General features: G+C 45.4%; 2 protein-coding genes across 6 annotated transcripts; both read right to left on the reverse strand.

Annotated features, from left to right (window-relative positions):
* Positions 1 to 7,552: 7,552 nt before the first annotated feature.
* Positions 7,553 to 44,668, reverse strand: MX2 (MX dynamin like GTPase 2). Of its 5 annotated transcripts, none has more exons than XM_061167544.1 (16): positions 44,556 to 44,622; positions 40,878 to 41,006; positions 37,938 to 38,133; positions 37,467 to 37,832; positions 36,464 to 36,656; positions 34,543 to 34,674; positions 31,057 to 31,211; positions 29,559 to 29,697; positions 27,123 to 27,321; positions 20,017 to 20,095; positions 15,622 to 15,744; positions 15,265 to 15,406; positions 13,963 to 14,121; positions 12,244 to 12,320; positions 10,923 to 11,177; positions 7,553 to 9,590 (listed from the first exon to the last, which is right to left on the reverse strand). In XM_061167544.1, the coding sequence occupies exons 4-16, from the start codon at positions 37,761 to 37,763 to the stop codon at positions 9,351 to 9,353; spliced, it is 2,190 nt and encodes a 729-aa protein (XP_061023527.1). In that variant the 5' UTR covers positions 37,764 to 37,832; positions 37,938 to 38,133; positions 40,878 to 41,006; positions 44,556 to 44,622; the 3' UTR covers positions 7,553 to 9,350. The 5 variants fall into 5 exon arrangements, with proteins under 5 accessions (XP_061023527.1, XP_061023525.1, XP_061023526.1 ...); XM_061167542.1 differs by having other exon boundaries at positions 40,873 to 41,006; XM_061167543.1 differs by lacking the exon at positions 40,878 to 41,006 and having other exon boundaries at positions 44,556 to 44,668.
* Positions 44,669 to 48,581: 3,913 nt separating this feature from the next.
* On the reverse strand, positions 48,582 to 106,408 carry FAM3B (FAM3 metabolism regulating signaling molecule B). Its single transcript, XM_061167551.1, has 8 exons — positions 106,303 to 106,408; positions 96,827 to 96,970; positions 79,331 to 79,454; positions 54,890 to 54,948; positions 53,299 to 53,349; positions 52,137 to 52,224; positions 50,217 to 50,349; positions 48,582 to 48,823 (listed from the first exon to the last, which is right to left on the reverse strand). The coding sequence occupies exons 1-8, from the start codon at positions 106,319 to 106,321 to the stop codon at positions 48,734 to 48,736; spliced, it is 708 nt and encodes a 235-aa protein (XP_061023534.1). The 5' UTR covers positions 106,322 to 106,408; the 3' UTR covers positions 48,582 to 48,733.
* Positions 106,409 to 124,966: the final 18,558 nt, after the last annotated feature.

A 124,966-nucleotide genomic window follows, 5' to 3' on the forward strand; every position in this document is an offset into this window, starting at 1 on the left:
TGAGGCTGTCATCTTGATAAAGGTCTATCAAGCTTGGATGCTCCAGTGCCTAACCACCTACCAACAGTGGGTGCTTAGTAATCATGTGTGTGCTTAGTCACTCAGTCAGGTCCCACTCTTTGCGGCCTCATGGACGGTAGCCTACCAGGCTCCTCTGTCCATGGGGATTTTCCAGGCAAGAATACTAGAGTGGGTTGCCATGTCCTCCTCCAGGGGCTCTTCCCCACCCAGGGATTGAACCCATGTCTCTTATGGGGATTGAACCCATGTTTCCTGCATTGGCAGGTGGGTTCTTTACCACTCGTGCCATCTGGGAAGCCCCCTACCCTCTTCTTACTGTTTCCTAACTTCATTAAAGTGTCTGGCGTAAACACAGCATCTGCAGGAAAGCATTTGTTGCTGTTCAGTCGCTCAGTCATGCCCTATTCTTTGCAACCCATGGACTGCAGCATGCCAGGCTTCCCTTTCCTTCACCATCTCCCAGAGTTTGCTCAAACTCATGTCCATTGAGTTGATGATGCCATCCAACCATCTCATCCTCTGTCTCCCCCTGCTCCTCCTGCCCTCAATCTTTCCCAACATCAGGGTCCTTTCCAGGAAAGCATATCAATATGAGGCTAAAAAAATCACACTGACCCCAGAACCCCTCCTGCCTATGCAGTCTTGGGTGCTCAGGGCTCTGTAGGCCTCTTTGGCTCTTGTCCAGCTGTCTCATCACCTGCTGGCCTGGCTTTGCAGAGGAGAGGTGCACTGGTGTTGATGGGAAACCAGGCTGGGCAGTCTTCTATGCGTCACTCCCTACCTGTAGCTCAGATACCTGTGGGAAGCGAACGGAACCCCGCACCCCACTGCAGGGATGGGAGCCGGTAGAGGAATTCCAACCTGTTCAGCTTGGCATGCCCAGCATCACCTCGCTCCACCTCCACTGCCTGAATGTAATACCTCCTCACTGCACAAGAACTTCCAATTCAGGGCTCTCATCTTCCACCTGGGCTTCTCCCCAGAAGTCAGCCAGCCTCCGTCCTTCTCCTGGCCTAATGGACTTGACTTGCTTTCTGGGAGCTGCACGCCCCAGCTCGCGGCTTCCCGGGACCATGGCTTCATCACACCATCTTGGTCTTTTTCTGAACGCCCTGTCTGCTACCAGGCCATCAACCTGGTGGACAAGTCGGTGATGTTTGTTGCTATCCTTGTGATCCAGCACAGTTCCTGACACATAGCATTTCAATAAATGTTTCTAGAATTAAAGAATGAGTGAGTTAAGAGTCGGAGGATTGGCTGTTCCTGCAGAGTGGTCCTTATATGACCCCCGGAGAGTTCCCCCTAAGTCTCTCAGTTTCTGGTCTCCGGTTTCCCAGTCTATTCAAGTTGGGTTTCCGTTTCTTCTCCTCGGATCAGAGAAAGGAAGTCCTACTGCCGCCTCCCTACAGTCCAGGGATCCGGAGAGGAGGGGGTGGTGCGCGGGGGGCGGGGGCAGGGGGCCGGAGCCTCAGGAGACTGAAGGACGCTCCGGAGGGGGAGGGGGTGGGGTTAGGGGTCCGCCCCCGGCCCCGCCGGATGATTTCGCAGCCTGGCTGTCCTGTGTGCTGCGCGTTGTGGCCGCGCTGCTGCTGGGACCTTGCATCCAGCCCGGACGCAGTTCTTCCGGAGCGCGGGGTTGCGCGGGGCTCCGGGGGGCCTGGGAACCGACCCACCAGGGTCATGCTCCCCTCTCTGACGCTGGTCAGGGCCCTGTCAGTCCCCCCTGAAAACTGAGTGTCTGGGTCACTGCTGCATTTTCTCTTCTGGGCGGGTGACATATATCCGTGCTTCTCAAAGGAGGGTCCCCCCGCCAGCAGTATTGGCTTCACCTTGGAGCTTATTAGAAACGCAGGGTCTGTCACTCTGGTGGAGCTGAGCTGGTGGCCCTGGGACGAGGCTTGGTGGTGTTGGTAGTCGCCCAGTTGGACTCTTTGCAACCGCGGAGACTGTAGCCCACCAGACATCTTTGTCCATGGGATTTCCCAGGCAAAAATACTGGAGAGGGTTGTCATTTCTTCCTCCAGGTGATCTTCCTGACCCAGGAATGGAACTCCCAGGGATCAAACTCTGAACTCCCAGGGATCAAACTCGCATCTCCTGTCAGATCTCCTGTATTGCAGACAGATTCTTTACCCTTGAGCTACTGGGGAAGCTCTCATGTGGCCCAATGTGGAGTCACTGGGGACGGTTGGTGGCCATTCCAAAATCATTTTTTCCTGGATAAGGGCCAGCTGTCCAGCTGGCATTCGTCCTGTTCACTTGGTGAAGGTTTGATATTCCAATGGAGGAGGCAACAGTGCATGTTACCTGCCTTCCGGGGAACTCTCCCCAGGGGAATGGGAATTGGTCCGTCCAGGCTGTTCTTTGCACCAATTTCCTGCAAATTCCAACTCAGTTCCTCCTCTGCCTGCAACTGAGTTCCATGCTTTATGGAATAAAGTTGAATTTCTGTGTTAAAATTGCCATCTCTTGGTTATGGAGCATCTGTGGAGTGACCACGTCAGGCACTGGGCTAATTTGTCTACAGACATGATCTGGAAGATTGCAAAAATAAATGAAATAGGAAATGGAATTCAGAGAAATGGACTTGATCTGGGGTGACCTTGGCCTGCAGCAGCTTGCAGCAAGGTTTGGTTTCCCTAGCCAGAGACTGGTTTCCCTAGCCAGTCAGGCCCCAGCAGTGAGAGCACTGAATCCTAGTCATTAAGACTACCAGGGCCAGTGGCTGGTGATAAGGCACCTGGCCCACTGGATTTGTAGAAATAATTTTCCACAAGTAAAGTGTTTATTAGGAGAAAAAAGAGTAGGTGTGAATAGACACACACGGGTGGGCTCAGAGTCATGCCCTTATGGCAGTTTGAATTACTTACATGGGGCATTTCTTCCAGGTTTCCTCTGGCCAATCATCTTGCTTTCCCTGGTTCTGAGGCTGCATTTGGTATATCTCGGGATCCTCCCACGTATGCACACATCTCTTAGCCAAGTTGGATTCCAGCTAAGAGGCCCCCAGGAAGGTTAACATCACTACCCGTAGGGAGGGTGCCAACTCCCTCTGTTTTTTGACCCCCAAGGAGCCTTCCTATGCATGTGCAATTGAGAAGGTCTCCTTGATCCCGAGGATGAGAAATCTGTGGTCTTTATCTCTTATCTGGACAGGGCTCTTGCCAGTGCCATTATTGTTCCTTTTAATTGTCTATCTAGAGGCAAAGCCAGCTATTTACCCTGTTCCTGTTATTATTTCTATCTGGAAGTTATTTCTGTCTGTAAACGTCTAACCTCTTGTTGTTTAGTTGCTAAGTCATGTCTGACTCTTTGCGACCCTGTGGACTGAAACACACTAGGTTTCCCTGTCCTTCACCATCTCCCAGAGTTTGCCCAAACTCATGTCCATTGAGTTGGTGATGCCATCCAACCATCTCATCCTCATCATCCCCTTCTCCTCCTACCTTCAAGCTTTCCTAGCATCAGGGTCTTTTCCAATGAGTTGGCTCTTCGCATCGGATGGTCAGAGTATTGGAACTTCATCTTCAAATGTCTGACCTGAAACCCATCTATCTCCTGCCTCAAGTGCAGCTGACTGGTCCATGGTTGGACTGAAACTTCAGGAAAGACCCTGGGTCAGAGGCACCAGTCTGAGGCTCATGTGAATTCCTGAGCCAAGAAATGGTGAGGAAATTTCAGGGCTAAAATTTGGAGTAATTTGTTATGTAAAAATAGATAACCATTATACCATGTCACTATGCATGACAAAGGGGGCATTTTAGGACCTCAAGGATTAGAAACAAGATGGTCAATCCAAATTTGTTTATCCCACCTGTAGATACTTTCTTGTGGATAGTCCTTTGTCTTATAGCTACTAAGTCCAAGCTTGCTGTGCTCACTACATGACAGACCAATAATTTGGAAGAAGAGGTGTTGAGGCAAGTAAGAAAGTTAAAGCTTAGGCAGGTTGATAGATAGTCCAAGGCCCCTTAAGGAGGAGGAGGCAAACATTCTTTTTTTTTTTTTTCACATTGTTTTGCCTTAGTCACATGGGCCCTTTAAGCAACAATACATCTTACTCAAGGACATACTTTTCTTAAAGCTCTGCATTGCAACAACATATCTTGTCTGAAAATTGGTTTTTTACTTTAAGGCCAGAGTTAATGATATATCACAATATATCTTACTCCTGGAAAATGCTTTTCTTAGGCTCCACATTAGTGATTATAATTGTAACAAATCTTGCCTTGGAGTCTGTTTTCGCATATCACTGCTTTCTTGCTTGAAGACACGGTGCCCAGGAGCCCATTCTCCTTGGCTAATCTTATGCTGATATTATCTAAGATATATGTTGTGGGAAAGAGGACTAGCAAAAGTTTTGCAACCTTGAAGTATTTTTTTATCTAGTCTTAGTAGCCAACTGAAAAATGTATAAAGCTCCGCTTAACCTCAAAAAGAGGGGTACTCTTTCTACCTCTTTCTGATGTCTATGTCAAAAGCTTTCTCTGTCTTTTCACTTTAATAAAATATATGCTGCACGAAGCTCTGAGTGACTGAGACTGTGTCTTTGGTCCCAGAATGAAATTTTCTCCTTTAGAGACCACGAGCTTGGCACCGTTCACCGTAAGCTATCACAAAGAACAGTGACTTTATCAAAGAGTTAGCCATCCAAGATGGTGAACTAAAGTTCTAGAGTACCATCTTATGGGGGTCTGGATGCTAATTTCTTTTATAGAACAGAGAAGGGGAGAAGGTGAAGAAGTGTCTTGCAAAACATCTCCTGGTTTCACAGTCTTGGGGAGGAGTTGTGTTAATTTCTTCTTCCCTGCAGCCATTCAGAGTTGGGCAAGTCTGGATATCTCCTTGTGAGCTGAACAAAGGCAGTTTGGTTTAACATTCAGGTAGAGGGGCACGGTCCCCAAGGCAGGCCATTATGTATGCTTATAGCTATAGATGAACTTGCCAGGTGGCTCTGTAGTAAAGAATCTGCGTGCAATGCAGGAGACTCAGGTTCAATCCCTGGGTCAGCAAGATCCCCTGGAGAAGGAAATGGCAACCCACCCCAGTATTCTTGCCTGGAAAGTGCCATGAACAGAGGAGCCTGGTGGGATACAGTCCATGGGGTCACAAAGAGTTGGACACAACTTAGAGACTAAACAACGACAACATAGCTATAGACAGAACAAAAGCAATGAACAGCAAAGGTCAAAGGAAAAGAAACAGATTCAACATGGAGTCAGCTTTTGTCTGTTATATTATCACTGCACCATTGATTGGGGAGAATATTCCTTCCCCACCCCACCTCCACCCCAATATGGAATCTCAAGGGGAGGGTGGGAGGGAGTGATACTGAGCAGGACCTTGAGAAGTTCCTGAGCACAAAAGCCTTTCTGTGTCCCCCGTTTCTTGATTACAGAAAATAGGCTTCAGTCAGCCTCCATGACCTTCCCCGAGTTCCAGCAGTTGCTGATTAGGGAAGGGAGGTGATGCTGAGACAAGGGAGAAACAGTTGAGAGGCAATAGTACAGCCTTGGAGCAGAGTCCTGGTTCCCCATCAAGGGACATATAAAACAATATCTTTGAGCTGTTCTGCAGATACTGAAACTCTTGTCAGGTGGGAGAAATTAGTGGTATGTTGCCCATAAGCACATAGACCCCAGTATAGTTGGAACCAGAGGTTGATTCACCACCAACCAATGAGAAGAACATCCACAAGCTGGCCATGTCCTTTTTGAACCATTACTCTAAAACTTCTCACTACCCTCTCCAAGTTGGGACACACAGTTTTGAAGGCATTAGCCTGTTGTGGCCCCCTTTGCCTGGCAAATCAATAAAGTTATTCTTTTCTACTTCATCCAAAATCTGTCTCCAAAAATTAATTCAGTGTGGGGGTAGAGAGGCTGGAATCAGCTTCAGGAGGGATCATATTCAAGCATAGGCAGATCACCAGATTTTGATCAAAGCACATTTCACCTGTAGGAGCAGGTTTGAAGTGTCCGAGGGCAGAGGAGAAAGGAGGGTCCCACAGGACCTCAGGGAACCCTGCCCCTCTGCCTGAATGTTAAACCTAACTGCCTTTGTTCATTTCACAGGGAGACACCCTGACCTACCCACCTCTGAATGGCTGCAGGAAAGAAGAAATTAACCTACCCCCTCCCCAAGACTGGTGAAAGAAACCAGGAGATAGCTTACAGGACTTAGGGCTCTTTTACTTTACTTCCTCACCTCCTCCCCTTCTCTGTAGGCTGTCAGAGGCTTAACATACAGTGAATGGTCAGACCACATGTGAAAAATCTGACCTTCAGGCTGCAGTGACCTGTCTAGGAAATCAATCCATTTTCTGCAGTAGCCAACCAAGGAAGCCAGCCTGTCTTAGGCCAACTTGCAGGAAGTCTGTCGCTGTTTCCAGTAGTCTGGGAAGTCAAACAGTAACTCCTGGAACAATAGCTTCAAATGACGAGGGTTCCCTTACCAAACCAGGTCCGTTTGCAGCAGACAAAGAGTTTATTCACAAAGCAGCCAAGAGTGGGGAAGAAAGAACAAGTCTCAGATCCACCTCCCAGAATGTGAGGGAGTTGGGATATCTATGGGATAAGCAGGGTGGTCTTAGAGTTGGGGAAAGGTGTTGGAGACAGAGGTGACATTATGCTAAAACCTAAGCTGATTTTCTATTTTTAGCATATGTTACCACCTTTTTGCTCATTTCTGTTGCACATGAAGGCTCAGATTGCACTGAGAGAAGCTGCTCCAGAAGCCAGGATACTTGTGAACTTTTTTTGCTAGGAGAAACAGTGTGTGCACGCATGCTCAGTCTTCCTCTCAGGGCAATCTGAGCCTTCATTTTTTTTCCACTATAAAGCTTTCCCACTCCTCTGCCTGTCCTTGAGTTTCTGCCAAAATGGAAGCAATGGTGGCTGACCCACTTGCTACAGCCAGCTGTAAATGAGTAACTTTGCTTGTCCTTGTGGACTCAGAATGCCTCCAGAAGGAACCAACCTTGCCCACACCTGGATTTCAGACTTCTGACATCCAGAACTGTGAGAGAACAACTTCTGTTGGTTTAAGACACTCAGTTTGTGCTACCTTGTGTTGCAGTCCCCAGAAACTCATACACTTGATACTAAGCATCTTCCCTAGATGCCTCGCACCTAAGTTTTGGGATCAGTCCTGAGGAGGTAAGTGAGAAGGCTTGGTTGAGGCTGTGTGCATGTGCACACATGTGTGAATGCATGTGTACACATGTGTGAAGTGTACTAAGTATTTAGGGGCAGATTTGACTATACAAGTTATGACACAAATGATAACATCAGATTTCATTTTTCTCAGACTCTGTTGTTCACAACTGCATTTATACTGTGAAGGGATTTGATTCTTTTCTTTTCTTTAGTTCTGCTACTATTTGTACCCTTCATAAAATGAGGGAAAATCCAAAAATAAGAAAAAGTATGACATCTAAGCTGAGACCAATGTTTGTCTTTTAAATTTTCTTATAATCTTCAATTTTGATATTACACTTCTTTAAAATCAGAGTAAATTTGTAAGACATGGATTCCCACTTGTGCCACTTTTATTTAACATAGTATTGAAAGTTCTAGACAGAGTAGTTAGGCAAGATATGGAAATGAAAGGCATTCAAGTCAGAAATGAAGAATCAAAATAATTTCACTTCACAGATGATATGACCTTGTGTGTATTAGAAAAACCATAAATATACCACAAAACTAAGAATGAATTCAACAAAGTAGCAAGATAGCAAATCAACACATAAAAATGATATATGTAAATTTACATATATGTAAATGAGCAGTGAATGAGTTGAAAAAGAAATTAACAATTCCATTTACAAGAAGAACACAATACTTCGTAACTAAGGGATTGAAAAACTTGTACACAGAAAACTATAAAATATTGCTTAAAGAAATTAAAGAAGACACAAGTAAATGGAAAGATATCCTATGTTCATGGATTGAAAGACTTAATATTGTTAAGATGCAAGTACTACCCAAAGCAATCTATGGCTTCATTACAATTTCTATCAAAATCCCAATGACCTTTTTTTTTGCAAAGATAGGACAACTCATCCTAAAATTCATATGGAATTTCACAGAAACATGAACAGCCAAAACTCATGGGAAAAAAAGAACAAAGCTGGAGGACTCAGAGTTCCTGATTTCAAAACTTACAAGTCTACAATTATCAAAACAGTATGGTAATGTCATAAAGTCAGTCATATAGACCAGTGGAATAGAACAGAAAGCCCAGAAACAAGTCTTTGCATATATGGTCAAATGATTTTTGACAAGGGCACCAAGAACAAAAGGGAAGAACAGTCATTTCAAAAACTGGTGCTAGGAAAACTGGATATCCGTATGCAAAAGGATGCTTATCTAACATCATATACAAAAATTGTCAAAAAAATATCAAAGAACTAAATGTAAGAATTGACTGAAAGAGTCTTAGAGCTGAGAGCTTCTCTATAGACCTAGAGGTAAAGAAAAATTAGAGGGAAAAATTGCTGGCAGTTTTGAACACCTGCTTTGGGACACAAAGTTTGTAAAAATGTTTTCACTTAACCTTCCTAAAATTGCTGTGAAGTCATTAGCTTAGTTCAAAGAAGAAAATAAAATTATCCATAATCCCACAATTTAGAGATGACCACTGTTGTGAAGCTCTACATTTTTTAAAAAAATGTTTCTCATTATTAAATGTCTCTTTAAGACTTAATACAGCAATGGAGCTCACTGCATTCAGAGAAACTAAATTAAAAGTGGTATCACTCAGCCGCTTTCATCTAGGGGGACTGGGAAACACCATCACAGCAAATGATGGGAAGCAGGTGGTACAATTGAATTTATAAGAAAAGGACCAGCTAAGGGACACCATTCCAAACAACCAAACTGGATTTAAGCCACAGCCTCAGTTAATCCCCATCATTCATTTGTTCAATGAGATATTTATTAAGTGAACTACTATGCGTCAGAGGCCACGCAAGATTCTGGAAATACAAAAGAATAAGAACTGACCTTACCTCTCTGAGTTCTCCTAATCTAATGGGGAGGGGTGACAAGTGAACAAAGAATGACAGCAATGTAACCGGGGGCTCTGGGGCCCAAGTACCAGAGAGCCCCCTCTTCACACAGGAAGGGGAAGACCTCCTGGAGGAGGTGACAGCTCTGAGCAGCTCAGGACTTCAGATATAAACTCTTGTTCTGAGTGCAGTATAGCAAAGATGGACGCAGACAGCAGCAGAAAGGTCTGGTCCCAAACAAAAGGCCAATTCCTAGACCAACTCCTTTAATGATCATACACATAAGCAAAACCCAGAAGTACTGCTGCTCCTTTGGGATTTACCCCTTGAAATGGGGGAATTCGTAGAGAACTTGCTGTGCCTGAGTCAGCCGATAAATCTTCTCCTTCAGGAATTTCCTCTTGGTGGCTGTATCACTCTGCTCTTGAAGCAGCCAGGAATAGTGCTGTGTGTCCTGGAGTAGCCGCATCATGGTTTTCTGCACCTTGTCACCATTCTCTTGGAGCATAAAGTACTGAATGATGAATGGGATCTGATTGGCGAGACGTTGGCTGGTTTCCTGGAAGAGGGGGTAAGAGGGGTCAGCTGGAGGGGTCTGTGCTTGCAGAGAGAAGTTCCTTGGATGCAGGCTAAGTCCTGGGATCCTATCCATCTCCACTCCAGTGGTCAGTACCAACCAAGGGAAGGATCTCTTTGGGTCGCCCCATTTTCATGACCCAGGTATTCCCTCTGACACTAAGATCCACCTGAAGGCTAGCAGACCCAGCCACGTTCTAGACATCCCAGCCTTCCTGAAAGGGAGCTCCTCCTCACCCCCTCTCTCCAGGGAGGAGAGACCTCCTGGCAGTGAACCCCGGGTCCCTCCTGGGAGATGATCGGGACATATTTCAATGCTTATTTCATTCACTCCTTTCATCAGCATCTCCGGTTTGCCTGACAGCTGGACCCCACATCTGGGTCACTCTACTTTCTATCCTAATCAAGAAAGGGCTTCAGGAGTTGGGTAGTTTAAAAGCTACCTTCTGGGACTTCCTTAGTAGTCCAGTGGCTAAGACTCTGCAGGGGACCTGGGTTCGATCCCTGGTCAGGGAACTAGATGGCAGATGTCACAACTAAGATTCCATGCAACCAAATAAATAAATAAAAACTTAACTAAAATAAAAAGCTACCTTCTTTTCCATGCACCCTAATACTTTAATCCATGGATGAAGCCTTAGAAACCATGAAGTTGGCTGGGCTGCAAAATTTAGGGACAGGCTTTTTCACTTCTACTTTGTGGGACTTAGTTTGAGTTTGAGGCACTCTGGGTACCCTCTGAACATGTAAGAAAGTTAAACATAGCCAGTAAAGTTAGTGCTTATGTTTTGCTGTATTCTGATCATAGTAATTTTGGAATTTATGCAGAGAATAAAATATAATGAACTTTGGAGTTGGAATTAATTTTGAACACATGTTCTGCTAAGATGAAAAATCTGATTTGGGGAAAATTAATTAACAGTGTCTTGATAGGGTTACTGTCCCTGGTGGCTCAGATGTAAAGAATCTGCCTGCAATGCAGGAGACCAGGGTTCAATCCCTGGGTGGGGAAGATCTCCCGGAGATGGGAATGGCTACCCATTCCAGTATTCTTGCCTGGAGAATTCCATGGACAGAGGAACCTGGCAGGCATGGGTCTAAAAGAGTCGGACCTGACTGAGCAACTAACTCTTTCCCTTTCAGTGTTACTGTAAAACTATGATGAGATGCTATATGAGTAGGTTTTCACAGCCTAAAGGGCTTTGTACGCAGAGATGCCCTGTTCTTTGCTCAGCAAAGCAGCTGTCAGCCAGGACACCCCGCTTTCTGCTCAGTAGGGACCACAGCACTCTGACCTGTATCCCTACATGCTCACCATGAAATATGCATTCAGGTGGACCCCAATCTCAACAATGGAGGAAACCGAAGATTGATCATTTAAAAGGGGCTGCTTCAACTGAGGATTCTCTGAAGCCTTCCCCATGTAATTAAAAATCTCTTCTCGGACTCTGTTCAGAACCACACCGTAAATCTGGTCTTGACAAAAAACCAGCTTCTCCATCTTGAACTGAAGTTGGATCAGACTTGTTGCTTCTGCCATTTGTTCTGTTTTTATGTCTTCGATCTTGTTCTGGTCGAATAAGGAAGATAAAGACATTACTTTTCCTTTTCTTCCCCTGCTGTTTAAACAGCTTAGAAAGTATTATTACTATTACTACAGTACTGTATTATGATGTTGAACACTGAATTAAAAATAATCTGAGGTCAATGAGGGTCTGAGACTTTTCAGGAGCAATTTTCAGAAGCTCCCAGTCTGCCCTCCACTGTGTCCTCACCTGTTGCATCTTGTGGCTTCCCACCTTGCACATGCCATGCTCACCCTCTCTCCTGCCTGTTGTGCATTTGTCAGTATATATGCTGCCGAAGTGAGCACCTGTCTGTTCTTTCTCTTGGCCCCAACCTATTTCCTCACACGTTACTGTCTTTCTGCTTCCTCAGTTACGCTTTAGTCTACATGTTCAAGCCCATCACTCTTGTCTCTGTTGTTGGCTTGAATCCAAGCATTCAAGAATGCATCCGGTGCTAATGAGCACCATGGGATAACAGCTCCATCCCTGTGCTTCCCAGAAATCCTGCGACTCCCGAGTCATGCACATGGGCAAAGGCATCCCAGGAAAGGGAGATGTGACTCAGTGGAACTGGGTCACAGGTTGACTTTTGAGTTTCAAAGGGATTTTTGTGCACTGAAGGCAGAGACAGTGGTTTGCGAGAAGAGAGTCACAAGGGCAGGTTCTTCGTTGAAGTGTATGTGGCCACAGACACGTATGTGACAACCCACTCCCCTTGCAGATTGGGGGCCTGAGAGCAGAAATGGACTGTGAGTCACTTCCCAAGAGGAGTTTTATGGGAGGACACAAGATCCTGGCTTCTGATGCAACTCGGGAGAAGAGGGTATAGATGGTGGAGGGAAGTGGCTGGGTGGGAGCCAGGTAGCTGCACCCAGATCTCTGTTCATCCCAGGATGCTACAGGGGACAGAGGCCCTTGAACCTTCCTGGCCCCAGAACAGCCTGTGCTTGCCGCAGGTAAGAATACTGGAGTAGGTTGCCATTTCCTTCTCCAGGGGATCTTCCTGGACAGGGATCAAACCCACGCACTGGCAGGCAGACTATAAGCAAGCAAACTGTGGGTGCTTACCTGGACGGTCTGATGCAGATTGCAAAATTCAGCAAAATGCTTTTTGACTGTGTCCTTGAAAGTTTGCCAGATAATTTCTGATCAAGGAAAGAACGAAACATCAGCAAAATGCAAGCAGGAATGAAGTGGGTTAAAGACACAGGAGGATAAATCATGATACAAAAGCAGGAATGAAATGGGTTAAAGACACAGGAGGATAAATCATGATACACTGGCCCCATTCTGGTACTGAGTTCTTCAGACCTACAGACCAAGAGAGAAGGAGGGATGGCACGTAATCCCATGGAGAAACCAAATCCAACCCCATCCTGAGCAGATCCTGTCAACTTCTGGTCCATTCCTGGGTGTGCACTCTCGGCAGGATTGTTGCTGTCGTTTAGTCGCTCAGTCGTGTCCAACTCCTTTGCAACCCCATGGATGGGAGCCTTCCAGGCTCTTCTGTCCATGGGATTCTCCAGGCAAGAATACTGGAGTTCGTTGTCATGTCCTCCTCCAGGGGATCTTCCTGACGCAGGGATCAAACCCACGACACCTGTGTCTCCTGCATTGGCAAGCTTATTCTTTACCACTTGTGCCACCTGGGAGCCCCTCTCTGCAGGGTTAGCAGCTATTCCACACACCGCGCCATCCAGGATTAGGTAAGAGGTGCATAAAGCTCATGCACACTCTCAGTTCAGTTCAGCTCAGCCACTCAGTCATGTCCAAGTCTTTGCGACCTCATGGACTGCAGCACACCAGGCATCCCTGTCCATCACCAACTCCCAGAGTCTGCTCAAACTCATGTCCATTGAGTCAGTGATGCCATCCAACCATCTTATCCTCTGTCGTCCCCTTCTCCTCCTGCCTTCCATCTTTCCCAGCATCAGGGTCTTTTCCAATGAGTCCATTCTTTGCATCAGGTGGCCAAAGTATTGGAGTTTCAGCTTCAGCATCAGTCCTTCCAATGAATATTCAGGACTGATTTCCTTTAGGATTGACTGGTTAAATCTCCTTGCAGTCCAAGGGACTCTCAAGAGTCTTCTCCAACACCACAGTTCAAAAGCTTCAATTCTTCGGCACTCAGCTTTCTTTATAGTCCAACTCTCACATCCACCCATGACTACTGGAAAAACCATAGCTTTGACTAGACAGACCTTTGTTAGTAAAGTAATGTCTCTGCTTTTTATATGCTGTCTAGGTTGGTCATAACTTTTCTTCCAAGGAGCAAGCATCTTTTAATTTCATGGCTGCAGTCACCATCTGCAGTGATTTTGGAGCCCCCCAAAATAAAGTCTGTCACTGTTTCCATTGTTTCCCCCATCTATTTGCCATAAAATGATGGGACCGGATGCCATGATCTTAGTTTTTGAGTGTTGCGTTTTAAGGCAACCTTTTCACTCTCCTCTTTCACTTTCATCAAGAGGCTTTTTAGTTCTTTTTCACTTTCTGCCATAAAGGTGGTGTCATCTGTGTATGTGAGGTTATTGATATTTCTCCCAGCAATCTTGACTCCAGCTTGTGCTTCATCCAGCCTGGCATTTCTCATGATGTACTCTACATATAAGTTAAATAAGCAGGGTGACAACATACAGCCTTGACCACACTCTCCCCCTCCCCCTAAGTGGACAAACATCTGCAGGCTGTGTTTGATAATTCCATTCCAATCTCTTCCTCCAAGCACTGAGACCTATGGAAGGTATAAGGGTAACAAACTGAAAGTTTTTTATGAGAGTTCCTCACCCATGACCTTCTGGAGCATCTTGAGTGCTGGGTCTATCAGTTGCCCCAGGTAGTACTTCACGACAGTCTCAAACGTCTTGTAATTGACAAATCCAAGAAGTTCTTTGCCTCGATACTTCGTTTCATATTTTGAGACTTCCTCATTAAGGATACTTTTAACTGCAACAAAAACAAACCACCAGGATAAATTCTAATAATTTCACAGACAGTTAAAAGATAGGGATTTTTTTCAGGTCTTGCTTACCCAACGAATCCTATGGCAATGTTTCTAAATAGTTTCTTTTAATCATGAAAATAATTATTTGTGGCCTGATAATGCCAGTTTGAGAAATATTGACCATTAAGAAACAAAAATCTTTTTCTATTCCAATGTGTTTCAGTTGAGAGTCATCATACCAGGAGAGAAGCTAATTGTTTATAATTGGTAGGGGAAAAAATCTGATTAATTAAATGAAAATAGAAACAAAAAATTCTTGCGGCCCTTACAGCTCTTCTTCCAAGACTACATATAGCTGGAGGGCTGTTACCATGGAAGGAATAGCGCTGCTTTTATTAAGTGTCAAAACAGAGCTTCCTCGGCAGACCAGTGGTTAAGAACCCACCTTGCAATGCATGGGAGACTAGTTCGACCCCTGGTCCAGGTGGATCCCACATGCTGCGAGGCGACTAAGCCCACACACCACAACCGCTGAGCCCACGCCCTGGGGCCCACGAGTCACAGCTGCTGAGCCACATGCAGCAGTTACTGAGGTCCGAGTGTCCTAGAGCCTGTGCTCCGCAACAAAAAAGCCCCTACTCTCTGCAACTGGAGAAAGCTTGCGTGCAGCGATGAAGACCCTGTGCTGCCAAAAATAAATAAATAAATAAAAATATATATTTTAAAGTGCCAAAGCAAAGATACACACACATACAACACACTACAACACCACACAGGCACACACCCTATCGGCCTTTGGGCTGGAGCAGATAGAAGTTGGAACTCTGCCAGAGGAAGTAAGGAGTTTGTTGTCAAAGCATAGACCTTTCTGATCTTGGACTGGGGGTAAAGAGGAGGAAAGAGACAGGGTAAGTGAAACTGCCGAGCCTCAAAACACAGAAGCAAGGAGACAGTTGGTGGAATGGTCTACTATCGAATTGGCGAAGGCCATGCTCCACAAGAACGGCTGGGAAGCTGTTACAGATGCTAAGAGGTCCCTAGTGCGGGCACAGTCGGCTCTTCGCACAATTTTTATGTGCCAGAAGTAGCTTCTGGTCTTGGTAAACGTGATGCTGCTTTTGGGGCAGCCCTGTCCCAGGACTTACCTTTTTCAATATTGGCGGTAAGTATGAGTACCCAGCTTGTAAACTCCTCTCTGATTTTGTTACATAAGCGGGACTCTGTCTCCATTACAATTTCTTCTCCTTCTATTAACTTTTGAATGTCCTCGTTAAATACCTTAATTTTCTGAAAAGATGAGATAAAACCATCAATCTGTGCTGTCATTATATTAAAGAGCAGGGATCCGGATCAGCCGTGCATGGTGGTGTGGGGGCTGGGGCTCCAAGGGGGTCAGATGACCCACCAGCCCCCTCATACACCCCCCCACCCGCTACCCCCACCCCACCACCTCGTGAGAAACGAGGAGGGCAGGGCAACAGGGAGTCCTGGGTAATCCTCACCTCTATGAGGAAGAACATTTTATCCCCTTCATTGCTGGGAATGTCATCCCCGTACTGGTGCAGCTCCTCTGTCGCCCTCTGGTGCTTCTCCCTTATTTGGTTTTCTAACAAGGGGAGTGATTTCTGAACAAAATAAGAGCAAGCGATGAAAGGCTACAACTTGATGAACTTCTTTTGTTTTTAAGTCGCTAAGTCCTATCTGACTCTTTTCTGACCCCAGGGACTGTAGCCCGCCAGGCTTCTGTCTAAGGGATTTCCCAGGCAAGAATACTGGAGTGTATTGCCATTTCCTTCTCCAGGGGATCTTCCCTGAACAAAATAAGAGCAAATAATGAAACGCTGCAGCTTGCTGAAATTAGCTGACAGGTATCTTAGGTGTATGGGCAGAGTCCCGTTTGAAAGCATTCCGTTTCTATTATTGTGTGACTCTTGTTGAGAGCGACTCCTGCTAAGACCTCAGGGAGGACTTGGGATGCAACGTTATGCGTGATACAACTTGGACAATCTGGTGTTGAGAATTCTGCAGTTCTGTCATGTGACCAGAGTGGGGAGGGAATCCGGTAGTGGACAGTTTTGGGTTTTTTGTTTGTTTGACTCAGAGCTTTCATTGAGATAACAAGTACCTTTGAATATAATGGAAGGTTTCTTTAGTGAAATGTCCCCTATAACATCTGAGTGTTATAAACTGATAAATGGTGCTTAGGAGATCAGTCCTGGGTGTTCATTGGAAGGACTGATGCTGAAGCTGAAACTCCAATACTTTGGCTACCTGATGCAAAGAGTTGACTCATTGGAAAAGACCCTAATGCTGGGAGGGATTGGGGGCAGGAGGAGAAGGGGATGACAGAAGATGAGATGGCTGGATGGCATCACCAACTCGATGGACATGAGTTTGAGTAAACTCCGGGAGCTGGTGATGGACAGGGAGGCCTGGCGTGCTGCGATTCATGGGGTTGCAAAGAGTTGGACACGAGTGAGCAACCGAACTGAACTGAACTGAACTGAACTGAACTGATGCCTGTGTGTCGGTGTCGGCTGGCTAACGTCCAAAGCAGTCAATGTTGCTGATGACAATTTAACAATTGTCATCAATTGTGGAGGAGCAGGAACGATGGAGGGGGCCCCGAGGAGGGTTGTCTTTGGGGTGAGCATCATTTCCAAGTCCTTTACATCTCAGTGAAGCCCCACACTGTGGTACAAGGCACATGACTTCATTGCCTGTTTCTCACAAGAAAGGAAAAGGCTCAGAGAGACAAACTGTTTGATATCATCACTGAGGTGGTAAGCAGCAGACTTCACTTTACACCTGCTCACACCTTGACAGCCTGAGAAGGTAAAAACCGCAGGTTGTAGTCAGCCAGACAGAATGAGCTTTTGGGATTTAGAGGAAGTTTGCGGAGTAGTGTACTAAGAAGTTGATAAGGTCTCATCCTCTCTCTCTTTGGACAGTTTGTATCTGTAGGCAGAAAGGTATTAATCTTTTTTCCTGATATTTCAAGTGATCATGATTGTGTCTTGAAATAAATTTTAAAAATTAATTGAAAATAGCACAAAACTGAAATTCAAAATTTAAAGTGCAATATTTAAATGTTGAGAACTGTTATGAAAAAAAATATCAAAATATAACATCTTTTTTTAAAAAGAGATGCTTTTCTCAATTAGATAGGAGATAGAGCTTTTAGATGGGCTTCCCCAGTGGTGCTAGAGGTAAAGAAACTGCTTGCCATTGCAGGAGACAGATGTGAAAAATGTGGGTTAGATCCCTGGTTTGGGAAGATCCCCTGGAGGAGGGCACGGCAACCCACTCCAGTATTCTTGCCTGGAGAATCCCATGGACAGAGGAACCTGCTGGGCTACAGTCCATAGGGTTGCGAAGAGTTGGACACGACTAAGTGATTTAGTACTAGCAGCATAGATTTTAGACGGGGTTATTTCTTTTGGAATTCTCTGCTGCAAATTGAACAGATTCTATCAGAATCAGTACTTCTCCAAGTATGTTCCCAAGATCACTTGAGAAAAACAAATTCATGGGCCCCACCCCAGACCTACTGACTCAGAAGCTCAGCTGGGGCCCAGGAATATGAATTTAAACAAATTTTCTAGGTAACATTTTTGCCTAACTCTGTGTTAGGCAAAAATTCTCCAGGCAAGAATACTGGAGTGGGTTGCTGTGCCCTCCTCCAGGCAATCTTCCCAACCCAGGGATCTAACCCACATTTCTTACATCTGTCTCCTGCATTGGCAAGCAGTTTCTTTACTACAAGCACCACATACAGTTTGAGAAGTGTTGCCCCTAACAAACAAATATTTTGAGTATGTGTTTTCTGGTTCAAAAGAATTCATTGTTTCCATGCAACATGCAATTTAGCACGGACTGGGATCCAGCCCCTGAGTTCTACCTCTGTACTCAAGGTTCATCTTCTCATGGACAGTGGTTCAGGCAAGCGTGACAAATACTCCATTTATCATTTGGCTTTCTCTCTATTGTTCTGACTGAGTGATTTCCATTATTCTACCTTCCAGATCACTTGTTTATTCTTCTTCATTACTCATTCTGCTATTTATTGTCTTTAGATCAGCTTTCATCTTGGCAAATGAATTTCTTTTTTCCTCCTCTTTATAATTTTTAGTTCCTTTTTTACAGTAACCTGCATTTCTGTCCATAGCCTTTCTTAATTCCTCCAGTATTTTCATTATCTCCCTTTTGAACTCAGCATCTATCAGACTGAAGACGTCTGTTTCATTGTTCTTTCAGGGGCATTCTCTTGGCCTTTTCATTGAGAGTTGCTCTTCTGCATCTTCATTTTACTTCTATTTCTCTTACTCAAGAGAGTTTAGGAGAAATGATTATCTACTGTGGTCTCAGAGGGCTATTTTGATGTGAAAGGGTACTTGTGTAGCTTGTGTGGGTTTAATATTTTTAATGGGAGGGCTATTTTTAGTATGGACACCTGCCACTTCTTTCCTCCTCATGTTCTGGCCATTATCCTCTTGATTTGTTGTTGTTTACTCTATAAGTTGTGTCTGACTCTTTGCAACTGCCCAGACTGCAGCAGGCCAGGTCTCCCTGTCCTTCACCATCTCCCAGAGTTTGCTCAAACTCGTGTCCATTGAGTCAGTGATGCTATCCAACCATCTCATCCACTGTCACCCCCTTCTCTTCTTGCCTTCAATCTTTGCCAGCATCAGGGTCTTTTCCAATGAGTCGGCCCTTCACATCAGACGGCCAAAGTGTTGGAGCTTCAGCTTCAGCCTCGGTCCTTCCAATGAATATTCAGGATTGATTTCCTTTAGGATTGACTGATTTGATCTCCTTGCTGTCCCATGGATTCTCAAGAGTCTTCTCTAGCACCACAATTCGAAAGCATCAATTCTTTGGTGCTCAGCCTTCTTTATGGTCCAACTCTTATGTCATTCTCTTGATGGGGGTGTGCAGATTCAGTGGCTGGTGCCCAGTCCTGGAGCCCACAGTGGCGATGGTGATGGCTATAAATATTCTATTTCTCAATAAGCACCAAGCCAGAGTCCCCCTTCAAAGACATCATGAGAACTTTGTCTGTGGTTTTCTTATTTTGAGAATCACTGAAAACCAAACATTTATTTCCTACAAGTTTGAAGCTGGGAAAATGTTTTATATTTATATTTTTAATTTATCATTTAAAAACTTGTTGAGGTGAACCATTCTTAAAGTCTTTATTGAATTTGTTACAAGACTGCTTCTGTATTATGTTTTGGAATTTTGGCCTCGAAGCACTTGGGACCTCAGTTCCCTGACCAGGGATCCAACCTGCACCCCTGCATTGGAAGGTGAAGTCTTAACCAGTGTTCCATCAGGAAGTCTCAAAGGAAAGTGATTTTTATACTGTGAATTGTTAACAAACTATTAAAAATTTGCTAACTTGATATTCACTCCTTTTTACACTGCTAACCTGTTAGCATTTTCCTTCTCTCTTTGCTGGCCCCAAATTGACAGATTCAACTCTTTATTTCAACACTATGCAGTTACTGCTTTTCTGTTTCAGAAGCTCTTTTGTGAGCCTCTGACCAGGAGTGATTTGGTTTTCAGAATGTTCTTATTTGTCTGCTGGTTTGGACATTTCACTGGAGTGTCCTACTCAACCCATGACTAAGAAAGTGACGTGAACAGGCTGTCATTTTTTTTTTTAAAGATTTGTTTTTTTGATGTGGATCATTTTTAAAGTCTCTATTGAATTCGTTATAATATTGCTTCTCTTTTATGTTTTGATTTATTGGGCACAAGGCATGTGGGATCTTAGCTAGAGATTGAACCTGTATCGCCTGCATTGGAAGGTTGAGTCTTAACCACTGGACCACCAGGTACGTACCCAAGGCTGTCATTTTTTTTATAGCTTGCAACTTAAACTACTCACTCACATTGATGTGCCATATGAGCTCGGTGGTAAGTCTTTCTGCCAGAAGAGGCACCGTGGCCTTTCCTTCATCCAGAAGAACCCTGAAACAAGACAGAGCATGCATGAATTTAAGAAGGGCCTATAGGATCACTTTCCAGTATTGTACCTTATAAGTGGGTAGATGAGCTCAGTTCCTTGGAGTGACGCACACCATCAGAAAAGCCAGGTGGTACATGAGGACAGTTGATAATTAAGGAGCAAGATCATGTCTAGGCAGGCATAGTACTAGAGAGGTTACCTTTTTTTTTCTTTTTGTGCCCCAATAAACTCAGGTGGTAAGTCATTTTTTCAGGAAAAGCAAAACAATACAATTTCATAGAGGCTAAGTGACTTGCCCAAAGTAGTATTTTATTTCTTATAGCAAATATTTATCCCTAATTAGATGTATCGATCTTGATAAAGAAGAAAGCTAGAGACATCATATTTCTGATTTTAACTATATTGCAAAACTACTGTAATTAAAGCAGTATGGTGTTAGAATAAAGACAGACATAGTCCACTATTCTTCTCTGGAAAATTTCATGGAGAGGAGTCTGGCAGGCTACAGTCCATGAGGCTGCAAAGAGTCAGACATGACTTAGAGACTAAACAGCAATAGCATAGATCTACGGGACAGACTAGCAAGCCCAGAAATAAATCCATGCATATACAGTTAACTGATTTTTGCAAAAGTGCCAAGAATACACAATAGGAAAAGGATAACCTGTTCAACAAAAGGTGTTGGGAAAATTAGATATCCACAGCAAAATGGATCCTTTTTTTACACTAGATACGAAAGTCAACTGAAAATTGATTAAAGGTTTAATGTAAAACTCAAAACTGTAAAACTCTTAGAAGAAAACATGGGGGGACATCTTAATCATATTGATCTTGGAAATGATTTCATGAATATGACACTAAAAGCACAGGCAACAAAAGCAATATAGACTAGTAGGATGATGTCAAACTCAAAACTTCAGCACTGCAAGTAAACAATCAACAAAGGAAAAGGCAACCTACAAAATGGGAGGAAATATTTGCAAACCACATATCTGATAAGGGGTTAATTTCCAAAATATGCAAGGATCTCCACAATTCAATAGCAAATAAACCCTAATAACTCAATTTAAAAATGGGCTAAAAGACTCAAATAGAGATTTTTTTCCTCAAAGAAAACATACAAAAGGCACATGGAAAGATGGTCAGCATCACTAATTATCTGGGAAATGCAAATCAAAACCACAATTAAACATCACATCATATCAGTTAGGATGATATTATTAAAAAAAAAAGACAAGTGTTGGCAAGGATGTGGAGAAATTGAAACACTAGTATACTGTTGATGGGAACTCAAAATGATGCAGCCTCTATGGAAAGCAGTAATAAATACCTTAAAAAATTAACAATGGAACTACCATATGATCTAGCAATCCCACTTCCGGGCATTTAGTCAAAAGAATTGAAACCAAGATCTCAAAGACTTATTAGGGCTCCTATATTCACTGTAGCACCGTTCACAAGAGCGAAGATGTGGAAACAACCTCAATATTCATGGAAAGATGAATGGATTAAAAATTGTAGATACATACAATAGGATATAATTCAGCATTTAACAAGAAGGAAATTTTGCAGTATGTGACAACATGAATTAACCTTGAAGATGTTATGCTAAGTGAAATAAACCAGTCACAGAAAAACAAATACTAAATGATTCCATTTATGTGCTCTATCTAAAACAGTCAGACTCAGGCAATCAGAGAGTGGAATGGTGGTTGCCAGGTGTTGTGCAGAGGAGGAAATGAAGAGTGCTAATCAAAGGGTAAAAAGTTTGTGTTACGAAAGATAAACACATTCTAGAGAGCTGCCGAACAATATCGTGCCTGTAGTTAACAATACCACTTTGTGCACTTAAACATTTGTTAAGAGGGTGAACCTCATGTTAAATGTTCTTTCCATAATAAAATTAAATTTACAAAATGTTTACATGGTCTGTACTAAGTGCCTATTCCATTCTAAGGGCTTTACACATATTTAATCATTGAACAACCAGTTTTAGAGAGAGAAAGGCAAAGGCACAGGAACATTAAGCAGCTTGTCCAGAGTCACAGACCAGGTGGTCTGGCTGCAAAGTGTTTACCTTTAACATAAATTCATGAAGGACCCAGTAGGATCATTTTTTCCAGTGCTACTGTGAGCATCTTTGCTGCAAAAGAGCTGAGTCCCAGCACTTGGGCACACAAGGATTGAAACGCAGATATTCAGTGACAAAGCGCTTTAGCACACTTTTTCATGCAAGCCTTAACTTTCCCAAAGACCTTGAACAGTGGTTTTCAAAGTGTCCCTGGACCAGCAACGTGGTCCCAGGACCAGCAACGTTGACCTCAACTGGGAATTTGAGTGCTTGTGCTTAGTCACGGTCATGTGACTCTTTGAGATACTTTGGATTGTGGCCTGCCAGGCTCCCCTGTCCATGGGATTTCTAGGGAAGAATACTGGAATAGGTTGCCATTTTTCTCCTCCAGGGGACCTCCCTGACCCAGGGATCAAACCCAAGTCTCTCATGTCTTTGGCATTTCAGGTGGATCCTGTACCTGCTGAGCCACCAGGAAAGCCTAGGAACTTGAAGAAACACAAATTCTTGGGGCCTACCTTAGAACTCAGAAACTCTGGCATGGCACAGCTAGCTGAATTTTAACCAACTCTCCCACAAATTGGTCCTTGAAAGAAAAGCTATGACAAATCTAGACAGCATATTAAAAAGCAGAGGCATCATTTTGCCAACAAAATCTGTAGAGTCAAAGCTATGGTTTTTCCAGTTGTCATGTACAGATTTGAGAGTTGGACCATAAGGAAAGCTGAGCACTGAAGAATTGGTGCTTTCAAATGGTGATGCTGGAGAAGACTCTTGAGAATCCCTTGGACAGCAAGGAGATCAAACTGATCAATCCGAAAGGAAATCAAACCTGAATATTCATTGGAAGGACTGAAGCTGAAGCTGAAGCTCCAATACTTTGGCCACCTGATATGAAGAGCTGACTCACTGGAAAAGACCCTGATGGTGGGAAAGATTGAGGGCAGAAGAAGAAGGGGATGACAGAGGATGAGATGGTTGGATGGCATCCCCAACTTAATGGACATTGAGTTTGAGGAAACTCTGGGAGATAGTGAAGGACAGGGAAGGCTGGCGTGCTGCAGTCCATAGGGTTACAGAAAGAGTCGGGCACACCTGAGTGACTGACAACAATAACCCACAAATTCTGTTGCTTGCTTAAGGTTGAGAACCATGGGTGTGATTGTTACAGAATCTTCTCTTTGCTTGTCAGCAGTCTTCTCTGCTGTAACACTCAATACTTCTGAAAGCCTTCTGTTTCTTTCATTCAGGGCAGGAGCAGAGAGAAAGAAGGAACCAGGGTGATATTTATGGTGTGCTGGCCAGAATATTTGCATCTGCCATGTTATTTAATGCTAAACACAATCCCATAAAGCAGTAGCAGGACTCTCTGAGCAGATGAAAAAGCAGAAGCTCAGAGAGGTAGAGCCATCTCCCAAAAGCACAGAGTAAGTAGTAAACCAGGTCTGCAAAAATTCACCATTTTCCCAGAGTCTCTCTTTAAAGTAGGAGTGACCACTATATCTTATTACCCTCTCCCCCATGGCTCGGGAACATCAAGTTCCTAAATAAAAGGAAAGGGAAAAAGTATCCAGTTCAATGGAAAAAACCCCAATGTCTTTCAAGATTTTTGGGGGACTCAAATGAGAGAGCAAGGGAAAACATTCTGGGAAACTAAAGTGTGGTATGACAGTGGTCCCCAGCCTTTTTGGCACCAGGGACTGGTTTCTTGGAAGGCAATTTTTCCACAGACCCAGAGGGGAATGGTTTGGGGATGATTCTCATAAGGAGCTCAAAACCGAGATTCTTCGTATCTATGGTTCGCAGTAGTTTGTGCTTCTATGAGAATCTAATGCTGCTGTTTATCTGACAGGAGATGGAGTTTAGGTGGTAACATAAGCAATGGGGAGCAGTTGTAAATACAGATGAAGCTTCACTCGCTTGCAAATCAGTCATCTCCTGCTACGTGGCCCAGTTCCTAAGAGGCCACAGACCTGCAATGGTCCATGGCCTGGGGGTTGGGGACCCTTGCCCTATGAAATACTCGGCTTCAATTTAAGTGAGTGCCATCATCAGAATCCAAGAAAAAATGAATTAAGTAAGCCAATGCATTTAATACTAAAATAATAAAAAGCGTTGGTTATGCTAATTGTGAATGTCAACATTTTATGAATCAGTGAACTAAAATGAATGGAATGGGTGAATTTAACTCAGATGACCATTATATCTACTACTGTGGGCAAGAATCCCTTAGAAGAAATGGAGTAGCCATTGTAGTAAACAAAAGAGTCCGAAATGCAGTACTTGGATGCGGTCTCAAAAACGACAGAATGATCTCTGTTTGTTTCTAAGGCAAACCGTTCAATATCACAGTAATCCAACCAGTAAGGCTGAAGAAGCTGAAGTTGAACGGTTCTATGATGACTTACAAGACTTTCTAGAACTAACACCCAAAAGAGATGTCCTTTTCATTATAGGGGACTGGAATGCAAAAGAAGGAAGTCAAGAAACACTGGAGTAATAGGCAAATTTGATCTTGGAGTACAGAATGAAGCAGGGCAAAGGCTAATAGAGTTTTGCTAAGAGAACACACTGGTCATAGCAAACACCCTCTTCCAACAACACAAGAGAAGACTCTACACATGGACATCACCAGATGGTCAACACTGAAATCAGACTGATTATATTGTTTGCAACCAAAGGTGGAGAAGCTCTATACAGTCAGCAAAAACAAGACTGGGAGTGGACTGTGGCTCAGATCATGAACTCCTTATTGCCAAATTCAGACTGAAATTGAAGAAAGTAGGTAAAACCACTAGACCATTCAGGTATGACTTAAATCAAATCCCTTATAATTATACAGTGGAAGTGAGAAATAGACTCAAGGGACTAGATCTGATAGAGTGCCTGATGAACTATGGATGGAGGTTCATGACAGCAAACAGGGATCAAGACCATCCCCAAGAAAAAGAAATGCAAAAAAGCAAAATGGCTGTCTGAAGAGGGCTTACAAATAACTGTGAAAAGAAGAGAAGCAAAAAGCAAAGGAGAAAAGGAAAGATATACCCATTTGAATGCAAAGTTCCAAAGAATAGCAAGGAGAGATTAGAAAGCCTTCCTCAGTGATCTATGCAAAGAAATAGAGGAAAACAATAGAGTGGGAAAGACTAGAGATCTCTTCAAGAAAATTAGATACCAAGGGAACATTTCATGCAAAGACGGGCTCAATAAGGACAGAAATGGTATGGACCTAACAGAAGGAGAAGATATTAAAAAGAGGTGGCAAGAATACACAGAAGAACTGTACAAAAAAGATCTTCACGACCCAGATAATCATGATGTTGTGATCACTCACCTAGAGCCAGACATCTGGAATGTGAAGTCAAGTGGACCTTAGGAACCACCACTACAAACAGAGCTAGTGGAGGTGATAGAATTCCAGCTGAGCTATTTCAAATCCTAAAAGACGATGCTGTGAAAGTGCTGCACTCAATATGCCAGCAAATTTGGAAAACTCAGCAGTGGCCACAGGACTGGAAAAGGTCAGTTTTCATTCCAACCCCAAAGAAAGGCAATGCCAAAGAATGCTCAAACTACTGCACAATTGCACTTATCTCACATGCTTGTAAAGTAATGCTCCAAATTCACCAAGCCAGGCTTCAACAGTACGTGAACCGCGAACTTGCAGATGTTCAAGCTGGTTTTAGAAAAGGAAGAGGAACTAGAGATCAAACTGCCAACATCCGTTGGATCATCGAAAAAGCAAGAGAGTTCCAGAAAAACATCTATTTGTGCTTTATTGACTATGCCAAAGCATTTGACTGTGTGGATCACAACAAACTGGAAAATTCTTAAAGAGATGGGAATACCAGACCACCTGACCTGTCTCTTGAGAAACCTATATGCAGGTCAGGAAGCAACAGTTAGAACAGGACATGGAACAACAGACTGGTTCCAATTAGGAAAAGGAGTATGTCAAGGCTATATATTGTCATCCTGCTTATTTAACTTATATGCAGAGTACATCATGAGAAATGCTGGGCTGGATGAAGCACGGGCTGGAATCAAGATTGCCGGGAGAAATATCAATAACCTCAGATATGCAGATGACACCACCCTTATGGCAGAAAGTGAAAAAGAACTAAAGAGCCTCTTGGTGAAAGTGAAAGATGAGAGTGAAAAAGTTGGCTTAATGCTCAACATTCAGAAAACTAAAATCATGGCATCCAGTTTCATCACTCCATGGCAAATAGACGGGGAAACAGTGGAAACAGTGACAGACTTTATTTTGGGGGCTCCAAAATCACTGCAGATGGTGACTGCAGCCATGAAATTAAAAGATGCTTACTCCTTGGAAGAAAAGTTATGATTAACCTAGAGAGCATAATAAAAAGCCGAGACATTACTTTGCCAACAAAGGTCCATCTAGTAAAGGCTACGGTTTTTCCAGTAGGTCCTGTATGGATATGAGAGTTGGACCATAAAGAGAGCTGAGTGCTAAAGAATTGATGCTTTTGAACTGTGGTGTTGGAGAAGACTCTTGAGATTCCCTTGGACTGAAAGGAGATCCAAGTAATCCATCCTAAAGGAAATCAGTCCTGAATGTTCATTGGAAGGACTGATGTTGAAGCTGGAACTTCAATACTTTGGCCACCTGATGTGAAGAGCTGATTCATTTGAAAAGACCCTGATGCTGGGAAAGATTGAAGGCAGGAGGAGAAGGGGTTGACAGAGAATGAGTTAGTTGGATGGCATCACTGACTCAATGGACATGAGTTTGAGTAAACTCCAAGAGTTGGTGATGGACAGGGAGGCCTGGTGTGCTGCAGTCCATGGGATCACAATGAGTTGGACACGACTGAGCGACTGAACTGAGCTGATGCTAACTGTATAATTTTTAAATATGGTAATCATCTTGGCCAATTCTGGTAGACAGGCCTGGTTTCCCTGGAGTCCAAGGCTGTAGTGAAGAATCTTACCTGAAATACGGATGTGTCTGAAAGAACAGTGTTTCTTTCATGGTTGCCTCTGCCAAGCTCAGCTTGTTGGTGATATCCTGCTGGCCCCGGCACTTCACGATCATATAGCCCTTCTTGAGATGATAGGTGAGGTTCTGCATGACCTTCAGGACGCTTTTCTCAGTGCCCTTGTCCACTAGGTCTGGTTTGGTCAGGATCCCTGTGAGATGATTAGAGGAGCGCAAGTGGAAAGGTCAACTTTCTCTTCAAACATGTTGAATGCTACCAGGCTACGGGGTCTTTTTTGGCCAAGACCAGCAGATTATCATTTTCCCACTGTATATTCTTACCACTTTTGCCCCAAATCAGCTAACTCTACAGACATGAATTTATTTCTGGGCTTGCTATTCTGTCACATAGGTCTGTATGTCTGTCTTTTTGCTAGCACCATACTGCTTTAATCACAGTCACTTTGTAATATACTTGCCATCAGGGATTATGATGCCTCCAACTTTCTTCTTCTTTATCAAGATTGTTATGACCAAGAGCCTTTTCTGCCCAGTGCCCGTTAGCTCATTCTTTCATTCCATTGGCATTCCTCTCACTTGTATTTTTATTTGCTCATCCAGTCACTCACTCGTTAACTGCCTTGTGTAATTTATTTAACAAATGTCTCTTGGGTGCCCACTGAGTCCCCGACACTAAGGCAGCATGCATCATCAGAACCAACTCACTCCATCACTATGTCTCCAAAAGCACATCATTCCCTACTGTAAGGAGGGTCTGTGACTCTCGAGGGTCTCCTGTCACAGACTCACTCTGCCCCTCTAGTGGGACCTCCTTTGAGATCCTCCCTGCCTTCCTCTCCCACGCTCCTGCCCTTACTCCTGTCGCTCACACTGAACTGAAGGCTTTGAATTCCAAGTGACTGTGTTCTTGATGGATGCTTGGTTTGTTTCCACCTTTTGGCTGCTGTGTACTTGAGTGTATATTCCATTTCTTTTTTAAATTTAGCATACTTTTCTCTATTTCTATACTTGACGTAGAATGCATGGAAAATTTGCACAGTGTTATAAGGCTGTTTGGAATATACTAAGGCCTGATTGTGTATACTCTATGCATATAGTACTTAACTGAATTTACAACAATAGATAATATTTAGTGAAAACTTACAGATTATCAGAGTTTGTGGCTAAAAAATGCTGGAATGGGTAGCCATTCCCTTCTTCAGGGAATCTTCCCCACCCAGGGATCAAACCCATGTCTCTTGTGTCTTCTGCATTGGTAGGCAGATTTTTTTTTTTTTTTTAACCACTGAGCCACCTGGGAAGCCCCATGAGAAGAACAGAAAACTACTAGTAAGAAGTATTACTCAATTTCTATAAAGATATTGATATCCAAATAGATCTATCTACTTAACAGATGAAACTATCTTCTGTGGTCATTAATGAGACATCCCTAATGACTTATGATTGCATAATGGTGGATGACCCCAAACCTGAGTTTTCTCTCTGGTTCAATGTGTTCTAGATGCCTGTAGAAGTCAGCAGGTAACAGGGTACAAGTCTAGTCTGGCATTTAATAACACATTAAACTCGAGTTGTATTCCCCTACTGGTATTTTTATCCTTACTGGAAACCTGGGCATTTGTTTGAAAAAAAGTGGAAAAGGCACTATATTACTATACTGGGTATCCAATTAGTCAAAGGAAATGACTGGCACACTTTCAGGAAGGTAAATTCAGATGGGTAAGTGAAGTGATTGGAGAGAAGTGATATTAAGTAACAATATTAGAATTTTAAAAATAGCAGCTCTCATTTGCCCAAGGATATGTAGCCAGTAAATTGTAGAACAAGGATTGAAACCCAGGCAATCTGTGCTCTTAAACCAAATCCCCTATAATGCCTTCTGCAGGGGACATTTTTAAAAAAGGAATTCAAGAGAACCCATCTCCCCAAGGAAGAGTTCTACTTGAAAATAAACTCTCTAGACACCTGTGCTCCAGTGTAAACCTGGAAGTGTATTCCCTGAGTATGTTCACACACGCCCTGGTGAGAACTTTTCCAGGAACCAAAGACTCACAAGAATTTTTCCTGTGAACTTGCAGAGTTGATGGGCCAGTCAGTTCCTCCTTTCTGGACCACTGTGGGAGAGCAAATAAGGCATTTCTCCTCCCCGATCCAGAATGGGTTGAGAACGCAAATAAGGGACAATAGGAAGGAGGGCAAAGAACCTCCAAATATTGGCCATACATCTAGCCCTGACCATGAGTGAGGGTGACCCGTCTGCTATGTACAACTGCACCCCAAGCCCACAGAGTCTCCCTGGGAACAGAGCTTGTATCTGATGCAGGGTGTGGGCACCTCTAACAGAGCTATTACATCCAGGACCTTCTAAATATCTGAGGGGTCTCCCCTGGCTTCCTGTCCTCTAAGGAGCTCGGCGCTTTCTTCTTACCTATGGTCCTGTCTCCATTGGGGTCCACCTCCTGGGCCATGCTCAGCGCCTCTGTGGTGGCGATGTCCACGTTGCAGGGGACTACCACCAAGTTGATGGTCTCTTGCCTCTGGATGTACTTTTTGATGAGTGCCTTGATCTGATGCCAAGGAGTCACAACAGAAGAGCACATCTCTGGTCACCCAAGAGCACAGCTGGTCATCCCAGAGCACCGCCCAGTTTTCACACTTCTGAGCTTTGGCTTAGCCTACGCTCTTCCTCTAGAATGTCTGACCACCTGCCCTCATTGAGTTCTCTGCTGAGGTTTTGCTTATCCTCCAGAGCTCATCACTGGTACTTCTTCTTTCCCAAAGGCTCCCTGATTCCCATGGCCAGATGAGACCCCTCCTTCCTTAACAGATCTTCCCTGGGATGCTTCTGAGCTGACGGCAGGAGGAAGAGGCATGCTCTGACCCCAGGCAAGCATTTTTGTCATGCCCTGGGAAACCCCACCCATTTGCTGAATGAAGTAGGGTAAGAAGTGTAGAATTAGCCCCTTAACTCAGGAATGGGAGTGACCTAATTACAAGGCTCCCAGAGACAGAGAATGGTGATCTGGATGTTGAGGAAGAAAGAGTAATCAAGTGCCTGAGACAGTGGGGCCAGCAGAGACCCATCCAAGAGGGACTGCCATGGTCTTAGTTGGGCTGTAATTGGGTTCCCAACACTGGCAGTGCCGCCCCCCACTCACCTCCTCGGAAAAGGGAAGAGGGCAGCTGTGACCTCAGTCCAAGGGGAAGAGGGTCTCATCTTTTCCCTCTCCTCCACCCCGTCCCTTTACACCCTGGACAACAACCCTGCTTCTGAGACCATCCTTGCCTCCTTGGCCTCCACATGAGCTGGCTCGGCAAGGCTTGACAAGGCTGGTCTCAGGGTGGACCCAGCCAGAGATCAGGTGTGATTCTGGCATCCCTGTGATGACTACGTTCTCAGGCAACCTTAAGTGGGAAGGTCTTTGGTAAAGAAGCCCCAGGCTCAGCAGCTGTTGGTTTATATCGGTCAGAACTGCTCTGCGGTTCTCATGCAAATCCACCTTACCGGCCTTCTTGTCCCTAGCCAGAGATCACAATCTGTGTCCTGATTGGTTTACGTAGTGTTACTTAAAAAACTTGTGGCTAAGATCGGTAGATCCCATGTAAAAATCCAATGTCTGGCTTCTTTTAAATATTAGGATAGTGGTAACACTGGGTCCATATTCCCACAGGACAGCATTGTACAGGGTGTGCGTTATACACCTCCAGGCCTACAGAGTCAGCTTTGCCTGTTTCCATGACTGCCGGGCCCTTGTCCGAACCCGAGTATGAGGCCCCAGCCCTAGACTGTCCTCCGCAGTCTCCTCCCCAACTACTCAGGCTGTGGGCTGGGAATGTGCACCAGAGCCCTGGGGGCTGCCGGCAGAGACCTCAGAAGTGCCCCCTGCTGAGCGTGGGGCCCACTCCCGAGTTGCAGAGAGGCTCACCTGCAGTCCGATGTCCTGTGGCTGGTTTTCCACAGCCACCCTGGTGATGCCGGGAAGGTCAATGAGGGTCAGATCTGGGACCTCAGGGGAGGTGACCTCCAGATTGATGAGCTCATGGCTGATGCCAACTCCATTCCCAGCTATGATGTTCTGGGCTATGGAGACCAAGAGAGGAGAAACCCTGAGTCCAGATGAAGAACCCAACCAAGCAAAAACAGTGGAATCTGTGGGCAGATTTATGTCTCACCTATTTATGTGTCTCACCTGTATCTGGGGACAGTCCTAAGGTGAGAAACAAGGAGGCAATTTAAGCACAGCCCTGATGAATTGCCTAATTCTTTAGAGATTAGGAGGTGGGAGAATGATGGTAACCAGGCTACTCTGTAAACGTTTCCTGCTTTAGCTATCACTCCCAGTCACTACTTAAGCTATGATTTTGTAACTCTATATTGAAGTGAAAAATACATACAGGAAAGTACACTTTGTTTTAAGCCTGTGGCTTGGTGAGTTTCACAGGTGGGACCCATTGGTGTCACGGAAACACACATCAAGAAACAGAACATGAAAAAAAAAAAGAAACAGAACTTAATCTATTATGTCTCCTGCATTGGCAGCAGATTCTTTTACCACCAGTACCACCTGGGAATCACTATAGTGCTGCTATAGAGATTCTAGAAGCTGACTTTTGGTGCACATTTTGGCTGGGAATGTACTTGGGATAAAGAAAGCTGAGCACTGAAGAACATGGGCAGCCCCCCTGCCCTGCTAAAGCCCCTCTCTCCCTGTGGATCGCTAGCCCTCACATAAAGTAGTGCTTATCTTAAGCTTTACCAGCATCTACTCTTTTACCCATTTTTGTACTTTATACTTGGTTGAGCCAAGTGAATTTGCTGATAGATAACCACTTTTGACCTACAAGAAGAGCATTTTCCTGTGGTCCCACCTAATATAAAAGGAATCGTAAACTACGTCTTCTCTTGGTATCATGCCTGTGTGCATGTGTGCTAAGTCACTCAGTCATGTCTGACTCTTTGTGACCCCATGGACTGTACCTTGCAAGGCTCCTCTATCCATGAGATTCTCCAGGCAAGACTACTGGAGTAGGTTGCCATGCCCTCCTCTAGGGGATCTTCTCGACCCAGGGATCAAACCCGAGTCTCTTGCGGCTTCTGCATTGCAGGTGGATTCTTTACCGCTGAGCCACTTGGGGAAACCCTCTCTTCGTCACGCTTTCTCAGCTCAACATTTCATTTGGGTGATTCCTTTATACTGGTGCTTGTGGCTGAGGGCTGTTCCTATTCATGGCCATTCTGTGTCTTGATCCAGTCTGTGGGGTGTGGGGGGTTGGGGCTGGGGGTGGGGTGGAGGGAGGTGGGTAATCATAGCTGCTTGCTTGCTAAGTCACTCAGTCATGTCTGACTCTTTGTGGCTCTACGAACTGGAGCCTGCCTGGCTCCTCTGTCCATGGGATTTTCCAGGCAAGAGTGCTGGAGTGGGTTGCTGTGCCCTCCTCCAGAGGATCTTCCCGACCCAGGAACTTAATCTATTATGTCTCCTGCATTGGCAGCAGATTCTTTTACCACCAGTACCACCTGGGAATCACTATAGTGCTGCTATAGAGATTCTAGAAGCTGACTTTTGGTGCACATTTTGGCTGGGAATGTACTTGGGATAAAGAAAGCTGAGCACTGAAGAACTGATGCTTTTGAACTGTGGTGTTGGAGAAGACTCTTGAGATTCCCTTGGACTGCAAAGAGATCCAACCAGTCCATCCTAAAGGAGATCAGTCCTGAGTGTTCATTGGAAGGACTGATGTTGAATTTGAAACTGCAATACTTTAGCCACCTGATGCGAAGAACTGACTCATTTGAAAAGACCCTGATGCTGGGAAAGACTGAGGGCAGGAGGAGAAGGGGACGACAGAGGATGAGATGGTTGGATGGCATCACTGACTCAATGGACATGAGTTTGGGTGGATTCTGGGAGTCGGTGATGGACAGGAGGCCTGGTGTGCTGCGGTTGATGGGGTCGCAAAGAGTTGGACACGACTGAGTGACTGAACTGAACTGATACTCGGGATTAGAGTTTTGAGGTGTTATGGGGGATGCATACACCTCCAGCCTTAGTGGATATTTTGTCAGTTTTCCAAAGTAGTTGCACCAACTTACACTCCCAACTGCAGTGGACCAGAGTTCCAAGATGCTACAGATGCTTTAGAGATGCTATTCTAAAGATGCTCATTACTAATCCTTACACAGAACATTCACCCAAGTTCACAGAACGTGCCCTCCCAGTCCTGCCCACAGAGCTCGCAGCTAGAGAGAGACTGGGCAGATCTCAGCCACGCTGCAGGATGTGCTGGGCACATGTGGACAGGACAGGCATAGCAGGCCCCGCAGGGAAGAGCTTTTATCATTTGAAGCTAGGAGACTTGCCAGGTGAAGGTCTCAGGAAGTTCCTGTTTTGGGGGTGGATGCTAGAATTGAGGCAGCACTTTGCAATTTGGGGAGCGATCCCTCTGGTGAGCCAGCTGGGGACACGAGATTCTCGGGGAGCTGAGGCCCAGGAGTCACGTGAAAACCCCAGCCTTGGATGGAGTTTGCTGCTCAGTGAGGCATAAGCCCATCTCCCTAGAATGGAAGCTATGGCCACAGAGTTTCCTGTTATGATCAGAGCGAATTTTTGCCTGTCTGGCTGAGCCCAGCTTGAGAGCAGGAAGGGGAAGATGCCTTGGGGAGGGGTGGGCAGGCCCAGGGACCTTGGAGGCAGGGCTGCGAGGGGATGACCTCCAGGGTCCTGTCTGAATGGCTATGGAAGTGGATTCCAGGAGCGTGCTACTTCAGTCATGTCCGACTCTTTGTGACCCTATGGACTGTAGCCCACCAGGCTCCTCTGTTCATGGGATTCTCCAGGCAAGAATACTAGAGTGAGTTGCCATGCCCTCCTCTAGGGGACCTTCCCCACCCAGGGATCAAACCTGTGTCTCTTATGTCTCCTGCACTGGCAGGCGGGTTCTTCACCACTAGCGCCTCCTGGGAAGACATTCCAGGAGCAACTGAGCCTGCTTCTCATTTGGTGGTTACGACAGACTGATCTCAAGAGTTGGATGTGCTTCTAGGAGTGATGGGTGGGCGGGGTTGGCCTTGGGGGAAACCTCACAGCTTGGAGACAGGGATGCGGCCACAGGCAACCAGACACTTCAGGTTAGAGCAGCTCCTCGTGACACATGTCCCCAGCGCTGACCGGGGTAGCTGGAGCAGGGGTGCTGTCTGGGACAGTTCCCAGAGGAGAGGCAGGTAAAACTGACAGTCGCGAAAGGGTAGGGTTATGCAGCAAGGAGGAGGGACGTGTGCGAGGCAGAGGGCGGCACGTGGGAAAGCCTGGAAAGAAGAGACGGTGCTTGCTGTGGGGCTGGAGAGGCCCGGGTGACTGCTGATGACGCCAGGGGGAGAAGGAGCTGACCTGCAGATGCCCGCAGGGCCCTACCTTTACGGATCTCCCACTCCACCTCGGAGGGATTGTGCAGGTGCTGCGTTATGTTGCGGTAGCTGATTCTCCCCGTCCACTCACACTCCCGCTTCGTCAGTTTCAGCACCAGCGGACACCGGGTGATGATTCCTGAGAGAGAGTTTCCCAAACAGCCTCTAAGTTTCCCTTAAAAAGAACCATTCACAGGTGCCCTTTTCTTTTTTGACTGCACCACAAGGCATGTAGAGTCTTGGTTCCCTGACCATCTCTTGAATTGGGAGAATGGAGTTCTAACCACTGGACCACCAGGGAAGCCCCACCCTTTGCTCTTATCCTCCCCAGTGTCCCCAGAGGGACACTTGTCTGAAATTTCCCTTGTCTGAAATCTGTATCCCTCTCTAGGGAGAACTCAGTCCAGCCCCACTAATTATCCCCGTTCCTAGAAAGACCTCGGGCACAGTCCAGGTGGCGTCCAAGGGTCAGGACGGGGGTAGGAGTGGGAGGGAAGCAGTGAGATTTACCTGGCCCCATCCAGCCCTCCTAGCCCCTCACACTCGGGCGTGGAGGGAGCCCAAAGCACTGTCCTGTAAGGGGCTCCTGCCTGCCCCACAAGACTGCCACGGTCACACTGGCCTCCAGACTCTTTGCTCTGTTGCTTTTCTCCTGGAAATGCTGAACCCAGGGCGGAGAGGAGGAGCCGTTGGTCCCCACTCTGACTCCATCACACATCAGAGTTGGGTGGGTGGGGATCTCACAGGAGACCCGGGAGTAAAGGACCGACTGCCCATGATTGGGAGGACACACAGGCCGGGGCGCCTGGTCTGGGTGGTTGTTGAGGGCTGTGCAGGCTCCATGAAGCCCCCATACCCTCTGTGCCCAGGAGGCAGCCCTGGCTCCCTGGGTTCCTGTTATTTTTGACAGATGGGCAGTACTGGAAGAAAATGGGTATGAGAGAGGGAATCAGGACAGGGGAAACTACCCACTTGAGGGTGTCGAGTGCGTCCTTTTTTCACCTTTATAATTATTTTCATTGTCAGAATATATGACAGATTTTTAATTCTGTTCTTGCACGCGTGCGTGCTAAATCACTTCAGTCGTGTCCAATTCTTTGCAACCCCATGGACTGTAGCTGGCCAGGCTCTTCTGTCCATGGGATTCTCCAGGCAAGAGTACTGGAGTGGGTAGCCTTTCCCTTCTCCAGGGGATCTTCCCAACTCAGCGATTGAACCCAGGTCTCCTGCATTGCAGGCAGATTCTTTACCAGCTGAGCCACCAGGGAAGGCCAGATGGTCATAGTAGTAGTAAGTGTCAGTTACTCAGTTCTGTCTGACTCTTTGAGACCCCATGGACTATAGCCTGCCAGTTTCCTCTGTCCATGGGATTCTCTAGGCAAGAATACTGAAGTGGGTTGACATGCTTAATTCTACAAACGTTAAAATTTTTTTTTTTTTGTAGGGAAACAGGAACTTCCTTGGTGGTCCAGTGGTTAAGACTGAACTCCTAATGCAGGGGGTGCAGGTTCAATCCCTTGTGGGCATGAAAGCCCACATGCCTTGAGGCATGACCAAAAAAAAAATTCTTTTTTAAAATGAAACATTTAAAAACATATCACACCATGATCCTGGCTAATAGCTTCTCAAAGTGTTGAGAAAATTCTCCAAAAAGACTTTACATGTAACTGGAAACTCACAAATTAACATAGAAATGTATCTAGAGTCTTAGAGGACTAGAAAGAAACCAACTGATACAAAGCCCAGCAATGACTGTCGACACGTGAAAGAGGACTCAGGACCTAGGGGTAGCAGGAGCATCCAGGCCCACCCCCTACCCCAGCCCCTGCCCACATCACCCGTCCAGGGGGGCTTCCCGTGGCCCCTCCTGAGCCTACTGGTCCTGGGATGCTCTGTGGCTTGCAGGAGGCTGCCCCAGCAGTGCTTACCGCTGCCCCTGGGGAGGGCGACCCCCGACAGAGCCTCCAGCACGGAGCTCTTGCCCGAGCTCTGGTCCCCGATGACGGCGATGGCGGGCAGGGCCAGGTCCTGCTCCACGCCCAGGGCCCGCAGGGAGTCGATGAGGTCAATGCAGGGCCGTACCTTCTCCTCATATTTTCTGTACAGGTTGTTTTCGGGCTCCTGGAGGAGACAGACAGACTCACAGCCTTGGCCTCTGATGGACTCCCACTGCTTTCTGGAATTTGCGGCTGAATTGATGGATTTGCTCATGTTGGGTTAGAGACAGGAGGGGCGAGAGGTGGACCCGGGTGTGCCAGAGGCAAGGCCCCCACGCTTGTTCCTGCAGAGGCTTGGCTTCCACTGCTGTGGGCTGGAGGTGGAGGTGCCCGTGTGAGTTGGGAGATGACCCTGCGAGAGCAGGCGCTCCCAGCTGGAGGGAGGGGAGAAGCCCACCCCGGGCCTGCAGGGCTGGGGTTGTGGGGGGGTGGCTGACAGTGATGACTGTGGCAGTTCACAGCTGGAGGGAAAGCTCCCAGGCAGGAGACCCCAGCACAGAGAACGGAGGCCCCAGATCCATGTCCAGGAAGGTCATTGCTGCCCCAGAGACTGTGTCTGCCCCCGGGGCTTGTTGGAAGTGCCCAGCAGGTTGGGGGTGGGGGAGGGCACCAGCTGTGCTACGGGACTGGACTAGACTGGCAGGTTTTATTCCCCACTTCCCCCCACCCCTCCACCTTCTTTCAGATGGTAAAGAGTCTGCCTGCAATGCAGGAGACCCAGGTTGCATCCCTGGGTCCTGAAGATCCCCTGGGGGAGAAAACGGCAACCCACCCCAGTACTCTTGCCTGAAGAATCCCATGGGCAGAGGAGCCGGGCGGGCTGCGGTCCATGGGGTCGCAAAGAGTCAGACAGGACTGTGTGACTAACATACACACTTCTCTCCCCTCCCTCCCCCTCATGCACCCTTCCTGACCCACCTTCCTCTCACCTTACCTTTGACCTCTGTTGGCCCCCACTTGCTTCTGGCTGCTGAGGGTCCAAATTCAGCTGATGGAAGTTGTTGGGAAGGAAGTTCAGGTGGCTCTCTCCCACCTGCCAATGGAGGGGACTCATTGTTTGCTCCGGTGCTGGAGCCGGCGGCGCTGGAGCCGGTGGTGCTGGAGCCGGTGGTGCTGGAGCCGGCGGCGGCGCTGGTGGCTGCTGATGGAAGTTCATGTTTTCCTTTGGGCTGGGCTGAGTGGAAGTCAGAATGTGCCTCCTTGACCTCAAAGGCCTGTAGGACAGCGACATGACTGTCTGCTCGGAGAGCTGGGGTATGCGGTCTCTGGGGCTCAGCGCCTCCGGTCTTCTCGACGAGCTCTGTGAAGACACAAGATGGGAGCGTGGCCCAGAGGTCCCCCCAGCAGACCTTCCTGGGGGCTGTATTTCCTCCAGCTCTGCCTTGCCCAACCCCTTACAACCCACCTGCTGCTCACTGACGCAGGGCAGACCAGCAGCCCAGCTCAGGCCTGTCTGCAGGAGGGGCTGATGGCCGCAAACAGGCACAGAACACAAAAGGGGTGTTGGCGGTGCCCCGGTGCCTGGGGACAAGGGGACTCTGCGCTTCCAGGGGAGAGTCTGCAGGTTCTGCTGTCACTTCTGCTGGGCTCCGCGTTGTCACCTACAGTTCAAGATGGAGAGGAGGCAGTAAGCTGTGGAGAGATGACAGGGAGCCTGTCCAGCATCCCTTGGTAGGCAATCTCTGCCCCGCCGTCACTGTTTCTCACCCAGGCTAGGTCAGGCTGCTGGAGATTCTGGGAGAAAGGTTGCTGGGGTCTCTTACTTCTCCGTGGGACCTACAATCAGGTGGTCGTCCCCCTAGAGACAGCTGGCCTCATCCAGCACTGCTCTGAGATGCTCATTTCGTTTTCACAGCAACCCTGCATGTCAGTGCCTAATTTGCACTTTTTCAGGTCAAGAAGGTGAAGCACAGTGCTCTAGTTACTGGCCTGAGTCAGGGCCCAGAGGCTGGCCAGGGACTCTGGGTCATGAACACTTTCCTGCTCTGACCGCCCCCCCCCCCATCCCCCCAAGGGACCAGAGTGGAGACAGTGAGTTGAATGTCTTCGCTCCCCTCCCAAATGCGAGTCCACCTGGATATGTGGCTGTGACCTTATTGGGAAAAGCCCACTCGCAGAGGAATTGAGGCAGATCTGGGGATGACGGTGGGCCCGAAATGCAAGAAGAGACAGGCGGGGAGGGTTTGAGACACAGGAGCCCCTTGGCTGGAGGGCAACAGAGGCAGAGATTGGAGGGTCGCTGCCCCAAGTCAGGGACCCCCGAGGGGATCAGGGGCCCCAGAAGCTGGGAGAGGGGCCTGAAAGAGTTCTCCCTCAGAGCCTCTGGGAAGAACTAGTTCTACTGACACCTCGCCCTGGAACTTCTGGCCTGAGAACTGGGAGAGAATAGATATCCTATGTGTCTGAGTTGGGGGCATTTGTCATGCCAGCTCCAGGGCACTAACCACTGGGAAGGACTGGAGTCTCGAGGTGGTGCCTACCCCGTCGCTGACCCTTGGGGCATCCGTGTGTGCCCTGTTTCCAGCCGTCCGTCCATCCCCTCCTCACAAAAGTGGCCCCATCCTTGCGCACACTATGGCCCTTTCCCTTCTAAGCCCCTGGTCTCATCCTGTCACTACCCTTTCTAAAAACTTCTGGGGTCTTTGTTTTCAGAACAAAGTTCCTAAAGAATTTGGTCCTAACCTACCTTTTCCTATCTGATACCATCTCTGAATGCTGGGCCAATTTTTTTTGCCTTCCCTCAAACTGGACCTGCACATTCATAACCTTGTGTGTGCCATTGGCCTAGCTTTAAAAGTGAGGATGGTTCATTCACTTATTCATTCATTCAACAGATGTGTATTGAGGACTAATGCAGGCTGAATTGTGTCCCCAAGTTCATATGTCAGAGTCCTAACCTCTAGGACCTCGGTGTGTGTCTACACTGGAGAGATGGGCTTTAAAGAGGATATTGAGGTAAACGAGGTGTCTTAATGAGAAACTCACTGGTGTCTTAATGAGAAAAAAACAGATTAGGACACAGATACACATGGAAGCAAGACCATGTGAGGACACAGGGAGAGGACTGCCGTCTCCATGTCCAGGAGGCCTCCGGAGAAAATAACCCTGCTGACACCTTAGTATTGGACTTCTGGCCTCCAGACTGTGAGAAAATACATTTCTGTTGTCTAAGCCATCCCCCCTGCTGCACTTTGTTACGGCAGCCTGAGCAAACTAATACGAGGACCTACTATGTGCGAGGTGGTTCCTGCTGTGAGGGTTCAGTGGAGAGCAAGCCAGATGAAGTCCTTGCCTCCGGTACACACATTCTGTCAGGGAGGACCCCCCCCCAAACAAGAAAGCGGACCAATGAAGAAGGCTGCAGTAATGCAACCCCAGGTGATGGTGGAGTGTCTGGAAGAAAGGGAGTGGGTGACAGATCCTGGGGTCAGTGTCAGAGGTGGAGGCAGGGGCTGTTAGAGGGCGTGTCTGCGTGTACAGGAAACAGGAAATGAATGAGGAGAGCAGCAATTATTTGAGGACTTGGGGAGGAGCCTTCCTGGCAGAACAAGTTCAAGTGCAAAGGTCCTGAGGTCAGAATGAGCTCAGGGAACTGGGAGAAGCACCCTTGTCTCCTGGGGGCTCAGAAAGCCCAGCCCAGGGGCGGCTCCCTTCTTTGGGATTGGGGGCTGGCCCCTCTGGTCCTCTCTGCCTTGCACTGACCGGGCTGTGCCCTGGCCTTTCCTGGCATGACAGGGGCTGGACCTGACACTTGGGTTTGGGTTGGAAGGAGGTGAAGTCTTCTACCTGTGCTTTTCTAAGCGGTGAGCTCCACTGACATGGAGACCCTAAAAAAGGGAGACCCCCCCACCACAGGCTCGTCCCTGCTCCTGGGGGAGCCCTGCAAAAGATGTCCAGTGGAGGGAGCACCCTTATCTCTGTGCTGAAATCCTAAGACAGCACCTCTGTTCCCTCTTGTGGATGAAGGGCAGTAAGACTGCTCAGTTGAGTGTTGGGCAGAAGGCCCATCTTACAGGCAACACCAATCTTACAGTCACAGTCAGCTGATTCCCGATGTGTGGGGCTGTGGGGGGATGAAGCAGGCACTTCCTGGCCAGGAATTGCTGGCATGCAGCTCTCAAGTGCCCTGCGGCTGAGGTTAGCTTTAGAGGAAAAGACTCTCAGCCAGCCCCTCCCACTGGTTGGGGACTAAAACTAAATCTGGGTTTTCACAGCTGTTTTGCATCTTCCTGTTCTTCATTTCTCTGAGTCCCTGAGGTTTAGCCTTTTCTCTGTTCCACATCTGAATAGTTTCCCATGGGGCCAGTCTCCCCCATGAAATTCATTGTCATACAAAATACCTGACCCTTCAGCAAGTGTCTAGAGAAAGTATGATCCCATGAAAAGGCCTCTGCTTTTTCTTTTTCATCTTGCTGGAAGCATCCTCAGATATTTTCCCCCAGTAGTGCCAAGGAGTGCTGGCAATGAGCAGAAGCTGGAAGAGACAGGGGTAGACTCTATGCAGAATCTCAGGAGGAACCAGCCCTGCTAATGCTTCCATCTCAGACTTCCAGCCTCCAGGGCTGGGAGAGACTAAATTTTCATTTTTTAAGCCCTCTAGTCTGGGATACTGTGCCATAACAACCCTAGGACACTCACATACCATTGATGTTCAGTCACTCAGTCGTGTCTGACTCTCTTCGACCCCATGGACTGCAGCATGCCAGGCTCCCTCTTTCACAATCTCCTGGAGCTTGCTCAAACTCATGTCCATTGAGTCAGTGTTGCCATCCAATCATCTCATCCTCTGTCATCCCCTTCTCCTCCTGCCCTCAAGCTTTCCCAGCATCAGGGTCTTTTCTCATGAGTCAGCTCTTCGCATTGGGTGGCCAAATTATTGGAACTTCAGCTTCAGTATCAGTCCCTCCAATGAATATTCAGGGTTGATTTCCTTTAGGATTGACTGGTTTAATCACCTTGCTGTTCAAGGGACTCTCAAGAGTCTTCTCTAGCACCACAGTTCAAAGGCATAGTGGTTTATACCTTATCTGTTCCCCCCAAGGCCTTTCTTTGCTGGGTGGACTTGGCATCATATCTGTCTCTCTCTAAGTAAAATTCTGAAGGCATAATAATCCACCAGTTCACGCTACAACGGGAATCAGCAAATGCTAGAAAGCAGGTGTCCTTGCCCCTCAAGAGAAACAGTGTCAGGAGCCCTCTTGGCCACTACTGCCTCAAGCAAGAGGGATCCTGAAGCTCTGGGACCAGGCTTTGGGACTTCAATTCTGATTCTGAAAGTGTGTGTCATTCTATATATCATCAAACAGTTGACTAAATTCGGACACTATCTACCGGGAGATGACAGCGGATACCACAGGACTATTATCAGATGGGGCTCACCCTATCACCCGCCCCCACCTCATCCTGCTGCTAATTACAAACCGGCATTTGTCATCTGTCTCTAGGCTTCCCAGGTGGCACAGTAGCAAAGAATATGCCTGCCAATGCAGGAGATGCAGGAGATTCTGGTTTGATCCCTGGACAAGGAAATGGCATCCCACTCCAGTGTTCTTACCTGGGAAATCCTATGAACAGAGGCACCTGTTGGGATATAGTCCATGGGGTCACAGTCGGACACAACTGAGTGACCGAGCACACACACACACACACAGCCCCCTAATTCTACAAGGATTAAACCCTGGGCCACTGCAGCTGCTCCCCTGAAAGTAGTTCAGGATGGAGATCAGGAGCAAGGCCCTCTGTGCTCTGGGAAAAACTGGCAGAACAGGTCTTCAGATAGTTTGATATTTTCCGGAGAAGATTTTATGAGCACAATTCTTGCATCTCCTCATACCTAGAAAAGCACTAAAATCACTAATGGTGACATCTGCTCCTCGTGACTAGCAGTGAGCTTCTGCCAAAATGTGTGCTTGATTGCACATACGCCCTTCACTAAAATCATATATTACTGACTTCCCCACTAGCTGTTTGTCACAGCTCCTCAGAGCTATCCAAAATGCTGTCTCTCAGGCTATCATCCTCATTTTGCCCCCAATAAAACTCAACTCACAACTCTCATGTGCATTTTTCCCCCAGTCAACACTGCCCACTTCAGATGCAAACCGCTAGCAAGGACACCCCCCACCTCATCCCACCGCCCCTCTTGCGTTTGAATAATCTGCTAAAGCAGAAACCTTTCGCTGACTAGATCACAGGTTTATTATAAAAGGATTTCCCAGGTGGCGCTAGTTCTTTACAGAACCTGCCTGCAATGCAGGAGACATAAGAGACACGGTGCGAACCCTGGGTGGGGAAGATCCCCTGGAGGAGGGCACGGCAACCCACTCTAGTATTCCTGCCCGGAGATTCTCCATGGACAGAGGAGCCTGGTGAGCTGCAGTCCATGGGATCACAAAGATTCGGACACGACTGAGGGAAATAGCATGCACACAGACACAACTCAGGAAAAGTGAAAGCCGCTCAGTCATGTCCTACTCTTTGCGACCTCATGGACTATACAGTTCATGGAATTCTCCAGGCCAGAATACTGGAGTGGGTAGCCTTTTCCTTCGTCAGGGTATCTTCTCAACCCAGGGATTGGACCCAGGTCTCCGTCATTGCAGGTGGATTCTTTACCAGCTGAGCCACCAGGGAAGCCCAACTCAGAAAAAGCCAGACGGAGAAGATGCAGAGCGCAGGCGCAGGACGAGGGTGGAGCTTCCACTCTGCGAGCACCGCTCTCCCGCATCTCCAGTGCGCTCCAGAAACCCTTCAAACACTCTCCGGTTGTAAGGCGGCTTCATTCCATAGACCTGAGTGATTCCATCGCTGACTATCCGAGATTGAACTCAATCTCCTGCCCTGCTTCCCTTCCGGGAGATGGGGAGTGGCTGGAAGCGCCAGTCCTCTGTCACGTGATCGCTCACCTAGGCAACCGGCTCCTACCTCATTAACGTAACACGGGGACCTGACACCACCTGATTAGCATAACAGAAGCGGATGCTCTCCTCCCTTCTGAGGGTTTTAGGAACACCCATTAGGCTGGAACTGAAAGTGAAAGTGAAGTCGCTCAGCTGTGTTCGACTCTTTCAGACCCCGTGGACTGTCGCCTACTAGGCTCCTCCCTCCATGGGATTCTCCAGGCAAGGTAGTGGAGTGGGTTGCCGTTTCCTTCTCCAGGGGATCTTCCCGACCCAGGGATCGAACCCGAGGCTCCTGCATTGCAGGCGGATTCTTTACCATCTGAGCCACCTGGGAAGCCCAACACAGACCAAATAATCTCTCCTTTTCCCCTACAATTGTGAATATTAGGAAATAGTCACCTGGATGAGTTAATATCTATCCTCATACTTACTTTTTTTTCTTGTGATGAGGACTTTTAAGATCTGCCCTTTTTGTTGTTATTGTTTAGTCTCTAAGTCGTGTCTGACTATTTTGCAGACCCATGGACTGTAGCCTCCCAGGCTCCTCTGTCCATGGCACTCTCTGGGCAAGAATACTGGAGTGAGTTGCCATGCCCTTCTCCAGGGGATCTTCCCAACCTGAGGATTGAACCTGCATCCCCTGAGTCTCCTGCACGGGCAGGAGGGTTCTTTACCACTACTACCACCTGGGAAGCCTTCTACTCTCTTAGCAACTTTCTAAAATGCTACACAGTATTATTAGCTGTGGAGATGCAAGGTACAGCAAGGTGACTATAGTTAATATATTTCTTATTCTAAATCACAGCTTCACAGAGCATGAAACTCTCTCCCCTCCTCAGGATGTACAACTTCCATGGAAGTTCCAGAAGCCACTTCTGAGTGGTCACAAGGTCTCTGGCCAGACTCAGGGAGATGGGCACCCCCTGTGCTCCCAGTCCCGCCACTTCCTTTCTAGAGCATGCATGCAGGGATGGCTAGGGGCCAGCACCAGCGCACAACGCAGGCAGCTTCAGAAACATCGTCTTTCTGCCTCCAGCCTTCTGGCACAAGCCACGTTTAATGCAGATCTGCTGCAGGAAGAAGCATTTAGGTAGCCCTCCCCGCACTGACCCAGCTCTTACCTGTGCACCTGTAGGAGGGAGGCCGGCAAAGTCATCTCTGCCTATTCCTCCCTTTCCTTTTAAAGGATCCCTCCTCCCCTCGTGGTTTCCTTTCCCAGAAGCAAAGGAAATGAAACTAATGACTTGCCACAAAAATGAAACCATTAGCCTGCCACAGAAACGAAACCTGAAGTATCCATCCATTTCCTGGTGCTTCACACAGTGGTCCTCAGACTCCAGCTGCATCAGAGTCTCTGGGTGGGCTTGTGAACTCATGGGAGGGGGCGGGGCGGGAGGTGGGTAATTGGGCTAACAGGTTCTCGGCAGGCAGGCTGGGGCCAACCACACTTGGAGAACGGGTCACTTAGCATAAGCACTGTCCAGAAGGACTTTCTGACTTTTCTGTGTTCTGCCACTCTATGCCCGTATTAAGCTCTGAACATGCCAGGAAGGGATATCCACAACCCCTCATGTAGGTGCATACCCTCACACTTGGGCTGGTTCCCAGGAGTGAGCCTGACTTCCTGGTCCTGTGCGGGTTACTTCACCTGCAAAACTACAGGCACGCACCCCCCGGGGTCCCAAAGCCCTCCCTTCGCTGTGACTGAAGAGTGGGTGAGTTGGGCACCCCCACCACCAAAGTATGGGGGGCCCCAAGGAGCCCTGGGGGTTCGGGGCTGGCACAGGATGGGGGGATTCTGCCTCCATCTCAGCGTCACACCCATGGGGCTTTCCAAAACAAAACAAAAAATCTTAGAAAATTAAGAAAATGAATCCCGAGCACTTTTTTGCTCATTCACCTGACTTGTGGGCAAAATGTCCTCTAAAGAAGAAATTTGGAGACTTAAAAGATGGTTTTCAAAGCCTGACATTAAGAGGTCCTGGGGGTAGTTTCCAGGGTCTGCGTCCTGCAGGACCTGATGCCCAGGTCATCCATCCAGAGGCTCCTGGGCAGAGAGGGAAGACGGAGGGAAGAACTGGACAGCTGACTTTGCAGCGAGTTTTCTGATTCATCAGCTGTGTCAGAGGGTGAATGCCTCTGCAGTGCCAGGAAAGGCACAGGGAAGACACCGCAGAGGCCAGACAGAGTGGGACCCTTTCCACAGAGGGAGCGAGGGAAGTTCGCTTGAGGAGGCGGCTGAGGATCCACCCTCCCCAGCAGCACAGCACCCCTCCTTGGCACACCCCTCAGGAAGGCTCTCCGGGAAGGTTCGGGGCCTCAGCAGCATCAAGGCACTGGACTAGTTCACAAGCTACTGTCCGGGGATTCGGGCGGGACCTTGGTGATGACCCCTGACCGGGGTCCCGCATCCCACCGGGCCCACGGACTCTCTGAGGAAGGGCTGGTCCGGGTGCTCAAACACCCTCAGCAGGACCGCTCCTTCTGAGTTTGCTTTCTCGTTGTGCAGAAGAGACCATGCAGTGTCTCCCCCGCTAATGGATTAAGGAGGTGAGGAACTGGGAGCCTGTGCACAGGCGAGATTCTAAGTGTGTGTCTGTGCAGGGTGGTGAAGTAGCAGAGGCCACTGTGGGTGGAAATCCCCCAGCTCTTCACTGTCTGGAGCCCCCTCGCTCCAGTGGTGCAGGGGTGGGGGTGGGGGATGATGGTGACCCATCTCAGGGCAGGTGCTAGGAGGCTGTCAGCCCTCATGCATGCGTGGTGCCCGTGGACGGAGGACAGGCCTGGGTGGGTAGTGTCAGTGTCTGGGCTAGAGGGTGACAAAGGGCCGCTGGGCAATAGAGGGTCTCAGCTCCTTAGACAGGAACAAGCTCCATTTCTGCATCAGTGATGTCTAAAGTCCAGTGTGTGTCTGTGTGTGTGTGTGTGTGTTCAGTCACTCTTTTAAGACCCCTTGGACTGCAGCCCACCAGGCTCCTCTGTCCATGATGATTCTCCAGGCAAGAATATTTGAGCGTGCCATTTCCTTCTCCAGGGGATCTTCCCAACTCAGGGATTGAACCCGCATCTCCTGCATTGACAGGCGGGTTCTTTACCGCTGAGCCAGCGGGGAAGCCTGTCAAAAGTCCAGGCATATTGGTAATAGGGATTCTTAGAGCTCAGGAAGTGCCTGCCCTTCACAGGGTGGAGGTCAGAGGCCCTGCCCTCTCGTGGGAGGAGCAGTCCTTGCAGGTCCACCCGCTCTCCAGCAGCAGAGAGGGGGTGCTGGCCCGGCCGGGAGAGTGGGGGTGGGGGTAGAGGAGGCTCAGGCTCACTTCCACATGGGGGAAGGGTGGGGGCGTCTGGGGAGAGAGGACAGACGCTCAGGACCGGTGACTGCCCATCTGCGTCTCAGTTTCCTTGACAGCTTGGTTTTGTAATAGACTTTATTTGTTTTAGGTTCACAGTAAAAAGAGGAAGACACAGAGATTCTGAGATTTCCCCTAGACTCCCTGCCTCACCCCCCACCACAGGCACAGCCTCCCCACTGCTGACCGCCCCCTCCAGAGGGGTGACCTCCACGCTGACACATGTCATCACGCAGAGCCCACGGTTTACACTAGGGTCACTCTTGGGGTTGGACACCCGGTGGGTCTGGACAAGTGTGCAGTGGCAGGCACCCACCGTGAGTCCCGCTGCCCTCCAAGTCCTCCGTGCTCGTCCAGGTCACCCCTCCCTCCTCCAGCCCCCACCCTCCCGGGGCCTCCATTCTGCTGCCTTTTCAGTGACCCTCAAGGTCCCTTCCAGGCCTCCTCTGAGGTGGTCCAGAGCCCAGAAGGGGGTTCTCTCTGATGCCCTGTTTGTGTCCAAATTTCTCCTTTTTCTTAGGACACTAGTCACACTGGATAGGGGCCACCTGACTCAAACTTATTACACCAACAGTGACCCTATTTCCACACAAGGTCACATTCTGTGGTACTGCCGGTCAGTTATGACTCAACTCACGAGTTAGGGAGGAATAGAGTCTAGCCTGTAACAGGGCCCCAGCCAAGATCCCACCGAGTGGTTTGCAGATTCCTCTGCAGAGAGAGACTCAGGCTCCCTGAGGGGTCCATGGTCACCCCCCCCCCTCCACTGCCAAGAGGCTGATGTGTTCCCCCTGGTTGGCAGCAGGGTGCAATGATGAGGGTTCACACATGTCCTGGCAGGAGCTCTGGCAAACATCTGCACTTTCGCTCTCTCTGGCTTCCATGCCCGATAGGGACCCTCCTTCAGCCTGGCCCCCACGCTCAGAGTTGAGCCTCCACTGTCCTTCAGCCCACCTACAACCACAGAGGACTCAGCGCTGCTGTCAGTCACTGAGACCTGGGGAGTTGGATCCTGCAAGGATGCTGAAATTCAGGGTGCCACGTGCTGCCATGTTTTTAAAAGGAGGCCTGCTGATAAAAGTACTTGAAAATCGTTCATCTGTTCTAACCCCTCTATGGATAGGTGAGAAACTGGAGGCTAGATAAGCACTATCAAGCTGGCATCAAAGTCTCCTATCATTTCTGGGAGCCAGGTTTGGGAGGGAGGTCAGAAAGAGCACTTGGCAATGACTTGATTTTCTTAACCCCAAGGCGCTGGGCATCTTGGCATGTGGATCTACAGTGTGCCTCCTAGGAAGTCAGGGTTGTACGGTGGTCCTCCTGAGAGCAGCCCCTGCCTGCCCGGCCCATCAGAGATCCCTCCTCCCCATCCTGTTAAACAAGGTGCCACTGGAGAACACCCCTGCGTGGACGCAGACACTGAATCTCTTCACCATCGTATTGCTTGTGCCCGAGTTAGGCGCACCCAGATTTGTGGGATGAATGAATAAGTTCAGGGACCTGCAAGGAGAGCTCAAGAAGGTGGCTAAGCCCTATGGCTACTGCTCATTGTCCCTATGAGATGACCGTCCATAAGGAGGGTGTGCTCTGTGGTCGGAGAATAAAGGTTTTCTCTCTGCAGAGCTATCTGGACCACACGGGTCAAACTTGGATCTGATGATAAAATAGCTCCACACCTTAACAGGCAGGGGCTGCTTCCCCTAATCCTCTCCTTCCCAGGTGACGTCACTGAATCCTCTTGAGCACGACCATGCATTTCAGCTCAACATCTTCATTCTATAAACACTGGCATAAAAAGTCTGTGGGACAAGATTTTATACAACTGGCAAATATTTTGATTGGTTGGTTGACAAACCTGAAATATTCATCAAATATTGACCATTGGAGAAGGGCCGCAGTCCATTCAGGATGCATTTGTCTATAAAAAGCCCATTTGTCGAGGCGGGGCAATGTTAGCTGGGCCCTTTTGGTATGCAGCCTTCTACCTGGATCTCGGCTGGCCAGCCAGAATACCTGTTCTTCGCATCATCTGAGTGGTTGATCTGTGCAAAGGAAAGAAAAGGATTTAATTTATCCATTCATCTAATCAGCAACGCTTAATGTGCCAGCTGTGAGCAAAATCAGAAAAGAGGATCACTCGCTAGAATGGGATTTGCTCCAGCCTACTCAGTAGTCATGTATGGATGTGAGAGTTGGACCATAAAGAAGGCTGAGTGCCGAAGGATTGATGCTTTGGAACTTTGGTTTTGGAGAAGACTCTCGAGAGTCCCTTGGACGGCAAGGAGATCAAACCAGTCCATCCTAAAGGAAATCAAGCCTGAATATTCATTGGAAGGACTGAGGCTGAAGCTGAAGCTCCAATACTTTGGCCACTTGATGTGACGAACAACTCATTGGAAAAGATGTTGGTGCTGGGAAAGATTAAAGACAGGAGAAGGGGATGACAGAGGTTGAGATAGTTGGATGGCATCACCGACTTGATGGACATGAGTTTGAGCAGGCCCCGGGAGTTGGTGATGGACAGGGAAGCCTGGTGTGTTGCAGTCCATGGGCTTGCACAGAGTCAGACCGACTGAGCTACTAAACTGATAACTGACTTATGTTTCAGGTACACTGCAAGGTGATTCAGTTATACATGTACACATATATTATTTTTCGGATTATCTTCTGTTATAGATTATTACAAAATATTGACTATAGTTCCCTGTACTATATAGTAAACCTGTGTTGCTTGTTGCATATCTATAAAATTCATCTATTTAAAGTTTAATGGTTTTAATGATAAAGTGGTTACTCAGTGGTTTTCAGTATATTCACAGAGACATGCAAGCATCATCACACTCAATTTTAAAACATATTCTGGGAATTCCCTGGCAGTCTAGTGGTAAGGAATTGGTGCTTTCACTACTAGAGTCTGGATTCAAACCCTGGTCAGGGAACTAAGATCCTGCAAGCCACATCCTGGCAAAACAAACAAACGAAAACATTTTCATCCCTGAAACAAGAAAGCACATACCCTCTCACCATGCCCCAAAGCCCAGTCAGCTCCTAATCTACTTTCTCTCTCTGGTTTTGACTGTTACAGAAATTTCATTCACATGGACTCACACCGTATATGGCCTTTTGTATTTGGTTTTTTTCACTTAGTGTGTTTTCAAGGTTCACTCATGTCACAGAGTATATCAATACTTCATTTCTTTATGTGCCCGAGTAATATTTCAGTGTGCACTTACATCTATTTTATTTATACATTTTTAAGTCCATTCATCCAATCTGGGTTGTTCCTGCTTTTTTGCTGTTAGGAATAATAGCACATTCCTGTGCAAGATTTTGTGTGAACATGTGTTTTTGTTCTCTTCGCTGTGCATCTGTGAGTGGAATTGCTAGGACATACGGTAACTGTTTGAGAAGAAGGGATGTTTAACAACCACTCACCTTTTCTCTCTGAATTCCTGGAGGAAGTTCAAAGCCTTTTGCTGCCACAAACACCCAGCTTGACCTGAACCGCATGTTCCTGATCTCTTTACTTCCCAGGGCTTCTATGGCCTTTTTGGCATCCTCCTTCAGCCTGGGGGGACGAAAAGGGGAGACGCCTGTGAAAGTCTCACCTGCAGACTCGGTTGTGTCCCCTGGAACACAGTCTGGTCCTAGGACAGGTTTCTAAAGCAGCACCTGCTATCCTGGGGCACAGGGCAGGAGAGAGGCGTGAACACCGGCTGAGTGTAACATCTCTGTGTGTGTGTGTGCTCAGGCGTGTCCGACTCTTTGCAACCCCACAGGCTGTAGCCTGCCAGGATTCTCTGTCCATGGGGTTTCCCAGGCAAGAATACTTGAGTGGGTTGCCATCTCTTTCTCCAGGGGATCTTCCTGACCCAGGGATCGAACCTGTGTCTCCTGCATTGGCAGGCGGGTTCGTTACTGCTTGAGCCATTCAGGAAGCCTCTAGTTACACATAAGGCCACACCCAGGACTCTTTGGAAAAGACCCTGATGCTGGAAAAGATGGAGGGCAGGAGGAGAAGGGGGCAACAGAGGATGAGATGGTTAGATGAGGAATAAAAAACTCAATGGACATGAGTTTGACAAAACTCTGGGAGATAGTGGACAGGGAAGGCTGGAGCGCTGTAGTCCATGGGATCACAAAGAGTCAGACACGACTGAGCAACTTAGCAGCAACAACAAAAGACCCTTTTAGATTCAATCTGGGGCACAGAGTTTTAATTCTCAATTCTGAAAAGCCCTGGGTCTCACGGTCCAATTATCCTCACCCCTAAACAACATAATTTCCAGTCCTTGCTGCTGCCTGTTTACTGACCACAGAATAAAGCAAACAGAAAATGCTGAAAGATGAAAACAAATGTCAAAACTGTATCTTTCATATTCACAAAAGTCAGTATCAAAAAAGAAAAAAAAAAAAAAAACCTAAACAATCTTGAAAGTGAAAGTCGCTCAGTCACGTTAGACTTTTTGCAACCCCATGGACTATACAGTTCATGGAATTCTCCAGGCCAGAATAGTGGAGTGGGTTGCCATTCCCTTCTCCAGGGGATCTTCCCAACCCAGGGATCGAACTCACGTCTCCTGCATTGCAGGCGGATTCTTTACCAGCTGAGCCACCAGGGAAGCCCTAAACAATCTTACTTTGTAGAAAGCTGCCATTTAGAGCTCATAAAGGAAAGAGGGCAGAAAGGAAAAGAAAAACAATAAGCTCAGATTTTCCTAAGTGGGCTAAATCCAAGTTTTTCAAAGCATATGCCAAAGAATTTCCACCCGGGAAGACACTCTGTTAAAGAAGAGGATCTGAATTCAAACACATCTGGGAAATGTCTTGTTCAGGAGTCCCATCTTGGGAAGTCACAATGCAAATCAGCACCGTGAGGTTCTCAGAAGTTATGCAGTGAAGAAGCACATGTTTACTTAGAAGAGCACATCTGGAGAAGCTCTGAGCCAGGTCACGTTCTCTCATAAAGGCACTGCAGATGAGTTCACGTGTGTGTGTGTGTGTGTGTGTGTGTGTGTGTGTGTGTGTGTGTGCGTGTGTACGTCCCACTCTGCATTTAGCTCTCTGGCCAAGGGTTAGCTTTGCTGTCTTATTTACTGTCAGCGAGGAATTTGTCTTGCTACCTGGAAATAGTTCTTATTTCTGAGATTCATGTGCTCCACCAGCTCATCATTTTTCTGGAAATGCAATCTGTTCATCGTGGCCGCCCATTCCTTCTCCTTGAAGAAGCCTCCCGTTCCTTGGAGCTCTGTTCTCTCCCAAAGGGTGTCCTGAGGGACCCTGACAGAGCTGGCACTCTGCCCTCAGCTGGCATCTCTGACTCTGGCCCCTGCCGTGATACAACTGTACACTCACCTGCTGCTGCCGTCATCGTGGGTTACCATGAAGAGCAGGGACTTCGAGGGAGCGCTCTGAATAAAGTTTGTCATCGGTCCAGAGTTATCTGCCGGGTCAATGTACATTGATTTAGGACCTTCTCCATCAGCTGAGGCTGTGACCCTAGAGGTTGTTCTGCTCTCAACTCTGTGCTCTGTGTTCTGAATCCTCTGATTCTAGAGCTGTCTCTCTACCATGCACCTGATCTTCTAGTGCCCTCATAGTAAATGACCTGGGTTCCACGCTGGGGCCACATGAAGTGGGCAGCACAATCAGATCATAAAGACTCTTGTGAGTTTGACTCTCAAACCAACCAGCAATGATTTCACAGAACAGGTGGGCTTTTCTCTACAATCATTGAGAAAGCACCAGATCTGGTGTGACCGTCTCAGAGCTGAGTGGCCCCAGGACACTGAAGAGCAATGGGAGACATACACGCCTGACCCGGACAGGTAAGTCTTTGCAGACAGACCCCTCTGTTTCTTACAGGGAGAAAACAAAGGCTCAGATCAAACCCCGTTATTTACCATCGGAACTTGTCATCTATAGTTACGATCAAGTTTAATGACAGGGTGAAAACACAGCATTCCCCAGGGCATTGGGGATCGCTTCTTAATTGTTCCTCTCTATTATCTTTACAAAGACTTGTTTCTGTTAATTCTCAGGGTTAAATAAAAATAACTGCAGTGGAGATTCAGAGCCCAGAATGGAGGGATCATTGGAGGAGGGTGGGCACGTGGTCTCCACGATCGTGCAGACCAACAAGCCCATCACAGGGAAGACAACGATATATATGATGACATTCAGGACTGGATACTGAGCATGTTATTCTGGTTTAAAACAAAAAGAGATGTTTTCTCTTTTCCTTTTTCTGATGAAGGAGCAGAATCAAAGTTCCAGGACAAGTGTGAGCAGAGAAGAGACACTCTCTAGATCATGCCTTCCAACTTAAATGTACACACTCACTTAGAGACCACAAGGATTGCGTCAGACCACTCTAGAGTACTCATGTGCGCTTCTGGCAGCTTTCTTGGTAGACAAAATAAGAACGTTTGACATTTTTGATTGTGGGTTTTTGATCTTAATTCATTTTAATTTGATATAATTCATTTTAAGTTTAAGAGGAAAAGAGTTTTCTTACCACCTTCGTACATATCGAAATACCGTGTTGCTATCACTTTCCCAGTCACATCTGGAAATGAAAGAAACAGCTTTTGAAAGAAGGTTCATGGAGACTCAGGGTGCATGTGTGGTACTGCGGTTCTGAAAATGGGCTTCCCTGGTGGCTCAGGGGTAAAGAACCTGCCTGCCAGTGAAGGTGATACCGGTTCAATGCCTGGGTCTGGAAGATCCCACAGGTGAGGAAATGGACACCTGCTCCAGGATTTTTGCCTGGAGAATTCCAGGCATGAGGTCCATGAGGTCAAAAAGAGCTGGACACAACTGAGCCACTCATGGACCACAGTCCATGAGGTCAAAAAGAGCTGGATACAACTGAGCGGATGAACAACAATACCAAAGTTCTGAAAATGGTGTGTTCCTTCTCCCTGTCTTCCAGGAAGCATGATGCCTGGTCCCACCTAAAGGAAAGGCCCGCCTTCCCTGGAGGGGCCCCTGATGATGTGGGTCAGGAAGGCAGGGCACCTCATCTGCCCGGAGCCTCCCTCCCGCCTGCTTCCAGTTAGATTCTCATCCATGCTCTTGCCCAGCGCACCTGCCTCTTCCTGAGAAGAGGCCCGCCCTCAGCCCTTTGTACTCCCTCTATATATTTTCCTGCCTGATTATCAGAGCTGGCACACATTCCTAGGTTCCTACAGCCTGGGATCACAGGAGTCTGTGCTCACCTTGCTCACAGGGACAGACCGCACTGGAAGCCCCTTCCCCAAACCTGCTACCGTCCTTACTGTCAGGGGTCCCAGTGGCAAGAGTGACAGGTGTTCTTTTCCAGGCCTCAGAGGAGGTCAGGCCGTGCTCCTCTGAGGTCCTTTCGTCAGACAAGATAGGAACTGGCGTCACCCTCTGCTCGGCCACCAGGAAGCAGAGCAAAGACGAGGCCCAGCCCCAGGCTGTCCGTGTTCTCGGGTCTGCTGGCCCTGGTTTAGCTCTGGCTTCTGCAGGTCCTTCTTCATCGTCTTAAAGTCGTTTTAGATTCCACAGATAGGCGCGAATACAGGATACTTGTTTTTCTCTTTCTGACTGACTGCACTCTGTATGACAAACTCCAGGCCCACACGTCTGTACCAATGACCCTATTTTGTTCCTTTCAGTGGCTGTACCACACTGTCTTTATCCATTCATCTGTTGTTGGAAATTTAGGACATATATACAATACCATATGTAAAATAAATAGCTAGTGGGACTCTGCTATAAAGCACAGGAAGCTCAGCTTGGTGCTGTGACCTAGAAGGGTGGGATGGGGGAAGCAAAGCCCAAGAAGCAGAGGATACGTATACACACATAGCTAATTCACTATATCATACAGCAGAGACTAACACAACATTGCAATTATACACCAATAAAACTTAGTAAATTTATATCTGATTTCATTTTTTGGGGGGGAAGAATCACAAACTTACAAAGTGAGGCATTGTCAAAATAGTTAAATATATACTCTTAAATGCATTAAAATATAAACCTAAACAGTGTGCAAAAATAAAGAAACCCACAGTACCACAGAATACCCAAACACAAAGCTTTTAGAGGTGTTTTAAAGACAACATTTAATAACTTACAGTTGACAACGGCAATGTTTATTCCTCTTGCAACATTCCCAGTCTTTTCTCCTATGAGCCTGAAATGTAAATAAGCATCAATCACAGAACTCCTTTCTTGCTAAGCAGTGAGCAGCCCTCCCTGCTCCATAAGATCTTCTCTTGGCAGAATTACTGTTTATCCTTTGTCACTTATCATTTCCTTGTAGATACACACTGGCTTTGGCCCAGATCCCTTGAAAGTCATCCCTACACTTGGTGTATGCATATCCATCCCCACACCCATGTCTGTAGATGGAATCCCTCAGAGAACTTGGGAATTGCATATAGTCTCATAATCTACACAAACAGCCAGGGAGAGAAATGCCAGTGTTTGCTTAGCACAGCCTTTCTGCAAACACTGTCTCACTGAAGTGTTAACCTCCTCATGGGAGGGCATTCGTTTTCCAACTATATAAATATGGAGAACAACCACCAATAGAATGCATTAGGAGCCAGAAAGTCTGGAGACACACACACACACATACTCTACCTGGTTACTTGCGTAGTCTAATGAAAGTTTACTGGACCATGAATGAGGAGATGAGAAATGGGAAGAGAAAGGAGACGGCAAAGTAGAGAGATACTGAAGATGTATACTTGCTGGGCTTCGACAATGGATGGGATGTGAGACACATAAGAGAAGGGGCTGGCAAACATGACTGACACATTCAGCCTGGCTGGCTGGAAAAAATGAGGTACAAGAGGTGGATGAAAAGAACTGGGTCTGATCCAACTCCGGTGTCAGCTTCTCTTCATCCTGTTCCCCTCACCACTCAGAGCTTTTGCTGATGCCTGGGAAGCTTGGCATTTTGCAGTCCATGGGGTCACAAAGAGTCAAACATGACTGAACGACTGAACAACAAAGAATCCTTTTATCCAACCACAAAAAGTAACCCTGTTTATCTCCTTAAATAAATTCCTTTCACTACCTCACTTAATTTTTACTTTTAAATTGGAGACTATGAAATGCCCAGCTTCAAGGGGATTATGCCTTAAAACCAGGAAGAAAACTGACTTTCCTGGAAATGGGAAGCATTACTGAAGACCTTGAGAATTGTGTGTGTGTGTGTGTGTCCATCTGTATGTGTGCATGCATCCTCTGTCAAGTTTTAGAATCAATGATACGATAGCTTCATAAAAAGAATTTGAAAGCTGTCCTCCTCTTTTGATGCTTTAGAACAGTAAATATGGCCCTGGAATATTCTGTTCTTGACATGCTTACCAAAAGTCCCTGTGGATCTTCCAAACTAAGTCCTTTTGCAGAGAGGGAGCTTTTAGGAGGCAATTTTAGAGAATATCCTATAAAAATCTGAAGAAAGAAAAAATGGGTAATAAACCTATTCTCTCATAGGGAAATGTTTTTAAATGGAACTTAAAAAAAAAAAAAAAAGATCTGCTAAAGTATGCTAGATTACCTAATAAGCAGTAAAGCATTCTTAGGCTAAGATTTTTAGAAGGCTAAGTTTCAAGGTGGTGAGACCAGCATTTAAAGTCATTTTAATACTAGGAGCATTTGCTGATTTCAGAGAAAGTACAAAAGATGAGTAGCATTTCTGACAACCATCTGAGGCAAAGAGAACAAAGGTTGGAAGCCAGGGCCGACCAAAAGGAGGGCCCTGATAAACCTTCCACGTTTGTTTGGGTTAGGGTCGAAAAGAATTGAATCCTAAAAGTGAAAGTGAATCAGAAAAAAAAAAAAAAAAGAACTTGCATGGCTGTGGTGCAGTTTTAAGTCCAATGGGTGGCTCAGAAAAATAAATCTCAATCCTTAACATATATTCAGATCATTCTGTTCTGCTAAAGGTTCTGCATCCCTGGCAGAAACAAACAGAAAATCCTCAGTAGAAGAAGATAATACCATCTAATGCCTCAATAAAAGACAAAATAAACAACAACAACAAAACCCAAAGCAAAGCAATTCACCAAATGCACTGTCTGGCATTCTGCACGTAAAGAGAGAAGTCAACATAAAGAACCAACACAACCAAAAAAAAAAAAAAAAACTGGTGATAAGGACTCATGGACCCCAAATAGTAGATTTATCAAACAGACTTTCAAACAACCGTACTTAATATGTTTAAGAAGATGATAGATAAGACTGAAGATTTCAGAACTGGAAACTACAAAAAAAGATAGATGAGAAAAATAAAGTTCTGAAAATAGAATATTTAAAATTAATAATTAACGGCAGATTATATTCAGTAGAAAAGAGAATCAGGAAACTGAAGACAGCTCTGTCCACAATGATGGGCAGAGATACAAAGATGGAAAACAACAAATGGAGTGTATTCTACGGAGAACATAGTAATCAAGTCTGGCATATGTTTCATCAAAAGTCTTAGAAGTATGGGAGAAAGTGAATGGGGCAGAAGAGTCAATGACAAAGAATTTATTAAATGTGATGAAGGACTTCAATAGGCACATATTTAAGAAGCCAAATAAATTCCAAACAAGATAAAGCAACAAAAACAATGGACAAAGAAGGGGCAAGTACTGAAAACCACAGACAAGGAGAAAAATCTTTAAGGCAATCAGACAGGGAAAAAAAAGACAGTTACTTTCACATTATCAGCTTTAGATTGTTGGTTGACCTCTCAAGAGAAACAATAGAAGCCAGAAGACAATGGAACAGTCTCTTGAATAGGTTGAAAGAAAAATAATAGCCAACTCACCACAGAAAAAAAAATCTTTTAGCAATGAAGATGAAATAAAGATACTTGAAAGAGACATAAATTTAGAAAATTCTTCACCAGCAAACCATTCAGTAGCTTTTGCTCTGTGTCTTTTGCTATAACAAACTTTATCTGTAGTATTAACTCTCATTTAGTTTTATGAGTCTTAGTCATTGAAACTAACGGTGTTTATGCCCCACCCCCAATACTCAACCAAAATATATGCATATATGCAGCAAAAGTATGAACAGAACTATTTATAGCACTGTGATTCATCACAACTCCAGAGTAGAAATAACCCAAATGTCATTCAACAGGAGAATAAATAAATAAATTGTACTATATTTATGCAATTCAATATTATACAGCAATGCAAATCAACTTCTTTTATATACTAACAACAAACAATTGGAAATTAAAATTTTAAACTTATTTTTAGGTTTTAATTTAAAAATTATGCACAATAGCATAAAAGTGTGAGATGTTTAGAGATTAAAAATGGCAAAAGGTCTGTAAGATACATACACTGAATGCTACAAACCATTACTGAGACAAATTAAATTTAAATAAATGAAGCTGAGTAAAAGACTCAGTATTACCAAGATGTCAATTTCCCCCAAATTATCTAGAGATCCAGTGCAATCTCAATTTAAAAAAAAGCCAGTTGGTTTTTTGTACAGACATTTATAAGTTGACTCAAAAACTCATATGGAAATAGAGTTTCCATAGAGGATTCAGTAGAGAAAGACAGTGTGATGAACACACGGTGGTAGAACACTTAGTTAGCCAGGTTTTTAAATGATTATGATTCATATTTCACATCATTTTCAAAAAAAATTCAAAATGGATATATCATCTTACATAAAGTAAAAACCTAAAACTATCAAAATTCCAGACGTTTAAAAGAAACTTTGGAGAAAAAACTTTGTGACCTTGGGTTAGACAGAAAGTTTTTAGATATGCCATGAAAAACATGTTCTGTAGAAGAAAAAAACTGGTAAATTAGATTTCATTAGAATTAAGACTCTCTGGGCTTTGAAAAACACAGCTAGGAGAAGAACACAAGACACAAAATGGGAAAATCTGTATGCAACTCATATTTAATGAAGAGCCTGGATACAAAATATACAAAGAAACCTCGAAATTAATAATAAGAAAACAACCCAATTAAAAATGAGCTGATTTGAATAGGTATTTCACAAAATAAAATGCACTTACAACAAATAAACACATGAAAAGAGGCTCAACACTATTAGTAATTAGAGAAATGCAAATTTAAACCACATTCTGCACATCTATTAGCATGTCTAAAGTAGAAAGACTGACCATAGCAAGCACTGGTAAATATAATGGCTTCACTGTAACTTATACATTGATAGGGAATTAAAATGGTATGCTCACTTTGCTTTAAATTTCACTCCAATTTCTTCTTGCTTGCATGGCTTCTGCTTGCTTGCATGATTTCTGAAGAAAAGTCTGATGTAATTCTTATCTTGGTAAGATAACACCAGGTAAGGTGTTTTTTGTTTTCTGGCTATTCCCCCCTCCCCCGGCTAGTTTCAAGATTTTCTTTTTGTCTTCAATCTTCTCTAGTTTGAATACAGTTTACTTAGGTGTACATTTTAGGGTATTTATCCTCCTTGGAATTCTTTGAGCTTTCTGAACCTGTGGTTTGGTGTCTGTGTCTAATTTTGAAAGGCTCTCAGCAGTATTACTTCAAATATTTCTTTCTCTTTTCCTTTTTCTGGTACTGTTATTACACATATTATACCTTTTCAAGCTTTCCCACAGTTGTTGGATGCTCTCTTCTTTTTTGTTTTTCCAAGTTTTTCTTTTTTTTTTTTTTCTTCCCCTTTTCTCAGTTTGGGAGGTATTACTGACACATTCTTAAGCTCACTGATTCTTTCCTTGGATGTGTCTAGACCACTAATGAGCCCATCAAAGGTGTTCTTCATTTCCGCCTTATCCTTTTGATTCTTCCTTGGGATTTCCATGTCTCTGCTTACATTACTCATTTGTTCTTGCATTCTGTCCACTTTTTCCATTACAGCTCTTAGTGTATTACTAAGAAAAATTATTATGGTTAAAAAACTACTAACCATAGTTGTTTTAATATTTCTTTTGTGTTAATTCCAAAATCTCTGCTATATTTGGGTAAGTGACTGATGCTTTTTATGTCTCTTTAAATTGTTGTTTTTACTTTTAATAAGCATTGTTATTTTTGCTGAAAGGCAGACATAGATAACTTGGTGTTTATCATGAACCTTATGTTCATCTGGCAAGGAGTTGGGTTGTGTTTATTCTCTGCTACAGCCGTAAGTGTCAGAGGCTAACATTTCTCCCTGCCTTCTTGAGTATCCCTATAGGTTTTTTAGACCCTGATGCTGGGAAAGATTGAGGGCAGGAAGAGAAGGAGACGACAGAGGATGAGATGGTTAGATAGCATCACTGACTCAATGGACATGAATTTGAGCAAGCTCCAGGAGATTGTGAAAGACAGGGAAGCCTGGTGTCTTGCAGTCCATGGGGTCACAAAGAGTCAGACTTGCCTTAGGGACTGAACAACAACAGACTCTTCGACACTGGGTTTGAGACTTTCAGTTCTTCTCTGCTTTAATCCTTTGTTATTTTATAGGAGCCCTATTATGTGGTAATGAGATGTCGGATGAGGACGTGTTCTCTAGTCATGTGACTAGATCTCAGCCTCTCAGTGAGCCTGTGCCCCTGGGTTGTGGCCTTCACAAGTGACCTTATTTTTTCTTCCACTCCTTAGGAGAGACAGAAAGGCCAGACGGGCCTGGAGTTGGGTATTTCCCTCCCCAACACAGGTTAGCCTTTGTTAAAATCTACATTGGTTAGACTCTGGTAAAACCACTTCCCTTGAAGGCAGGCTGTTGTTAAAGAGAACAGAACACTGTGAACATATTTCAAAAGGGTTATTTTTCCACTGGCTTCCCTGGAAGTTCAGCGCAGTAAAGAATACACCTGCAATGCAGGAGACCTCAGTTCGATTCCTGGGTTGGGGAAGATCTCCTGGAGAAGGGATTCCCTCCAGTATTCTTAGACTTCCTTGGTGGCCCAGTTGGTAAAGAAGTGAAAGTGAAAGTCGCTCAGTCATGTCCGACTCTTTGTGACCCCATGGACTATACAATCCATAGAATTCTCCAGGCCAGAATACTGGAGTGGGTAGCCTTTCCCCTTCTCCAGGGGATCTTCCCAACCCAGGGATCGAATGCAGGTCTCCTGCATAGCAGGTGGATTCTTTACCAACTGAGCCACAAGGGAAGCCCAAGAAGACTGGAGTGGGTAGCCTATCCCTTCTCCAGCAGACCTTCTGGACCCAGGAATTGAACCAGAGTCTCCTGCATTGCAGGCGGATTCTTTACCAACTGAGCTATCAGGGAAGCCCCAGTTGGTAAAGAATTGGTCTGCAATGCGGGAGACCTGAGTTTGATTCCTGGGATAGGAAGATCCCCTGGAGTGGGAAATGGGAACCCACTCCAGTATTCTTGCCTGGAGAATCCCCATGGACGGAGGAGCCTGGCGGGCTACAGTCCATGGGGCTGCAAAGAGTCAGACACTGCCGAGCTACTTAGCGCAGCACAGCACAGCACTTTTCCACTCCTGCTGCCACAAGCTCAAGGGGATTTTTTTTTTTCCTTTGATCTTCACTCTGAAAGCCTGATAGGGCTCTTGGACGAAAAACTCAGGAAGGCCGAGGAGCCCTCCAAGGCTTGGCTTCCAGGAGTTAATCTCTCAAGCTTGTCCAAGCTCAATCTCTAGCAGTTAAGTCATTTCATCTTTAAGGGTTCCTACCTAATGCTGGCTCCAGCTGAGCGCTCTGCTCCAGGTAAGCTGTGAGCTTACCTGAATCTGCCTGTCTCTCCAGTTTTCAGGGTAGTGGTTTGCCCTGTGATTGCAATTCTTTTGTGTGTACATGTTTTTAATATACAGCATAATTTGGGATTTTTGTGCTGTGATTCAACCTAAGAATCACCTTCTTGGCAGTTTATAGGCCACTTATTAACATGTGAGATATATTTGGGGTTTTTTTTTGTGTGTGTGTGATGCTTTCATACTTGGGTTGTTTTCATTGCTTTTCAAATATTTAAACTTTTGCTTTCACTATATGGGGTGTATTTGCTTTGTTAAAGGTCCTATATTAACTAAAGCATGGACATGCTTAGTCATTCAGTCATGTCCAATTCTTTGTGACCCCATGGACTCCTCTGTCCATGGGATTTCCCAGGCAAGAATGCTGGAGTGGGTTGCCATTTCCTACTCCAGAGGATCTTCCTGACCCAGGGACTGAGCCCATATCTCTCGTGGCTCCTGCCTTGGCAGGAGGATTCTTTACCGCTGGGCCACCTGGGAAGCCCAAACTAAATCATGTGCTGCGCTTAGTCACTCAGTCATGCCTGACTCTTTGTGACTCCATGAACTGTAGCCCACAAGGCTCCTCTGTCCATAGGAATTCTCCAGGCAAGAATACTGGAGGGGCTTGCCATTCCCTCCTCCAGGGGATCTTCCCAACCCAGGGATCAGACCCAGCTCTCCTGAATTGTAGGTGGATTCTTTACCATCTGAGCCACCAAGGAACTCATGGATAAGCATGTTTAAAAAAGGTGTCTAAAAAATAAAAAGCAAAGTGTGGAGAACAGTTTTACAACACAAAAGGGCTAACTACCTTAATAAATAAATAAATCAATTTTAGAAGCCAATGATAGGCATAAAATGGGCAAGAGATATGAACAATTCACAGGACATATCATCCCCCCTCAGTATCTGCAAAGAGTTGGTTCCAGGATTTGCCATGGATACCCAAATCCAAGTGCTCAAGTTGCATAGCTGACCCTCGTATCTGCCAGATCCACATCGGTGGATTCAACCAAGCACAGATCATAAACATAGAGGGGGAGAGCTGACATACAGCTAGCTGTTTTTAGCATGAAAAGACCTTGGATTCACCTGGGTTCACTCACAGCAAGAATGATGAGAATAAAACACTGATCTGAGATGAACATTCTTCTCTTGGAATGGAAAAAAATCAAAATATTGGTCAACATGCTTTGTTGGACAGACTATAAGGAAGCTAATCATTCTCATTGTGTTCATCTGAATCCTCTGAGAAGTGGATAGCGAAACAGAGCTAAATGCCAAGAATTTTTATTGGGAAAATACCTATGAGAGAAGATGACAGGGGTGGGGTTAACAGGGATGGTGGGCAAACCCCAACTCAAGCCTGACTCTAAGGGGAGGAAAAGCTGGGGCGGACATGTCCCAGGTTGCTGGGCCGTCTCAGGAGGTTTCAGCAAGGCCACTGGACATCTGAGACCTCAACTTGGCCTTCAGCTGAGCTTGTGTTTCCCAGGAATGGAGCTTCCTGCTTCTAGGTTCTGACAAGGGTTATTGTCTCTTTGGCCAAACTCTACTCAAGCCCTCCAATCTCTTTTTCAAATAATTTTATTTATTTATTTATTTAATTTTTGGCTGCGCTGGGTCTTAGTTGCTTTTCTCTAGCTGTGGCGAGTGGGAGCTACTCTCTAGTTTCAGTGTGTGGGCTTTTCATTGCAGTGGCTTCTCTTGCTCTGGAGCATGGGTTCTAGGAAGCTCAGGCTTCAGTTGTTGTGGCTCCCAGGTTCTACAGCACAGGATCAATTTGGACTTAGTTGCTCCTCAGAATGTGGAATCCTCCCGGATCAGGGATTTGAACCTGTGTCTCCTGCAATGCTGCAGTTCATGGGGTCACAAAGAGTTGGACACGACTGAGTGACTGAACAACTCCTGCATTGCCAGGTGGATTCTTTACTACTGAGCCACCGAGGAAGCCCTGCCCTGAAGTCTTTTTAAACTAGGCTTGACTTTTGGATAAACTTCTTGTTGTTTATCTTCACATTGCCTAATTTTAGCAGAAATTCTGCTAAGTCAGTTTAAAGGTGTGGTTAAATGTCCCACCTTTGATATCTGATCATCACCCATTAAAACCAGTTTGCTTATCCTCCTAGCCTCCAGGTGATGTCTGATCACCCTGGCCCGCCTTTAGCAAGAATCTTGTTAGCCTGTTTAGCCAGAATACCCTAGCCTCCGGTGCTTCCTCTTGGTAGTCTTCCATCCATGGTCTCCACACTGCTTCTTGGCTGTCACTTCTTGCCCATGATGTATCTGGAGTTGAATCCTATCTCTCACCTTCACTGGAGGAACTCAACGGCAGTCGTCCCCACACCTGCTGCCATCACCCCCTTGAATAAAGTCTGCCTGGCCATTTTCACAAAGTGTCATGAACATTTTTTTTTTTTTTTTTTCTGTAACAGTCCTCAGTCACTGGCTGGGAGCAGCCAAGGGAAGCCTGGCCTCCAGCAAACCTGCTGTGGATTTCAGAATGCAGCAGCTGAAGCTCTTCTTCAGGGAACTTCCTGCCACGAAATCTGAGAAGTGCATTCTCACAGTCACCTCACTCAAATGTTGCTGGAGGGACAGTTGCTTAATTCCAGGCAATGACTTAACAAAGTTCAAAGTGGATGCTATTTATACACTGCTGTGCTGTACTTAGTCACGTCCGACTCTGCGACCCCACGGACTGTAGCCCGCAAGGCTCCTCTGTCCACGGGATTCTCCAAGCAAGAATACTGGAGTGGGTTGCCATGCCCTCCTCCAGGGGCTCTTCCCAACCCATGGATCGAACCCAGGTCTCCTGCATTGCAGGCAGACTCTTTACCATCTGAGCCAGCAGGGAAGCCTATGAATACTAGAGTGGGTAGCCTATCCCTTCTCCAGGGGATCCTCCTGACCTCAGAATCAAACAGGTGTCTCCTGCATTGCAGGTGGATTCTTTACCAGCTGAGCTACCAGGGAAGCCCATTTATATAGTAACACTGTACTAAGTATGCAGTAATCCATAAGTCTATACTCAGCCAAACTATCAGTTCATTGTGAGTGGGAATGAATACACTTTAAACATGAAGAATCTTTAAAAAACATTACCTCCTCTTGTACCCTTTTCTCAGGATGTTACTGGAAGGTGTGCTCTAGCAAAACAAGGGTGAAAACTAAGAAAGTGGAAGGTACTATATCCAGGAAACAGGGGCTCCAACGGCAGAGAAGGAGACAGAGGTCATCCAGAGTGGTGTTAGAGAGGGGTCCCCGGACGACAGACACACAGTGGCTTCAGGACAACCTGGCTGATTGGAGCGGGACAGAAGCTTCACAAGGTGATGCTGGCAAATACCTGATGTGAGAGATTTATTTTAACTGGAGGAAATTTAGGGATTAAATTGACATTAAGTTCATGGAAAACCAAGGGAGCCAACCACAAACAAAACGTAATTATTGTACACAACATGCTTCAGTCGTGAAGAACCTTTGCTTCGTCCTATTAGTAAAAACCAAACTAGAGGCTAGAGTTTGAATATATCCTGAGATGGACCCTCACAGCCACATAAACCAAAACTTAAAACCATCCTGACAGCCCCCAAATGCTCACTCTGACCTTAAACAAAACCTACACTTTCTTCATGTCAGCATGACCTTGCAGTTATGAACAAGTCAGCTCATACAATGCAAAGACATGTAAGTTTCTAGTAATAAATCACACTAGAAGACAAGGCACTTATTCATTCAAGCTTTATAAACCCAGTCATGAGCACTGGGAGCCACACCTCCTAACTACTTTCCAGCTGGAAGTATCCTTGTTTGCCAGAGGTTGGGTTCTCACTTGGTAAAATATTCCAATCAAGTAAAGCTCTCTGAATTTTATGCTCACAGTCATAATCATGTAAAGGCTGAATTTTGCTCAAACCATGATGACAGTATAGTGACTTAATCAGAACAATGGTAAGGAAAGAGGACAGGAATTGTGTGATACAGTAGAAGACAGCTAAACTCCCAGGGGGCAAGTTCCCTACTCCAGGGGATCTTCCCAACTCAGGGGTCAAACTCAGGTCTCCTGCATTGCAGGTAGATTCTTCACTGTCTGAGGCAGAAGGGAAGCCCAAGGAAAGAGAACAGAAATTGTGTGGTACAGTAGAAAGAGAGGTGACCTACTGGGGCAAGACAGCAGATAAAACAGGAAAACAAGGAGGGTGTGGTATAATCTTGCTGATCAGAGGTGGGGATGTGAGTGAGCAGGGAGCTCTGCTGACAGCTGGAAGGGCTGTTCCAGGGGCAGGTGTGCCTGTAGGCGCCCAGACCATGACATTTATAGGGATGAAGTGAAGTTGCTCAGTCGTGTCCGACTCTTTGCGACCCCATGGACTGTAGCCTACCAGGCTCCTCCATCCATGGAATTTTCCAGGCAAGAGTACCGGAGTGGGTTGCCATTTCCTTCTCCAGGGGATCTTCCCAACCCAGGGATGAAGGAAATGCCAAAAAAAAAAAAAAAAAAAAAAAAAAACCCCAAACCAACAAAACACTTGTCATTCTACACAAACCTGCATCTTTTCTATATGAGACAACGAGGTCTCTACAACCTGAACTGTCTGTTCCAGGAGTCAGTAACGAGAAAATACAATGCTAAACCCACAAGCAAGTGTCTCGGCATCTGGCCGAATTTATTCCTGTTCCTTTAATTTGTTTTTATTTCTGCTTATCCTGCTTTATTCTGCACTGAATTCTGAAAAACATCTAGAATATTGTTGGAAGCAGGCAAGCTACCTTTGGGTGCTACACATTCATAGAAAGATTTAGTGGTTCCTTTAGACTACTGGATTCAAGGTGGTTCACTCAGCAGATCCTACATTCACCAGGATGGAATCCTGGCTCTGTCACTAACAGCTGTGTGATGGGGAGCAGGTGATTGAACCTCTCACCTCTCTGTGACTCTGTTTTCTTGTCAGTATCATAGAAATCATAATGGTAACTACCTCAGAGGGAGTCATATGAAGTCAATGCTCAAGTGAGGTGGTATGTACCAGGTAGGATGATACACTCCTACATCATGGTCTGGAGAAGGTGTCAGGTGCTATAGAGCAGGGCAGCTCCCAGGCTCTGGGGTCTGAGCTTGACTAACCTTCTTCTGATGATGTGATTCTAGATAAGTGACCTGACCCCCTGTCCCCAGTCCTCCCAGGTCTTCCTACCTCTTCCTTTCCAAGGGATCCTGCTAAGTTTTCAACCTATCTCACTGACAATTCAGTTCATTAGGTCATCACCTCTGAAATTTTATCAATTAGTTAGGTTCAGTTCAGCCGCTCAGTTGTGTTGACTCTGACTCTTTGCAACCCCATGGACTGCAGCAGGCCAGGCTTCCCTGTCCATGACCAACTCCCGGAGCTTGCTCAAACTCATGTCCATCGAGTCAGTGATGCCATCCAACTATCTCATCCTCTGTCGTCCCCTTCGCCTCCTGTCTTTGATCTTTCCCAGCATCAGTCTTTTCCAGTGAGTTAGTTCTTCCCATCAGATGGCCAAAGTATTGGAGCTTCAGCTTCAGCATCAGCATCAATCCTTCCAATGAATAGTCAGGAATGATTTCCTTTAGAATTGATTGGTTTGATCTCCTTGCACTCCAAGGGACTCACACAATTACCATACAGCATGACCATCAGTTCAGTTCAGTTCAGTCGCTCAGTCATGTCCGACTCTTTGCAACCCCATGGACTGCAGCACACCAAGCCTCCCTGTCCATCACCAACTCCTGGAGTTTACTCAAACTCATGTCCATTGAGTCGGTTATGCCATCCAACCATCTGTCATCCCCTTCTCCTCCTGCCTGCAATTTTTCCCATCATCAGGGTCTTTTCCAATGATTCAGTTCTTTGCATCAGGTGACCAAAGTATTGGAGTTTCAACTTCAACATCAATCCTGCTGATGAATGTTCAGGACTGATTTCTTTTAGGATGGACTGATTGGATCTCCTTGCTGTCCAAGGGACTCTCAAGTGTTTTCTCCAACACCACAGTTCAAAAGCATCAATTGTTCAGTGCTTAGCCTTCTTTATGGTCCAACTCTCACATCCATACACGACTACTGGAAAAACTATAACTTTGACTAGACAGACCTTTGTTGGCAAAGTAACATTTCTGCTTTTTAATATGCTGTCTAGGTTGGTCAAAACTTCTCTTCCAAGGAGTAATCATCTTTTAATTTCATGGCTGCAGTCACCATCTGCAGTGATTTTGGAAGCCAAAAAATAAAGTCTGTCACTGTTTCCACTGTTTCCCCATCTATTTCCCATGAAGTGATGGGACCAGATGCCATGATCTTAGTTTTCTGAATGTTGAGTTTTAAGCCAACTTTTTCACTCTGCTCTTTCACTTTCATCAAGAGGCTCTTTAGTTCTTCACTTTCTGCCATAAGGGTGGTGTCATCTGCATATCTGAGGTTATTGATATTGCTCATGGCAATCTTGATTCCAGCTTGCGTTTCATCCATCCAGCCCAGTGTTTCTTATGATGTACTCTGCATATAAGTTAAATAAGCAGGATGACAACATACAGCCTTGACGTACTCCTTTCCCTATTTGGAACCAGTCTGTTGTTCCATGTCCAGCTCTAACTGTTGCTTCCTGACCTGCATACAGATTTCTCAAGATGCAGGTTAGGTGGTCTGGTACTCCCATCTCAGAATTTTCCACATTTTGTTGTGATCCACACAGTCAAAAGCTTTGGCATAGTCAATAAAGCAGAAATAGATGTTTTTCTGGAACTCTCTTGCTTTATTGATAATCCAACTCATGTTGGCGATTTGATCTCTGGTTCCTCTGCTTTTTCTAAAACCGGCTTGAACATCTGGAAATTCACGGTTCACACACTGTTGAAAGTATTACCATGGACATTGGCAAACTCTGTTCTCTCCATCTATACCAATGGTTCTTTTTTTTTTTTTAATGGAAGGATAATTGCTTTACAGAACTTTGTTGTTTTCTGTCAAACCTCACCATGAATCAGCCATAGGTATCCATATATCCCCTACCTTTTGAACCCCCCCATCTCCCTCCCCATCCCACCCCCCTAGGCTGAGACAGAGCCCCTGTTTGAGTTTCTTGAACCATGTAACAAATCCCTGTTAGCTATCTATTTTACATACAGTAATGTAAATTTCCACGTTACTATTTCTATACATCTCACCCTCTCTCCCCCTCTCCCCACATCCATAAGTCTATTCTCTATGTCTGGTTCTCTGTTGCTGCCCTGTAAATAAGTTCTTCAGTACCATTCTTCTAGATTCCATATATATGTGTTAGAATATGATATTTATCTTTCTCTTTCTGACTTACTTCACTCTGTATAATAGGTTCTAGGTTCATCCACCTCATCAGAACTGATTCAAATATGTTCCTTTTTGTGGCTGAGTAATATCCATTCTGAGTAACATACAAGATGGTCAACACCAAAATCAGATTGATTATATTCTTTGCAGCCAAAGATGGAGAAGCTCTATACAGTCAGCAAAAACAAGACCGGGAGCTGACTGTGGCTCAGATCATGAGCTCCTTATTGCCAAATTCAGACTTAAATAGAAGAAAGTAGGGGAAAACCACTAGACCATTCAGGTATGATCTTAATCAAATCCCTTATGATTATACAGTGGAAGTGAGAAATAGATTTAAGGGACTAGATCTGATAGACAGAGTTCCTGATGAACTATGGACAGAGGCTCGTGACACTGTACAGGAGACAGGGATCAAGACAATCCCCAAGAAAAAGAAATGCAAAAAAGCAAAATGGCTGTCTGAGGAGGACTTACAAATAGCTGTGAAAAGAAGAGAAGCGAAAAGCAAAGGAGAAAAGGAAAGATATACCCATTTGAATGCAGAGTTCCAAAGAATAGCAAGGAGAGATAAGAAAGCCTTCCTCAGTGACTAATGCAAAGAAATAGAAGAAAACAATAGCATGGGAAAGACTAGAGACCTCTTCAAGAAAATTAGAGATACCAAGGGAACATTTCATGCAAAGATGGGCATAATAAAAGACAGAAATGGTATGGGCCTAACAGAAGCAGAAGATATTAAGAAGAGGTGGCAAGAACACACAGAAGAACTGTACAAAAAAGATCTTCATGACCCAGATAATCAAGATGGTGTGATCACTCACCTAGAGCCAGACATCCTGGAATGTGAAGTCAAGTGGGCCTTAGGAAGCATCACTACAAACAAAGCTAGTGGAGGTGATGGAATTCCAGTTGAGCTATTTCAAATCCTAAAAGGGGATGCTGTGAAAGTGCTGCACTCAATATGTCAGCAAATTTGGAAAACTCAGCAGTGGCCACAGAACTGGAAAAAGTCAGTTTTCATTCCAATTCCAAAGAAAGACAATGCCAAAGAATCCTCAAACTACTGCACAACTGTACTAATCTCTCACGTTAATAAAGTAATGCTGAAAATTCTCCAAGCCAGACTTCAGCAATACATGAACCGCAAACTTCAGTTGTTCAAGCTGGCTTTAGAAAAAGCAGAGGAACCAAAGACCAAATTTCCAACATGTGCTGGATCATTGAAAAAGCAACAGAGTTCCAGAAAAACATACATTTTGGCTTTATTGACTATACCAAAGCCTTGACTCTGTGGTTCACAATAAACTGTGGAAGATTCTGAAAGAGATGGAATACCAGACCACCTGACCTGCATCTTGAGAAATCTGTATGCAGGTCAGGAAGCAACAGTTAGAACTGGACATGGAACAACAGACTGGTTCCAAATAGGAAAAGGAGTCCATCAAGGCTGTATATTGTCACCCTGCTTATTTAACTTATATGCAGAGTACATCATAAGAAACACTGGGCTGGAGGAAGCACAAGCTGGAATCAAGATTGCCGGGAGAAATATCAATAACCTCAGATATGCAGATGACACCACCCTTATGGCAGAAAGTGAAGAACTAAAGAGCCTCTTGATGAAAGTGAAAGAGCAGAGTGAAAAAGTTGGCTTAAAACTCAACATTCAGAAAACTAAGATCATGGCATCTGGTCCCATCACTTCATGGGAAATAGATGGGGAAACAGTGGAAACAGTGACAGACTTTATTTTTTGGCTTCCAAAATCACTGCAGATGGTGACTGCAGCCATGAAATTAAGAAACACTCCTTGGAAGGAAAGTTATGACCAACCTAGACAGCATATTAAAAAGCAGAAATGTTACTTTGCCAACAAAGGTCTGTCTAGTCAAAGTTATGGTTTTTCCAGTAGTCATGTATGGATGTGAGAGTTGGACTATAAAAAAACTGGAGCAGAGAAGAATTGATGCTTTTGAACTGTGGTGTTGGAGAAAACACTTGAGAGTCCCTTGGACAGCAAGGAGATCCAATCAGTCCATCCTAAAGGAGATCAGTCCTGGGTGTTCACTGGAAGGACTGATGTTGAAGCTGAAACTCCAGTACTTTGGCTCCCTAGTGGGAAGAGCTGACTCATTGGAAAACACTCTGATGCTGGGAAAGATTGAGGGTGGGAGGAGAAGGGGACGACAGAGGATGAGATTGTTGGATGGTATTACGGATTCAATGGACATGAGCTTGGGTAAACTCTAGGAGTTGGTGATGGACAGGGAGGCCTGGTGTGCTGTGGTTCACAGGGTTGAAAAGAGTCAGACACGACTGAGTGACTGAACTGAAACTGAATATTCCATTGTGTATATATACCACAACATCTTTGTCCATTCATCTGTTGATGGGCATCTAGGTGGCTTCCATGTTCTAGCTATTGTAAATAGTGCTTCAATGAACAATGGGATACAAGTGTCTTTTTCAATTTTAGTTTCCCTGGGTATATGCCTAGGAGTGGGACTGTTGGGTCATATGGTGGTTTTATCTCTAGTTTTTTAAGGAATCTCCATACCATCTTCCATAGTGGCTGTACCAATTTACATTCCCACCAACAGTGTAAGAGTGTTCCCTTTTCTCCACACCCTCTCCAGCATTTACTGTTTGTAGACTTTTTGATGATGGCCATTCTGACTGGTGTGAGATGATATCTCAGTGTAGTTTTGATTTGCATTTCTCTAATAATGAGTGATATTGAGCATCTTTTCATGTGTTTGTTAGCCATCTGTATGTCTTCTTTGGAGAAATGTCTGTTTAGGTCTTTTTCCCACTTTTTGATTGGGTTCTTTTTTTTTTTTCTGGCATTAAGTTGTATGAGCTGCCTGTGTATTTTGGAAATTAATCCTTTGTCAGTTGTTTCATTTGCTATTATTTTCTCCCATTATGAGGGTTGTCTTTTCACCTTGCTTAAAGTTTCTTTTGCTGTGCAAAAGCTTTTAAGTTTAATCAGGTCCCACTTGTTTACTTTGTTTTTATTTCCATTATTTTAGGAGGTGGGTCATAGAGGATCTTGCTTTGATTTATGACATCGAGTGTTCTTCCTATGTTTTCCTCTAAGAACTTTATAGTTTCTGGTCTTACATTTAGGTCTTTAATACATTTTGAGTTTATCTTTGTGTATGGTTTTAGGAAGTGTTCTAATTTCATTCTTTTACATGGAGCTGTCCAGTTTTTCCAGCACCATTTATTGAAGAGGCTGTCTTTGCCCCATTGTATATTCTTGCCCCCTTTGTCAAAAATAAGGTACCCATAGATGCATGAGTTTATTTCTGGGCTTTCTGTCTTCTTCCATTTGTCTATAGTTCTGTTTCTGTGCCAGTACCATACTGTCTTGATGACTGTAGCTTTGTAGGATAATCTGTAGTCAGGAAGGATGATTCCTCGAGCTCCATTCTTCTTTCTCAAGAAGACTGCTTTGGCTATTCAGGGTCTTTTGTGTTTCCATATGAATTGTGAAATTTTTTGTTCTAATTCTGTGAAAAATGCCATTGGTAATTTGACAGGGATCACATTGAATCTGTAGATTGCATTTGGTAGTATAGTCATTTTAACAATATTGATTCTTCCTACCCAGGAACATGGATTATCTCTCTCCATCTGTTTATGTCATCTTTGATTTCTTTTATTAGTGTCTTATAAATTTCTGTGTACAGTTCTTTTGTCTCCTTAAGTAAGTTCATTCCTAGATATTTAATTTTTTTGTTGCCATGGTGAATGGGATTGATTCCTTAATTTCTCTTTCTGATTTTTCATTGTTAGTATATAGAAATGAAAATCACTTCTGTGTATTGATTTTGTATCCTGCAACTTTGTTAAATTCACTGATTAGCTCTAGCAATTTTCTGATACTATCTTTAGGGTTTTCTATGTATAGTATCATGTCATCTGCAAACAGTGAGAGCTTTACTTCTTCTTTTCTGATCCAGATTCCTTTTATTTCCTTTTCTTCTTGATTGCTATAGCTAGGACTTTCACAACTATGTTGAATAATAGTGGTGAAAGTGGACACCCTTGACTTGACTGACTACTTCCTTTTCCATGTTGGGGAAAATTTCAAGTATAATCTCTTCAAAAATTTTCTCATACCCTTTCTTTTTCTCTTTTTCTTCTCGGACCCCTATAATTCACATGTTGGTGCATTTGATACTTTCCCAGAGGTCTCTGAGGCTATCCTCAGTTCTTTTCATTCTTTTTACTTTATTCTTCTCTTCAGAAATTATTTCCACCATTTTATCTTCCAGCTCACTGATTCACTCTTCTGCTTCAGATATTCTGCTATTGATTCCTTCTATAGTATTTTTAATTTCAGTAATTGTGTTGTTTGTCTCTTTATGTTTATTCTTTAATTCTTCCAGGTCTTTGTTGATTGATTCTTGCATTTTCTCCATTTTGTTTTCAAGGTTTTTGATCATCTTTACTATCGTTATTCTCAATTATTTTTCAGGTAGTTTGCCTATTTCCTCTTCATTTATTTGTACTTCTGTGTTTCTAGTTTGTTCCTTCATTTGTGTAGTATTTCTCTGCCTTTTCATTATTTTTTTTTTTTTTAACTTATTGTGTTTGTGGTCTCCTTTTCCCAGGCTTCAAGGTTGAAGTCTTTCTTTTGGTTTCTGTCCTTCTAAGGTTGGTCCAGTGGTTTGTGTAAGCTTCTTTCAGGGTGAGATTTGTGCTGAGTTTTTGTTTGTTTGTTTGTTTTTTCTCTGATGGGGAAGGTTGTATTAGGTGGTAATCCTGTCTGTTGATGATTGGGTTTGTACTTTTATTTTGGTTTGTTTAGATGAGGCATCCTGCACAGGGTGCTACTGGTGGTTGGCTGATGCCAGGTCTTGTATTCAACTGGATTCCTTTGTGTGAGTTCTCAGTATTTGATACTCCCTAGAGTTAGTTCTCTGGAGAAGGCAATGGCACCCCACTTCAGTACTCTTGCCTGGAAAATCCCATGGATGGAGGAGCCTGTAGGCTGCAGTCCATGGGGTCTGGAAGAGTCGGACACGACTGAGCGACTTCACTTTCACTTTTCACTTTCATGCATTGGAGAAGGAAATGGCAACCCACGCCAGTGTTCTTGCCTGGAGAATCCCAGGGACGGGGGAGCCGAGTGGGCTGCCGTCTATGGGGTCGCATAGAGTCGGCCACGACTGAAGCGACTTAGCAGCAGCAGCAGCAGCAGAGTTAGTTCTCTGGTAGTCTAGGTTCCTAGAGTCAGTGCTCCCACTCCAAAGGCTCAGGGCTTGATCTCTTTTCAGGAACAAAGATTCCACAAGTGGTTTGTTATGGCACTAAGTGAGATTAAAACAAATATCCAAAAATGAGAAACCAAAGATGAAACCCAGACAAATGGCAGCTAGAAAATTGGCAAATAATAATTAAAATAATGACATATACACATATACATATACACGCATGAGCAAAGTCAAAATAGTCCAATGAAAATAAAGTACAGTGGATTGACCTGGTGAACAAAGAAATCAAAAATTATATTTGCCAGTTAAGAACAAAATTAACTAAAGCACAAACTGGAAAACAAAACTAAAGCAAGGTGCCAAGTGGGAAATAAAGCAATGTTACAAAAGTAACAAACATGTTGAGAGGAAAAGAAAGAAATAAAAGATGGCAAGAATAGATATGCAATGTTAAAGCAAGGTAGATGAAGAAGATTTATATACATTAAAGATTAACTGCAAGGGGAAAAGAACAGTAAGAAAGGCAAACAAAGGTATAAATGTAGAAAAAATAATAGTAGGTTTAAAAAAATTTAAATTAAAAAAAGAGAAAAGAAAAAAAAAGAAAACTCCACAGAACTGCAGAGGCCCAACATAGAGGCAGAGGTTTAAAACAACAATAAAAAATGTGACTGAGAAAAAAAAAGCTCAAAAGCTTAATTAGATTTCATAGTGCCGATAAAATTGATAACTCCAACAGAGGTGGGGTAAAAGGGAGAAAAAAATCCAAAAAATCTACAGAACAAGTGAAAACATAAGAATAATAAATGTTTTTCTTGAGTCACTGCTGTCAGAGTCCTTTCCCTCACTTGGCGTCACAGTCCACCTCACCTCCATAGGATGCCCTCCAACACTTTGCTCATCTCTGGACCTGCTGTGGGGGCAGCTCAAAGTCTAATCTGGTCCTACTCCTGTGTGTTCTTGCCTCCAATGTCCACAGCTATCAGAACTAGTGCGTTTTCTTTTATGGGAGCTCTCAATGTCCTTTTATATATTCCATAGACACAGAGTCTGCTAGTTGATCGTGTGGATTTAATCTGCAGATTGTACAGCTGGTGGCAAGGTTTGGGTCTTCTTCCCTAGCCACACTGCCCCTGGGTTTCAATTATGGTTTTATTTCCACCTCCGTATGTGGGTCACCCACTGGGGTTTGCTCCTGAGGCTTCCCTGGAGGACTTGGGTTTGCCCCTGTGAGGGCCAGGTGTGGAGGTGGTGCAGCTGCTTGGGTCGCAGGGGTTCTGGCAGCACCAGGTACTCAGGGGGGTTGGCGGCTAGGGCAGAAGGAAATATAGTGCTCTAGAAGGGTATTGGCCAATATGTTCCAGTATCCTTGCCTGGAGAATCCCCCTCCCTGACAGAGAAGCCTGGCAGGCCACAGTCTACAGGGTCACAAAGAGTCGGACACTAGCAAAGTGACCCTAAGCACATAGATGTAAGACTTCTTTTGCCTGTGGCAGCTCTGCCCCAGTGAGAGTTGAGCATGAAGGTGGTGCAGCTGCTTGGCTTGAGGCGACCCTGGTGGCCCCAAGGGTGCAGGGACATGGACTGCCTCCACCGCAGGAGCTATGGCCCTATCAGAGTCTTTTTTCAACCTTGTGTAGCTGGCAATCAGAAGGCCTTTTTGGCCAGTCTTTCTCCATAGCTCCTCCCATTCAGGCACTCAGAGGGCTCCTTTGCCTGGCGTTCTTCTCTGTTGTTTGGTGCATCAGGCACACAGAGGGGTCCCCCTGGTTGGGGTCCTACTCTGTAGATTGGCACATCAATCGCTTAAAGGGGCCCCCTGGCTGGGGTCCTACTCTGTAGATTGGCACATCAATCGCTTAGAGGAGCACCCTGGGTGGGGTCCTACTCCGTGGTTCAGTGCATCAGGTGTTTGATGGGCCAGCCTCTCTATTGTTCAGCTGCCAATGCTGGCGTGTGGGGGGAGCGAGGCTATGGCTCCACCCCCTACGTGTGACTCAGCAGTATTGCCTTGCTCCGGGCTTTCCTCCACAGGCTTTTCCCACCACAGTCTCCTCCCTCACATCCCCTTGATCCATCTCTCTGCAGTCAACAGAAGTTCTCATCCTGGGATTTCTCCACAATCCCTAAACTCCAGCTCCTAGCTGCTGCGCCTTCCAGAGGACCGGCATCCCTGTCCGGGGTATGTGTGGCTGCGGCAAGGACTGTCTGATTCTCATTCCATCTAGGCTGCCACAGCTCAGCTGTTTCACTCTCAGCCTTAAATGTTTCTCCTCTGACTTGGACAATTGCCCCCATGTGGGGATCGAACTCCTGCTTTAGTCCCCTACCCGCCGAGGGCAGGTCCAGTCCTACTAACACTATTTTCCCCTGTAGTTCCTTCCTGCTACTGAGTTTTGCATGGTTCTGTATATTCTTTTCCACTGGTCAGGTACTCCTGTCCACTCTGAACTGGTGTTCTGCATGCACTTCTGTGTCTGAAGGTGTATTCCTGATGTATCTGTGGAGAGAGATGTGCTCCACGTTCACCTACTCCTCTGCTATCTTGTTCTATCCTATACCAGTGGTTCTTAATGAGGTGGGGAGTAGGATTATGCCACCCTGGAGACATGTGACAATATCTGGGATGAGTGCTGTTGTCATAGCCAGAGGGAGGGGGGAGGTTCTATGGCACCCAGTGGGTGGAGGCCTGGGGAACTGCCACGCCTGCAATGCCCAGTGTGGCCCCCACTGCACAGAACCAGCAGCCTCGTGCGTCCATGAGGTTGAGGTGGAGAACCCTGAACTGTGAAATCAGCTTCTTGGGCAGGAACCACAAGTTCCATGTCAGGATCCCTCCACTGAGTGCCTCACCCCTGGGGGTTCATCGGGGGATGAATGTTTGTCAATAAACTGGCAGAGTGAATGGGGCTTAGAGAAGGGATGGACCTGTAGAGGGGTTATTTCTACCCAACTCACAAACACTGAACAAGGGATAGGCCAGGACTGAGTAAGGCGTGTGAAACTGAATCTGGCCCCCTCTCTAAACGTGCTGCTCACTCCCTGGTGGACAAGGTACGTACAGAGACAAATGACTGAGATGGAGGGAGGAAAATGCAGACGAGCCAAGTGCTCTGGGCAACAAGCAACCAACAAAAAAGGGAAGGTGGGCCTGGTTTAGGGGGATTAGTGGGATGACTCTGAATGGCCTCCTGCTCAGGGTTAGGAGCACTCAGTTTATTTTATCTGCAGTAATCACTTAATCACCCAAACCATCCTTAAGTTGGGTGTTGTGGGTTACCCTGAGTTCCCTCAAAGTTCAATTGTTATACTAATCCTAAGAGCCTCAGAATGTGACCTCATTTGGATACAGGACCTTTAAGGAGATGACTCAGTTAAAACAAGATCTTTAGAGTGACCCTAATCCAATCAACAGCCTGTTGATGAGGGTGAAAGAGGAAAGTGAAAAAGCTGGCCTAAAACTCAACATTCAAAAAACTAAGGTCATGGAATCTGGTCCCATCACTTCATGGCAAACAGAAGGGGACAATGTGGAAACAGTGACAGATCTTATTTTCTTGAGCTCCAAAATCACTGTGGACAGTGACTGCAGTCATGAAATTAAAAGACACTTGATCCTTGGAAGAAAAGTTATGACAAACCTAGACAGTGTATTAAAAAGCAGAGACTTCATTTTGCTGACAAAGGTCCATCTAGTCAAAGCTATAGTTTTCCCGGCAATCATCATGTATGGATGTGAGATATGGACCATAAAGAAGGAGGAGCGTCGAAGAATTAATGCTTTCAAATTGTAGTGTTGGAGAAGACGCTTGAGAGTCACTTGGACAGCAAGGAAATCAAACCAGTCAATCCTAAAGGAAATCAGCCCTGAATATTCTTTGGAAGAACTGATGCTGAAGCTGAAGCTCTAATACTTTGGCCACCTCATGCGAAGAACCAACTCATTGGAAAAGGCCCTGATACTGGGAAAGATTGAAGGCAGGAGAAGAAGGGGGCGACAGAGGATGAGAAGGTTGGATGGCATCCCAGTTAATGAACAGGAGTTTCAGCAAGCTCCAGGAGATAGTGAAGAACAAGGATCCTGATGAGCTGCAGTCCATGGGGTCACAATAGATTGAACATGACTTAGTGAGTGAACAACAACAGCAATCCAAAATGACTGGTGTCCTTTTAAAGAGGGGAAGTTGGGACCAAGACACAAGGAGGGAAGGCGATGTGAAGACCCAGGGTGAAAGTGGCATCTGCAAGTCAAGGGGAGAGGCTGAGACAGACGTTCCCTAGCAGCCCCAGAGGGAACCAGCCCTGCCCACACCTTGATCTTGACCTTTCGCTTCCAGAGTGTGAGAGAATGAACGTCCATTGCTTACGCTGCCCTGTCTGTGTACTTTGTTATGCAGCTCTAGCCATGGAACACGCTGGGCTAGGACATTTCCAAGTGCCAGGGATTAGAGGACTATTAAGGGGAGGGCAGTTGCAGGGAATCTGGACTGAGTTGAGCAAGGGGTGTGGGCTGCAAGGAGAGATGACACTGACTTTATTCCAGGAGGGTGAGACTCAAAACCCAAATGCAAGGACAACTATGTCCTGAGTTTTGGTGTTTCCCTGACTTTGAAGGGCTAGAGTACAAAATATATACTGAAGTTTGTGCTGTGTGTGTGTGCGAGCATGCTAAGTCGCTTCAGTTGTGTCTGACTCTGTGATCCTATGGACTGGAGCCCGCCAGGCTCCTCTGTCCATGGGATTCTCCAGGCAAGAATACTGGAGTGGGTTGCCATTTCCTTCTCCAGGGGATCTTCCTGACCCAGGGACTGAACTCCCATGTCTCTTACATCTTCTGCATTGACAGATGGGTTCTTTACCACTAGTGCCGCCTGGGAAGCCCTGAGTTTTGTGCTGACTGCTGTCAAATGGAAGCTCAACATGTGACACATAAAACCACAAGAGACAATCCATGTGTCCCCACCCCACCGTGGGCACAGCGGCCTTTCTCAGCTCCCCTTGAATGCCCCTAGCTTCTGCCAAAAGTCAAGGACATGCCCTTCTCTCCTGGGACAGACTTGCTGCCTAGCCAGTTTCAGATTCTCCCTGCAATGCAGGAGACTGGGTTCGATCCCTGGGTTGGGAAGATTCCCTGGAGAAGGAAATGGCAACTCACTCCAGTATTCTTCCCTGGAGAATGCCATGGACAGAGGAGTCCATAGGGTCAGAAAGAGTCAGACACAACTGAGCGACTTTCACTTTCACTTTTCCGCCTCAGAGGAGGCAAACAACCACGTGGGGGAGCTAGGCTTTCTTTTCTTGCACTGATACTTACATCTCATCCTCAAAGCAGATCTTGGCGTATTTGTCCCTGCCACCCCCGCTGAGCAACCGGTAGGCGTAGGTGTCTGCGGGACATGGGGACCAGTGATCACATTTTTGCCTTTTGGGGGTTGGGGCTGCAACAAACAGGAATATAACAGTTAGCATCACACAGTATTGATCAGAAGAATCCACTGCTAGGCCATGAATGGCAGTTTGTCTGTCCTAGGACTTCATATTGGCAAATCCCAGTAGTGGTAGAGGGCTTCCCAGATGGCTCAGATGGTGAAGAATCCACCTAAAATGCAGGAGACCTCGGTTTAATTCCTGGGTTGGGAAGATCCCCCAGAGGAGGGAATGGCCTCCCATGTCAGTAGTGGTAGAGGAAAACTGGGAAGATGTGAAGCTAATTCAACCTGCCTTTGCCTTCAAATAGCAAATATGCAAAAGGAGGGGATGCTGAGTAGATGGAACCATTTAAAAGGAGTTGGGAATCACTCTTAATCTTTAAGCATGCTGGTGAACCAACCAGTAGCCTGTGGAACATCTATCCAGCTTCTGAATTTACATACCTGAGATATACACACACACACTCTTGACCACTGTTAGTCCTGCCCCCAGGCCACAGGTGTAAGACCTTGTACCAAGGCTAGAAGTAGAGCCCAGAAATAAGGTCACCTCTGAAGCTGACCGAGCCCCTTCGTGATCGTTGCCAAAAGCCCATCCCTGCTCCCACCCCCCGCCCTTGATCCTCATGAGCAGGCTTCCTGACCCATTATTAGACAAAAATGCCCTCCCCAGTGCTCACCCTAACCAATCACCTAATGCCACCCTTCCAGCAGGAATTTTTTTGTCTTGAGGCTTTAAAAATTGGCTACCAACCCACGAAAGGGGTCAGCTCTCCCTGGTCTGTTAGGAGGTATTGGCCTGCTAGCTCGCAGCACCCACATTACGTCTGCTCTTTGTTCTCTATAAACTCACTCCTTTCTGAGATGCTCTGTGTCTGGAAACTCTTTTCCAACCCACATTCAGACTGCCTCCACAACACCACTCTGGCCCTGGCTGACCCCTCTCCTTTCCCTTAAGCCTGAGACACTGAGGTCTTCTGCAGTGGTGGCAGGCCCCGGAGATGTCTTGCCCAGCAATAGAGGTCAGCAACCGGGGAGGGTGGGGTCAGCTAGCCCCGGGCACTACCTGCATCTCCCACTACTGGGTGCCTTGCTGCCATCACTACCACTTGTGTCTCCCTCCTTTCACAGGTGTGGCTGTCTGGCATCACCCACAGAACCCAGAGTCTTGTGCTGGGCTCAAATTTTAATCCTGAGTCTCCAGAAAAAAAAATCAGAAAGTGCTCCCACTCCTCCAGTTTGAGTGGGGACATGCTGCCTTATGGATCCCTGCAGCGCTCTTCTGTTTCATCTACCTGGATGAAAGCTCTGCCGGCAGGGTGGCTGGGAGGCCCTGCTGGGGGAGTCAGGACTACCCGTGAGCCCTGTGATGGCTGAGTGCCATGGGGCTGAGCTGGACCAGGGCTGAGCTGCTTGGGGATCATGGGGATGCTGGCGCCTGCCCACTCCTGGTGCCCAGGAGGACACAGAGTTCTTGGGAGGAGTGCACCCCAACATCACACTTATCTCTTCACATCTTTCTTCCCCTCACATGCGCTACTCCCATCACTAACCAAAGCTCCAACCCACCTCGCACTGTCCAGCTTGCCCTGTTTTATTTTCTTTTGCTTAGCCCTCATCACTGTTTAACACCCCATAGTTTTTTTAAAGACAGCTTCTCCATGAGGACAAGGATGTCATCTGTTTATTTTCGTCACACCCCCAGCACCTAGTGGGTGTGCAGCATAAGCAGCTCCTCCATCAGGATGTTGAAGAAATATGGAGTGGAGCAGGACCCCGTGGGGCCTCCCTGGGATGGATCCCCACCCTCCCCCTGGCCCGAGTCCTCTGCCTGCCTCTTGTCTGTAGAAAAGCTGAGTCTCCCAGGACTCCCCAGAGTCACAAAAGCCTGACTCAAGAATTAATGACTGAAGGTATATGTGACCGTATAGTGACAAAAGCAGCAGTTGGGCCAGGAGAAGTGGTAACAATTTAAACAGTAAATCAGCGATATGGCAGTGACAGAATCTTTAGTTCCTCCCTGAAGTACACAACAGGGATAAGAGCATCTCATGCACATCATTGAGTTGTTTTACAGGTTCTAAAACCACCACCAAAAGGAAGAGGGTAACCACCCAATGACTACTGTGTGCGTTTTAAGTTGCTTCTGTTGTGTCGGACTCTTTGTGACCCTATGGACTGTATCCCACCAGGCTTCTCTGTCCATGCGATTCTCCAGGCAAGAATACTGGAGTGGGTTGCCATGTCCTCCCCCAGGGGATCTTCCCTACCCAGGAATTGAACCCACACCTCTTACATCTACCTGCACTGGCAAGCAGAGTCTTTACCACTGTGCAACCTGGGAAACCACCCAATGACCATTATTAGCATGTATATTCCAGACCTACTGGAGCCTCAGGAGTGATTACATTAACCCCTGGTACCCTGCTGTGACACTAAACTAGCGGGCAGTCACTCCTCGCCCTTCTTTTTTTGGTTCTGGCAACAACAGGCCCTTGAGCCCCAGGTCTGATCTCTATGTGCACGTACATGACAGGTGCCCGAGGCAGGAGCAGCAGACTCCCAGCTGAGAGCAGGTGGAAGGAAAGCGGGAGCCGGCAGCTCTCTGAAAAGCACAGCTGCATGATGGCCTAGCGTGCTTGGGTACCAGGGAGTTGGGGCTCCTCCCCTCAACTGGCCCTTGTTCCTCCTCCTGCCCGTCAGAAAGAAAAATAAGGTCAACCCTCCCTCCTCTCTCCGTGGATTCCACATCTTGGACTCAACCAACCAGGAACTGAAAAGATTAAAAAAAATTCCTGAAAGACCCAAAAAGCAAAACTTGAATTTGCATCTGGCAGGCAATGCTTTACTTAGCATTTACATTGTATTTACAACTATTGACATATCATTTACATTGTACTAGGCTTTATGCTTAACCTAGCTATGATTTAAACTGTGTAGGAGGGTTGTTAGACAGCAAATCCTCAGCGTTCTCATCACAAATTTTTTTCTATTTCTTTAATTTTGTGTTTATATGAGGTGGTGGATATTTACTAACTTGTGCAAACCATCTCATGATGTCTGTAAGTCCGGTCATCATGCTGCACACCTTAAACTCATACTTGCTTGTTTAGTCGCTCAGTCATGTCAGGCTCTGTGACCCTGTGGACTGTAGCCCGCCAGGCTCCTCTGTCCATGGGATTATCCAGGCAAGGATACTGGAGTGGGTTGCCACGCCCTCCTCCAGGGGATCTTCCCGACCGACCCAGGGACTGAACCCATGTCTCTTGCATTGCCGGGTGGATTTTTTACTACTGACCACCAGAGAAGCCTCCAAACGTCTCCAGTGCTGTATATCAATTATGGGATTCCCTGGTAGCTCAGCTGGTAAAGAATCCACCTGTATATCAATTATATCATAATTAAATTGAAAGAAAAAGAGATGAAGTATAAAGGAAGATGTGGGTGGATAACATGCAGAAATTGTGCCACTTTATATAAGGCACCTGAGCATCTGTGCATTTTGGCATCTGCAGAGGTCTTGGAATAAATTTCCCACAGATAGGGGGGATGACTGTAGCTGTCTCAATCAGGCTTGACCTTCCAAAGGTCACTGGAAGCCTGAGAAATGCTTGTCACAGCAGCAACTTCCCACTTTGTGCCTGTCCCTCTGGGAAATTTGGAAAGCTGGGAACTGCGAGTGTTGCTGAGGACAGCAGGAAACAGGAGCGAGTTCTGGAAAGCTGTCAGGCTCGACGGAGTCACCTGAACTGACAGGTGCGCTGTGGTTCCCCTCCTGGGTATGTAAATACCGAAAAAAGTCTCAGCCATGTCCATGAGGAGACCTGTGGGGATGTCTCCTACACAGCATCTGTGTGGTGACAAGCTGGAGGCAACGGGGAGCCGGCCCCCACTCCCAAGAGAGAAGGAAGAGGAAAATGCGAGAACTCGAGCCCCAGGCACCATGCAGCCTGAGCAGCCTCAGAGGAGAGGCACCCACAGCCAGACAGGACCTCAGGCATGGCGCTAAGTGACATCAAGAATCAGGTCCACGCAGCACCGAAATGCATGCCTGCAAAACAGGACAAGCTGGGATGCAAGTAGATGTTCAACAGAAGGGTGTCATTAGATGCATCAGAGGGCTGGGGGACGGTGGGTGATGTCAGAGAGGGAAGTGGGGATAAAGGGAGAAATAAATAAAATGAGAGAGCAAGGAGGAAAGTGGGGGATAGGATGGATTAGGAGATTAGGATCGATATATATACACGACTGTGTATAAGATACACATTAATAATGTATGTACAAAATAGCTGAGAAAAGAAGAGAAGCTAAAGGCAAAGGAGAAAAAGTAAGATAAACCCACCTGAATGCAGAGTTCCAAAGAAAAGCAAGGAGAGATAAGAAAGCTTCCTTCAGTGATCGATGCAAAGAAATAGAAGAAAATAATAGAATGGGAAAGACTAGAGATCTCTTCAAGAAAATTATAGCTACCAAGGGAACATTTCATGCAAAGATGGGCGCAATAAAGGACAGAAATCGTATGGACCTGACTGAAGCAGAAGATATTAAGAAGAGGTGCCAAGAACACACAGAAGAATTATACAAAAAAGATCTTCATGATCCAGATAATCACAATGGTGTGATCACACACCTGGAGCCAGACATCCTAGAATGTAAAGTCAAATGGGCCTTAGGAACCATCACTACGAACAAAGCTAGTGGAGGTGATAGAATTCCAGCTGAGCTATTTCAGGTCCTAAAAGATGATGCTGTTAAAGTGCTGCACTCAATATGCAGCAAATTTGGAAAACTCAGCTGTGGCCACAGGACTGGAAAAGGTCAGTTTTCATTCCAATCCCAAAGAATGTTCAAACTACCGCACAACTGCACCCATCTCACACACTAGCAACGTAATGCTCAAAATTCTCCAAGCCAGGGTTGCTTCAACAGTATGTGAACTGTGAACTTCCAGATGTTCAAGCGGGATTTAGAAAAGGCAGAGGAACCAGAGATCAAATTGCCAACATCCATTGGATCATTGAAAAAACAAGAGAGTTCCAGAAAAACATCTAATTCTGTTTTATTGACTATGCCAAAGCCTTTGACTGTATGGATCACAACAAACTGTGGAAAATTATTCAAGAGATGGGAATACCAGACCACCTGACCTGCCTCCTGAGATATCTGTATGCAGGTCAGGAAGCAACAGTTAGAACAGGACATGGAACAACAGACTGGTTCCAATTTGGGAAAGGACTGCCTCAAGGCTGTATATTGTCACCCTGCTTATTTAACTTACACGCAGAGTACATCATGTGAAATGCCGGGCTGGATGAAGCACAAGCTGGAATCAAGACTGCCGGGAGAAATATCAATAACCTCAGATATGCAGATGACACCACCCATATGACAGAAAGCAAAGAAGAGCAAAAGAGCCTCTTGATGAAAGTGAAAGAGGAGAGTGAAAATTTGGCTTAAAACTCAACATTCAAAAAATAAAGATCATGATATCCAGTTCCATCACTTCATGGCAAATAGATGGGCAAACAGTGGAAACAGTGGCTGACTTTATTTTGGGGGGCTCCAAAATCACTGCAGATGGTGACTGCAGCCATGAAATTAAAAGACACTTGCTCCTTGGAAGGAAAGTTATGACCAACCTAGACAGCTTATTAAAAAGCAGAGAGGCATTACTTTGCTGATAAAGGTCCATCTAGTTAAAGTTATGGTTTTTCTAGTAGTCATGTATGGATGTGAGATTTGGACTATAAAGAAAGCTGAGCGCTGAAGTATTGATGCTTTTGAACTGTGGTGTTGGAAAAGACTCTTGAGAGTCCCTGGGACTTCAAGGAGATCAAACCAGTCAATCCTCAAGGAAATCATTCCTGAATATTCATTGGAAGGCTGATGCTGAAGCTGAAACTCCAATACTTCAGCCACCTGATGCGAGGAATGACTCATTGGTAAAGACCCTGATGCTGGGAAAGGCTGAAGGCAGGAGAAGTGGATGACAGAGGATGAGATGGTTGAATGGCATCACCAACTCAATGGACATGATTTGGGCAAGCTCCGGGAGTTGGTGATGGACAGGGAAGCCTGCAGTCCATGGGGTCGCAAAGAGTTGGACATGACTGAGCAACTGAACTGAACTGATCTGAATGCACAAAATGGGCTTCCCCGGTGGTACAGTGTAAAAAATCCACCTGCCAATGCAGGAGACTCAGGTTTGATCGCTGGGTCAGCAAGACCCCCTGGAGAAGGAAATGGCAACAGGCTCCAGTATCCTTGCCTGGAAAATTTTATGGAAAGAGGAGCCTGGCGGGCTACAGTCCATGAGGTCGCAAAGAGTTTGACACGGCTGAGAGAGTGAGCACAAACACATGTATAAGATAGATAACTAATGAGGACCAACTGTAGAGCAGAGGGAACTCTACTCAGCGTAATTCAAGGAAGGGATATATGTAAACATGTAAACATATATGTAAACATATGTAAACATGATTCACTTTGCTGTACAGCAGAAACTAAGGCAACACTGTATTTTTTCCCAATACAATTTTTTAAATTAATTAGTTAATTAAATGAGGGCGGCCTGGGCCATGGCAGGTCACCTCTGCCCCTAGTCCAGAGGTTCTGACCACTGAAGATGGTGGTCCTCTTGCTCTCTGTCCCTCCCTGGCTCCACCAGGGCTTGCCTCCCGTCCATCCACTCACCTGACCTTCCTTCCTATAATTCTTGTCCCAGGCCCGCCTGGTGATAGTTCTTATTAAAGGGGCAGTGAGGGGCCTGCCCCTCTGCTGGTTTCCCTGGCAACCGATGAGCACACCTGGTTCAGTGGCCCCTGTAACTGATAACCTCCCCCTGCCCCAGCGAGCAAAGCTTCCCACCAGGACCTGCTGCCTTGGCAGCACTGTGAGTGTGGGTGTCACCCCAGGACCCTGCTCCCAATGTGTAAGCCCCGCATCCATTAAACCAACGATGTCTGTGTTGCTGACCCTGGGTGCTCTCTTGGGTCTTGAAACTGGGCAACTGCAGGGCTTCTGGGCCTGCTGGGGGACAGCTGGACAGGGAGGAAAGGAAGGAGTGGGTCGAGGAGCAGAGACGTGGGAAGACTTGCCCTTCAGGGGGAGGGAGACTGTGTGTCTGTCCCGTCCTGGAGGCGAGCCCAGAACCTTCCACGAAGTCCTCATCTCCCCGTGAAATATGAGAAGGGGGATGCAAGGGTTAATAGTCAGTCACCTGTCGCTCTGGCTAAGCCATGAGAAGAACAGCATAGGTAAAGAATAAAAGCCAGATATAGCAACTAAGTATAATCTAAAGAAAAAGTCCATCGGGCTGATTAGTTGGGGTTGTCATGCTTTGATAAGCTAAAGAGGAACACGGTGTGGACCTTGGAACGCCAGGTCAGCGCAAGTTCAGAACGCTGCTTGTGCACACACTGATGGTTCTTCCGATGTTCCAGTGAAGATTGCTGCCCCCGGCCGTGTGATGCCCTTAGGACTAGGAGGTAACATAAAAGTACAGAGAAGAGCATGAACTCTGGGATGTGACTGGGGGCATGGGAACCTTATGTTATCTAAAAACCAGACACTTTCTGCATACCGAGAGCTCAATAAAAGCGATGTGGACTCGGTCAGCAGGGCTCTTGATCCTAGAGGTCATGAGTCCCCTGGTCCCATCTTTAAAACACTAATACAGTATACTAACACACATATATGGAATTTAGAAAGATGGTAACGATGACCATGTGCGAGACAGCAAAAGAGACACAGATGTAGAGAAGTCTTTTGGACTCTGGGAGAAGGCAAGGGTAGGATGATTTGAGAGAATACATTGAAACATGTAAATTACCATATGTGAAACAGATCACCAGTCCAGGTTCGATGCATGAGGCAGGGTGCTCAGAGCTGGAGCACTGGGATGACCCTGAGGGGAGGGATGGGGATGGGGGGGAGGTGGGAGGGAGGTTAAGGATGGGGAACACATCTACAACCATGGCTGATTCATGTCAATGTATGGCAAAAACTACTACAATATTGTAACGTAATTAGCCTGCAATTAAAATAAATGAATTAATTAAAAAAAAAAAAACTTTAATTCTGTCTCTAGTTTCCTTTTTCCAAACTGTGCAGTAACCAATTTCAATCACTACCTGCTGCGCTGGCTGCAGCAAGTGGAGCCCAATGTGGGGCTCGAAAGTGAAGGATTGCCAAGAGAGAAGCTAAAGTTGAACAATCGCAGCAGGGTCCCGAGGAAGAGTGGGGTGAGGCCTCTGGAAATCCCCCTTTACAGTAACTAACACTCTCTCAGGCATTGAAACCGGGGTTAAGCATGGAAAATTCAGAAAGCTTGGAACAACACCGGCTGTATATATGCCTTATAAGGCAGCTTTTAAAAGAGGCGGGGCGGCGGGGTGGAGTAGGGGGCAAAAATCAGTGAGGGCCGGCTATTGGAGCTTTTACAAACCATTGAGAAACATTGCTGGTGGTTCCCTTCTTTAGATTTAGGAACATGGGAAAACGTAGGTAGTGAGTTAGAGAAACTTCTTTGCAAGGGAGTGCCCTTGCCTGCATCTATCCGGTCAACTTGGACACTGATAAAATCCGTTTTGGAACCTTTTCAGACCCCTAAAAGCTCAGAAGGGAGTGAGGATGAATGTGAAACCCCATCAGAGGGAGGACCTGAATATACAGAGCCCGAGGGGGTAGAACAAGCTGCACTTCCTTCTGTGCCTTTGCTTAAGAAAGAGGAATTTCCTCTGCCTCCTCTTCCTCCCCCTCTTGTCTTAACTGCTGGAGCAGCTCAAGCTTTTCCTTCCTTAGGACAGACAGCAGTTCTGTCGCCCCTCCAGAAAGGCATTTGGCAGGCTCGACAGGAGGGTTGATTTGGAGGTTATGGCTATGGCATTTCCATTGGCAATATATGAATGGATAGCTCCTGGGACAGATCCTAATAATCCTAGTGGGGTGTATGAGGCTATACACAAGCAGATTCAAAATATTAAAGGAACGTAAGCAAGCTGTTCAGAATTATGGAGTAAATTCTCCTTTCACCTTGGGAATAGTGCAGGGACTAGCTGACGGTTCCCGTTTGATTATGGCTGCTCATGACCAAGCCAGGTAGATCCCCATCTCTTCAGATCAACTGATAGGCAGTGGAAATTGGGGGAGAACTCAAGATCAAGTGCTTATGGAACAGGTGAGGCAACACTACATAAGAGCCTGGGAGAGAACAGAGGTTAAAGGACAGGCTTTCTTTACTTTAAGAGAAGACTTCACCGCCCCAGAGAGACAATTCCTGCTGGGACAACATCTTATCAGTCAGGCCACCCCTGTCATCAGAGCCCATTTGAACACTCTTTGGTTTATTTTTTAGCTATGAAACTATGACTACAAAAAAGAGAGATGACATTTTGGACACTGAATGGCCAGGATATTCTTTAGACTCCAGAGAAAACTGGTTAAAATAAAATCTTTTTTGAAATTGCAAAACCGGTTCTTCTTGCATGTACAATTAGGAAAAAGTTGGCTTGTTAAAAATACTTTTTAGGAGCTCCAATTCTGCCTGAGAAACAAAAATGGGCCTGGGAAAAAACCTGAAGTTAACTCTTATCATGTCCTTGGGATACACAGCCCACTCTATCTGGAACTCCAGCCATGAACAAATTGGTAGAACTCAAACCAAGAAAAAAAAATGAAGCGGCAAAGAGACATTTTAAATTTCAAGAGGAAAACTATGAGATCTCTGTCTGTCTGTCTGTCTAAATTTATCTGTATCTCAGTGTGTGTCTTTGTTTTAGGATAATATGAGGTTAACTTATAAATGAGCTCTATTTAATTTCAGGTTCACATGAACTGAGAAATATTCAATATTAACTAACATTAATGTTTTGTTTGTTAGGCTAATTATGTCTTGAGTCATCAACATTGTGTAATACTTTTATTGTGCTTAGGCTTAATATAAATTAAATATGTCAACAAGGAAAGTAACTTGAGTGAAGGAACTTTAAAAATACACACACACACAAATATATATGAGATGAAAACTTTTAGATAAACTCTACTAAAAACAATTATATTTTAGAAATGTCTATCTAAAATAATCTCTGAGGACTGGGGTAACCTAAATTTCTAGGGCTGTGCTAAACTAAATGATAAAAGTTTATTAAATCGCTAGGTCATTGCAAATAAATTAAGATTTTTGAAGCATTAATTACTGAACACTAACAGAGAAACTAAAGAGACTGTGGATTATTAATAAATATGTTTAGTGCCATCCTGAGATGTTCTCTATTAAAAAAAAATTAAAACTGGTATTTATGTTCACCAATCTACAAAATGCTAATAGAAAAGACAGTTCATGGTTTCTTAAGGAAAATGAGATTTATGTTTTTAATAAAAAAGGTATGAAAAATAAAATTTCAGTCTACTAAAAAGTGAGACTAAACTTGCAGGTGGTTATTCACTAAATAGATAAAGTGATGAATACAAAAAGTGTAAAAAAGGTTTGTGGCAAGTGAAAGAAGAGTTTTGTGCATGGTACATTTTCTTAAGACATAAACTGCCTTTGAAGTTTTATTGTTACTGTGACTAAGTAAAAAACTATTATTTCACAGTGAATATAAGCGGTACCAATCTGGAATTTGGTTTTCTCTTCCTGTTAAAAGAACAAAGTTTTCTTGGAATATGGCTTTTGATAACAGATTATGTAAATTTCTTTGTCTTTAAGTGATTCATACTTGCTTATAAAATCTTTTGTTACTTTGATAAAATGAATGAATGTTATTTCACAATGATCTATGGAGACTATGGCAAACATGCACAAAGATCATTCTGCTTCTACAAAATTAACCCTTCATCAGGAAATTTAAAAAGGATAAACAATGGTTTTAAACCAGTCAGGGCTATGGGAAGTCCAAGATGGCCACTTGGCTTTTCCTGGGTCCCTGACAAACCTCACTTTTATTTCATAAGCTAAAGTCTTTCCTGGCTTCAGGGTTGATATCTCACAATAGGAAAAAAAAAAATGGTTAAAATGTGTTTTCTACAATCTCCAGTGATTGGGGCATCCACTTTGCTGGACAGGTCATACAGACATTGGCAAAAAATTTCACAAACTTCTTGCAGACTATCATTTTTACTGATGTCCTTGGTTGTCAGGCAAGGACCACAGAACAAAGGGATTGGTTACATGAGATTGAACAGACTGCTAAATATGACTACAATTTTCATGACTTTCTGTCTGACATATTTCTGGCTTCTAATTTTTGTTTTCAGATATAAAAAAGCTCTTCTCCTCAAGTCACTAATGGTTTAAAAGAATTTAGTGGTTTACACCTGCGGGTAAAATTAAAACATTTCTCTTTTCTCTTTGCCTCGTCCCTCCAGAAATTGGAGACATTTGGGCTGTGAACAGCTTCATCAAGGTAAAAAGGACTATCTCCAGACATTTACAAAAATCTCAGAGTATACTGAGGATCTCTAAAAGAAATATCCCCCCCACCCCAACTGATGTCAGGCCTATGGCATCTAATACGTTTCACTGAATCTTCAGTTCTAGTTTTCTAATTAATATCTGTACTTACTAAGGGGGCTTCCCTGGTGGCTCAGATGGTAGAGGTCTACCTGCAATGCGGGAGACCTGGGTTCAATCCCTGGGTCAGGAAGATCCTCCGGACAAGGAAATGGTGACCCACTCTAGTACTCTTGCCTGGAGAATTCATGGACAGATGAGTCTGGTAGCCTAGTTCCTTGTGCTTATGTTACACTGTTAAGAGGTTTAATTAAGTTATTCAAAAGGACACTCTAAGTTTGTTTCTAAAGATTATCTCAGTAACCAGTCTTTGAATGAAGATCAGATGCTCCAGGATCTACAACCAGCAAATTAACAACAGGCCACAGTCATTTAACAAACCAAGTCAGATGACCTGGAGATGTTACTGAGCTATACCTAATGAAAGTTCTTGACTTAAAGTTCTTACTTATGATTTTACTATTACTGCTAACTATATTGTTTTCTATACTGCCTGTTTCAAAAAGTGTTGTCCCTTACATTATCAAATGTGTGACTGAGCCACTGATATAATGATGGTATATAGTTCCATATGAAACCCATAGTTATAATGGATGTAACTCATGTATCTCCCTTTGGTAAGCTCTCTTACATACATGTGACTATTGATACATTCTCTTAATTTAAATGGACCACTACTCAATCTGGTGAGACTACAAAACATGTACAAAGACATTTATATGCTTGTTTTTCTGTTATAAAACTACCAAAAACTGTAAAAACTGATAGCAGCCCTGTTTATACCAGTAGAGCATTCCAACAATTTCTTAAAATTTGGTCTATAAAACATTCTACCAGCATTCCCTATAATGCACAAGGACAGGCCATAGTGGAGATGGCTAATCAATCACTTAAACATATGATACAAAAACAAAAAAGGGGGCGATGCCATAAGACAATAAACAATATTGAATAAAGCTTTATTTACTGTCAATTTTTGAATATTTCAGCACAAACTATGGAAACTGCAGCTGAGCGACATTTTCAGGCTACATCCGCAAATACAGCTAAGCCTGTGATTTGGTGGCAAGACCCACTAATAAATGCTCGGTCACCAGGGAAGTTAATTACATGGGGAAGATGGTTTGCTTGTATCTCCCCAGGAGAAGGTCTAGAACCTGTGTGGATTCCAGCTCACAGAGTAAAACCGAGCAGAAACCACCAGTGACTCAGGCATCCTGATCATGGCTATGTTTGCCCTGATAACCATCGCAGTGAGTATTACCCCTGGCTTTGGCAGAAGCAAAGAATTATACCTATTGAGTCTATGTACCTAATTCCCCCACTGCTAAGGCCTGTTAATTGGGCGGATCTATTCCTGTTTATGTTAATGAATCCTCCTGGATCCCTGGTCCAGAAGACAAGCGTTTGCCCTTCATAAAAAGGAAGAGGAGACCCCCTTCAACAGTACTTTGGGTTTTGACACTTGGCCTCTTTGCCTGGGTGCTTACCAGCACTGTCTTAATCTATCAATCCAGGCTTGGCTTTCTGTAAATTCTTTGGACAGAAACACACTAAGGCTTAACTGCATCTACTTTCTGGATTGAGCTTTGGATATCGAGAAACTAATCAAAATAATCTACCAAATCAGATAGAGCCCTGTGTGAGAACAGATGCATGTGGGCCAACCGACAAGATCAAATACACTGGGATAACTGTTGCGGGACTGAGGTGGTGATCTTACTTAATGGTTCCATGGAATTGTCTGGGACCGGTCCCCTAAGGGGTATACAGTGTCTAATTGCTTACACCATAACTCATCCTGCAATCCTTATAAGAAGTTGCATTGGCATGTATGTGAGTACAATCATACTACTATTACTACACACTAAGAATATCCCATTATCTGGCATGGCAGGGGCATGTCTTCACCATAGCAACAGCTCGAATCAGGTGAGGCTCAAATATAAATATGGAAGTTGGCCAAAAGCCTAAAGAAATATTGAATTTGGGATGGAAATTATTCTCATTCCACAGTTTATACTCTGTCATTCAATACATCAACAAACTGGATGTTTTACACTCAAACTTGTGTTTGAGATCCATACGTGATTATGATTGGCACTATAACTATTAACAAGGCAGAAAGGAAACTAACCTGCCAGGATTGCAAACTATATACTTGCTTGATTCAACTTTAACCATTTCTATGTGATGTTGCACAGGTGTTTAGGAGTCTGGCTGCCAGTAACTCAAAGTAGGCCTTGGGAACCCTCCCCTGACATGCATACTTTGCTCACAGTACTAAATACCATTCTGAAAAGATCCAAGTATTTCATTGAGCTCCTTCTTGCCACCATAACGGGCATTATTGCCATCACCACCACAGTGGCAGTGGCGGGAGTAACTCTCCATCAGATGGTACAAACCACCACTTTTGTGCAGGAGTGGCATAAAAATGCCAGTTCCGCTTGGGGAGCCCAAACTCATATAGATGAGGAGATTAACAACAGATTGGTGGATGTAGAAAGGAACCTACATATTGCAGTGCTACTGTTAGGGGCAGAAGTGCAAAATCTTAAATTACAAATGCATTTAAAGTGTGACGAGAACATTACTACTTTCTGTGTGACCCCCCCAGGAATATAACCAATCTGAACACTCCTGGGAAAATATTAGATGACACTTGCAGGGCTATATGGCTGACAACCTTACTCTAGATATTAAACAGGCAAAAATCATTGGCATGCAGCATGCTTCTCTTAGACTACTACCAGGAGCAGATACACTTCAAGGAATAGCAGAGGGCCCTAAATCATTGAGTCCTCTTGAGTGGACCAGAGGTATCAGAGGTGGTCTCATTAAAACACTACACATGCTTTGTTGTTTCACTATAATCCTCTGTTTAGTCTTCAGAGGCACATGAAAAGTCCTCTGAGAACTAATGAAGAAAGAAGTCGTGAGACCGGTATATCTTCTGCTACAAAAACAAAAAGGGGGAAATGCAGGAGTTAATAGTCAGCCGCCTGTCACTCTGGCTAAGTCATGAGAAGAACACCATGGGAAAAGAATAAAAGTGAGATATAGCAACTAAGTATAATCTAAAGAAAAAGTCCATCGGGCTCATTAGTTGGGGTCGTCATGCCTTGCTGAGCTGAGGAACATGGTGTGGACCTTGGAACTCCCGCTCAGCACAAGTTCAGAATGCTGCTTGTGGAAACACTGATAGTTCTTCCGATGTTCCTGTGAAGATTGCTGCCCCTGGCTGTGTGATGCCTTGGTACCAGGAGGTAACATAAAAGTACAGAGAAGAGCATTAACTCTGGGATGTGACTGGGGGCATGGGAACCTTATGTTATCTAAAAACTGGATACTTCTGCATACTAAGAGCTCAAAAAAAGTGATGTGGAATCGGTCAGCAGGGCCCTTGATCCTAGAGGTCATGAGTCCCCTGGTCCCATCTTTAGAACTTTAGTTCTGTCTCCAGTTTCCTTTTTCCAAACTGTGTGTTGACCACTTTTGATCCCTACCTGCTGTGCTTGGCTGCAGCAGGGGGAGGCAGGGAGGCCAGAGGATGAAGACCTGCTGTCCAGGCAGATTCCAACCACTGCCCAGTTTCCTGAGCAGGAGGAGACTGGCTCTAGAAAATGAGCCGAGTCAGCAGGACTTGCCCGTGCGTGCAAAATCACATGGGAATGGTGGGGAGGCTACACCCAACCCACTGACAGATGGTGTGAACCAGGGAGAACTGGATTTACAAAGGGAAGGGTCAACTCCATGGAATTCCAAAGCCATGATCAAGGGCCTCCACAGCTATGTCAAGAAATGGGCCATTTTAAGAGAATAGATAATGAAGTGGGCAAAGCCAAGCCACAATGAAGGAGTGGCAGCCCACAGTGGTGGGTGCAGGTGGTCTCACTCCGGGGCCTGGGCCATGGGGGTTCAGTGCTCAGAGCCCCGGTTTCCAATGTTCATTTTGCTCAGCGCCTGACATTGACCTCACACCTCAACGTGATCTTCCTTCTCTGCTGATTCTGAGTGGGTGTGTCACTCACGGTGGCCCATAGCCTTGGGGACTGAGGAATGTAGGTCAAACTCTGTGCAAAGCCCAAAGTAACAGAGGATTCCAGGGCCCCGAGGCCTGCAGGAGTTGTGTTCTGTCCTTGAACCTTGTCCTGAGGCCAGGAAAGCATCCTCTACCCGCCTGTCTGCCAGGCACAGAGGGGCTCTGAAGGTGGCACCTGGACAGGGCGCATCTGTCCCTTGGGAGCATCCATTCCCCCAGCCACACCGTGGATAACAGCACAGAGTAAGTGTGGCCGCCAAGCCAGCCTGACCCCATGGAGGATGCCGTCCCTTTTTAATGTTTTATCCATGTAAGAAATGGAATATTTCTTGCCATATCAGTAAACAAGGATGTTACAGTCATCAGCAGTTGCAGCCCTCCTATGAGAGCCAGTGAGCCCTGAAGGAACTCAAGAAGGAAAGAACACCTGCCATCTAGCAGCCATCAGGCTGCAGCCACTTCCTACAGTGAGCTCTGAGGAACTCAGGACACAAACCAGGATACTAGGCCGGAGAGCTGAGGCGCATATGAAAGGAATGATTTCAGTGAACCTAGATTCTTGCATCTTCCCATACATAGAAAAGTGCTAAATTCCTTAACTTGGGATATCTGGTTTTCTTTACATAACGGTCAGCTTTTGATGTTCAGACTACCTGCCTTTTGTTGCAAAACTTCTATATAACCTGGCTCCTCCCCTTGCCTCCTCAGAGTTTCTCTCTCAGAGCTCCTTGAGATGCTTTCTCCCAGACCTGAAGTCCTAAAATTTCCCACCAAATAAAACATAACTCTCAACTTTTAGGTTGTGAATATTTTTTAAGTCAACACACGTGAGTGTTAAACTACGAATCACAAGACACAACCTCCACACTCTGGGTCCACCAGACTCCTGAGCAGTCATGAGTTCCCCCAGAGCTGAGCCTGCAAGCCAGTAGGATCCAGGACACAGCTTCTGGCTTTCAGCACCACCTTTGGTTCCCAATAATTCAACGTGCTTTGTCATGAGGGAGGATGACAGGGCCTCCCCGCTCCCCTGGTGGGAATGAGAAACCACATGAATGAGGCCGTATAAAAAGATCAGGTCAGAGGCAGCTCTTGGAGGCAAGCCTTCACCCGGAACAGACTCCCATTTTGTATAAAATTGGAGAAAATGAGAAAGTCAGCCCTTTGAGAGCAGATCCATTCCCTGAACACACACGGTCTCCCCCAGGGCACTGGCCTCATCCATAATCCACATGCAATAAAATCCATCTGATTACAAGCAAATTCACTGTGAAAAATCCTACTTAAAATAAAAACACTTCAGTCATAGTCAATATCTAATAAGTTCTTTTTTTTTTTTTTTTTTTCTGGCCACAAAAGGTAAACAAGTTTGAAAAGGAATGGTTTTTTATAACATTTTAAAATCATCACCTGGCTCTTTATACCTGTGACAATTAATTTTGTATCATTTATTTCTGTTAAAAGTATATCAGCTAACTATTTACAACGAGATTGTGGGAAAAGGAACAGGTGGTGACTTCAGGGTCCCACACATTTTCCAATGTAATTTTTAGTGGATATTTTGTAATTTCACTTCATCCCCTATTCCAGCGTGAATTTTTAATGCATCCTGCATATAAAGCTTGCTTTCCTAACATCATGGCTTGCTTGGGGTCTCATGGGGTGTGAGCAGGGCAATGGAGTGGGAACTAGGGGAGAGGATTCTTCCTCTTCCTCCTCCTCCTCCTCTTTCTCATCAACATAAATGGCAGTAGAGACCACAGCCCAGTCTCACCCCTGCAGCAGGGCTGCAAGTCCTTGCCTTGACCCCACCGTGGTACCCACCTTTGAGGACGGGCTTCTTGCCGATGCTCTGGATGCTGTAGACTGCGCTGGACAGGTGCACGTCTGGGATGAGCTCTGCCAGCAGGTACCCAGAGTACCAGGCACACAGGGAGACGAAGATGAAGAACACTGCCTTCAGGGTGCCTGTGGACAGACAGACGACAAGACGCATGTGGCTCCCACCTGCTCTCCTGACCCCATCCAGGCCTTCCTGATGGCACCCCTTAGTCTTGGCAGAATGCCCCGTGGGGAATTCCTCAGGATGGTGGGCTGGCGAGGGCCTGGGGGCACTCAGTGGAGCCCATCAGCTTCCGAGCACAGCTGCTGAGGGGGACAGGATCGGGTGACGTGAGCAGGTGACAGGAGTGGGATGTGAAGGAGGTCGGGCTGAGGTTCCCATCTGCTGCTGTGCTGGTGAGCTTCCTCACGGGCTCACATCAAGGACTCGTCAGGCGGCCCTGACACCTGGCCTCGGGACAGAAGAGGCCCTTCCCTCCAGAGCCCATGGGACTTAGGAAGCTCCTGGAAGCAGACAGAAACCTGGAGGGTGGCGGAGGCGCCCTGGTTTGTTTACTGTGTCACCAGTGCTGAGGGTGGGACCTGGCACCCGTGAGCATGCAGTCACCCTTGTGACACTGGAAATGGTCCCCAGACTGTCATTATCCTCAGACAAGGCTGGAGGGACACCCACAGTTCCTGGTGAAGGATGTTGTTGAGTCCTGCTGCAGGCCACAGGTGTGAGGCTTTGCACCAATCACACGGAAGTGGAAGCACAATCCAGAATCAAGGTCAACTCTGAAGCTGACTGAGCCCCCTATTAACCATTGCCTAAGCCCCCTGATCATTACTAACCAGCTTCCTGCCTCCCAGTTAGACAAAATGCCCACTCCAGTAAACACACTGTGCTTTGCTCAGTCGCTCAGTCGTGTCTGACTCTTTTCGACCCCACTGACTGTAGCCCGCCAGGCTCCTCCGTCCATGGGATTCTCCAGGCAAGAATACTGGAGTGGGTTGCCATGCCCTCCTCCAGGGGATCTTCCCAACCCAGGGATGGAACTCAGGTCTCCTGCACTGCAGGCAGATTCTTTACCATCTGAGACACCAGGAAAGCCCAAGAGTACTGGAGTGGGTAGCCTATCCCTTCTCCAAGAGGATCTTCCCAATCCAGGAATCGAACTGGGGTCTCCTGTGTTACAGGTGGATTCTTTACCAGCTGAACTACCAGGGAAGCCCAAATACCCTATAGCACCCCAACCAATCACCTAATGCTAACCTTCCAGTAGTAATTTTGCCTTGAGGCTACAATAATTGGCTATTGACCCATGAAAACTGTTGACTCTCCCTGGTCTTTCAGGAGTTGTTGGCCCGCTGAGCAGCTCCCAATGCCCACATTATCTCTGCTCTTTGCTCTTAGTAATAAACTCACTCCCTCCTGAAATGCTCTGTGTCTGGAAATTCTTTTCCAAACCGTGCTCAGATTGCCTCCACAGACATCTCTGGAGAGAATCTGTCTGTTCGACAGACTCCAGGATCCTCCTCTGAACTCCTGGGGACAAGGCAATGACCCACTCTTAGGTTCCTAGAGGCCTGAGGGATAGCTCTGTCCCTCCACAGACAAGTTTTTTAGATTTTACTCCATAAAGAGTCCACAGATCAGGACTGTGCAGCATTCCCCAAACTGCCAAGATCCAGGGATGGCCCAAGACCCTGCACAAGGGGACTCAGGGATGTCCCCCATCAGTGTTTAGGTCCAGTCCTGAGAAATAACAAGAGGACGAATGGATGGATGGAAGGATGAAGGAAGGGAGAGAGGGAAGAAAGAGAGGGAGAAAGGAATGGAGGATGAGGGTAAAACAAGATGGGGGAGGGGAAGGCAGGGGAAGAGCCTGCCCACCGGACCCCACACCTCCTCACTGTCTTCTTTCTGTTCCCTCTCAGGCAAAGCATCCGGAAATAACTGTACCCTGGAGTGGCTCCAGGCCTCACCATCCCCCTGCGCTCTAGGCAGCTGAGCTGGTCAAGGCCTCCAGAGCCTCTAGGCTGCCAGCCCCAGGCCCCTTGGATGGCTCTGCCCCATCCACACCCTCCCTGGACAGCATACACCCTCCTGGAGGCAGGAGGTTCCCCTGTCCTGGGCAGACCAGCCTCCTCTGCTGGCTTTTCCCTTCTGTGTCTCTCCGCAGGATCTCAGATGAGCTCACTTGGACCGTCCTCCGAGCTCTGGACAAGGCTGCCCTGTCAGGAGCTGTTATGGGAGGTCCCGCCCGTGACGAGGTCATGAAGAAAATACCGGGCAGGCAAGGCCCTCCGAGACCCCATCCATGACGAGGTCACGAGGAAAATACCTGACAGGCAAGGCCGTCTAGGATAAGGGACCCTCCAGGTTGGCCTCGGCCTCTACCCCACCCTGTATCCTCCCCCCTTTTTCTGCTGTTGTTCTTGTTTGCCCTGCTGCGGATTCTTGTGTTGCCTGCCGAGGGCTCTCCTGCTCCTCTTTCACTGAATGAGAACCAACTTAAAACCCTAATTAATAAATCTCCTGGACGCTGGTACCCTATGAAGGGGCCAGGGATGAAGGAAATGCTTCAGTTCAAACCCTTTAGCTGGCATTCTGGCTTGTTTGATAAATGTGTGCTCTCATTGCACAAAATGCTCATGATTGTTCTAAACATCCTAAACATACTACGCTAACAAAACAAACTATTAAGCATAGGCCCCATCGCGGGGTGAGAAAAGCTCCACAAATATTATAGCCACAAATGTGCCTAATAGAAAATAGTTTAGATAGAGATTAGCTGGCAACTTCTTGCAGGTAATTAACTTTTACACTAAGAGCCTGTTTTGTGCCATATCTGCTGTTTTTGAAATCCTTTGCATTTCTGTTCTGTAAAAAATGTAATCCTATCTAGTTCCCTTGGAGATGACACCTAATAGAAAGAAAATAGATTAACCACAAATAAGACAGGGTCGGCTACTGAAGTTGCTTAAAGTTGCACCAGGTGCAAGTCATAAATTGTCAACAGGCCTGAAAGCCAAAAGATATTATACATAGAGATTAACCATAAAAAAGGCCCTAATAGGCACAGAGCCCTTTGCGGGGTGAGGAAGCCCTATTAGAGAATACAAAAAATATTGTTTTAAAAGTTGTTATTAGATCAACGTTTGATTGATGTTAATGTGCTGAGGTTGTGCAGTGGAAACTATTGTTAATATAGTTAAAGATATAGTAAAATAAGAGTTTAGCCCTAGTGTAAAAATAATAAGATAATTGTCAGTTTTAACCAGGAGTGCTAAACATGGGCTGCCTCTCCAGAGCCACAGAGTCTTTGTGTGTTAAACTTTTTAGATAAGTTTAGCTGAGAATTTCTGAAAAAAGACTGACTTTATGTTAACAGGATTGTATTTCTATTATGTTACAACTTGCTGTACCATGAGACTGCCACTTTTCTGTTTTCTGCTAACCTCAAGGCCAGAAGATAATGTACAAAAAATCTATGGGAAAAGACTCTCATAAACAAAAAGTATACAGAGCACACCTGGTTTCGTGAAGGACAAGCTGATATAATGTTAAACTAAGTCTGTGTGCTTATCTGCCCCTTAGAAATGTACCAACTTAGGGTATAAAGGCTATGGTGAAAAATAAAGCAACTGCCAGACTCTGCTGCATATTCCTGGTCTGGTCTCTTTCTTTCTCTCTCTCTCTCTCTCCCTAGCAGACTTGGCCCTATCAAGGCCAGTCCTACATGTCTCTCTCTCGCCGACGCCGTTCATCCTGAGGGTTCCCCTGGATCCTGCTGGGGCTGGACCCCGGCACTGCCCCCTTGCTGACCTGTCAGCACCCAGGATGCCTCGCAGGGCCTCGAAGGCCCCAGACGAAACCCTTGATCCTCCCCAGCTCCCCAGTCTGCTCCTGCCCCACATCTTGCCCAGGACAGGCTCCAACGTCTGGGCCTCTTCCCAATTCCACACGTCCCCTGCCAGGCTTTGGTGGAATCCACTGGCCAGGCTGCTGGGGCCCCGCCACAGACCTCTCTTCATCTCTATGGCTTCTGTCTTCCCAGGTGCCCCATCCTGGCTCTTCTTTCTCCCTGGTAGCGAACCTAGGTGCTCCCCATGGTGGGTGCTGACTTATCACTGGAGTGTAATAAAGAATGGGCTTCCCAGGTGGTGCTAGTGGTAAAGAATCCACCTACTAATGCAGGAGATATAAGAGACATGGGTTCGATCCCTGGGCTGGGAAGATCCCCTGGAGGAGGAAATGGCAGCCACTCCAGTATTCTTGCCTGGAGAATCCCATGGACAGAGGAGCCTGGTGGGATACAGTCCATAGGGTCGTCAAGAGTTGGACACAACTGAAGTGATTTAGCCTGCACCCATGCACATAATAAAGGATACATCTCATCTTTATCCCAGTTCCTGGCACAGAATTCCTCAAACTCTGATAACTTCCTGATTGGAGTGTCTGCTGTGGTTCATTCCGGGCCCCTTTCATCCACACCAGAATTTATGCTAATGAGGTGGGTCCTGGGATAGTTTCCAGGGAGGGTGGCTGGCCATGCCAGAAAGACCCAGCCCACACCTCAGACCCACTCTCAAACCCGAGGAGAGGGGAGAGAAAGGAGGCCAGCTCAGTCATGTACCAATGATGTAATAAGATCCCAGTGAAACTTGGAACTCAGAAACTTGGGGGGTTTCCTGGCGGGGAACACACAGATGTGCCAGGAGGGGACGTATCCCGATTCCCAGGGGTGTGGGGACGGGACTTTTGCTCTGAGCCCTCCAGGTCTTTGCTGATGGCCATGCCTGCTGCTCAGTTGTGTCCCACTCTTTGTGACCCCAAGGGCTGTAACCTGCCAGGCTCTTCTGTCCATGGGATTCTCCAGGCACGAATACCCGAGTGGGTTGCCACTTCCTCCTCCAGGGGATCTTCCCGACCCAGGGCTCAAACCTGTGTCTCTTGCATTGACAGGCACATTCTTTACCACTGCACTACCTGGGAAGCCCTGCATTTGGCTGGTCCTCCTGATTTGTATCCTAAAGGATAAAACTGCAATCGCAAATACAGGAGTGCTTGCAGTGTTTCTGTGAATCATTCCAGAACTGTCCCTGCCCTAGGAGTTGTGGGAAGCCTCTGTTTTGTAGCCGGCTGCTCAGAAGTGTGGGTGGCTCCTGAAGCCTGTGGCTGGCATCTGAAGACAGGGCAGCTTGCAGGGGGCACAGCCCTTAGCCCCTGGGTTCTGTGGGTGGTGGGTGTCAGAGGTGAACTGAATGGCTGGACACCTAGTCTGTGTCAGAGGGCTGGTGTCTCCCCACCCAGAGCCCTGAGCAGAGACCAGTGGGTATTCCCCAGGCCCCTTTCCCACTCTCCAGAGCCCAGCCCTGGGTATCCTCTTTTTCTGGCCATGATGAAATGAAAACCTCTGTCAGTCTGGCCATGTTGAGCCCCGGATCTCAGCTCCCTCTTCATTCCTAATACCTAGAGATTCCGTCCCCCCATCCCCCTCCCCCACTGACGTGGACTAACACGGGGTGGGTTATATCCGGTCAGTGCTGCAGGTGCTTGGGGGGGGGGGGGTGTCTGGTTAGCTTAGGTAGTCACCTGGTGAAACAGGACCCCTCTGCCTCACCTGGATCATTTAGTCATTTTTTCAAGTGCATATTTCAATATCAATTCCCTCTTTTTTCCAACCATGCAGTTTCTGAGAAGGTTAGAACGTAATGCAGAGAAGGCTTTCGGCTGGGAAATGACTGAGACAGAGTGGTTATTGCAGTCCCTACCACAGGGACCTCTCCAAGCTGGAGAAACCAGCCACAGAAAACACAGCGAGAGCCCAGGGGGAGCTGGCATGCTGTCCCGGAAACCCCTTTGTCTATTCTGAGCTCCAGCCTCGCCGACCCGCTGCTGAGCTGCCCGCTGCATCTGCACCCTGGGGATAAGTTTGTCCCTCTGCCCCTACGGCGCCCACCTCCAGACCCTGGCCATCTGTTCCTTCAAAGGCCCCAGCGCAGATCTGTGGCCTCCTGGGTGTGGCCTGCGCGGGCACCCTCAGGTCAGCCCATAGGCGCTGCCCACCGCGTCTCCCCTCCAGGTCTGTGCTGCACCCCGGGGATGGGGTGAGGGTCACAGGGTGTCCCAGACAGGCTGCTGCATGCGCCCTGAGTGAACTGTGGGATGCGACTGCTGGAAACATGGATTTGGCATCAACAGAGTCTCAGGTTCAAAAACAATAGTTCACTGTGTCCCACGTGTCAATTCACAGACAAGTGTTGTATTTGAAGAAAACTGGCAAAGTGGAGGTTATTCAGATCTTCTCAATGTCACACGTGAGATCTTTGAGCAAAGAGTTGCTGTTTGGTTTGGAGGAGACTGAAAGGGAGTGGGGTGCCACCTCTCTGATGCCCTTTTGCTTGGAAGGGAGGCATGGTTTTATCCCCACGTGAAGCAGGACAAACCGGTGGCAGTGACGAGGAAGATAATGAAGAGAGAATAAAAGCCCAGACATCCTCACACAGGGAATCATGAACTTGGAACTTGAACAAAGGGGCTCCTAGGAAGGCTAGAAAGAGTCTGTGCTCCAGGGGAGGGTGCAGCTGCTGACCCCCAGGCCAGGTTTCCCACAGTGACTGGGAGGAGCCACGATCTGCAGCCAGAACCCTCCTGGGGAGGGCAGGCAGACCCAGCAGCACGCACTGGGACCAGTTTACAGTAAGAAGATGAGGCACGGGCGGGTGGTGGAGCCAGCACCTGGGCCCGCGGTGGGGGGCATGGCTGAGGATTCATCTTGGGAAAGGTGGAGGCTCAAGGACTTGGCTAAGATCAGCCCCGGTGCAGGGGGCAGGGCGGGGAGGTCTACCCCAGCAGGCGAGGTCCAGCACCTTCAGATGTGGAGGAGGAGACAGGAAGTACACAGAGTCCAGGAACTTCTGTGATTCTGTGACCAGGATCTGGCCTTTCCTCATAAGGCAATAAAGTTGTCATCAGCCCACAGACGTGTCCTGAGTGCTTCTACCAGTTGTCACCCATGAGCATTAGAGCAAAGGCCATTCTGGGCACAGGTAGGAAGCTGGAGCTTCCTCCTCAGAGACCCTCTGTTAGAGCGAATGTGTGTATGCCCTCCCCTTGCCCCTCGCCTCAGATGCTCGGATGTTTCAGGCTGGCGCTGACCACTTAGGCTGGAGGACAAAGCCAGTGCCCACTAAGGCAGGATACTGGTGAGGAGGGTCTCAGGATCCCCCCGCCCATCCAATCCTGAACCCACAAGAGCACACTCAAGAGGGATTCCTTCCACATCAAGTGGACGAGGATGCTGCTTGTTACTGGCAGCCTCCCCACAGGGACCCACAACCCCTGGACCCCCGGAGCAGCCACACCTGCACTTCTTGTCCTTGAGAGGCTGGGGGCGCTGAGGGGTGGGTGAACCAGACTTGGGTTTCAGAGGCTTTGTGGCTCCAGGCCCTGCTGGTCCCAGTGGCCACAACTGTCACAGTCTTGTTGATGAGGCTTTGTGGCAGTAGGGCTGGGAAGTGTCACACCTGAGCATCTCAGCAGGTTTGCAAGGTAACCCACCTTTCAAAGTTCACATGCCAGCGCCCGTACTTTTAAGGAATTAGGATGACTGTTCCAGGTAGCTGCCCTTCTTCTTCGGTCTGAGTGTCCTTCCTAGAGCCCTACTCGGGGCAGACCTGGGGCTTGACTGAAGTGTCTAGGGAAATGCTACTTCCACGCATTGTCAGATCCTTAGCTCACAAAATCAAAAGTGGCATAGCCCTGACCTTTTGCGAGTATTCTCTCTGGCAGCCACACCCAGATAAATGACAACTCGGTGTGACTTCAAAGCTTGATGTGAAAGGACCACATAGCTCACAAATGAATCACAAGGACTGCGTGTGAAAAAGTAGTAGGTGGGGGGAAAAGCAATCTAATAATATTCAATTATTTTCCACCAAGTCAGCAGCAAAATCATATAAGTATATACTAAATAATAAGTTGTGCTCAGATGCTCAGTCGTGTCTCACTTTTTGTGACCCCATGGACTGTAGCCCACTAGGCTCCTCTGTCCACGGGATTCTTCTGGCAAGAATGCTAGAGTGGGGTTCCATTTCCTCCTCTCAGGGATCTTCCCGACCTAGGGATTGAACCTGAGCCTCTTTTGTCTCTAGCATTGACAGGCAGATTCTTTACCACTAGCGCCACCTGGAAAGCCCAAGTGTACAATGTAGAAATAATGAAAAAAAAAATTCTTCCAAAATGGCTGTAATAAAAGTCAGTGCCCCAAGAGATATATTTTTTCCCCCAAGCAAAGAGGTGCATCTCCTCACATTTATCCTACAAGCCATGCGAGTTACCCAAAGCAGTACTGTTCATAGAAAAATGGTTTTGTAGAAAGCATGGATATTTTACACAAATACAACAAAAGTCTTAAAACTGGGCTTTCCTACATGTTGGGCATGGAGCAGAAAGGCAGTGAGCGAGACTTTCTGCTGTGTGGTCACACAACCTGAACGCCTCTCAGGGAGGAAGGAGATCACCTGCCACCCAGGGATGGAGGGCTGACCTCTAGAGAGGCCAGGAGAACGCTCCATTTTTGATCTTTTCATTTCTTCCCACTATGCTGCCACACTCTGGGAGGAATCCAGATTTCCTTCAATTACGGAAGAAACAGCAAAATTGACTAGAAAGGGAATGTGTGGCAGGGGCCAGAGGTTCACATGGACCCCAGAGTGCCTGAATTCACAGGCAGGCGGGAGGGCGAGGCACACAGAGGCCACTGTTGGGAAAACGAGTGCTGGGAGATGAAATAGTGTCTTTCTTACTTTTTTTCCCCCAAACATTCTGCAGGCTCAAGTAGTTTGGAGGAGAGGAGTGGGGAGTAGGGCGTCTTATAAAAAGACGCTACTGGAACTGTCATAAAAGGGACAATGGGGCATTCCTAGTTAATGAGACCCCACTTCCCAGCCACCCACAGACCGGTGACTTAAAACACTCAGTTTCTGCACTCTTCATAATTCCCTGGGCTCGTCGGGTGGACCTGTGGCTAGGATCCCTGGCTTCGGCCCGAGGGACCCCAAGTGCAGTTCACAAGGACCTCTGACCGGCTCTGACCGGCTCGGGCAGCCCCCTCCCGGCCCAGGAGCGCGGGGCCCTTGAGCACCTCCCGCCTAAGGGCTCACTGGGTTCCGCTCTAGCTGCGCTCAGCCACCCGCTGCTCTCCAGGCAAAGCGTCACAGTCACTGGTTCCCCCCTTTTCTCCGCCCTGCACGCCACTAGGGCGGTGGGGACAGGCGGGAGGGCGGACGAAACCCCAGCCCACTCGCGCCTGGATTCGCTTCGCGCATTCCTGATCCCCGAAGAGAAGACCCTCCCCGTGCCGCCCCCACCTCTGGCTCCGCGCGGCGGGTCCCAGGAAGGGCGAGGGGGCGACTCACCCGTGCCGGGCCCCCCTTCCCGTCTCCCTCCGGTGGGGGATTGCACTCACCGGCAGCCACAGGGCGCATCTTCCAGGTGCGGCTCCGGGCCCTCCTGACCCTTGGCCGCAGCTCCGGGCGACAGAGGGAGCCTCGCGAGGGCTGGACTGACCACTGGGCGACACGCCCCGGGGGGCAGGCCGGCGGCGAGGAGGGCGGGCAGACGCGTGTGCTGGTGTGCCAGGCGGGTGCGGGCGGGGCAGGTGAGCGCGGCAGGTGCGCTGGCTGCGCCCCGGAGCTCTGGGTCAGCAGCCCAGGCTGACTAGGGGTTCAGAGAGAACCAGAGGGTTTTGCTCTGAAGGAAGGACGCCCTCCCTTTATGGTTGGCGGCTCCAGATCCCAATTGTCTCTCAAGGTCAAGAGACTGCCAAGATTGCCATATTCTGAGTCTTTAGGACGTTCCACCATTATCCAGGTTCCCAGTCCAGGTCACCGGGGCCACTGTTCTAAGGCTCTTCGCTTCCTCCAGAAGTTTCTGCCCACTGCTGTTTGCACAATCCAGCCTCCTGCCTCTTGCTTCCTCCCTGACTCTGGGAGTTGATCGTGGAAAACAGAACAATGTCCCAGGCCCCATGGTCAGAGTGGCAGGGCGGCAGGTCCTTGAGTTTCCAGGAGGCCAGGCATGCTCGAGTGGGAGGCCAACAGATGTTGGAAGTGAGCTTCCCAGAAGACGCGCCACCTCCAAAGAGAAAGGGCTGCGTCTCCCCCACAGATGGCTTGCACTCCAGACATCCATCAGGTTGTAGGGGCTTTTGAAAGTCACAGTGGACTCAGACTCCCAAGGGCAAGTTAAAGCTCCAAGGGCAGTTGGTCACTTTTGTGGAAAAAAGAGCTCCCGAGAGGCAGGGAGCGCCCCCCTCTGGATCTGTTGGTTCCTGCAGTTCTGCTCCCCTAAGAAAGCCCAGAAGATTCCAAAGTACCCTGGGTGGTGGTGGGGGGCGAAGGAAGCTTGGCTGTGACCTGCCCAGAAGACAGGGGTCTCTATTACAACTCCTTTTCCGGGACCAGCTTCCCTGGTAGTTCAGTTGGAAAAGAATCCACCTGCAGTGCTGAAGACCCCAGATCAATTCCTGGGTCTGGAAGATCCACTGGAGAAGGAATAGGCTGCCCACCCCAGTATTCTGGCCTGGAGAATGCCATGGACAGAGGAGCCTGATGGGCTACAGAGGCAAACAGTCTGACACAACTGAGCGACTTTCCCTCACTTCACTCCAGGACTCCAGAAGGGGAACCGGCTTGAGCATGGCACATTTCCGTCTGGATGCTTCTCTGAGCTGCTCTGTAGTGCTGCTCAGAAGTCATTCCCCAACTATTCCTAACAGTTACACTAAACGCTGTGAATCAGCTCAGTAAAGGGAGTGTGGGTTTCATCTCACCTTTGTCTTGAGCTCACCTCATTTTAGAGATGGAGCTTTTATCTCTGAGTTAGCTTTCATTTTTAAAAAAATGTGGTCAAAAGTGCTCTTAACATAAAATTTATCACTTTTTACCAAATTTTTAAAAATGTACACTTTTAAGTGTACAGTTCAGTGCTCTTAAGACTACTCACGTTTTTGCACAATGAACTCCAGAACACTTTTATCTTGCAAAACTACAACTTTGTTCCTATTAATCAACAATTCCCCACTAGCACCTGGTAACCACCATTCTATTTTCTGTTTTAAGACTTTGAGTACTTCGGATATCTCAGGTAATTGGAATCATACAGTGTTTATCTTATTATGACCAGCTTATTTCCCTTAGTATAATGAACCTGAGATTTATCTGTGTTGTAGTATGAGACAGGATTTCAGTCCTTTTTAAGACCAAATACTATTATATGTGAAACAGATCGCCAGTCCAGGTTGGATGCATGAGACAGGGTGCTCAGGGCTGGTGCACTGGGACGACCCTGAGGGATGGGATGGGGAGGGAGGAGGGAGGGGGGTTCAGGATGGGGAACACATGTACACCCACGGCTGATTCATGTCAGTGTATGGCAAAAACCACTACAATATTGTAAAGTAATTAGCCTCCAATTAAAATAAATAAATAAAAAGACCAAATACTATTCCTTTATATGTATAGGCCACATTGTCTTTATCTATTTGTCCCTTGATGAACACTAGATGTTGTTTCCACCTCCAGGCTAGTGTGAATAATGCTGCTATGAACATAGGTGTGCAAATATCTTTTCAATTCTCTTGGGTATATACCAGAAGTGGGATTGCTGGATCATATGGTAATTCTATTTTAATTCTTTTGAGGAACTACTATACTGTTTTCCACAGTGGCTGCACCATTTTACATGCTTAATAACTCCATTTTACAAGTGTTCCGATTTCTCTGCATGCTCACCAACATATTATTTTTATTTTATAGTAGTCATCCTGAAGGATGTGAGGTGATGGCTCATCGTAGTTGGATTTCCACTTCTCTAATACATCAGTATTGTTGATATGCTTTTCATATGCTTGTTCGTTATCTGTATATTATCTCTGGAGAAATGTCTATTCAGGTCGTTTGCCTATTAATAAATCTGGTTTGTTTTGTTGTTGTTAAGTTGTAGGAGTTCTTTAAATATTCTGGACATTAACTCATGATCAGATATATGGTTGATAAATATTTCCCCCAATCCATAGTTTTAACTGTGAGGACTGTGCCCTTTAATGTGCAGAAGTCTTGTTTGATGTAGTTTTTATTTGGCTCATCTACTGTTCCTTTTGTTGCCTGTGTTTTTGGTGTCATACCCAATAAATTATTATCAAATCCAGTGTCAGAAAACTTTCTTCCTATGTTTTCTTCCAAGAGTTTTACAGTTTTAGGCCTTGAATCCACTTCAAGTTAATTTTCTTGTACATGGTTTTAGGTAAGGATCTGATTTAATTCTTTTGCATGTGGATATTCAGTTTTTCCCAACTCCATTTGTTGAAAAGACTTTCTAGTCTGTCTTTATGCCAGTACCACACTTTTTGGATGACTGTTGCTTTATAATAAGTTTTGAAATCAGGAAGTGTGAACCCTCCAACTTGGTTCTTCTTTTTCAAGGTTACTTTAGTTGCTCAGAATCCCCTTAAATTCCATTTGATCTCAAGAATCGATTTTTCTATTTCTGCAAAAAGAAATATTTTGATAGGAATAGCACTGAAACTGTAGATTGCTTTTGGTAGCATAGGTGACTTGTGTGTGTGCGTGTTAATTGCTAAGTTGTGTCTGACTCTTTGAGACCCTGTGGACTGTAGCCTGCCAGACTCCACTGTCCATGGAATTCTCCAGGCAAGAATTCTAGAGTGGGTTGCCATTTCCTTCTCCAAGGGATCTTCCCAACTCAGGGATCAAACCTGGATCTCCTCAATTGCAGGAAGATTCTTTACTGTCTGAGCCATCAGGGAAGCCCATGGGTAGCTTGACAATATTAAATTTTCAGATCTATGGACACTGGATGGCTCTTCATTTCTTTGTGTCTTCTATAATTTCCTTCAGCAGTTTTGTACTTTTCAGTGAACTTTCTTAGTTAGATTAGGGTTTGCTTTCAGTTTGCTGTAATCACCGTACATCCAGACCCCACTCCTGATTCTCACACTGTCTATGAGAAACTTCCTCAAGTTCTTAGCAACTTCCCTGGATAAACACAACATAGCTTCCATGTCTGGGGAGCTGTACTAAGGAATTTTCTTAAAAGAAGAAATGCTGTGCACACACAACACTGAAAAAGGTAATGAAATCTATGGGAGTGACAAATGACGGAGTGATTGTTCGAATAAATTACTGTGTCACCACTTGTAACTCTATGAAGGAATTTAAAATGATTGGTGTCAGGAGCATTCATTACTTGTAATACACATGAAACATGTACATGAAATACACGTTAAGTGGCAAAGCAGGAACAAACAGTGGACACTGGTACATATAAAAAGACTGGAAACACATCAAAGTGAAAAACTGTTTCATTTCCTGGAGCAGATTGGACTGGGTAGCCATTCCCTTCTCCGGGGGATCTTCCCGACCCAGGGATGGAATCCATGTCTCCTACATTGTAGGCAGATTCTTTACTGTCTCAGCCACCTGGGAAGCTGGTATAAAGCCATATTACTTTTACAATTTTGAAAATAAATGTGCACTGAAAACTTCTATAACCTCTGCTTCATTCCCCCTCCATACCTCATGCTTCCCTGGGCCACCAGCTCATGCTCCAAACTCTTCTCTCAGCCTCTCCCCACCCAGCAAGTCTGTTTCATAGGAGTCCCCTCTCCCTCACAGGTGCTTCCTGCCAAGTCCAGAGTTCCCTTCTCAGAGACCACCACTGTCCTAAGCATTTCCTGTAGCCATCAGAGCTACCTCACCCAAGCCCACATAGGATTCCCTCATCCTGTTTATACACATGCTATAATTTTGTACATGGTATTTCATGACTTACCTTTGATGTTATAATATCTCAGAAAGCATCATACACAAGCGCACACAGACTTGGCCTGTTACAGTGGATTCCTGTATTCTCTTCTACCGTTGGATTCTTTTATTTTCTTCTATTCTTTTAGTTGTTTGATGAACCGTCTTTTATTGTTGGATTGTAGATCTTTTAACCATATTTTTTATTGTTGGGTGATCCTTTTCCTTAAAAACTTTTTTTTTTTTTTTTTTTTTTTTGCTGCCCTGGATCTCCATTGCTTAGCTTGGACTTTCTCTAGTTGCAGCGATCAGGGGCTACTCTTTGCTGTGAGGCATGGGCTTCTCATTGCAATGGCTTCTCTTGTTTCGGAGCACTGGCTCGAAGTTCATATGGCTATGAAGTACACAGGCTTCAGTAGTTGTGGCTCCTGGGCCATAAACTCAGTAGTTTGGCGCACGGGCTTAGTTGTTCCATACTGTGCAGGATCATCCAGGAGGAGGGATTGAATCTGTGTCCCCTGCATTGGCAGGTGGATTCTTATCCACTGTACTACCAAGGAAGTCCTCTATTCTTTAACTAGGCTACAGAAGGGCATTTTGTTTCTTTTCCCAGGCTTTTCTACTATGAACAATGCTGCAGGAAACACCTTTGTGCATCTGTCTTGGCATACATATAGGGGTGGATTTAAAGTAAATTCCTAGAAGTGAATTACTGAATCAAAGGTTATGTGAATTCTGAATTTTACCAGATACTTCCCACAGCCCAACAGAGAAGTTACACCTATTTACAGGGTGGCCAGCAGCATATGAGAATCCCAATTTTTCATATCCTTCCTGACACATTATATTACCCAACTTTTTGATCTACACAGCCTGTTGTTGAAAAAACTTAGTATGGTTCTAATTGAGTCTCTCATTAAAGTGACAGCCTTGGCATACTTCCATAGGTTTAAAAGTCATCTGTGATTGGTGCCTGTTTGTTTTCCCAGGAAGAATCTAGTCATATACATTGCACACTTTTCTATTAACTTTTTTTTTTCTGATTATGTTAGTAGCTCTGAGAAGTAATTTGTGGACTAGATAATACATGTATATAGTTCACTTTTATTTTTAAAAATTTAAATTGTATTTATTTATTGTTTTTGGCTGTGCTGGGTCTTCATTACTGAGTATTGGCTTGCCTCTAGTTGCGGCGAGCGGGTGCTACTTTCTAGCTGCAGTGTGCAGGCTTCTCATTGCAGCGGCTTCTCGTTGCAGAACACGGGCTTGGGCATACAGGTTTCGGTAGTTGCGGCACTCAGGCTCAGTAGTTGCGGCTCGCAGCCTCTAGAGCTCAGGTTCAGTAGTCTTGCCACAAGGGCTAAGCTGTCCCTCAGCATGTGTGGTCTTAGTGCCCGGACCAGGGGTCACACCTGTGTCCCCTGATTTGGCAGGTGGATTCCCAACCACTGAACCACCAGGGAAGTTCCCATGGTTCAATTTTTAAAAGTATATTAGAAGGTTGATAGTAATAAATCGCCCCCTTACTCTTGCATCTTCTCTACCCAATAGAAAACCAATAGGTTTTTAATAGGTTATTAATTTTTTGGGAATGCTTCCAGAATTTCATTATACACATTCAACTAAATAAGAATATCCCCCCCTTCAACACTTAAACTAACATGCTCTCACTCTGACCCACCTCTTGCCTCTCAAGATATCTTGGAGAGCCTGCTGCTTGCGCACACAGCGCTCTTCTTCGTCCTTCCGCACCTGCAGAGCATCCTACAGCAAGGATGGACCACAGTTTACCAGCTCCCTAACACAGCTGCTTCTTTTCCACCTTCTTTTAGTACTAAATACCCTGTGATGAAAACCTCTCACATAGAACAAGTTTGAAACCACTTGTTTCAAACAAGTGAAGAAAAGTAAATAAATTCCTAGAAGAACTGCTGGGCTTGTCTATCAGTAATCCTGAGATTCTGCCAGAACAGACCCGGATTGGATGCTGTGTTCATGGACATGTTCCCCTCTCCCCGCCCCCTAGCAGTGTTCGTGCATATTTCCCTTTAAGGGCTTTTCAAGGAAAATTTTTACTGCTCGACTTTCACCTTCACTTGCTTACTTAAACACTGCTGTTTAAGAAGGGACTTCCCTTAAAACACATTCCGATGTGAAGCAACCAAAATAGCAAGGTGTGGGGGGACACCTTCATTTATATATAGTGCAAAGCCCCCCCTTCCTATACAAAGGGACATCTACTATAGACATGGATATAGAATTATAAATTGTGTATTATAGCTTTTGCAATTTTATATTTATTAGTTCCTTATTGTAGGTAATAAAAAATTTTTTTCCTGTTTATTTTTACTTTGGATATCAAATTTTTCCCTGTAGGCAGCTAAAAAATGTTTGATTTTTCTTTTCATAGTTTTGTTTAGCTTAGAAAGGCCTTTTTCTCCCTCCCTTTCCCCTACATTTTATTTTTAAATCAAAATATTTGATTCCTCTATACTAAGTTTTGATGGAAATTCAAACTTCAGCTGCCCAGCCAGTTGTTCACTGTTTGTTGAATGGTAACCTTCCTTCATCGATTTGAAATGTCTCTTCCTCATATTAAGTGCCACGTGTAATAATCTTGTACATATCTGGACTTTGTTCTGTTCTTTCTGCCTTATTTCCTTCTGCTTAGGTATTTTCTAGTGATTTGTGCATGTTTACTTTCCACGTGAACTTAAAAAATTTGTTTTTAACTTATTTTATATTGGAGTACAGTTGATTAACAATGAATGTCATATTAATTTCTGCTGTACAGTAAAGTGATTCAGTTTTACATACGTATCTCATCTTTTTTCAAATTTGTTTCCCATGTAGGTTATTGCAGAGTATTGAGCAGAGTTCCCTGTGCTATATAGTAGGTCCTTGTTGGTTATCTATTTTATATACAGCAGTGTGGACATGTCAACCCCAAAGTCTCAATCTATCCGCACCCCTCTTCGTCCCTGGTAACCATAAGTTCATTCTCTAAGTCTGTGAGCTTTATCTGTTTTGCATTAATAAATAAGTTCATGTTTACTTTCCCCAGGAACTTTGGGTTCAGCTGACGGTTCGTGAACAGTTACTACCCTCCAGCCACGAAGCCTGCACTCTGTTTTGGACGTTTTACTGAGAAATCTTTTTCAAACTGCACAATAGCCTAAAGTGGAGATATCGGAACCATTTATGGATGGTGAAGTGAACACCAAATGTCACAAAGTTCATCAGTTAGTGATCAAAGTTTCTCCGTTGCAAGTGGGTCCACACATCCTCCCTCTGTAAGTTCATTTGTTTACTTAGCACATCAATTAAGACAACTCCAGGGCCTCCTAAGAATTCTATTTTAATAACTATGATCCCTAAGTTCCATCTACTTGTATCCATGAACATCCTTGCTTCCGAAGTTTAATTCTCCATCTCAAAAATTCGTAGCACATAAAATGCTAAGAGTTCAAAAAATTCTCCTACATAATTACATTTAACTTCTTTACAACTAAGTCAATCCTGATTTTTCTTGTTTATTGTACAGCTGGATGTATTGAAATGTCCCGAAATTTCTGAAAACTAACTTCCCTTCTTCTGCAGCTGTGAGATCTTGTCACTGGGTCTCTCCCAAATTGCTCACCCTTTCTCTATTTATTCTCTGCGTAGCTTTTTCTGACTTTCCCTCCAGTTCACTAATTATATGTTCAGCTCTATCAAACCTGCTGTTAAACCTATTCGTTGTTTGTTGTTGTTCTGTGTGTGTGTGTGTGTGTGTGTGTGTGTGTGTGTATAAAATTTCTAGAAATTCTAAAGGGTTCTTTTTCAAAGCAGTCCTCCCTAGGACTCTTCTTCACTCCTCTATACCTGTCCAAATTCTCTTCCTTGTTTGGGGGGCTATTTACTGTCTGTCTCCTCCAGCAGGATATAAGCTCCACCAAGGCAGGACCTCCTCGTAAGCATCTCTGGGACACTAGCACCTGGAACAGAGCCTGACATGAAGGGGTTTCTCCATGAGTCTCTGGTGAACACTTGAGTACATGGATAAGGCATGAACCTGTGATCCCATGGGGAAGAGACAGCAAGTCAGGAGGGGGCGGCCCCCTGCCACGAGAGCTGGGTTATGAGGCTGACCTGAGGGAGGGGCAAGAGGCTGGCTCAAGGGGCAGAACCCAGGAAACAAGAGGATCCACAGGATCCTGGGAAGGAACAATCAGAGACAGAGAAGGAATCATCCAGTCAAAGGTAATAAAGACCAGCATCACCAGTCTGTTTCCTTCTGACCACACAGATTACAAATGAAGGACGTTTGGAGCAGAAGTTGTTTGCAATCACATCTTCATGTCCCGGGACCAAAACATCCTAGATGTCTTTTTTTTTTTTCAGTCAACACAAAAATTCACAGCACAGTTGAGAGGAAGATACAGAAATTGACAATATATCCCCTGCCGCTCACTCAGGGATAGCCTGCCCCTTATCAATGTGCCCCCCAGAGTGTATATTTGTTAGAACTGAGGAACCGACACGTCGTTACAATGAACTGACAAATCAAAGACTCCAAAAGCCCACCGTTTACTTTAGGCCTTTTTCTCAGTTATGCATGCACTGAGGGTTTACACAAATGGACAATGGCATCTATTCATCTTTGTGGCCTCATACACAGTAATTTCACTGCCTTAAACCCCTCTGCTCTGCCTGGTCATCCTACCACCCCACCCCAACCACTGATCTTTTTATTGTCTCTGCAGTTTTGCCTTTTCCGGAATGTTCTATAGTTGGAACCATACAGTGTATAGTCTTCTTAGATTGGCTTTTTTTTTTAAACTTAGTAATACACATTTAAGGTTTCTCCATATCTTTTTATGACTTAATAGCCCACTTCCTTTAAGCACTGAAGTGTTCTATTATCTAAATGTACTAGTTTCTTTATCCATTCACATACTATAGGACATCTGTTACTTCCAAGTTTGGCCAATTATTTATAAAGTTGCTGCAAGCGAAGAGGAAGTAAAGAGCCTCTTGATGAGGGTGAAAAAGCTGGCTTAAAAACTCAACATTCAAAAAACTAAGATCATGGCATCCAGTCCCATCACTTCATGGCAAAAAAAAGGGAAAAAGTGGAAACAGTGACAGATTTTATTTTCTTGGGCTCCAAAATCTGTCCGGATGGTGACTGCAGCCATGAAATTAAAAGACGCTTGCTCCTTGGAAGGAGAGCTATGACCAATCTAGACAGCATATTAAAAAAACAGAGACATCACTTTGTTGACAAAGGTCTGTATGGTCAAAGCTATGGTTTTTCCAGTAGTCATGTATGGATATGAGTTGGACCATGCAGCGTTGAAGATTTTGGTTATTCTAATAGGTGTGTTTTGGTATCTCAATTTTGTTTTGATTTGCATTTCCCTGATGACCTATGATATGAAGCATCTTTTCTTATGTGTATTTGTCATCTGCATGTCTTCTCTGGTGAGGTGTCAAGGGATTTAATCTTTTTTAACAGGTTGTTTTCTTGTTGTTAAGTTTTTAAATTTTTATTTATTTAATTTATTTTTGACTGTGCTGGGTCTTCATTGCTGCTCACGGCTTCCTCTAGTCGTGGTGAGCAGAGGCTACTACTCATTTCCATGCACAAGCTTATCACTGTGGTGACTTTTCCTGTTGTGGCCCGAGGGCTTAGTTGCTCTGTGGCATGTGGAATCCTCCCAGACCAGGGATGAAACCCATGTCCTCTGCATTGGCAGGCAAATTCCTACCCATCATACCACCAGGGAAGTCCTTGTTTTTAAGTTTTAAGAGTTCTTTGTATATTTTGGATAACAGTCCTTCATCAGATTGCTAAAGGTCTGTGGCTTATCATAATTTTCTAGACATTGTCTTTTGCAGGGTAGAGTATTTAATTTTAATGAAGTCTAGGTTATCAATGATTTCTTTCATGGAAGGTGCCTTGGCATTGCGTCAAAAAAGGCATCACCATACCCACGGCCATGTAGGTTTTCTGCTACGTTATCTTCTATGAGTTTTGTAATTTTGAATTAATTTTTGTAAAGGGTATAAGGTCTGTTTTAATGTGTATGTCCAGTTGTTCCAGCACCATTTGTTGAAGAGACCATCTTTGTCCCATTGTATTATCTTTGCTCCTTTGTCAAAGATCAGCTAACTATACTTAGGTAGGTCTATTTCCAAGCTCTGTATTCTGTTCCATTGATGTATTTGCTTTTTCTTTCACCAATATCACACTACTATGGTTACTGTAGCTTTACGGTAAGTACTGAAGTTGGGTAGTGACAGTCTTCTAAATTTGTTCTTCTCCTTCAAAATTGTGTTGGCTATCCTAGGTCTTTTGCCTCTATGAATAAACTTTAGAATCAGTCTGCCAAAGTCCATAACATAAGAGTTTTGATTGAGATGGCATTGAATCTACAGATCAAGTTGGGAAGAACTGACATCTTGACAATACTGAGTCTGTCTATAAGTGTAGAATATCTCTCCATTTATTTTGTTTTTCTTTGATTTCATTCATCAAAGTTCTGTAGTTTTCCTCATATAGATTTTGCAGACACTTTGTTAGATCTATATGTAAGTATTTATTTTTGGGGGGTGCTAATTAAATGGTATTGTGTTCTTAATTTCAAATTCCACTTGTTCATTGCTGGTGTATAAAAAAGTGATGGACTTTGATGTCAAGTTAATAAACTTTGTATTCTGCAGTCTTGCTCTAATCACTTAGTTCCAGGAGTGCTTTGTTGATTGCTTAGATTTTCCTGTAGAGATGATCATGTCCTCTGTGAACAAAGACAGTTTTATTTCTTCCTCCCCAATCTGTATACCTGTTATTTCTTTTTCTTATTAGTCTTATTGAAGAGGTAGAATGTTCAGTACCAGAGTAATGAGAGAGGACATCCTTGATTGTACCTGACATCAGTGGGAAAGCCCTGAGATCCTCACCACTTAATATGATGCTTGCTGTCGGTTTTTTTGTAGACATTCTTTATCAAGTTGAGGCAGTTCCTCTCTATTTCTAGTTTCCTGAGAGTTTTAACCAAGAACTCTGTGCTGTGAGTATGCTGGGATTTTGTCACATGCATCTATTAATATGATCATGTGATTTGTCTTTTTTAGCCTGTTCATACGATGGATTGCATTAACTGACTTTTGAATATTGATTCAGTCCTGCGTAGCTAAGATAAAGCCTGCTTGGTTGTGGTGTGTCATTTATTTTCTATGTCGGTGGATTTGATTTGCTAATATTTTGTTGAAAATTTTTACATGTATATGAGAAGTATTGGTCTACAGTTTTCTTGTAATGTCCCTGTCTGGTTTTGGTAATAGCCTCCCAGAATGAGTTAGGAAGTGTTGCCTCTGTTTCTACCTTCTGAAAGAGATTATACAGAATTGTTACAATTTCCTCCTTAAACGTCTGTCAGAATTTCACCTGGTGAATTGACTGGTGAATTCAGGCCTGGTGCCTTCTGTTTTAGAAGGTTATTAATTATTGATTCCATTTCTTTAATGAATGTAGGCCTATTCAAACTGTCTATTCCTACTGGTGTGAGTTTTGGCAAATTGTGTCTGTTGCAGGGGAAAGGAAAAAGAGGAATGAGTTTTCCTGAGAATAAAGAAGATAAAAAGAACAGTGAGCAGGCCTGAACATTCCTAGTTTCCTTTACTTTAACTGCTCCTAACTCAGTATGTTTGTGACTAAGTTTGCTTTTCTGCCCCCTGACTCTGCAGGAGCTACATTTTGCACCTATTATCCTTGCTTACCCTTACAACACCCTCTTAACCTTATGGTTCCTCTTTTTTAAAAAAAGCATATCAGAAAGAAGGCCACAAAGCCACTGAACTGCCAGACTCAATTACTGGGTTACTGATGCCAGCCTGTGACTGTCTTTGAACAAGTTTGTAACACTTTGCTCCTCATCTCTGACCCCTGACTTCAAATCCTCATCTTTTACAAGCACTAGTGGTAAAGAACCCACCTGCTGATTCAGGAGATGTAAGAGACACGGATTTGATCCCGGGGTCGGGAAGATCCTCTGGAGAGGGAAAGGCAACCCTCTCCAGTATTCTTGCCTGGAGAATTCATGAAGAGAGGAGCCAATCCATGAGGTCAGAAAGAGTCGGACACGACTACTCGAGTGACTGAACAACAATAACAATGGCTTGAATCTCTGTTGAGATACAATTTATTGGTGGCCAAATGATGGGCCCTTTCAAAATTAGAGAAACTAACAAACTAGTTTGTAGGGCACAAACCAAAAAGCCACTGACAACTCCGGGGTTCCTAGGAATTGTGGGATTTTGTCACATATGGATACCGAATTTGGGGCTAACTGCAAAGCCATTAGACCATGCTTTGAAAGGTCCAGATTCTGAACCTTTGGTTTGGACGGGATACTGTCAAAGGGCTTCCCTGGTGTCTCAGATGGTAAAGAATCTGCCTGTAATGCAGGAGACATGGGTTCGATCCCTGGGCTGGGAAGATCCCCTGGAGAAGGGAATGGCAATCCAATCCAGTATTCTTGCCTGGGGAATTCCATGGACCGAGGAGTTTGGCGGGCTACAGTCCAGGAGTTGCAAGGAGTCGGACATGACTTAGTGACTAACACACACGCTGTCAAAAGGCTTACAAGACTCTGAAACTTAAACTCATGTTTACCCTGGTCCTAGGCCTGCCTGATCTCCAGAAAGAATTCAAACTACATGTGCATGAGAGGCAGGGGATGGCCCTGGGCATACTTATACAACTGGTGGGAGACATTCCTTGACCAGTAGCCTATCTTGCAAAACAGCTGGACACCACAGCTGCCAGCTGGGCCTCCCTGCTTACAAGCAGTGGCCACCACCTGCGATCTACAGAAAGGTTCACTTTGTCCATACAACGACCTTGAACATCCCACATTAAGTCCTGGTCCTCTTGGAACAAAAGGGTGGATACTGGTTGACGTCAGGGAGGATGGGAAAACATAAGGCAATCCTCCTTGATGATCCCAATGTTACCACTGGAGCGACCAGTGTTTTAAATTCTGCTACCCTGCTTCCCTCCCTCTCTAAGACGGAGATCCTCCAGAACTGCCTGGAGGTTTTGAAGACCGCTTACCCCAGTCAACTGGATTTGACAGGTAAGCCTCAGAGTGAAGCTGATTGGGACCTGTTTACTGATGGCAGTAGTTTTGGGAAGGACGGTCAGACACATGCAGGATACGGAGCAGTTGAGGAGTAGCTACGGAGCGGCAGGTAGTTGCAGCCGCCCCGCCCGCACCCCGACCTCTGCACACAGAGCTGATTGCTCTAACCAGAGCTCTAATCTTATCAAAAGGAGAAAGAACCTGACTTCCTGGGCTTTACCTGACTCTGGGGATCCCAGAGCCTTTTATAAAAAGGAGATAAAGTAAGGAACAAAAAGGAAAAGCCTTCTAAACTTTCCCCCAAGACAAAAGCTTGATGATTGGATCCTAATGAAAACTAAAGTTGTAAAAGTTGACGGAATTTAGATAAAGGTATATAAAATTAGTGTATTTAAACGGGCTTTATATCAGGTGGTTACAACTCTTATTTAAGTATATTGTAGGATAGATAAGGCGTATAGATTGCCACTAAGAAAATATTAACTAAACATACTGAAGAAACCAGTAGAGTTACCTGTGCCATACAAAATAGGTAAAAACTGGAACTAACATACAAGGGCTAATAAAAATAAAATAGTAATTTTGCTTTGGTTTAATTTATAAATTCAGAAAGGTCTTTGCCGAATGCTTTATACAAACCATTGAAGGCATAATCGTTTAAACTCTAAAGTTACAAAATATAGAACTTTGTAAAATGAATTTCAGTTTGCTTAAAAATTTTGTCACTGACTTTAGTAACTTTAGGTGACAAAACCGTTGGTTGAAAAACTAAACCACCATCTTTGTCTTGCAAATGTCTCAACCAGAATATGAATACAGGTCACAAGTACCTGATAAACTATTAAGTTTTTTTTTCCATTTATTTTTATTAGTTGGAGGCTAATTACTTTACAATATTGTAGTGGTTTTTGCCATACATTGACATGAATCAGCCATGGATTTACATGTGGGATGGGGAATACATGTAAACTATTAAGTTTATCTTGTAATGCCTGATTCATTACTAAGCTTTTAAGTGAAGCCATCAGATCTCTTGTCTGCCTGTTTATGTCTGTGTACCCATTATACATGAGATTATCTCTATTTCTGAAAGGTAATATTGAAATTAAATTCATAAGGAGCTCTATTTAATTGTTTAAGAAAAGATGCTACATTTAACTAAACTGACCAAAATGAATTTCAGGCTCACGTAAACTGGGAAATATCCAATATTAAGTTGATACTGGTATTAATGTTTAAGTTTATTGATCTAATCAATATAGGCATGTCATTAAGAGTCATCAAAATTCAATTACATGGGACTGAATGAACTGATACATGTGATTTATAACTTTGTGACTTTAGAAAATATACTAGCTTAAATCTGTTTTTCAAAAATATCTTTTCTTTTATGCTGTGAGCTACAACAGGTTGATAAAAACAAAGATAAAACATTTTCTCTGTCTCCCTACCTGATCCTGCTAGAGTTTAGCTTCTCCAACGGGCTCTCCTATGGACTTGATGGTTTACTGCAACTGAATTACAACTAGTTATACTAATCATTGCTTACTTTGTCCTTTGTTTCCAAATTGCTTATGCTTTTGTCTCCCTGTTACACTATGACTTTTTCAGTGTTATTAGCTGCATTACTTGGATCCTAGTTTATAAGATTATTGTTTCTTACTGTACCCAGTGTGTAACCAGTCCTCCAACAATAATGATGACTAGATGACTTAAAGCAGTTGATCGGAAATGCAGTTCCATATAAGGTCAACGATTGTAACAGTATAAATCTAGATATGGGAAGAAACAACAAAAGGGAATATTTTCCTGGACCACAAGAGACTAGTAAGTACAGGTAGTCCAGAGATTCTTGAATATTGTTTTATGGCCTAGTCCAGTAATAGCACATTGAGTGACCTGTCAACAAAACCTTCACCAGACCTGAGAATGAGCATTCCTAGCACCATGGGACAAAATGGTCATGTAATACTCCCAAACTATGGTCAGATTCATGACCCTGAAGGGGCTCTGCCAACTGGAAATTGGCAATTGCCATCTACCTCTACAAAGATTAAATCATGGCCACTGAAGCTACTGACCTTCAATACCTCCTGAAAGGAGTTTAGGGTTGAAATTAGGAATAAGGCACTCTGTGCTCTGGAAAAACTGGCAAGAGACCTTCAGATAGTTAGACACTTGAAGATTTTTATGAGCCCTTCTTAACATCTTCTCATACCTAGAGAAACATTAACATCATTGATGGTGACAATCACTTTGGCTAACAAGGAAAAATTACAGTTAAAGTAAAAATATAGTAGCTATGGAAATAACTAGGTGACACGATGGTATTTCAGACAAGTCCTTATATTGTTAAGAACTTGAGTCTCCTGAGCTGTGTCAGACTTAGGATGCCACCAGCCATTCTGAAAACAAAGTCTGCTAGCAGCTGGTGACTACAACCTTACTTTTTAAAGGTCTCTTCTTGTAACTATTATATGTTTAGATAATGAAATTGCTCTGGATCATGTGTTGACAAAAACAAAAAAACAAACACATGTGTAATGACCAATAGCCACATTAAATGTTAAGACCTACTTAGATAAACCTAGACAACCAGCTACCTGGCTACAAGTCTCCTCAAAGTGTTAAGTCTAAATTAGCATCCAGGATAATTTTTTTCTATTTTGTCTATTAATGTGCAGGTTTTCATTCCTCCAACTACTTCTGAGTCCAAATTGCTCCATTCGTTTGGACAAGATGACCTAAGCACTGACCCTATCTGAATCACAGTCAAAATTGTCATCAAACATTATCTTGCTTCTTCTTTGGTCTCTAGCTATAAAAACTCTTTTACTGATCTATGGCCTCTGTTTTTTTAAAACTATCTGTTAAGTTTTGTCTCCTCCAGATGACACCAGTTTTGCATCAAGATAATGATGATGTAGAGATTACAGTCACTCCCTTGAACAGATCCTGTGGGAATAACCATAAAATTCACCCAGGGGCCCCTTAATAAAACAGGATGAGAGCTCCATGACCCCCACTAGGTACAGTTTATGAGTCCCATGTCAGCACTGAAGAAGTTATGGAAGACAGACAGTCTGTCCCTTGTCATCCCAATAAAGATTTCTTAGGGTTCATGTCTCTCAAAGGAAATTTGAAGGAGATAGATGGGCCCCTGCACTGAACAGCTAGTGACTGTCAAACAGAGCAAAACTGAGGTTCTGTCCTCAGCCAGACAAGAACAATACCTATTTCCCTTCCTCCCTTCTCTTTCCTGCAAACAAAGAAGATAAAGAAAACAGTGAGAAGGCCTGAACATTCCTAGCTTTTTTACTTTAACTGTTCCTTACTCTTCATGTCTGTAACTAAGTTTGCTTTTCTGCTCCTTAAGTCTGCAAGAGCTACATTTCACACGTATTATCCTTTGCTTACCCTTACAACACGCTCTTCTCCTTGTAGTTCCTCTTTTTTACACATCAGAAAGAAGGCTGCAGAACCACTGAACTGCCAAACTCAATTACTGGGTGACTGATGTCAGCCTGTGAGTGTCTCTGAACAAAATCCTAAAACCTTTGCTCCTCATCACTGACTTCTGCCCACTAGCGCTCATCTTATATAAGCCTCTAGACTCCTCACGGAAGGGGTACAGTTCTTGAGGCATGAGCCTACTGTATTCCCCGCTCTGCTGGCTGAGAATCAAAGCAAGCTTCTTATTTCCTAAAAACTCTGTCTCCGTATTTTTTTATTTGTCTTTAGTGGGCAGAGAAAGTCAAGATTTGGGCCAGCAACATGTTTTTTAAGGAATCAGTCCAACTTATCTAGACCAAGAAATTTGTGGGCATAAGTTGTTCACAGTACTCCTTTAACACTTTTTTAATGCCCATAGGGTCAGTAGTGATGGTTTAAATTTAATTTCCGATATTTGTAATTTGTGTTCTTTTGTTTTTTCTTAGCCTGGCTACAGGCTTATCAATTTTATTGATCTTTTCAAAGAACTAGCTTTTTGTTTTATTGATTTCCTATTTTACTGATTTCTGCTCTCATTCTTATTATTTCTTTTCTTCTACTTGTTTTGGATTTGATTTGCTCTTCTTTTACTAATTTCCTAAGGTAGAAACTTAGATGATTAACTTTGGGTCTTTCCTCTTTTCTTATATGCATTCAATGCTATAAAGTGTTCCCTAAGCACTGTTTGGCTCTATCCCACAAAGTTTGATAAGTTATGTTTTCATTTTCATTTGGTTCAAAATATTTTAAAATTTCTCATGGTGTGGTGCTAGTGGTAAAGAACCTGCTTGCCAATGCAGGAGATGCAGGTTCGATCCCTGGGTTGGGAAGATCCCCTGGAAGAGGAAATGGCAACCCACTCCAGAATTCTTGCCTGGAAAATCGCATGGGCAGAGGAGCCTGGCGGGCTACAGTCTATAGGGTCACAGACAGCCAGATACAACTGAAGCAACTTAGCATACACACATTCTTCTTTGCCCAGGTTTTATTTAGAAGCATGTTGTTTAATCTCCATGTATTTTGGGATTTTCCAGTTATCTGTCTGTTATTTATTTCCAGTTTAATTCCACTATAAGTCTGACAACAGGTATTATATAGCTTCTATTATTTTAAATTTGTTAAACTGTGTTTTATGGCCCAGAAAATGGTATCTCTTGGCAACTATTCATGCTAGCTTGAAAAGAATGTGTATTCTGCTGTGGTCTCCAATAAAGCCCAATACAATGCAGCAACTCCACCTCAAGGCTATCCCCTCGAACGTGAACTACAGGCACTTATGTTCATAGCATCCACAGAAGATTACAGCCAGAACCCACATACAATTTGAAAGTCTATCAATAGGAAAAAAGATAAATGAACCATGGTATACTCACAGGGTAAAATCCTACTCATGGATTTAAAAATTTTAAAAAAGCACTGCTGTTAATTGCAACAGCACGGATAACTCTCAAAAACAACATGCATACCAAGACTTCCTGGGCGGTCCAATGTCTAAGATGCAATGCAGGGGGCCTGGGTTCAATCCCCAGTCAGGGAACTAAGATCCCACATGCCACAACTAAGACCCAGCGCAGCCAAATCAATAAATGTTACAAAAACAACATGCATACCATACCAAATGTATGACTGATCACATTTAGATGACATTCAAGAGCAGATAATAGTCATCTGTGGTACAGAAGACTGA

Source organism: Dama dama, chromosome 19, assembly GCF_033118175.1.
Source record: "Dama dama isolate Ldn47 chromosome 19, ASM3311817v1, whole genome shotgun sequence".
NCBI lineage: Eukaryota > Metazoa > Chordata > Mammalia > Artiodactyla > Cervidae > Dama > Dama dama.

Coding starts and splice junctions, on each gene's coding strand:
- MX2 (XM_061167543.1), bottom strand. CDS start 37,763: ATGTCGCTGTCCTACAGGCCTTTGAGGTCAAGGAGGCACATTCTGACT. Junction 36,657..37,466: donor GGGGCCAACAGAGGTCAAAG/GTAAGGTGAGAG, acceptor TGTCTCCTCCAG/GAGCCCGAAAACAACCTGTA. Junction 31,212..34,542: donor GGAGTGGGAGATCCGTAAAG/GTAGGGCCCTGC, acceptor TGGTCTCCATAG/CCCAGAACATCATAGCTGGG.
- FAM3B (XM_061167551.1), bottom strand. Junction 52,225..53,298: donor TTTCGATATGTACGAAGGTG/GTAAGAAAACTC, acceptor TTGACCCGGCAG/ATAACTCTGGACCGATGACA. Junction 50,350..52,136: donor CACGATGACGGCAGCAGCAG/GTGAGTGTACAG, acceptor TCGTCCCCCCAG/GCTGAAGGAGGATGCCAAAA.